General features: G+C 39.1%; 7 protein-coding genes across 10 annotated transcripts; 3 read left to right on the forward strand and 4 right to left on the reverse strand.

The window, feature by feature from the left end:
- Positions 1-32725: 32725 nt before the first annotated feature.
- On the reverse strand, positions 32726-33100 carry LOC138881001 (uncharacterized). Its single transcript, XM_070161188.1, has one exon. The coding sequence runs from the start codon at positions 33098-33100 to the stop codon at positions 32726-32728; it is 375 nt and encodes a 124-aa protein (XP_070017289.1).
- Positions 33101-44848: 11748 nt separating this feature from the next.
- LOC104234932 (alpha-aminoadipic semialdehyde synthase) lies at positions 44849-78797 on the forward strand. 4 transcript variants are annotated; one of them, XR_011403601.1, is made up of 25 exons: positions 44849-45006; positions 45806-46099; positions 46189-46275; positions 46361-46490; positions 46674-46847; positions 47012-47094; positions 47380-47496; positions 47848-47923; positions 48720-48891; positions 49644-49740; positions 49838-50004; positions 50479-50536; positions 51291-51431; positions 51523-51858; positions 52408-52488; positions 52723-52788; positions 53319-53436; positions 75234-75363; positions 75874-75953; positions 76300-76458; positions 77066-77303; positions 77489-77580; positions 77659-77817; positions 77906-77975; positions 78496-78797. XR_011403601.1 is itself a non-coding variant. In XM_009788580.2 (25 exons), exons 2-25 carry the CDS (start codon positions 45851-45853, stop codon positions 78546-78548), a joined length of 3150 nt encoding a protein of 1049 aa, XP_009786882.1. In that variant the 5' UTR covers positions 44849-45006; positions 45806-45850; the 3' UTR covers positions 78549-78797. The 4 variants fall into 4 exon arrangements, 3 of the variants coding, with proteins under 3 accessions (XP_009786882.1, XP_009786883.1, XP_070018555.1); XM_009788580.2 differs by having other exon boundaries at positions 77472-77580; XM_009788581.2 differs by having other exon boundaries at positions 44857-45006; positions 45833-46099; positions 77472-77580.
- A 1108-nt stretch (positions 78798-79905) lies between these two features.
- Positions 79906-84911, reverse strand: LOC104234931 (uncharacterized). The gene is made up of 6 exons (XM_009788579.2): positions 84325-84911; positions 83706-83803; positions 81986-82010; positions 80818-80938; positions 80588-80722; positions 79906-80277 (listed from the first exon to the last, which is right to left on the reverse strand). The coding sequence occupies exons 1-6, from the start codon at positions 84764-84766 to the stop codon at positions 80055-80057; spliced, it is 1044 nt and encodes a 347-aa protein (XP_009786881.1). The 5' UTR covers positions 84767-84911; the 3' UTR covers positions 79906-80054.
- Positions 84912-87827: 2916 nt separating this feature from the next.
- LOC138881002 (uncharacterized) lies at positions 87828-88448 on the forward strand. Its single transcript, XM_070161189.1, has one exon. The coding sequence runs from the start codon at positions 87828-87830 to the stop codon at positions 88446-88448; it is 621 nt and encodes a 206-aa protein (XP_070017290.1).
- Positions 88449-88493: 45 nt separating this feature from the next.
- LOC138881003 (uncharacterized) lies at positions 88494-90008 on the forward strand. Its single transcript, XM_070161190.1, has 3 exons — positions 88494-88822; positions 88983-89049; positions 89322-90008. Exons 1-3 carry the CDS (start codon positions 88494-88496, stop codon positions 90006-90008), a joined length of 1083 nt encoding a protein of 360 aa, XP_070017291.1.
- Positions 90009-117359: 27351 nt separating this feature from the next.
- Positions 117360-120251, reverse strand: LOC104234930 (glucan endo-1,3-beta-glucosidase 5-like). Its single transcript, XM_009788578.2, has 2 exons — positions 119844-120251; positions 117360-118596 (listed from the first exon to the last, which is right to left on the reverse strand). Exons 1-2 carry the CDS (start codon positions 120191-120193, stop codon positions 117435-117437), a joined length of 1512 nt encoding a protein of 503 aa, XP_009786880.1. The 5' UTR covers positions 120194-120251; the 3' UTR covers positions 117360-117434.
- A 14400-nt stretch (positions 120252-134651) lies between these two features.
- Positions 134652-135269, reverse strand: LOC138881004 (uncharacterized). The gene has a single exon (XM_070161191.1). It carries the CDS (start codon positions 135267-135269, stop codon positions 134652-134654), a length of 618 nt encoding a protein of 205 aa, XP_070017292.1.
- Positions 135270-144179: the final 8910 nt, after the last annotated feature.

Below are 144179 nucleotides of genomic sequence, written 5' to 3' on the forward strand. Positions count from 1 at the left end.
GGCTTTAAATAACCGCTCATTATGACCACGTCAAGGCTTTGTTATTTCTAAACCTACCTTTAAACCTGTTGTATTGATTTCTCACATACGTTAGGAGTGACGTTGTTCAACAATCACCTAAATATGTATCCTTTCTCAAGCAACACATAATAAATAGGCACAGTAAATCGATGACCATTCAATCAACAATAATAAACAAGTAGTTGAACAAGTAGAGAAATCCAACAGCTCAATTATATAAAAACATAACAAGAATTTATCCTACAAAAGATTCTATCAAAACCCTAGATAACAATTTAGCTATTCATAATAGTATGTAAAATTACAATACTAAAAATCATAACCAACAATAAAAAATAGGAAGAGGAAGGAAAAACTCGTTGAAGAATTCCCCGCCTTGCTCCTATTGTGTTATTGACTCCTTAGGTCGAATTCTTGGTCTCCTTAGCCTCCTTAGGTCTAATTTTTATGTCAAAAGTGTGTCCCACCTCTTAAAAATACCGTTTTTCCATGTATATATACCAAGTAGGGTCGGGCCCAAACAATTATACCTTCTCCTACGCAAAAAAGGGACAATATTTAACGTTTGGACTGTCGCGGCCGTGGTCAAACGCGGTATATGGCAGGTATACTGCCTCAGCCCGCCTCAGCTCCGCGGTCGTAGTTTCGACCGCGCTTTTCACCCTATTCCGTTTAGAATTTGGAAACACGTAAAACATGAAAGTTGTATCCCTTTGAGTTAGCTTTCCAACCATATAATGTGGAGCCCAAATGGAGTTCTGAGAAAAACGTTATGTGTATTTTACTAGACAGTACGCAATATGCCTACTCGAGTCTTCGTTTTGTTGCTTTATCATCCGTTGATCCCCGAATACGATCCCGACTTAATTCCTTGGGCTTTTATTCAGATTTCAAAGCTCCAAATCACTTGAATTCATTCCATAACATCTATATAGCTCGGAATCACTCCTACATGGCATAAAACACACCGTTAGTGCAAAACACTAGCGATTAAAGCGCAAACTCAACTAAAGTGCAGTAAATTAGAGTGTAATAATTGACTAAAATACGCAATTATAGTCTATCATCAAGCATCAAATCATGAAATCACTTAAGAACTTCAAATTTTCCAATTTTCTCAAATACGGTCCGATTCAAATCATTTCAAGTCCGTTTCTTACCAAATTTCACAAACTCATCTTAAATCACATATAAGACCTGTACCTGACTCCGAAACCAAAATACGGGCCCGATACCATCAAGTTTTAAACATATTTATTTTCAAAAACTCATAAATGTTCCAGAAAATAATTTTCTTTAAAAATTCATTTCTCGGGCTTGGGACCTCGGAATTCGATTCCGGGCATACTCCCAAGTTCCATGTTTTCCTATGGACCCTTCGGGACCGTCAAATTAAGGGTCCGAGTTTGTTTACCCAAAATGTTGACCGAAGTCAACTTAAATTTATTTTAAAGTCAAAATTCATCATTTTTCACAGATTTTTACATAATGGCTTTCCGGCTACGCGCCCGGACTATGCACGCAAATCGAGGTAATACTGAAAGAGGTTTTTAAGGCCTCAGAATGCAGAATTTATTTTTAAAACAATTGATGACCTTTTAAGTCATCATAGTAAGCATGTCGTTTGACACAACCTCGGGTGGCATCTCCTGGCTCTTGTTCGTGGAATTCGTCTTTTTTGTTACGACCGCTCTTGCCAGCAGCATCATGGATGACGTTGGCTTGGGTGTTAGCAGCATTAATTTCTTCGTTGTTCGCCATTCTCTTAGTTACAACCTTTGCTCTGATACCACGTTGTCACGTCCTTAGTCATTAACTAAGTATACGTGTGGTACTTGACAACTCACTTACGATCTTGCACAACTTGCTCATGTTCTTGATATGCCAAGTCGGCCTTACTAGACTCAAGATCGATAAGAGAATGGTAGAAAGGACGCAAGAGAATTGTTAAGGGAAGTTTTGTGTTAGAGAGAACTTGAATTCTTTCCTTGGTGAATTACAAATAAATAGCCCTTTTTATATACTAGTCTCCTAGGGGCTAGTGTGTAAATATTAATTGTTACACAAGTCCTTAATATTTACAAGATAAGGGCTTTCTCTAGAATTCTTTACAAACCTAGAAAATTCCAAGAACTTTCCTAGCAAATCCATAAGGATCTAGGTTCTTCCTAAGGAAATGTCCATACTTCTCAAGAATCTTCTCACAAATGCTAGCCTTCCTCTTATGTAAGCTTCCACGTGGCATTAATCTATGCCAAATGACGCCTATATGGCATGATGACGTTGCGGGTCATCACAATTAAGTGTCTAAGACAATTGTCATTTTATCGAAAAGCTCTTCACACCGAGAAAAATAGTAATTTAAATTATTTTTCTAAATTGTAGGAATAGTCATTTAATTATTTTTTTAATATTTGAAAATAATCACTTAATTATTTTCCTAAAACTTAGGTGTTATAAAAGTTTACATTTAGTAGTCCTTATTTTCCTTTTCTTGGTTTAGGAGTCCTTAGTCTTCTCTTTTCTTTTCTTTTTTTTATAGTTTTAGGAGTACTTTTCAAGGTTTATGATTACTTATTTTAAATAATAAAATAGTTTTTCAATTATTTTTCTTATTCTTAAAATTTTAATATCAACTAATTTTTTGTTCAATCATACTTGAGAGTAGGAACAAATATCTAGCATTCACAAACTTAGTAATCTCAATCAATTCCAACTTTTTAAAAATTCAAGCATCAAGCTTAACTAATAAAATATTAAATTTTAATAGTGTAAAAGAAAAATAAGTGTTGGTAAGATTCAATAACTCTAATAGGTGTACTAATATAAAAATTTAAAGGTAATATGTCATTCCGAATTTTTTATTATACTGAACATAGAATTCTTATTGGATAAAAATTATAATTATAATTAAATATTTAAAACTTGGGATTAGCTAATATTGAGATTTGAATGAACAAAAAAAATTATTCTCTTAACATTAAGAACAAATAATTAAGTCCTAATGAATCAAAAAAGTCTGTGATTTAACTAAATTGTAGAAAATTCAAGTCATTCTTTTCGAAATTCATCATATAAATTAGTCACGGGTAATTGTTAAAAATGCAAACTGTTTTTGATCGAAAGAAAATTTTATTTCAACCAGCTTTTCAATTTACATCACCTGTACTTTGGTCTCTAGTATCAGGTCTCAGACTAAAACTAATAAACAAAAAAACCTATACAACCAAGGCTGCTTACTAAGATCCCATAACACTCATGGGTCTTTTTTCTATCCTATTTGCTATGAATTACAACTAGGATAACTATTTAGTGTACTCAATATTGGTGTCCATTTACATTTCTTCTGTCCTGTTATGTGCACCTGCATGTCAATGGCTTTTGCTCTATCTTTGACCTCTCTGCTCTGGTTTTGAAATCTTCTTTCATTTCACTCCATCCAGATGTGATATAGTACTGCTGCAAACACCACTCCTAGCAAAGTTTTCCTTGGATTTCTACTGTTTACATTGGTAGTTAACCATTGCACCTCCGCTTCCCAGTTTTCAACTTTTCTCTAGTGTCTTAACCATTCTAGCATTCCTGTCCATAAGCTCTGTGACTATGGACACTCTAAATACAAGTGATCATGTGTCTCTTCTATGTCACCTCCACACAGTACACAAGATTGAATTTCCCATTTTGCTAATCTGTCAACTGTGACAAGCTTTTTTTGAATTGCCATCCATAAAATGAATTGCTGCTTAGGTAGTATTCCAGTCAACATGACTAATGCTTTCCAGTGGACTTTGGGATAAATTGGGGTGCATGAAGATAATATTTCTGAATGTTGAATCTCCCATTCTGAACAAAGGATTCAATTGTTGGTATGTCATTAGCCCACCATTCTCTTGCTGTAAATAGTTTCCTTACTAGCCAACTAGCCTGCTTTGGGACCTCCATTGTATTGATGTCATTCTGCTTTATGTAATGGCAATGTATCCATCTAATCCAAAGCTTGTATTTCTTAGCCATTATAGCCCAGAGGAGTTTAGTCAAAGAAGCTTTGTACGATCTCTCGTAGTTGATAATGTTTAGACCCCCGGCAGCTTTTGGTTTACATAATGTTTCCCATGTTATAGGAGCTCTATGAGTATTCTCATGACTACCGGTCTACAAATAGTTCCTGTATATACCATTGACAAGTTTAATAACTTTCTTTGGAATGAGGAATACTTGAGCCCAGTAGGTCTGCATTTCAAACAGGACACTCTTAATGAGTTGTAGTCTTCCAGCATAGGACAAGAACTTTGATGTCCAGCTTCTTATCCTTTCCACAATCTTCTCAACTAATGGCATGTACTGGTGAATAGTAATTTTCTTTAATGACAAAGTGACTCCCAAGTATTTGAATGGGATGCTGCCTGCTGATAGTTGAAGTTCTGCTAACATTCTGTCTTTGAATTCCATAGGCACCCTGTTATATATAATGATCTCTTTTCCAAGTTTACTTGTAGACCTGAGACCTTGGAGAAGTGATCAAAAACTCCCATCATTAACTTCATTGATACCTCATCTGCTCTACAACACATCAGTAAGTCATCTGCAAAGCAGATGTGTATGACTTGCAGTCTAGAACATTTAGGATGAAAGTTAAAGTCTGGGTTCAGGGTCAGTGTTTTCAAAGATCTGTTTAGGTACTCCATTGCTAGTACAAACAAGTATGGGGACATAGGGTCCCCTGACTTAGCCCTTTTCTTGATACAAATTTATCAGTTAGTCCACCATTCAGTAGTAGAGTATAGCTGACTGTAGATACACATTCCATGATTAGTGCTACCATTTTGTATGGTATCCTAAACTCTAGCCGTACTGCTTTCAAAAAACTCCATTCAACCAAATCATATGCTTTCCGATGTCTACTTTGATCATACATCTAGGAGAGACTGCTTTTTGAGAGTACCCTTTAATCAATTCATGAGCCATTATGATATTGTCAAGAATATTTCTCTCTTCTTTGAAGGCAGACTGAGAAGGTCCAACAAATAGATCCATAATTAGTTTAAGCATATTTGTCAGTATCTTAGCAATAATCTTGTACATTGTTGAGCAACAGGCAATAGGCCTAAATTCCTTCACATAGCTAGGATTTTTCACCTTTAGAATCAATGTAACAGTTGTACAGTTAATTTCTTTCAATAGTCTACCTGTTTGAAAGAATTGTTATACTGCTTCTATTACCTCCTTTCCAATGATTGGCCAGTATTCCTTAAAGAACTTAGAAGGATATTCATCCATACCTGGTGCCTTGTCATTAAATAGTAAGATGAAGCATTAGAGACAAAATATATTATGTGAGTTGTCATTAATTATTTTTTTTTTCTTTTTTGTATTCGTTTAAACAAATGACAACTTCCTATATTAAATTATTTATATACGAAGTTACTTATTGTAAAATATTAACTTAATGTGGGTATTTTAAAACTTAGCATTTGATAACGTGATTTACATGTTTTTCTTGTACATATATTTTATTGATTGATTCTAAGTATTGACCCTAAGAACACGTGCAACGCACGTACACTGAAACTAGTATATATAAAAATTATATAAATTTTATACATATTTTCAGCTATTATTTTTACAGTGGCTATACATCATTAATATATTATACTTTGCTTTAACTGAGTTAAAAAGGGGTTAGGGTTAATTCTCTACCCATAATACATGTTGGGAAAACATTGATGGAAAATGCATGTTGTCCATCACCCCCAATCCACGAGGTTCCGTTTGTATTGACTGTTTGATCCGTAAGCTGGATTAGTTGAGCTTATGCCCATGTGCTCCACTCTTTTTGGTCATTTGTTTCTGGGGCATTTGCATCTATACCCGCTTTTTGGGTCACGTTTTAACTTGTGCCCGCTTTGCAAATTTTTTTTGCAAGCATACCTACTTTTTTGAATAACTTCAGCATACGGGGCTGAAATAGTTAAGGCAATCACGCAAAACTTCAGCATTCTAATAGACGGGCCTGAAGTAGCAAGTGTACTGAACCAAGTGTGATGAAGTTTTTGTTTGTAATTGCTGAACTTAAGCATAGTAGCTGAAGTTTTGTTCTCTATTTGCTGAAGTTTTTGTTCATAATTGCTATAAATAAGCTGAAATATTTTTGTCCTGGATTCATTAGTTTTGTCATTAAACTTTTTCAAAAACTTCAGCAGAAGATGCTGAAGTTATTTAGTTCATTTATAAATACTTCAGCACTAAATAAGCTGAATTTTTTTTGTCCTGGATAAGTTTTTTCAAAAACTTCAGCAGAAGATGCTGAAGTTATTTAGTTCATTTGTAAAAACTTTAGCACTAAATAAGCTGAAGTATTTTTATCCTGGATTCATTAGTTTTGTCATAAAGCTTTTTCAAAAACTTCAGCAGAAGATGCTGTAGCTATTAGTTCATTTGTAAAAACTTCACCACTATATAAGTTGAAGTTTTGAAAAAGCTTTCTAACATACCAGATAAATAATCAGATTGCCAACAGTATCTAAATCATAAATTTTGGAAACAATAAACATGAAAAGAACGTGGAAATATTCACAAATTATTGTCTACTAACTTACGTAATTATTTATAATTTATTTTTAAATAATCTGATAAGCATACTTGTCGCAACCCTTCTTTCCCTTTTGGCGGGGAAGTCCGGGTTTCGACATTCATGGGGGAACAACTAGTTTTCTTTTGGGAATTGGGTATTTGAAGAGTTGCCACCTAATAGATTATGGTGCGTTAGGGCACTTAGAGCGATTAATTCATGTAACTAGTTTGCATTACCAAAGATTAGGGTAGGGGCTCGAAATAACCTTGAGAGGAAGGTGTTAGGCATCCCTCAGGGTCCACAACGGTGGGTCCCGGCCGAACTTAAACTATATGAATTAGTCAATTAACAAGTAAGCAAGTATTTGCAAATAAAGTAGTTTTCCCCACCTAAATGTATATATAATCAAGGAAGTTCAGGTAATTAAAGTAAAGAGGTTTGGACAACATGCATATGTAAAGAAAAGGGATTTAGAGAATTTAAACACATGTGGGAATTGAGAAAGGGAAGTCCTAAGTTGATTAGCATACAGGATCATACCATGCAATGCCCGGTAATCACTCCTCAATGAGGGGCTACACGTGACATTAAAGCGCAATCATCATATCATTTTACTACCCATTACCCTCCCCTTAGTGGTTATAAGCGAGTTTAATTAACGTACTCTAAGCGTGCTACTACCCATCCCTTCCTTATGGTCCTGGAGGAATTTGGAACCTCTAAATCTGGACAGTTCTAGATAACCTAAAGTTTATAAAAGGAAAACATCTAGGCGACAGGCAAATAGGACAAGCAAATAAGGACAAACAGTTAGAAGGCTCACATTTACCTCCGCATGTATATAGGCAAACAAACAGCACGTCTAAAACTGAAGTTTTGAAGAAAGTTCAAAGATTCTAAGAACATGGTATCTAGATGAATGCTACAGATTCAGGATATGCATACGGAAAGCGGTAGAATCCTAACCAGTTTGCCTACTGGTTTTATAGCCTGTTAAGCCTGGATAATTTCACGCATAAACAGAACTGGTTTCAAAGTTATTTAATTACCTAAGGCTTACCTAAGTATGTATATGCAAGCACAATTCTGGGAAGACATTTTGAAGTCCTTTATCCTATAGACATGTTTTCTAGTGATATTAATTAATACAGTGTTGAGGACTATTAAAGAAACGAGTTGGATAATTAATTAAATAGATTCAGAACCTATAGGCATGAGTTCTAATAAAACTAATTTTAGATCCTATAGGCGTGATTTCTATTAAAGCTGATTTTAGATCCTATAGGCATGATCTCTAAAGAGACAGATTTGAATATATGCCGTAATGAGAAATGAACCTTAGTTATTTTATTCCCTATAGGCATGATGTCTAATCATGTAAAGTAAAGCAGGCAGAACTTATTTGGACCAAAGCAAAACCATATAGGCATGTTATCTAACAAACACATTTCAACAAAAATGAACCTTATATGCATATTTTCTACCCAAATTTATCCATAGTATACAACTACCCTCCCTTTTCACTAGTCACCCCATAACAATTACATAAATAGAATAGACATTAAGGTATAGGGATCCTGAAGTAGGCCCAAAGTAAATCATGGTGTAACAGGGCTTCACTAGTCTCAAATGCCCAAGATTCATTGCCACATTTGTGTCCAGGTGTGTCAGAGTTTCCTAAGGACCTCGAGGATCCCAGGAAGTGCTCACATTCGGACTTTCACAAATAAAGACTGATTATGTGCAGTGTGGAAGAGACAGCCCTAATATGCCAGAATTCAGAGAGATCTCAGGGACCTCTAGGTAGTACACATACTAGAGGGGCAGGACTTAAAAACCTAAGAATAAGTGAGACTGTTGGACATGACTTGAAAGAGTTTTGGTAAACAGTATTGAGAGGATTCTTAGAAGTGAATAGATTTTCTGAAAACCAGTACTAAATTGGAGGTAAAAACACCTTGAGAAAAGTATGAAAAACACTTTTAAGTCATACACAAATCACAGAACAACCATTATTCAGAAATACTTGGCAAGCAGGTTCCACACAAGGAGATAGGGGTTGGGGACACATAGAATACACCTTAGTAGAGTACATAAACAACATGGTGCATAGAATTCTCAAGGGGTTCTACAGAACTAATAGGTTAGACATAATGTAGGTCATTGAAACATGAAGCAAAGATCACAGCAGAAAAATGTTGAGGGCATATAAACAACACAACTAGAGTTACCCTAGAGAGACTAGATAACTTAGCAGGAGTAAGGCAGAACAAGCAAGAACTTAAATGGACATGCTAGGCAAGTATTAACAAGTATATACATGCTAATCACACACTTACAAAACAAAGTTTAGGCATGCTAGATAAATAGTAGTCAGGTAAACAGGCTAATCACATATGGAATAAGACAGTGTAAGATATGTTAAACAAGATAGTAAACAGGCAAGTAAAGTGGAGACATGCTTATCATATATTGAACAATGGGTATTAGGCATGCTAGATAAGCAGTAAATAGAAGCAAGAATGAACTCAGGTCTGATGAACTAGGCAGTAAATAAACACATAGGTTTAAATTCTAAAATTTAATCAGAGGCATACCAGTTAGGGAAAGAGAAAACAAGATGTGAGACAAGTGTTGTGCAATTTCTAGCCTTGGATTACAGCCGGCTAGACTGGTGAAGATCACAAGTAGCAGGAAGAACAGAGAAATATTTTAGAGTGTAAGAGTAGTTGATGAACTAATGTTCCTGTTTAAGAAGTTAAAATAAAGAGTTTATATACTAGTTCAAGAGTGGAGCAACTAAGGTAAAGTAATCAATAATCAACAATTAAGGGATCTCAGAATCAATCACATAAAGGTTCAGCATAGTCTTCTCCTTTAATTAGCTAACAGTAATGACAGGAACTAATTAAGGCAAGAGGTTCAATTATACTGAGTAAAGAAGTAAGAATTAGAGGCCTTATTAAGAAAAGGAGTTCAAATTAAACCAAAATAAGGAACTTCAGAATAAAATAGCTAAGGGTTTAATTAAGGAAAGAATCATGTAAAGAATCAGTAAATATATAGCAGCCAAATAAGGCAAGAACAACTAGTTAAGGTCATAAACATGGAAATAACCAAGAATCATGCACACGAATTTTAACAGAGCAAATCACTCGACAATTCTGGAAAGAACATATCAATTCCCATAAACAAATAGGTTGAGTGAAACTTTTAGGAACACAGAGAAATTAGACGGAAAATAATTCGAAACCCTAATTTGAAAACACTTAAAGAAGAAAAGCTTGAAAGCATGTCATCACACAGAGATTCGAATAAACAGAAATCATAGAAATCAAAACCTAAAGTATTGTAGTGTTTAAAAAAACCGATTAGTAGTAGAAGAGTAAATGAACCCTAAAAGAATAGCCATGGAAGTTTGAAAATACTTCAGATACCTAGAGGTTCGACCAACAAACAACAAGAAAACAAACCCTAATATAACAAAATATTCAAAAATCGATTAACCAGTAAAGAAAATAAGGGAACTTTTAGGAAAAATCAGCAATGAACTCAGAATCGCTCCAGATCTGCAGAGATCTGAATCGATTCAAGTCCAAACTTTAGGTTTCTTGAAGAAAAGAGAAAGGGTAAAGAGAATCTGGCCTTTGCATCAAAGATTTAAGCCTTGAAACTTTGATGAAAAACACTCACAAACCATAGACAGGCTTTTTGAAGAGTTATGAATGAGATATGGACCAGATCTCTTTGAGGTCCTTCCACGAAATCACACAATCGAGCAACTAGGGGAAATAGGAGGCAAGTAGAGGCCTCGTACAACCATGGGAAGCCATAGATCGAACATGGATTAAAGGGATTAGGGCTGGTTTTGGGTGGTAGCGGCTAGGGTTAGGTTTGGTTTCAGAGAGAATTGGAGAGGAGAGGGTTTCAGGGGCTGCGAGTGTAGGCAAATGGCTAGGGTTTGGGGGTCATTGTAATTAAAAAAGGAAAGGGGTGATGGTGGTCGTTGATCTCTGTGATCAACATCCAGGATTGAAAGAGTTTGGGACCGGGTTGGATGTTATGGTTTGGGCTGGGTGATTTTTGGGCTTGGTTCAATTGAATTGGGGTTGAAATTGGGCTAGGTAATTAGGCTAAATACGAAAATAAGTGGGCCATTTGTTAAATACCCATTTAATTGATAAAATAATTTTTAAAAAATAACTAATAGACTATAAAAATGATTTTTATGCTTGGAAATATTTTAAAATAATTACTTAATATTTTAAAAATATAAAAAGCTATTTTCTGGTAATATAATGTGATAGTCCATGCATAGGCTATATTTGCAAAGTAATTGCAATTGCATACTAAAAATACAAATGTGACTATTTGTGCAATAATTGAAACTTAGTATAAATGTAAATGATAAAATTAAGCCACAATATTATTATAAAACTATTTATGATGCAATCAGTGATTATTTTATAAATAACATGCTGGGTAAATTAATAAAAATATTTTAAAAATACAAAAATTGTATGAAAAATACTAATTGATGCCAAGGCACAGTTTGAAAATATTATGGGAAAAATTGGGTATCAACAGCTGGCCCTCTTTACCCGGGAAGGATGAAAGAGTTTTCGAGTAAAGAAATGATGGCCAATTTTGACCGGATGGGATGTTTTGAAAGATAGAGGTCAGACTCTGGTCTTTGAGCTGCCTACATATCCCTGGTTTTACAAGTATCAGGCCATGTGTAGTTCTAGATCCATCGACGGAATATACCGATGAAGTTATTACAAGAACGGACACAAGATTTTTGGATAGGTGGTTATGATGAATGGTCAAGTTTGAGACAGTTGAAGGAACTGGAGCGAGGTTGCTTACCGGTCACTTGCAGATGAAGAAATGCTACAAACATGTATTTGTGCGAAAATTTAAACATGATGTAGATTCCCTTTGGACAATGAAAGTTGTCTTTGTACGGTTAAGGATGACGTTCTCAGACCATGATGTCCTGGGCCATGAATTGGTTAGTGAGGGATTCATAGGCCATGAAATGATGCTCTCGGGCCATGAAGATGGTGCCTCCGAACCATGATGCCTTTGAATAATGATCATGTAAATCTAAGAGATCCTCAGGCCATGGCATGTTGTCTTCCGGCTATGAGAATGATGCCTTTAGACTATGACGCCTTTGGATAGATTGGCGAGATTTCAGCCTGTAAGATGCAATAATATGATGTTGACAAGACAAGGCTTAGTCTTATGAAATGAAAGGCAGAGCTCAGCCCGATTGAAAAGCAAATAGATAGTACTGGAATAGAGCAATATTTATGCAAGAAGGGACAATGCTTAGTCTCATACAAATGTGGAGGTGAGAATTAGCCTCATGCAAATATGGAGGCAGAGATTAGCCTCATGCAGATATGGAGGCAGGGATTAGCCTCATGTAGTTATGTGGGATAGGGATTAGTCCTATGCAAATATGGAGGCAGGGATTAGCCTTATGCAGATATGCGGGACAGGGCTTAGTCCCATGCAAATATGGAGGCAGGGATTAGCCTCATGCAGATATGGAGGCAGGGATTAGCCTCATGCATATATGGAGGCAGAGATTAGCCTCATGTATATATGCGGGATAGGGCTTAGTCCCATGCAAAGAACGAGTAGCAAATAAGAGTAGCATATTTCTTAGCTGGAGATATATTCGGTGTCTAGTAGCCTGATTGATAGTGGTCTTGTTGCATGTATATATGTTTGTGAATGCTATCGCTACGTCAGATGTACCTGCGCTCAAAGAAAAATTGTAAGTTTTGTGAGGGGGAGGTTGGTTTGTGCCTTTATTTGTTGGCCTTGCTATGCTCCATTCTAGAGGCCTCGTTTGAGTTCCCCTGGGTAACACCTGACTATTACGAAAATAGAATTTTCAAAAATATGTAATTATTGATAAAAATATAGTTGTTTTAGAAACATATTGAAATATCAAGTAATTTTAGATGAACTAGTGACTGTAACATATTTCAGAGATATTGCAGCTTTCTCATGTTTAGAATTTTGAGGGTTCTCCTCAAAATTCTGCCCCAGTTTCTGATCTTAGGGGAAATGGAAATTTTATTATGATATGACCGAACCCACAGGGCTGCCTACGTATCCACTCTTAAATGAGAATCAGGTCAAGCGTAGTTCAATTACATCAGATGACGAAATGTAAGTAGTCTAAGCATAGTATCTCTTGACTGCATCTGAATTGACTGGTTTTGGCCAAATTTCTCCGTTCATTTCTGCAAGTATGAGTGCTCCTCTTGTTAGCACCCTATGAACCATGTAAGGACCTTTCCAGTTAGGAGAGAATTTCCCTTTGGCTTCATCTTGATGTGGGAAGATCTTCTTCAGCACCAGCTATCTCAGTGCAAATTGCCTTAGTTTGACCTTTTTGTTGAAAGTTCTGGATATTCTGTTCTGATAAAGCTAACCGTGACATACTACATTCATTCTTTTCCCATTTATAAGGGCCATTTGTTCATAGCGGCTCTTTATCCATTCTGCATCGCTGAGTTCGGCTTCATGTATGATCCTTAAAGAAGGGATCTCTACCTCGGCTGGGACGACAGCTTCGGTACCATAAACTAGCATGTAAGGAGTTGCCCTGGTTGATGTGTGAACTGTAGTGCAGTATCCCAACAAAGCAAAGGGTAGTTTCTCGTGCCATTGTTTGTGGTTTTCTACCATCTTCCTTAGTATCTTCTTGATATTTTTGTTGGCGGCTTCTACGGCTCCATTCATCTGAGGTCTATAGGCTGTGGAATTCTTGTGCTGGATTTTGAAAGTTTCACACATGGCTTTCATCATATCACTATTAAGATTGGCCACATTATCAGTGACAATATACTCAGGCAATCCGAATCGGCAAACAATACGATCTTTGACAAAATTTGTGATGACTTGGTTACAGCTTTGTAAGATGCAGGCTCTACCCATTTTGTGAAGTAATTAATGGCTACCAGAATAAAGTTGTACCCGTTTGAAGTAGTGGGCTCAATCGGACCGTTGACATCCATTCCCCGGGCGACGAATAGCCAAGGTAAGCTTGTTACATTGAGCTCATTCGGCGGCACTTTTATCATATCGGCATGCACTTGACATTGGTAGCATTTGCGGACATACTGGACGCAATCTGTCTCCATGGTCAGCCAAAAGTAACCGACCCTAAGTATCTTCTTGGCCAAAATAAAACCATTCATATGCGGGTTGCAGGTCCCAGCATGTATATCCTCAAGTAGTTTAGAAGCTTCTTTTGCATCGACACATCTTAGCAATCCCAAATCGGGAGTTCTTCTGTACAAATTTCCTCTGCTGTGGAAGAAGTGATTGGACAATCTTCGGAGTTTGCGTTTTTGAATATGGTTTGCATGCTCCGGATATTCTCCTTTCGACAAGTACTCCTTGATGTCATGGAACCAAGGCTTTCCATCTATTTCCTCTTCAACATGGGCACAATACGCCGGCTGATTATAAATTCTCACTGAGATAGGATCAATAAAGTTCTTATCTAGATGTTGTATCATGGATGACAAAGTGGCCAATGCATCGGCAAACTCATTATGAATTCTGGGCACATGCTGGAAATCTATCTTCGTGAACCTCTTTCTCAATTCCTATACATGGTGCAGATATGGCAATATCTTAGAATTCTTGGTGGCCCACTCTCCTTGTACCTGGTGCACAAGCAAATCTGAATCACCGATTACCAGCAACTCCTGAATATTCATGTTGATTGCCATGTTGAGTCTTAGTATGCAAGCTTCATACTCTGCCATGTTGTTGGTGCATGGAAATATGAGTTTAGCAGATACTGGATAATGTTGTCCTGTTTCTGACACCAAAACCGCTCCAATGCCTATTCCTTTGAAATTTGCAGCTCCATCAAAAAACATCCTCCAACCGTCGTATGCTTTGGTAATGTCCTCTCCTACGAACAACACTTCTTCATCAGGAAAATACGTCTTTAGGGGTTTATATTCTCATCCCACCGAATTTTCAGCAAGGTGGTCTGCCAATGCTTGTCCTTTGACTGCTTTTTGTGTTACGTAGATGATATCGAACTCGCTTAACAGTATCTGCCATTTGGCTAACTTCCCAGTTGGCATGGGTTTCTGAAATATGTACTTCAAAGGGTCCATCCTGGATATGAGGTATGTGGTATAGACACAGAAGTAATGCCTCAACTTTTGGGTCGTCCAGGTCAAAGCACAGCAAGTGCGCTCCAGCAGAGAGTACCGTGCTTCATAAGGTGTGAACTTCTTACTCAAGTAGTATATGGCTTGCTCCTTCCTCCCTGTCTCGCCATGTTGTACCAGAACATATCCAAAGGCTCCATCCAATACAAATATATAGAGTAGCAAATGTTGTCTTGGTTCTGGCAGAACCATAACTAGTGGTGTGGACAGGTACTCCTTGATTTTGTCGAAAGCTTTCTAACAATCCTCGGTCCAGCTTGTTTCGGCATCCTTACTCAGCATCTTGAAGATGGGTTCACATATGACTGTGGACTGTGCTATGAAGTGACTGATATAGTTGAGACATCTTAGTAAGCTCACCACGTCCATTTTGCTCCTAGGTGGCGGTAACTCCTAAATGGCCTTAATTTTAGACGGGTCCAACTCGATTCCTTGGTGATTGAATCCCAGTAGCTTTCCTACGGTAACCCCGAATGCATACTTTGCAGGGTTCAGCTTCAAGTTGTATCTCCTTAACCTGTCGAAGAACTTTCTCAAGTTCGCTATGTGATCTGTGGCCCTCTTAGATTTGATAATGACGTCGTCCACATACACCTCTATTTCTTTATGTATCATATCATGGAAGATGATTGTCATGGCCCTCATGTAAGCAGCCCTAGCATTCTTTAGACCAAATGTCATCATTTTGTAACAGTATACCCCTTATGGTGTAATAAAAGTTGTTTTCTCTACGTCTTCTTCATCCATCCAGATTTGGTGATAACCCGTAAAGCAATCTACAAAGGATTGGAGTTCATGCTTGGCGTAATTGTCGATCAGGATGTGTATATTTGGCAGTTGAAAGTCGTCCTTGGGACTTGCTCTACTTAAGTCTCGATAGTCAATACGTACTCTAACTTTCCCATATTTCTTCGGAACTAGCATGATATTGGCTAACCAAGTTGGATACTCAACCACCCTGAGAACTTTGGCTTTTATCTACTTTGTAACCTCTTCCTTGATTTTTAGGCTCATATGTGGCTTGAATTTTCTGAGTTTCTGCTTCACTGGCGGACACATGGGACTGGTAAACAACTTGTGAGCCACTATGGATGTGCTCAACCCAGTTATGTCATCATATGACCATGCAAAAATGTCCTCATGCTCATTTAAGAAATGAATGTACTCCTCTTTCTTAGTTGGCGATAAGTGAATGCTGATGTGAGTCTCCTTGACGGTCTCGGCATCTCCCAAATTTACTACTTTAGTTTCGTCCATGTTGGATTTAGGCTTATTCTCAAAGTTTTCAACTTCCCTGACAACTTCCTCAGGTATCTCATCTTCTTCATATCACTATCCTCATGTTGCGTTGCCTCATTACATGTCACAGTCACCGGTTCATCAGGAAAAGTGACAATAACATTGTAGAAATACAAATATGAAATATAATAATAAATAATAAAAAGCAATGCATTTGATTAAGACTTAAAACATCCAAACGAGTATGGCTCGATGAATCGAGCATTTATTTTGAAACAAGTGAATCTAAAAACAAAATTATTGAAAATCTTAGATGCCTAGAATGGCTATAGAAATAAATCTGCCAGGCTACCCAAGGACTCGGCAGGCCCGGGATGGTGTGGTGGTCCAGTTCCTGAGAACAACTCCCTTCTCCACAGTCTGAATAGTGAGGCCTTATTCCTCATCCTCCTCCTCCTCAATTATTGCACTGTAGTCCAAGTCTTCATCCTCCAAGAATAAATTCCTCGGCCCAGCTAATGCTTCTTTTTCTGCAGCTCCCCATATTGTATCAGCTTGGTAAAAAGCCTGATCCAGATGTGACACCGGTTGTTTGAGAGGGTAATACGGTCTGCGCCATGAAGGCGACCAATCATTATACTCTTTCCATGTATACTAGTATCCGAGCCCGAAGGTAGTACCATGACGCTTCAGCTATATTGGTTTAGTAATACTCTAGAGATTCTTTCCAAACCCTTTGTCGGGTTCATACCCAGACCATGCCAGTATACTTTCTATTTTGCTACTCCACCATTTGTCTTTCTCAACGGCATTGACACATTCGATATGATGATCGGTTTCCCCTCCTAGTCTTCTTCTGTTCCCGACAACCGGGATGGTTTGACTGGTGTAAATAGTGTTACTTCCGTCTCCGTGAATGATCACCTCTTGATGGTTCCATTCGAATTTCATGACTTGATGTAGTGTGGAGGACACAGCTCCAGTGGCATGTATCCATGTCATCCCAACAGAAAATTGTATGAGGCTGATATGTCAAGCACCTGAAATTCGACATCGAACCAAGTTGGCCCCTTCTACAGACAAAGACTAATCTCCCCAATCGTGGCACTTTGAGACCCATCGAAGGCCTTCACGTTCATTCTCTCTGCCCGTATTTCATAGAAACCTTTGACCAATCTTTTCAGAGTATCCAACGGACAAATGTTGAGGCTTGAACCCCCACCAATCAAGACCTTGGAAATGAATTTGTCTTCAAATTGCACTGTGATATGCAATGCTCGGTTGTGATTCAACCCCTCAGGCGGTAGCTCATCTTCATGGAAGATTATCTTATGACTTTCCAGCACCTGCCCTACCATATTGGCCATCTCTCCATAGGTGATATTGTTGGGTACATAAGCTTCACTCAACACCTTCATCAAAGCATTCTTGTGTGTCTTTGAATTTTGCAACAGTGATAGTATGGATATCTGAGCCGTGGTTTTGTTCAAATGATCAATGATGGAATATTACCTAGCTTGTACTTTCCTCGAAAGGTCATCTGGTCCCATTTCAATGACAGGATGTTTGGTAGAGGCATCCTTAATTGGTCCTCCCAAGTGTTCAGGTGTATAGATTCTCCCGGTCCTAGTCATTCCTTGTGCAACATCGGATTCCTCCATTTTTGACTTTCCTTTTTGCCTAGCTTCGGCAACGTAATCCTAGGATATTGCTTTTGAGTTGAAAGGAGGTGTGGTTGATACTGTCACCGTAAAAGGTGTGACCACTTCCACTTTAAATGGAAAGGGGTGGCCGCAGGTGGAGCTACCTCTACCTCAAATGGAACAGATGCAGCTACCTCGATTTCGAGCGGTGACTAAGTCTGCACTACAATAGGAGTAAGTGTGACTGCAGGTTTAAAGTCATCGCCTTCTTGATGAGCCCGATTGACCCTTCAGGATCCCATTCTTCATTCATCTCTATAACATGTATCCTGCCACCTCCGTGATCTGGGAGAGGGTTGTTGTGGACATTGGGTACGGTTTATTTTGCATGTATAACCTTGTTGTCAATTAGTGTCTGAATTTTATTTTTTAACGTTCGACACTCGTCAAAGGTGTGTCATTTCATACCGGAATGGTATGCACAGGTTTTGTTTGGGTTGACCCATTGGGATGGATTCTCTAATGCCATAAAGGGAATAGGGATGACATAACCAGAGGCTTTCAACCTTTCATACAACTGGTTAATGGGCTCAGCAATAGCAGTGTATTGTCTGGGTGGTTTGCGGTTAAAGTTAGGTCATGGTCTCGGATAATTTTATCGAGTTGGAGGTGACTGGAAATGAGATGGTTGGGAATCATAGGTATGATAGGCAGTGGCTGGCTGGGAGTATCTGGGAGATGAGGGTTGGTATGTGGGTGGTGGTGCTTGGTATGTGGGTGGAGGTGTTTGATATATAAGTAGAGATTTCGGGCCTTGAGCCACCATTATTGCCCTAACATCTCTCTTCTTCGATATGTCGCCTGATTGTCATGCCTTATTTGTGGCCTGTAATGCCTCAAAGTTTGTTACCATCCCACTCTTGATGCCTTCTTTGATTCTTTCCCCAAGTTTAATGATATCAGAGAATTTATGGTTTTCAATAACCATCAACCTTTCATAATATTGTGGATCCTACTCTGACGAAGAACTTGTTCATTTATTCCTCATCCAAAGATGGCCTGGCTTTGGCTGCTTCCGACCTCCAACGAGTAGCATACTCGCGAAAAGTCTTAGTGGGCTTCTTCTTAAGGTTCTGAATGTAGAAAATATCTAGTGCATTTTCTGTGTTGAACCTGAATCGGTCCATGAAATCAGACGCTATACTCACCCAGTTGGACCATTTCTTAGGATCCTGGCTGATGTACGAGGACAAAGCATCTCCCGTAAGACTCCTCATGAAAAGCTTCATCCGGATCCTTTCATCCTTTCCGACCCCAACAAGTTTGTCATAATAGGTCCTCAGATGAACCTTGGGATCACCTGTACCATCAAACATCTCGAAATTGTGAGGTTTGTAACCCTCTGGCAGTTCTACATCTGGCTGTATGCATAAGTCTTCATAGTTCAAACCTTCTATTCCTTTGCCACCTTCGACACCCTGAACTCGACTTGTCAACTTCATGAGTTCTTCAGCCATGTTTTTGATGAGCAGGTCCTTCTCAGCGAATTCTGGTGTATAAGAAGTTGGTTGGATATAGTGAGGTACGGTTTCCACGTATATGGGGTTGTTTTAGTGAGTGCCAGATGCATGGGTGTAGTGGTGGTCATTAGTTTAGTTTTGAGGATCAGGAATGGGTTGTGGTGTGTTCTGGGGAGTGTGATAAGTGGCGGTCGGTGGGTATTGGATTGGTTGATGGTGGTGTTGTGGAGGAGTTAGTACTGGTAAGGGATTAAAATTTTGAGGTGGGGTTGCATGTTGATATGGTGCAAGAGGGTTTTGTGGATGCTGGTTTGGTGTGTTTGGGGACGGGGGGTGTTGGGTTCTTTATGTTTTTTTGGTTGATGTCGGGGACATTCAAGGTGAGTGATAGGTTTGCCAAGTTGCGGACCTGCTCAAGTTTTCCCTGTAGCTCCAGTATCTTTTGTTCTAACCTTAAAACTAAATCATTCGGTGCCGGAGTACTCCGACCATCTGAAGTTTCTGCATTTTCCGCATTTTCCTTTTGAATACCACATAAGTCATCCATTTTAGCCTTCTATTTGCTCTTTGTATTGCTTGGAGGAAGGCCTCTAGATCTGGTGTGATACGCTGATGATGCCAATATGAGCGAACCAACCTTAGGGGATGTGAATAAAGAATAAAAGGAAAACAAAAAGGTAAACAAGTTAGTAAGGATTCTGAAATAATAGCAGTATTTAAACGCATATTGCGGGAATATAAATTCGCGTCCTAATTTGGGAGCCTCGTTGTGCCCAAGGTAGGCCTAGCGACAAATAGATTTGGAGAAGTTTAGATGCCACTAAATACCTCATTTCATAATATAAAAATAGTAAATGCCAAAATGACACTAAGATAATAGAGAAGTAAGTCACTATTGGCACTTGGCCTTATTAGATTTAGGAAAGCAAATAAATCTAGCCTACTTGGTTCCAGAAGGACCTTCCCCAGATTCGAGCTTCCTGACTCCATCATACAGGTTTCCCAGCTCGCGTAGACCCAGCAGTAGGTAGGCTCTAGCCAAATGTCCTCCTTCGCTTCCTTCAGCATTCAGGCAATCCTCAATCCTCTTTATGATTTTACCCTCCAGATACTCCAACCTTCTATTGGAAGTGACACCCATTTCTTTCCATTTGTCAATCAGCCTCATATTTGTCTCTTGTATTTCTCGGTGCTCATTCTCAGAGTCGTGGACCCTCTTGCACAGTCTTTTGTATTTGACTTGAGCCTCAGCTTCTTCGTCTATGATCCTATTCCCTCGACTGGCTCATGGCCCCACCATTCCCTTTAGATTGTCTTCTAACCATAATGTACTTGTCTGGCCCGATGATGTTCTTTTCCACAATGATATTGCAGTACCACGTGTGTTGATCTTGGCACTTGTAAGGGACGTTGTTGTCCTAAAAGTATGCTCTGAAGTGACTCATCTTGGCAACCCTTAGTACAACCTGCTTCCTGCCCGCTTGGCTCATAACTCGGATAGGGACATAAGGGTATATTCCCCTCAACCCAATCAGCACCAAATGTGGAGCGTCTCTGGATCTGATGATGAATTCGTCTGTTGAGAACCATTCAAACATCCACTACACTTGTTCCTCGGTTAGATTGTCGAAGAACTCTACCCACTCTTTGGCACTTTCCGGCTAAGCAAACCTTTCCGGAATGTAAGTCATCCACTTGGGGTGATGGAAGGCAATATGGTCGTTCCAAGCCCTTCGCGGAAGTTCTTGGCGATACTGGCCCTTTTGAAGATGTTCTAATAACCACAACTGCAGCAACAGGTTATACAACCCTCGAAATGCTTGATCCTCATTTGGCAGCGCTCCAGAGCCCTGTAGATGTCGGCTATGATCATAGGGACTATAGTGTATTTCTGTCTATTGATCCCTTCTATCAAAGTCTTAGCGACCATGGCCAATCTAGTATGGATTTTTTCCCTTTTCATCGGAAACACTCTCAGGACCAAGAAGCACACAATGAACATGAACACTCTGCGGTGGATATGTCCTAGAGAAGTGATAGAAAGCTCGTCATGGAAGGTACGGTAGGACTTGCTATGGCCATATCTCTCATACAGGTATTCGAAGGGTATGTAAGATTTCTTCAGGAATTCTAAGTTAGCATTTTTCTTTAGCCCCGTCATCTTTAGGAACCCTTTACCAGTACGGTTCTCTAGTACCAATAACCCAGGGCTATCCCAAGTCGGTCCCGCAAGTCCCCCAGTTTCTTCTAGGAGTGGTGTCATTTCCATATCGCCGAAACGGAACACAACCCTTTCACTGTCCCAGAATAAAGTCGCAGCCTCGATCAACATATTGTTTTGCTGAATGTCTAGTAGAGAAGGTAAATTGCCCAAGTGCTTTCTCACGTGCTTCTTGTCACTTGAGGAAAGGTCCTCCCACCAATCTAGTAACAATGGTGGGATGTTGCTGACCATGCCGAATCTGGGGACCTCATGCCTCATTTTCTGCAAAACAAAAAGGTTAGGCCCTTCTCCCCTGCTAGACTCGACTATTTGTACATTCATGATTAGCATATTGGCATTTAGTTCTCCAAATTAATACACAGAACGTGATTATGTCCGTTGGGATTATGGAAACCTCGGTGAACTTTTGGATAAGGCTCGTCTTAAAGGATTATTATGTGGACAACATATTAATCCGACTAGGTTTGACCATGATGCATACACAATTACAATAAGAGTAAGAGTAAGGTTACTATGAGGGTCTAGATCGGTACCCTCAAGCGGACAACTTGAGGGGAAAAGGCACGGAACCGTCGACTGCACCACTGATCGACTAGTTTTATCGCAAATAAGCCTTTCCGAATTAAAGGTAATAAATTGGAAGAGCGCAACCACTCATCAAGCGTTTCTATAGGATTAATTATGCACGAGTGAAATATGATATTGAGCATGATTTACGCAGCAATAAATAGCATGTTGTCAAGTATTCACACGTAAGAAAAATAATAAATGCAGTATTTAAATAATTGAAAGATAGTTACAGAAAAGAAAACAAAGAGACAAGTCAATTTTAGAAAAATAAAGAAATCATAAATGCTTGAAAATAGACAGTTGAATTCAAATAAGGGGAAAGGGTACGTGGGATAGATCATGCTTAGACTAATTCACAAAAATAAGTTCGTTATGGTAAGAGCCTAAAATCTCCCCAACAGAGTCGACATGCTGTCGCCCCCCCCCCCCCTTTTCCCTTTTGGCAGGGTAGTCCGGGTTTCGACATTCATGGAGGAACAACTCGTTTCCTTTTGGGAATTAGGTATTTGAAGAGTCGCCACCTAACGGATTATGGTGCGTTAGGGCACCTAGAGCGATTAACTCATATAAGTAGTTTGCATTACCAGAGATTAGGGTAAGGGCTCGAAATAACCTTGAGGGGAAGGTGTTAGGCACCCCCTTGCGGTCCACAATAGTGGGTCCCGGCCAAACTTAAACTATATGAATTAGTCAATTAACAAGTAATCTAGTATTTGCAAATAAAGTAGATTTCCCCATCTAAATGTATATATATTCAAGGAAGTTCAGGTAATGAAAGTAAAGAGGTTTGGACAACATGCATATGTAAAGAAAAGGGAGTTTAGAGAATTTAAACACATGTGGGAATTGGGAAAGGGAAGTCCTAAGTTGATTAGCCTACAGGATTATACTCATGCAATGCCCGGTAATCTCTCCTCAATGAGGGGTGATTACCCCTCATCATATCCTTTTACTACCCATTACCCTCCCCTTAGTGGTTATAAGCGAGTTTAATTAACGTACTCTAAGCGTGTTGTTACCCGTCCTTTCCTTATGGTCCTGGAGGAATTCGGGACCTCTAAAGCTGGACAGTTCTAGACAACCTAAAGTTTATAAAAGGGAAAAATCTAGGCGACATGCAAATAACATATAGGACAAGAAAATAATGACAAGCAGTTAGAAGGCTCACATTTACCTCCGCATGTATATAGGCAAACAAGCAGCACGTCTAAAACATAGGTTTTGAAGAAAGTTCAAAAATCATAAGAACATGGTATCTAGATGAATGTTAAAGATTCAAGATATGCATATGGTAAGTGGCAGAGTCCTAACCAGTTTACCTACTGGTTTTATAGCCTGTTAAGCCTGGATAATTTCACGTACAAACAGAACTGGTTTCAAAGTTATTTAATGCCATAAGGCTTGCCTAAGTGTGATATTAATTAATACAGTGTTGAGGACTATTAAAGAAACGAGTTGGATAATTAACTAGACTGATTCAAAACCTACATGCATGAGTTCTAATTAAACTGATTTTAGATCTTATAGGCATGATTTCTATTAAAGCTGATTTTAGGTCCTATAGGCATGATTTCTAATTAAAACTAATTTTAGATCCTATAGGCATGATCTCTAAAGAGACAGATTTGAATATATGTCTAATCATGTAAAGTAAAGCAGGCAGAACTTATTTGGATCAAAGCAAAACCCTATAGGCATGTTATCTAACAAACACATTTCAACCAAAATGAACCCTATAGGCATGTTATCTACCCAACTTTACCCACAGTATACAACTACCCTCCTTTTTCACTAGTCACCCCAATATTTGTTTTCAATTAATTATTACAGACCAATGATCGAACAAAAATTACATAAATAGAATAGACATTAAGTTATAGGGAGCCTGAAATAGGCTCAAAGTAAATCCTGGTGTACCAGGCCTTCACTAGTCTCAAATGCCCAAGATTCATTGCCATATTTGTGTCCAGGTGTATCAGAGTTCCCTAAGGATCTCGAGGATCTCGGGTAGTGCTCACATCCGGACTTTCTTAAATAAAGACTGATTATGTGTAGTGTAGAAGAGCCAGCCCCTGATATGCCAGAGTTCAGAGAGATCTCAGAGACCTCTAGGTAGTACACATACTAGAGGGGCAAGACTTAAAAACCTAAGAATAAGTGAGACTGTTGGACATGACTTGAAAGAGTTTTGGTAAACAGTATGGAGAGGATTCTTAGAAGTAAATAGATTTTCTGAAAACCAATGCTAACTTGGAGGTAAAAACAGTTTGAGAAAAGTATGTAAAACACTTTTAAGTCAAACACAAATCATAGAACAACCATTATTCAAAAACCCTTGGCAAGCAGGTTCCACACAAGGAGATAGTGGTTGGGGACACATAGAATACACCTTAGTAGAGTACATAAACAACTGGGTGTATATAATTCTCAAGGGATTCTACAAAACTAATAGGTTAGACGTAATGTAGGTCATTGAAACATGAAGCAAAGATCACAACAGAAACATGCTGAGGGAACATAAACAACACAACTAGAGTTACCCAAGAGAGACTAGATAACTTAGTAGGAGTAAGGCAGAACATGCAAGAACTTAAATGGACATGCTAGACAAGTATTAACAAGTGTAGACATGCTAATCATACACTTACAAAACAAAGTTTAGGCATGCTAGATAAACAGTAGTCAGGCAAACATGCTAATCATATATGGAATAAGACAGTGTAAGACATGTTAAACAAGATAGTAAACAAGCAAGTAAAGTGGAGACATGCTAATCATATATTGAACAAAGGGTATTAAGCATGCTAGATAAGCAGTAAACAGAAGTAGGAATGAACTCAGGTCTGATGAACTAGGTAATAAATAAACACACAGGTTAAGATTCTAAAATTTAATCAGAGGCATGCCAGTTAGGGAAAGAGAACACAAGATGTGAGACAAGTGTTGTGCAATTTCTAGCATTGGCTTACAGTCGGGTAGATTGGTGAAGATCACTAGTAGCAGGAAGAACAGAGAACTTTTTTAGAGTGTAAAAGTAGTTGATGAACTAATGTTCGTGTTTAAGAAGTTAAAATAAAGAGTTTATATAGTAGTTCAAGAGTGGAGCAACTAAGGTAAAGTAATCAATAATCAGTAATTAAGGGATCTCGGAATCAATCACACAAAGGTTCAGCATAGTCTTCTCCCTTAATTAGCTAATTGTAATGACAGGAACTAATTAAGGCAAGAGGTTCGATTATATTGAGTAAAGAAGTAAGAATTAGAGGCCTTATTAAGGAAAGGAGTTCAAATCAAACCAAACTAAGGAACTTCAGAATAAAATAGCCAAGGGTTTAATTAAGGAAAGAATCATGTAAAGAATCAGTAAATATACAACAGTCAAATAAGGCAAGAACGACTAGTTAAGGTCATAAACATGGAAATAACCAAGAATCATGCACATGAATTTTAACGGAGCAAATCACTCAACAATTCTGGAAAGAAAATATCAATTCCCATAAACAAATAGGTTGAGTGAAACTTTAAGGAACATAGAGAAATTAGACAGAAAATAATTCGAAACCCTAATTTGAAAACACTTAAAGAAGAAAAGCTTGAAAACATGTCAACACATAGAGATTGGAATAAACAGAAATCATAGAAATCAAAACCTGAAGTATCGTGGTGTTTAAAAATAGTAGTAGTTGAGTAAAAGAACCCTAAAAGAATAGCCATGGAAGTTTGAAAATACTTCAGATACCCATAGGTTCGACCAACAAACAATAAGAAAACAAACCCTAATATAACAAAATGTTCAAAAATCGATTAACCAATAAAAAAAATAAGGGAACTTTTAGGAAAAATCAGTGATGAACTCAGAATCACTCCAGATATACAAAGATTTGAACCGATTCAAGTCCAAACTTTAGGTTTCTTGAAGAAAAGAGAAAGGGTAAAGAGAATCTGGCCTTTGCATCAAAGATTTGAGCCGTGAAACTTTGATGGAAAGCACTCACAGTCCATAGACAGGCTCTTTGAAGAGTTTTGAATGAGATTTGGACCAGATCTCTTCGAGGTCCTTCCATGAAACCACACAATCGAGCAATCAGGGAAAATAGGAGGCAAGTAAAGGCCTCGTACAGCCAGGGGAAGCCATAGATCGAACATGGATTAAAGGGATTAGGGTTGGTTTTGGTGGCGGCGTCTAGTGTTAGGTTTTGTTTCAGAGAGAATTGGAGAGGAGAGGGTTTTAGGGGCGCCGGGTGTAGGCTAATGGCTAGGGTTTGGGGTTCATTGGAATTAAAAAAGGAAAGGGGTGATGGTGGCCATTGATCTCTGTGATCAACGGCCAAGATTGAAAGGGTTTGGGGCCGGGTCGGATGTTATGGTTTGGGCTGGGTGATTTTTGGGCCTGGTTCAATTGAATTGGGGTTGAAATTGGGCTAGGTAATTCGGCTAAATCCGAAAATAAGAGGGCCATTTGTTAAATACCCATTAATTAATAAAAAAAAATAAAAAAAAACTAATATGCTGTAAAAATAATTTTCATGCTTGGAAATATTTTAAAATAATTACTTAATATTTTAAAAATATAAAAAGCTATTTTCTTGTAATATAATGTAATAATGCATGCATAGGCTATATTTGCAAAGTAATTGCAATTGCATCCTAAAAATACAAATGTGGCTATTTGTGCAATAATTAAAACTTAGTATAAATGCCAATGATAAAATTAAGCCACAAAAATTATTATAAAACTATTTATGATGCAATCAGTGATTGTTTTATAAATAACATACTGGGGTAAATTAATAAAAATATTTTAAAAATGCATAAATTGTATGAAAAATACTAATTGATGCCAAGGAACAGTTTGAAAATATTATGGGGAAAATTAGGTATCAACAATACTTATGAAAATCATCCCATGAACTGAATTTTTATAGCAGCACCAACAGCAGCAGTAGAAAGAAGAAGAAGAAGAAGAAGAAGAAGAAGAAGAAGAAGAAGAAGAAGAAGAAGAAGAAGAAGGAGAAGGAGGAGGAGAAAGGGGGCTGAAGTTGTTTAAAAAGTGGGTACAAATTAAAACTTTTTAAAAAAATGGGTATAGGTTAAATGGGGGCAACCAAATGGGACGCCACGTACAATTTTTACTTTGTTTCTATCTATGGGCTAAATAATCTCTTATGATTAGTACAATATGGATTAAAAAACTAACCATAAAAAAGTCATATAACTAAAGAACATTTGTAATGGAGTATAAAACGGATATCCCCAGTCCATGCAAGCCCCCCAACCCATTTACTAATAGTCGTGTAATTTTTAGAAATAAATAAATAGGTTTATGGTGCAATAGTACTTTAATTTGAACCAACAAGGTTACTTCTGAATCTCAAATTACTTAGTTCAATTTGTTTACCTCAAAAATACGAGTAACAATTAAATTTGATTTGTGATTTTAACGATGCGTGATTTAGTTCAATACCAATTAATAATCAACAAATATGAAGTATAGATGAAGAAAATAAGTAAGATCAAACCAGTAGATAAGTCAGTCTTGACCTCGAGCCTAGTGACCTCGAGATGAGCTAGAACAATAAAGCAAGAATAGTAAAACTAAAGGACAATTTCGATGAATAATGAGCAAAAAGTAGGGTAGTATAATCTTTTCCAATGATTAGATGATCTTTACAAATGATTGGGGCCCCATTTATATAGGAGGGGAGCCCTAAATAAGGTACATTTCCATTTACAGTAAGGAATCTTATTAGGACAGTTGTATAACCGCCTGGTACGGATTTGTACTAATTCGTACAAATCTATTTCGGAATTTACGCCATGATCTTGGGGACGTGGAGAGAATCTTGTCCTTCTGTAACAAACTCATAATGGCACTATCTCGGAGTCGGTCATACTTGGCTCCGATATTCCTTGAACACTGAGGTCTTCGAGCCTCTTATTCTTCCTTCGAGTCGGGGCTTGGTCTTTATCGAACTCTTACCCTCGGTGCGACGTCTAGAGCCTACTAAATCGGGGGCACATGATTTCACTGTATATAGATAGTCCTCGCGTTTCTTAGAGTAAAATGATAAGAAATAATTTGAACCTCGATTTTTCGGATCCCTTGATGATGACATCATCATCCTGATGTAAGTGCTCGAAGTAACCGAAATATCCCGTCGGTTCACTTTCCCAAAACATTAAATGCATGCCAGTAATGGTCGGGCACTAGCGCCGCTGAACCGTCGCCTCTCATCTATAAATATGGGGTTCCTCTTTTGAACTAAAAACTTTACCTCTTCAATGTATTTACTCTGCTTACTTTTCCCCTTCATTTCTTTCTCTTCTCACTATGTCTTACTTTGATCACCGGAAAATGCCAAGCTCCCGTAAAACACTACGCTCTACTACCGCCTGTATTCCTTATTTTAAATATATGGCTAAAACTTCCAAAACATTCCCCCAAAAAGAGAAAGCATCATCCTCTTCTACTTCTCAGCCGGCCAAACGGGTGGCGCCGTCGGCTTTTCACGAAATCACCCCCGGCCCTTGGGTGATAAAGAAAAACTTCAATGTTGAAAATCCCCCCGATATCCTAGACCGATGCGAACATGTATCTTGATACACTAGCTCAATATCGAAGAAGTACCTCAAAACCTTAAAGAAGGATCGCGGCTGGGAAGACGAGGTTGTGGTACAGATCCCAAACCCCGAGGAGAACATCACTACCCACGTGGAAGGGTTCTTAAGTTTTTACACTTACCCTTTCATGCTGGATCCCCTCAATCTGGTAATGATCGATTTCTGCAAAAGGTTTGAGGTTACCCTCGACTAGATCCATCCCTCCTTTTGGCGATTCGTGATCATGTTGCACTATTTTTCTAGCAAGGCCGAGGGATTGGATCTTACCCTCAATTATCTTATTCGGTTGTATCGGCCTCAGCTGTTTCGAGGTCTCATCAAGCTTCAAAGCGGATCAAAAAAAGCCTTCTTCGCTAGTAACGACGAAGACAAAAATCAAGGCTAGATGAGCTGGTTTATCAGAGTGAGGACCTCGGATGTCATCCTTAGGGAGAAGATGCCATTCCCGAGAAATGGAACTTTAATTGTAAGTGAAGTCCTTTTCCAAATACCTATTCATATTCTACTTTCACGTTTCATACTGCCTTTACCTCTTCTATAGCTATTGCTTGGACTCTCCACGCGATCCCCGACCTTGAGGACTGGGTCTGAAAGTTAGCTGCAACCTCCTCGTACGATGAGCGCAAATGGCGCAAATTATCGAGGGGAAAATGGGAGGCCAAACATCATGGTAAGTTCTCTTCTCAGGTTTTTGATATTTTCCTTTTGTTAGTGATACCACCTCACTCATGCTTATTTGTGCAGGCATAGGGGATGTCTCTGAAATGAGGCCAGCCCCGTCCAGGGAAGAGACCGTGTCCCCGGTTCTAAAACCGGGGAAAGACAACAAAAGAAAAAGGGCTTTGAATCCCGAAGATCCCTAAGGTGAGAGGGCCCCTACTCGAAGGCCAAAGAGGAAACTTATCCATGTGGATTTGGATTCAGCCATCCAATATTAGGAAGACGAAGAGAATGAAGGCGAAGAGTTGGCGTTGGTGCACCGAACTAGGAAACCAGTCGAAACTGTCAAGTATTCCAAAACCGAGACCTTGCCTCTCGGTGAATAAACTTTGAAGAAAGACTTGGGAAAAACCCTCGAGTCCCCCGATATCGAGATTATTCCCCCTCCTTCAAAAAATACACTAGAGGGAACAAGTGCTGAGAGGGCCGAAGCTAATCAGAACACCCCGAGTGAGGAGCTCGGGTCTGTGACAATGGGTCACTCACCTTCTCTACCATGTTACTCCTAGGAGGCAATAGAGGATTCTTGGGCTCTGCCAACGCCCGTCCCGAGCAAGGTTCTCGAAAAAGACCCTTTTCGAGACTGTTTCATCGGGGTTGAGGATGTTGTTGACCTTAACGATGCATCCACCCTCTTTGAAGAGGCTTGACGTCTCTTCTCCCGGGTAAGCACTAATTTTGTTGTTGCAAAAAATTCTTTGTTTTCTTCTCCTTATGTATTAACTGACATCTCTTTGTTTTTCGAGTAGGCCGTTACCAAGATTAAGGCCGAGCTGGGCCAATGTGAGGCCGAGCTCAAGAAAGCTTCGGGTGAAGAGAAGGCCTTGAGGCTCTTCTATAGCCAAAAAGAGGAGGAGCTCAAGGATCTTCGGGCTGACTTGGCCAAAACTCAAAGAAACGAGGCTGACCTAGACAAGCACGTAACTATAATTTTAACAGAGTACGGTCTTCTTGGCCTTACTTAGGAGGCTAATACTTTGATGTATCAGCTGCAGCAAAAGTTGGAGATGATTCGGCAGCTCAGGGGCAAGGTTGAACAAGTTAAGACTAATTGCCACCGATGGAAAGAAAACATGGATCGGCTCGTTGTCGATAAGGAAGCTGTTACAGCCCAACTGACCTCGGCTAAAACTCAACTCCGAGGCACTAAAGTGAAGAGTTTGGCCTACTCCAGGAAAATTGATGAGTTAGAGGTAGAGCTTGCCAAAGCCGGGGTCGAAGCTGCACAAGCCAAGGCTGAAGTTGAGAAGACGAAGGCTACAGCTAATAAGACCATCGCCGTATACTTAAGGGATGTCGAGGCAGTTTAACCAGGGCTGAGGGAGGCCTCTGACCGAGAAAAACGAAGTAATGATTTGGCCAAGTGCCAAGCCCTGAGGGAGACTCTCGAAGAAATCCACGCCCGAGGATTTGACCTTACTAAAGAAATAGCCCAAGCAAAGGCGCTAGAAACCGATGCCAGGTTTCTTGTTTCTTCTGATAATGAAGATGCTGTGAGTGGTTTCGAGGGCGGGGAAGGTGAAGATGGAGTCCTCTAGGAAGAGGAGATCCCGAAGATAGAGCTCCTGAGGATGCAGTTCCTGAGGATGTTGCTTCCGGGGATGTAGCCCCGAAATAGATTAGGTTCTTTTTTGTTTCTTTGTTTTTGTGTAAGGGCCCCTCGTGGGAGTTGTAAATATATTTTGTAAACATCACTTATAAATATAAAGAACCTCCTTGCTTCATCTTCGATTTGTGTTGAATTATGTTTCGTCTTCATTTGTGAAAAATTTAATGTATAACTCTAATGATCAGTTTAAATATTGGCTTGGACTCAGAACATAAGAAACCCTTAGGTTTTTTATGGATCAATATAACACCTCTTAAGGTTTTTGTTAATCCTCGAGCTAAGCTTGATTTGATGCGAGCTCGGGATGTCGGGATCCTTGAGTCCGAGTTGAGTGAGAGCAAGGTCTCGAACCCTATATATTTTGGCCCTTAGGCTCTTTAGGTCGGCCCTTAGACTCTTTAAGTTGGGCAGATTCGGCCTCTAAAGCGGCTATAATTTTTCCCTCTTTTTTGGCTAAAAGACTCAGTAAAAATCTATCTATGCCTTAGCATGTGTTTTTTGTACTCGTTGGGTTTTTCGAAGGTTCAACGGATCAAAACCTTATTTGTAATTTGTTTGTGTAAACATAATCGAATGCCTCTTGAGGTTTTTTCGAAGGCTGATGTTATCGAAGCCTTTAAATTGTTTGGGGGCTGATTTTATCGAAGCCCTTTATCATTTGTTTTTGCTGGGAATAACCTGATTTAACCGGTTTTTTCAAAGTGTTTGAAGGCCTTTAATTTATGGCAGAAGTCGAACATCTCCGAGCCGCATTATTTTGGACATAGCCTTTTAATATGACCGTGGTTTTTAATATGGCTATAGCCTTCAAGTATGTCTCTTAGACTTGTTTCCCGATAACCTTTTGAAATTGTTCGAAATGTTAGTCCCCGAGTATGATGGCTATGGCCTTTATATCAAGGGATGCCTCTTTGAGATCTTATGAATTCGAGTTTTCGATGACTCAAATGCATTGACTACCAATGGAAGTCCCCGAGTATTTAGGGCATATTTGCGTTCTGGCCCTTCGGCCGTTTCTCGTGGAATTATAAGTGTAGAGTTCATATGATAATAGAATTTTTTGAGACACAAAGTGTTTTGATAAAGAAAGAATTCTTCTTTGAATGATTGGCACATGCATACATGTCTTGCCATCGGGGCTCGACTATATTATATGGACACAGTTCATCTGACCGTTTGGCCCATTACAAAGTTTTCCTATCGAGGCCCTCTTTAGCGTGAAGTATATTCTTTGAAAATATAACCTCCAAGGGTGATGCCCCCCAGTATTCGAGGTTGATTGAAAAGAAGCCTTAGATACTACTGAGTTCTCCTTAGGTAGCACATAGTTGTTGCCTCGTTAAAAACTTCGCCGGTAAAACCCATTTGGGACAAAATCCGATCTAAGGGAAGAAAAGTGCAACGCATGCTTTAAACCTTAAGGCCTTCGTGTAAAAAGGTGACTTCGATAGCTTCGATCGAACACATGCAATGGGTTAGTTTCAAATTCAAATGGACAAAAAGAGAAAGTCATACCTTAGCAATAGTATCGTTTGAGTAATGATATGTTCCAATTGTTCGGCAGTTGTTCACCTTCTATTGTGCTAAGTTTGTAAGATCCTTTACCGACAACTCCGAGGACTCGGTACGGTCCTTCCCAATTCGGGCCTAGTTTCCCTTCATTCGGGTCTCGAGTGTTGAGGGTGACTTTCCGTAGAACTAAGTCCCCGATTCCGAAGTGTCGAAGGTTGGGCCTTCTATTGTAGTATCTCTCAATTCTTAGCTTCTATGCAGCCATCCGAACAAGTGATGCCTCTTGTTTTTCATTTAACAACTCGAGGCTAGTATTCATAGCCTCGTGATTTGACTCCTCTGAGATGTGTCGAAACCTGGCGCTGGGTTCCCCAACCTCGATAGTGATAAGGTCCTCAGAGCCATATACTAAAGAAAACGGAGTATCCCCTGTGCTAGACTTCAATGTTGTTCGATATGCCCAAAGATCCTCGGGTAGAACTTCTCTCCATTTTCCCATTGCATCGTCCAACCTTTTCTTTAGGTTTTGAATGATGGTTTTGTTTGTTGACTTGGCCTGTCCATTTCCAGTTGGGTGGTATGGTGTTGATAAGATCCTCTTTATCTTGTGCGCTTCGAGGAACCTCATCACTTTGCTGCCGATGAACTGCTTTCCATTGTCACATACAATCTCGGTAGGTATCCCAAACAGGCATATGATGTGATCTCAGATGAAGTCAATAACTTCTTTTTCTATGACCTTCTCGAAGGTCTGTGCTTCCACCTATTTGGAAAAATAATCAGTCATAAACAAAATAAATTTTGCTTTACATAGGCCGTTGGTAGAGGGCCGACTATGTCCATTCCCTATTTCATGAAAGTCCATGGGGATAGGACTGAGTGGAGTTGTTCTCTGGGCTGATGGATCATCGGTGCAAACCTTTAGCACTTATCACACTTGTTGACAAAATTCCTTAGTATCTTTTTCCATGTTGTCCCATTAATACCCTGCTCTAATAATTTTGTGAATCAAAGACTCGGCGCCGGAGTTATTTCCACAAGTACCTCCGTGGACTTCTCGAATAACATAATCGGTGTCCCCTGGCCCTACATACCGCTAATGGCCCATCGAACGTTCTTCTGTATAATGTTCCATCCCCATCTAGTGTGAACCTAGCAGCCTTGGTTCGCAGAGCCTTCGATTCTTTATGATCCGACAGGAGCTTTCCATTTTTCAAATAATTGATATACTTATTTCTCAAATCCAAATCAAGCTCGTGGAATTTATTTCGGCATGACCTTCCTCGACCACAGATCTCGATAACTGAACGACAGTCCCGGGGACAATGTCGTCTTCTTCGACCAACGATCCCAGATTTGCAAGCTCATCGGCCTTACTATTTTTCTCTTGAGGCACATGATCCAGGGTCCATTCCTTGAAGCGGTGCAACGTCACCTGTAGTTTGTCTAAGTACCTCTGCATTCTATCTTCTCGAACCTCGAAACTCTTATTTACTTGGTTCACCACCAATAGAGAGTCGCATTTGGCCTCGATGACCTCTGCCCCCAAGCTCTTAGCTAGCTCGAGACCTGCAATCATTGCCTCGTACATGGCCTCATTGTTAGTCAATTTAGAAGTTTTGATAGATTGTCTAATAGTACTACATGTTGGTGGCTTCAAAACAATGCTGAGCCCGGACTCTTTCACATTCAAGGCACCGTCCGTGAAAAGGGTTCATACCCCCGATGATGTACCCGATCCCAACAGAAGTTCTTTTTCTACTTCGGGTACGAGGGTCGACGTAAAGTCGTCCACGAAGTCAGCTAGGATCTGAGACTTGATGGCCGTTCGGGGTTGATATTCGATATCGTATCCGCTAAGTTCGATGGCCCATTTGGCTAACCGGCCCGATAGTTTGAGCTTATGCAAAACATTTCGAAGGGGATAAGTGGTTAATACACATATGGGATGACATTGAAAATATGGCTTTAACTTTCTAGATGCGCTGATTAATGCAAGTGCTAATTTTTCTAAGTAAAGGTATCTAGTTTCAGCATCTCCCAGATTTCGACTTGCATAATAAACAGGGAATTGCATACCTTGATCTTCTCAAACTAGTACTCCACTTACCGCTATCTCAGATACTGCCAAATATAGGTAAAGCTTTTCATCTACCTTCAGGGTGTGAAGCAAAGGTGGGCTTGATAGGTATCGCTTCAATTCTTCTAAGGCATACTGGCATTCTGGGGTCGATGTGAAGTCCTTTTTCTTTTTGAGAAAGGAAAAGAATCTATGACTTTGATCCAATGAACTCGAAATAAATCGACCCAAGGCAATTATTCGTCCTGTTAGTCTTTGCACGGCTTTCACGCTATCCACGATGGTGATATCTTCGATGGCCTTGATTTTATCAGGCTGATCTCGATTCCTCGATTAGATACCATGTGTTGATACCCAATTTTTCCCTATAATATTTTTTCAAAATGCATATATACCTCCAAAACTATGCATTAACATCAATTAATATTTTTTCATAATTTCTGCATTTTAAGGGTTTTAATTAATTTATCCCAGTATTTTTATTTATATAAGCAATTACTAATTGCATCACAAATAGTTTTATAATAATTTTGAATTTTATCATTTCAATATATACTAAGTTTTAATTATTTCACAAATAGCCATATTTGCATTTTTGGGATTATAATTGCAATAACTTTGCAATTATAGCCCATGCATGCATTATTATATGATTTTACTAGAAAATAACTTTTTGTATTTTTTAAATACTAAGTAATTATTTTAAAACATTTATAGGCATGAAAATTATTTTTATAATCTGTTAATTATTTTTAAAATTATTTTTATCAATTAATTGAGTATTTAACAAATAGCCTTTTTTATTTTTCGGACCTAGCCTATAAAACCATCCCAATTTCAACTCCCCAATCCAAATCCAATTAGAACTAGGACCAAATTCACCTCATCCCAAATCTAAAGACTCTACTCGGCCCCAAACTCCTTTGATCTTGGCCTTTGATCACAAAGATCAACGGCCACCGTTCCCCCTTTTCTTTTTTTTGTCCAAAAGACCCCTAAACCCTAATCATTTTCTCCCGTTCAGCCGCCCTAAAATTCTCTCCTCTCCGTTCTCTCTGAGACACAACCCTAACCCTAATCGCCACCACCAAAACCTAACCATAATCCCTGAGATTCCTACATGTTCTATGAGGTTCCACGATTGTTTCAGACCTCCATTGGTCTCCAACTTCTTCTGGTTGTTCGATTTTTCTATTCCATGAAAGAAATCCCAAAGATTTCGCCCAGATCTTGTTCAATAAGAGTCAGCCTACGTTCACCTCCGTTTGTGAGTGCTACTATCTCGATGTTTATGGTGCAAATCTCTGGTTCAAAACTAGATTCCCATTACCCTTCCCTTTTTTTCCTCAAAACCCTAATCTTTGGACATGAATTTGTCCAGATCTTTGTAGATTTGGAATGATTCTGAGTTCTTCAATGACTTTTATTTAAAGATCTCTTGTTTCTTACTGTCAATCGATTTCGATACTTTGTTATTTTAGGGTTTTGGTTTCCTTGATTATTGGTTGGTCAAATCTCTGTGTTTGAAGTGGTTTCAAGTTTCCATGATCGTTTTCTTTAAGAGTCATCTGATTCCTTTACTGTTACTTGACTCTAAGTATTTTCAAAATTAGGGTTTCTACTTCGTCTGTTCTTGCAAAAGGCTTTTCCGAAATTTCTTATGTTTTTGTTTAATATTTCGGTAATGACTATGTTCTATGTTTGATTGTTTGACTGTTCATTGTTTGCTTCAACATTTTGCCCGTTATTGTTTTGAATAATTGACTGACTGACTCAATTATCTAGGGTTTCATTTTTGCTGAAATGATTTACTAAATTTCTGCTTGCTTTCCTTAATCATGAGATTTCTAATTAACGTCTCTTGCCTATTTACGGGGTTGTTTGATCCCAGAATGGTCTCTAATTGCTCAGGTTACCTTATTTGTGTGATTGATTGATTGATTTATGGGTTTTAACCTTAATTGGTTGTTAGACCCACTTCTTGCCTTATTTGAAACTTAATCCAAGTTATTTATGGGAATAATTCCCTGTTTGTCTTCCCTGTCAAGCTTAATTGACTCTTTGATTGCTTTCCTTACCTTATTTACAATATTAAGCTACCTTGCCTTATTTGAAACTCAAATCGAGTTATTTATGGGAATAATTCCCTGATTATCTTCCCTGTCAAGCTTAATTGATTATTTGATTGCTTTCCTTACCTTATTTAGAATATTAAGCGGCCTTGCCTTATTTACTTTACACTACTCGACTCTTATAAGTACAAGACTCTGTTTCAAATATATACACACACCCATACCTAAGCAAAAATACTTAAAATTCTTGCTTTCTCTTTACTGCAAACTGCTGTTACATGTCTACTGCACTATCTAGTCGGCTGGAAGACAAGACTAGATCTTGGATCCTCTTTACTTCACTCTTTTATGGCAAAGTTCCAACTGGTATGCCTCTACTACTGACATTTAATTAATATGTGTGTTTATCAGCATGTTCACTCTTGTTTAAATCCATGTGTTTATCAGCTTGTTTACTTATGTTTAAATTCATATGTTTACCAGCATGTTTACTTTTATTTAATCCATGTGTTTACTAACATGATTGTTTTTGTCTAATCTACGTGGTTACTTCTGTTCAATCCATATGTTCAATAACATGTCTAACTATGTGTTTCCTAGCATATCTATTAATGTTCAATCTATGTGTTTACTGCACTAGCATGCCTACTACTGCCCAATACATGTGTTTACTACAATAGCATGTTTACTTCTATTTTTAATTAGAATTATGTGTTTCTACTTTCAACAAATTTGCATGTTTACTCATGTCTAAATTAGATCTATGTTTTGTCTACTTCCTTACTAGCATGGCCTCTATATCTAGATGTTCACCTTTCACAACTTTGCTCCTCAATCCCTACTGCCCCTTTGTATGTGATTGTTTGATCCTCAGCATGCCTTGTCTTTGTGTTTGGTCACATAGTAATGGCTAAAAGTAATTCTATTTCAAAATGTTGTTTGTTTGCTGGAACTTTTGCCTAAGTTCCAGATATTGAATGACTCTGTTTGCTTCTTGTTTCCTGAAAGTATAAAACTGCTTTTCTCCAAACTACTCTTATAAATAACTATCCACTTCAAAATTCTTAGAACTTCTAAAGTCCTACCCCTCCAGTGTAAGGATTGATATGGAGTCCATGAGCCCCCTCTGAACTTTGACACACTGGGGTTGGCTACTCCACACTGCATGAGTTGTGGATCTTTAAAGAGGACCTTGGTGTAAGCACTGACTTGGGTCCCTGAGGCCCTTGGGAACTTTGACACACCAGGGTACCCTCTCTTGCACTATGAGATATGGTACTTGGGACTATTTGAAGGCCTAGTTTCCCAGGTTTTGTTTGGGCCTATCGAGGCTCCCTATAGTATAATGTTTTTTATTCCTATAATTCATTTACGTTGGGGTTGTAATATTAATTTCTTTGTAAATAGATATTGGGGAAATTAGTAAAACTGGGAGGAATTATTATACAGATTTTTGTTGGGAACGGGTAGATATCATGCCTGTAGGTTTTAAAATTAGTGTAGTTGATGGACGTAGCACAATTCTGCTAAAACTTGCAAGAAAGCTCTGCATCTGTCTGTTCGAGTTAGCGATAGGCCAACAACCTTTGGCTCCCCACACGGTTGTCGCCGGCTACACGGGAAGGGGCCCCTCTGCTTACAAGTTTGCTAAGGATTGGCAGCAGCAAATTGAGATTGCTAAGGCTTAAACCTTGGAAAGGGCATCTAATGTTCGAAAGGCCCAACGGAACATCCTAGAAACCATGCCTATAGGACATTGCAATGTTCATCACTTGTGTTCTTTCTAGATATCATATCTATAGGGTTCAAATCAACTTTTGCAATCAGAAATCATATCATTGTGTTGTTTGTTTGCGTGCATTTTAGATACCATGACTATAAGTTAAAAAATCAATCTTGCACTTTTAGATATCATGCCTATAAGTTTCAAATCAATCTCCTACATTTGGGAGTCATGCTAAATAGGATTTCAGCATATTTAGCATTTAGAAACCATGCTTATAGGGTAAAATCAATCTTGCATTCTGGACACTTTGCCTATAATTTAAAATCAGTCTTTGCATGCCAACAAGGTTTTAAAACTAATTGTGGCATTTAGTTTCCATTCTCTAAATCAGTCCTCACATCTAGACAGCATGCCTATAGGGTCTAATGAACCAAACTGCCTGTTCAAAATTGTTTACTGGTTTATTGTACTTCCTATTAATTAGATACCATGTTTATAGGACATCACCGATACATGCCTAGGCAAGCCTGTAGGGCAATTAAAATCCTGTAAGCTGTAAAACTGTGCTTTTGTTAACTGTCTAGATTTAGTAATCCCCTCTAAAATCAGTAGGCAACTGATTAGGTATTGGTTCACTGCTTTAATAAAACTTTGCATATGTTTTGATTTGTGCTCACCTAGATATCCTGTTATTAGGATTTTTTTAGAAGTGTCTGAAACACTGTTGTTTGAGACGTGCACTTGCATGCTCTATTTGTGGAGGTAAAATGTGAGCCTTTTAACAGTTCTATCATTGGTCTAGTCTTACGTTTTTTGTTTGTCACCTAGAGTTTTCTCCTTTTAATTATTGTAGGAGAGTCTAGGTCCACCTTAACTAGAAGTCCTAAATATCTCTGGGACTATATAAATAAAGGGACGAGTAGTGTATGCATAGGATACATATTAAGTTTACTAGAACGCTTTAGGCTATGACCAAGGGGAGGGTAATTGGGTAGTAAAGGATATGATGACATGTGCGCTAATGCCACGTGTAACTCCTCTAATTGAGGAAGGTTTACTTGGTATTGTACAGATGTGATCCTATAGGCTAACAAACTTAGGACTTACCTCATCTTATTTGCATATGTGTGCTTAGACTACTTATCTATTAAATCTCCTTTATCTTATATGTGTGCTTAGACTGTCTATCTGTTAAATAACTAATTCACAAAAAATAAGTTTGGCTGGGTGTAGACCTCGAGGGGTGACTAACACCTTCCCCTTAAGGTTATTTCAAGCCTTACCCAAGTCTCTGGTAATGCAAACCGATTTTACGAGTTATTTGCTCTAGGTTCCCAAACGCACCTTAAATCCGTTAGGTGGCGACTCTTCAAATTCAAATACCCAATTCCCAAAAGAAAATGAGTTGTTCCCAATAAATGTCAAAACCTGGACTCCTCGAGGGAAAAGGGGGCGCGACACCATGAAGCCAAAAAACTTGCCGAGCCAACTCCGAAGGCACATTTTTTCGGGTTAAGTTTCATGTTGTACTTCCTCAAGATTTTGAATATTTCATGCAAATTAGTTAAATGGTCCTCTGCGCGCAGGGACTTAACAAACATATCATTAATGTAAACTTCCATCGTTTTACCTATATGTTCCTTGAACATGTTGTTAACTAAGCGTTGATATGTGGCTCCAGCATTTTTTAGCCTGAAGGGCATTACATTGTAACAGTATGCTCCAAACTTAGTGATAAACGAGGTCTTCTCCTGGTCCTCCAGGTTCATCCGAATTTGATTATACCCGGAGTAGGCATCGAGAAAGGTTAGAATCTCGTGTCTGGTCGTGGATCCAATCATGTGATCGATGTTAGGCAATGGAAAAGAGTCTTTAGGGCATGCCTTGTTTAAATCTTTATAATCTATGCACATTCTAAGTTTGTTTCCTTTTTTAGGAACTACAACTATGTTGGCTAACCATTCAGGGTATTTTACCTCCTGAATAGACCCTATTTTAAGAAGTTTGGTTACCTCGTCCTTTATGAACGTGTGCTTTACCTCGGACTGGGGCCTCTTTTTTGCTTGACCGGTTTGAACCTCGGATCGAGGCTTAGCCGGTGTGTTGTTATTTCCGATGGAATTCCTGTCATATCTAAATGGGACCAAGCAAAGCAATCCATATTATCAATAAGAAATTGAATGAGTTTTTTCCTGAGTTCGGGGGTTAATCAGAGTAAGAAAATCCTCTTCTTCGTCTTCGATTACCTATTCCTCCGGCTTGATCGGGACTGGGATCGGTGATTGCATCGGTATCGGTGTCACTTCATCTACTGCAAACATTTCCTTTGCGGCATGTTGTTCTCCATATACCGTTTTTACACCATCCTCTGTGAGGAATTTCATCATCTTGTGAAGGGTCGAAGGTACTACCCTCATGTTGTGGATCCACGGCCTCTCGAGAAGTGTATTATACCTCATGTCGCCTTCGATGATATGGAATTTTGTATCTTGAATGTTTTCGGCCATATTCATTGGTAGGATGATCTCCACCTTCTTTATTTTGCTTGCCATGTTGAACCATTTAGGACTCGGGATGCTGGTACAATTTGGTCTTGCAGGCCGAGCTGCTCTATGACCCTCGATCTGATTATATTTGTTGAGCTACCTGGATCCACTAGAACATGTTTAACTTGAGTTTTATTTAAAAGAAAGAGATTACTAGGGCGTCATTGTGCGGCTGAGATATGCCTTCTGCTTCATCATCATAGAATGATAGAGCATCCTCGGGCATATAGCTCCGAGTCCATTTTTATCTGATGATCGACACCTTGGTGCGTTTGAATACAGGTCTTTGTGGGACATCGACATCGCCTACGATCATGTGGATTACATGATGTGGTTCTTCCTGCTCATTTTTTCTTGCATATCTCTCCCTGAAGTGGTTCCTAGCTCGATCGATGAGAAATTCTCGAAGGTGACCCTCGTTGAACAACTGAGCTACCTCCTCTCTTAGTTGCTTGCAGTCTTCGGTTCTATGGCCATGTGTGCCATGATAGTACACATCAAGTTCGGATTCCTTTGAGAGGGATCGGTTTGTATAGGCTTGGGCCACTTGGTATCTTTGATCCTTCCAATAGCTAACACAATCCCTTATGCGTCTACACTGAAATAATACTCTAACAATCAAGGTGCCTCCGTGGGGTTGGTATGTTTATCGAACCCATTCTTACTCATTAGTCCCGAGGGCTTTTACCTTGATCATTTCTCCGATCATTTCGAGGTATGTTACGACCCGAGCTGTTGTTTCTCCGATTGATATATGGCTGATACCGTTCTTTATTGGATCATGATTCCCTATCTATATCCCTTGGGGGATTAGCTGTCGACCTGTTAGGATGAACTGAGTCGTTGTTATATTACGACCCGAGCCGTTGTTTCTCCGATAGACATATGGTTGATATCGTTCTTTGTTGGATCATGATTCCTTATCTATATCCCTCGGGGACTTAGCTGCCGACCTATTAGGATGAACTGAGCCCGAGGGGGTTCCTAACTAGTTGTCCTCGACCCTAATCTTTGATTGGTAACGGTTATGTACGTCCGACCACGTCACAGCTGGGTACTCTATTAGATTCTGCTTTAATTATCGAGACGCAATCGCACTTATTTCATTCAAACCCTGCATAAAAGCTTGTACTGCCCAGTCATCAAAGATCGGTGGTAGTTCTATTCGCTCCATCTGAAACCTAGACACGAACCCCCTTAACATCTCGTCATTCCGCTGTTTTATCTTGAAAACGTTCGATTTCCTTGTTGCCATCTTTATGTCCCTAGCGTGTGCTTTCACGAAGGCATTCGCTAACATAGCAAATGAATCAATAGAGTTTGGGGGCAAGTTGTGGTACCAAATCATGGCTTCTTTCGACAATGTTCCCCCAAAATTTTTCAACAATATTGATTCGATCTCGTCGTCATTTAAGTCATCTTCTTTGATCCCGCAAGTGTATAAAGTAATATGCTCGTTAGGGTCGGTTGTCCCGTTATATTTTGGTATATCAAGCATACGGAACTTCTTGGGGATGGGCATCAGAGCCGCACTCGGAGGGAACGGCTTTTGTATGAACTTTTTGGCATCCAAACATTTCAAGACTGGTGGTGCCCCCGGTATTTGATCAACATGGGAGTTATAAGTCTCCACCTTTTTGTCATTATCCTCAATCTTCTTTTATCCGGACTCGTTTGATCTTTCCGGCACCGGTTCAGTACGTCGAGTATTCTCTGGTTCGGCTACACTTGGAGTTTTATTCTGATTTTGAAGTTGAGCAATGGCAATTTGTTGAGCTTGTAGCATCTCGAATATCACTTGGAGGCTGATTCCTCCATCTCCTACACCCGGTGTTCTCTACCACCATATCAGACTTCCTTGCGTACACTTGCTCCGAGGTCTACACCTAGATCTGCATTCAAAGAAATGTGTGAACTAACATCCACTGGTTCTACATGTGGCACTTTCCCAGGGTTTATTGGTGGTACATCGACCCCCCAGAGCAACTATGTTGTCATTTTCTCCGGGGAACCCAAGACCTTCGTTGTCATGAACATGTGCGTTTTGTGAGCTAGACATGTTCAACATGAGAATCAAAAATTCTTGACAAGAAAAAGTGTAAAAATAACGTGTGTTATGAGAATCAGTAATGAAATAATCACTATTATCTTTAGTCCCACGGTAGACGCCAAATTGTTTCCCTAAAAAATACGAGTAACAATTAAATTTAATTTGTGGTTTTAAAGATACGTGATTTAGTTCAATACCAATTAATAATCAAGAAATATGAAGTATAGATGAAGAAAATAAGTAAGATCAAACCAGTAGATAGGTCAGTCTTGACCTCGAGCCTAGTAACTTCGAGACGAGCTAGAACAATAAAGCAAGAATAGTAAAACTAAAGGACAATTCCGATGAACAATGAGCAAAAAGTAGGGTAGTATATTCTTTTCCAATGATTAGATGATCTTTAAAAATGATTGGGGTCCCCTTTATATAGGAGGGGATCCCTAAATAAGGTACATTTTCATTTACAGTAAGAAATCTTATTAGGATGGTTGTATAACTGCCTGGTGCAGATTTGTACTAATTCGTACAAATCTATTCTGGAATTTACGCCATGATCTTGGTGACGTGGCGAGAATCTTGTCCTTCTGTAACAAACTCATAATGGCACTATCTCGGAGTCGATCATACTTGGCTCCGATATTCCTTGAACACTGAAGTCTTCGAGCCTCTTATTCTGCCTTCGATCCCGGACTTGATCTTTATCGAACTCCTACCCTCGGTGCGACGTCTCGAGCCTACTAAATCGGGGCACATGATTTCACCGTATACACAATTACATAAATCCTCTATAATCTATTTCTCTCTAATTAGTTATTTCACTTGTATAAATCCTCTATTATCTATTTCGCTCTATGACAGGCAATATTCCAACACTCAATTTAAAACAAAAATATAGCAGCAAGTAAGCTTGCAGATTCGAGATTGCCAATTCTCGACTCTAAAGTTTAAAAGAGAAACAATAAATCTACGTGAGTTTTGTCTAATTTAATTTTTCTCGTCTAAATCGTCTTTGTTTAAAAGGTTATTTCAAGTGCATTCTAAATCTATTTTTTGCTTATTTAGATTATCTTGCGTCTATGATGACAATTTATCTTTATTGTTTTTGGGTAATTACTATTTACTACAACCTTGTTGAATCAATTGATAAAAATTAAATATTGATCACACACAAATTCGATAACAAAAGAAATTGTACACATGCATTGCCATTGTACTCTAATAAAACGGAAAAAATAATGTGTTGCTACTATATTTAATCAAGACAGGACAAGAGTGAAAGGAAACAAATTAAACAAAAACAAACGCGAAGGAAACAGTGGTAGCAGTTCACATGGAATGGCAAAAGGCCAAAATGTATTCTTGTACTTTACTTTCACTGTTAGAAATTTATTTGGCAGTGTTTGATATGGTAAGAAATCAAACCAAAAAAAAAAATGGTTTTGAAATTTTAAAAAATAAATACATCATAAAAATTTTGTGCCTATAATAATGTGTCGTTAAGAATAAAAAAAAATCGAAACTAAAAATATTTTTAAATTATTAAAAAGATGTCTATTTTTTTTTAAAATAAAGTGACAAAGAAATAGTGTCACGTGGAATAAAACAGATGTAATATCTCTTTCAGCTGACACAAGAGGAAGAAAAAAAAACTAATATAGGCAGAGCAGTTCACGTAGAAGGGGAAAAGGACAAAAGGAGTTGCTGTGGAAGTGAATGACACGTAAACATTGGGCAGTTACGTTAGTTAGACTCAACATCAACACCAAATACGTGGAGATTTTCCTCTTTTCTCTACGAAGAAAAAATTGCTATCAAATCCATTTCGATCAAGACGACACGTCAGTTCCCAGTCTCTATCTCTATACCGAAATTATATTGTACCAATCAAAATCACATTGAAATACTTTGCTTGTTTTGGTGACTGCTTCTCACTGGATTACCACTATCAATAAATACTTGCTCTTTCTCTGATCAAATTACAACTTTTCATGCTGTCCATTATTGGCTTCACATTTAAAGAGAAGTCGAAGAGAAAGAAGTACAATTAGTTTACAAGTCAGGTAAAAAGAAATTCATGTATATTCCATGGATTCCCTTTTTGCTTTTCTCCTTTTTCGCCCCTCACTTTTTCGGTCTATTCAGCTTTTGCATGTGACTCTCTGTGTGTCTGTGTGTGTGTTTGTTCCCCTGCAGTTAAAACTATTGCAGAGTTTTTTTTCTTTTTTTCCTCGTTGACACGAAATGATCAGGAGCGGTGAAGTGGGGGATTTCTGTAATGTTTGCAACTTTTATGTGAATTTTATGTTGTAATTTTAGCAAAAATAAGAGTGATCGTTTTGGTCATTTCACAGTTAACTCCACCTCATCCTGTCAACATTACTCCTGATCATCTGTTTCAAATTTTTAGTTAAAACACAATTTCACTTATTTCCACTAGTTGTTTTATCTAGTTAGGTTGTTGCTCTGAGGCTTAGAGTACTGGGATAGTGTACAGGAAGTTAATGTAGTACTCCCTCCGATTCAATTTAGATAGAAGTAATTTGACTCGGCACAGAGTTTAAGAGAGAAGGGTAAGATTTTTGGAACTTGTGGTCTTAAAAAATTTAAGGGGTAAAAGCTTTGTAGGTTTATTTGTGTGGTTATAAAAGCTTTTCATCAAGGGTAAAATGGATAAAATAAAAAGTTTAAAGTTGATTTATTTCCAATTATAAAATATTTCATTCTTTTTTGAACGGACTAATAAAGAAAATGTGTTATCTAAATTAAAATGGAGGGAGTAGTTATTTTCTAATTAATTGAAAAATCAGTTGATGCTAATATGCTCATTGTTTGTGTTGTTTCTTTCTTTTTTCCTCCAAGACTGATTTGCTAAAATTTGGTCGAGAGATTCTTGGTCCAGTCATAATGTTTGGAAATGGAGTAGTTGGTATCCTCTCAGAGGCGACCAACAAATGGGAGAGACGAGCTCCTCTGACTCCTTCACACTGTGCTCGATTGCTGCATGGTGGGAGGGGTAAGACTGGAGTGTCGCGCATCATCGTGCAGCCATCCACGAAGCGTGTTCATCATGATGCTCTCTATGAGGACGTTGGATGCGAGATTTCTGAGGACTTGTCCGACTGTGGTCTCATATTGGGTATCAAACAGCCCAAGGTACTAACTTTTTTTAAAAAAGTTCTCATTGAGTACTCTGAAACTGTTGTGTTTTGCTTATTGAGATATTTAATTCAACTTGAATACAGTTGGAGATGATTCTTCCTGATAGGGCCTATGCATTCTTCTCGCATACTCACAAGGCACAAAAGGAGAATATGCCCTTGTTGGATAAGGTATGTAGCTGTTATTCTAGTCTGCAATGATTGAACAGGCGTGGTGATTTTCCCCTTGAAGTTTAACATTCTCATTGATATTCAGATATTAGCTGAAAGGGCATCTCTGTTCGACTACGAGCTTATAGTTGGAGACACTGGGAAGAGGTTACTTGCATTTGGAAGTTTTGCTGGTCGAGCTGGAATGATTGATTTTCTACGCGGATTAGGACTGTGTAAGCATTTGTTTGTAACTTGAAAGTGATTTATTAAATTTCATGTATAGTTGCTTGGGATTTCGTATGAGCATAGACCCTGCTCTTTATCTTCTTTGCAGACGCCGGTAAATGTGTGTGTTTGTGTATTATTTTATTTTCTGCCTTTGTCTCTTTTCTTATACATAAGGATGAACATTTCAGGGTATCTCAACCATGGCTACTCAACGCCCTTTCTCTCACTCGGCTCATCGTACATGTACTCTTCATTGGCTGCTGCTAAAGCTGCAGTAATTTCTGTTGGCGAAGAGATAGCGACCATGGGGCTTCCGGCGGGAATATGTCCCCTTGTATTTGTTTTCACTGGTTCTGGAAACGGTAATTAATTTAGGCTCACTAGTTTCAGTATATTGACGTGTCTAGTTCATCTTCGATTCAAAATATATTCAATTTACCTCTTTCGTTGATCCACTATTTTCACCAGATCATTCTATAAACTTCTCATCATATATTTTTTGGATAAATTTTGTACATCTATGTAGTGTCTCGTGGTGCACAAGAAATCTTTAAGCTTCTTCCTCATACTTTTGTGGATCCAAGAAAACTTTCAGAACTACATGAGACAGTAAGATTGAGCATACTTTCTTAAGATAATGTACTCAGATATATTGCTTCACAGTGTAGTGAGTTTTCTATCTATCATTTTACTTCTTTGCTCCTTTCAAGCTTTCTGAAACCAGAGCGCAAGGTATGTGAAAGTCTATCCACTGTAACACCTGTTTGTTTTTTGAACCTACTTTGCATCAATAAGATACATAAATGCGAATGATCTCTAAGACTCTTCATGCCACATGTCAAATCTTTACTTTTTCTTAACTTGGTGTTAGAGAAATATATTTTACATGCGTAGGCTAGGGATCTTACTCAATCCAAACATCCATCAAAGAGAATCTTTCAAGTGTATGGTTGCGTAACGACCTGCCAAGACATGGTGGAACATTTGAATCCTTCAAAATCCTTTGATAAGGTACATACTGTTACCATTTAAAAGCATGATTATTTTTTTAATATTTTGTCTTTTATTGTTTCTTTTTAAAAAAGAACTAAATACTGATGATATATTGATACCTTAAAAAAGTCTATGTTCTTGTTAGACTTGAATAAAGATATAAAGGAATCTTTCCTTCTTTATGTAGTTTTATGGTCTTTGTATTTCTAATAAATGCGAAAGGGAACGAGATCAAAGTTTTGAGTTTGTGCGCATTAATTTTTGGTAACTTTGATTTAACTTTATTGAAAATGAAAGCATCCAAGTTCTTTGCCTGCCATGACGTTATCTTGTGCATTATGCTAACAATAGACATGTAACTCTTTTCAGATTGATTACTATGCACATCCAGAGCAATACAGACCTGCTTTCCATGAGAAAATAGCCCCTTATGTATCTGTCATAGGTCAGTGATGATCAGGCATTTGCTGTTCATATTCTAATAATCTTTTAGGAAATCTACTTCAGTGGCCAGTCTTATGTATTTCCTTCCTTGCTCTGACTGTATTTGATACATTCTGGCCAAACGTAAGCTGTCATTTTCTAGACGTGAGTATGCATTTGTTTTCCGGAGTGAATCAGATCTCTCAATGCTTGACTCTAGGACTCATCACCCTAGAGCCTATGCTAACCCGTTGGCCTCTTCTGTATTATATGGACCCACCCTTCTTCATCTTATTATGAGTTCTTAGTAGTGTTACTAAAAGAAAAAAAATTACACCAACAACAAAAAACCCAGTGTAATCCTACAAGTGGGGTCTAGGGAGAGTAGTGTATATAAAGACCTTACCCATAAGGTAGAGGCTTTTTCCGATAGATCATCGTCTCAAGAGAAGGTGAAAAAAGGAAGCAGTAGCAACAAACAGTAACAACAATAGAAAAATAAGAAAAATAAGATAACTGAAGCAATCGAAACAACAGGTAGTGATAGGGATCTAAGTACTAGTACTACTCCTAAGGAAAGGAGAAACTCTCTCAACTACTTACTAACCTTCTACCCTAATTCTTGGCCTCCACACCCTCCTATCAAGAGTCATAGTCTCAACTATCATTTGATGGTTTTGACATTCTTATATTACTGAACTTCGTTGCACAATTCTATTGTACCAAGCAAAAAAAAGAAGTCTTTGAACTAATCTTTATAAGGTTTTCAAGCAATTTTGTGAAACTGCAAGTGTAGTAATTCTCTCTGTTTCTTCCAGTAAATTGTATGTACTGGGAGAAGAGGTTTCCTAGGTTGTTGACTACTAAGCAGATTCAAGACCTCATGAGAAATGGATGCCCACTTGTTGGAATCTGCGACATAACATGTGATGTGGGAGGCTCAATCGAGTTCATCAACCAAACATCATCAATAGACTCGCCTTTTTTCAGGTACTTTTTAGCTTGTTATGAAGATTCTATTGTATTTGTCAATATGTCCTTCTTTATTCAAAAAAAAGGAAAAAAGAAAGATATGAAACACATATAGGTTGTTTAACCTAAAGCCCACATGCAGTTACACAAGAAATTATTATTTTAATCAGTTGGAGCACTAGCATTGCACATTCATCTGTATTTCCATATATTTTAAGCCTTCTAGTTTTCTCAAATTACTACCATCCATCAAAAGCCATTTTTGCAACGGCACCAGACCTATCCTTGGCGTGCAATGAGTTTTACTGGCACTCCTTAATGTTTTCTTTCTGGCATGGATTAGTTGTGTTAAGTGTTCGCATAACAACTAAGGTCCTAACAACTTGATGTTAGACTGTTCAACATGAGGGACATCTAACTCCTCTAACACAGATAACATAAAGACTAGGATTAGATGCTTAACATAACGACTCATATGCTTTCACGAAAGATAGAGGAGCGACTCCGGAGAGAGACATCTAACAACTCGACTAGAGCGGATCCCGTGACTTTACCCCTTCCTTTAAACTGTTGGGCACTACATTCTATAACAAGAATCATAAGTAAAATTTGTACTAAGTTTTAAGGCATTTCTCTTTAGTCTGTCACGGAGCAGATTCCATCGTCATATTTGGAAATATTTCTTTTACTCAACATCTTGTGTTCATTTCCAATTTAATTTACAATAAATTCTTTCCTGGTTATTATAATTTATTAACGTTGGATCCTAGGTACGAACCTTCCAATGATTCATATCATTATGACATAGAAGGTAAAGGTGTGATGTGTTCAGCTGTTGATATTCTTCCCACCGAGTTTGCAAAAGAGGTAATCTCAGCATCAAGAGGCCAATTATAGTTGTCTACTTGCCTATGTATCTATGAGTTTATGATATCTGTAGCTATGCTATTCTTTCATATAATAGGCATCCCAACATTTCGGAGATATTTTGTCCCACTTTACGGGAAGCTTAGCTTCCTTTAGAAATCTTGAGGAGTTACCTGCACACTTAAAGAGAGCTTGCATAGCCCATCACGGAGCTCTTACTCAGTTGTATGAATACATCCCTCGAATGCGGAAATCTGACCTAGAGTAAGTTGTTCATGCTATCTTTATTCTTTATTATCGTACTTTTCATCTCCGCCCTTTTTAAAACCATAGTATAATCTTGAAGCTTTAGAACTCATGCTTTGATCAACTCCCATGTGTTGAATTATTGTGGGCAATAGTGATTTCTGGTCCTGATATGCTGTAATCATCAACCAGTTGTTTTATTGTCAATAGGTAAATTCTCAACTAGAGTGCAGCGACTAACAGATATCCCTTTTGTATGTATAAAATCGATAACTGTGTCTCTTATGTTAGATTCATCCATTCCCAAGTTGTGTATCCTTGCGTAACATGAAATTTTATTCGAAATTTTATATGCTTTTCAGTTAGCTTTGATCTCCATAAATTTTGTAAAGCTTGTAACATGCGCGTTGAAATTAGTTTCTGGAGCTGGTATGAAATAACTTGTACTTGCTACTATGAAGTAACGATGTTCCGTTATCTTTTGATTCGCAGAGACCCTTCGACAGTTCTTTCTAGTTCCAATGCAAACGGGAGGAAATACACTGTTTTGGTAAATTCCATGTGTTCTTTATTTTATTATTGTTGTTAACTGAACATACGATAATCATCTAAGAAGCGCTTCTGTAGTATTATCACAGCTTTTTGCTTTTGGCCAATTTTAAGTGCTTTTGAGCGTCAAATTACGAAAAAATACATGTAAAGATTCACTTTACGGTTAGTATTATTTAAATAGGTAAATGATTTGAAATACTTATTATCAGAGACTTTAATTAAAATTTTCAATTTTATTTAATTGAAATATAAAAAGTGAAATTACAAATAGAGAGGAGCACATGTTCATGAGCCTTTGGTCATACATGTGTTATCCACATTGCATCAGGTTAGATTTTGTCTGTACTGTTGTGATAGTTTGGTAAATTGAATTTTTGCTCGAGGTATTTTGTCCTGAAAAGATGGGAAAAAGCTGATGCTTCTAAAGAGAAGCTACTTTCTCCAGCTTTTTCCCAACAGCAGAAAGCAGCTTCACTGCTACTACTCAAAAAACACTTAACTTTTTTTGCAGAAGTTTGGTCAAACACCTTAATCTCCAAAATAAACACTTATAGTTTCATAGAAGTTTGGTCAAATAAGTTATAAGATAGGGTGTTTGCCATTTGAGTCTTATACGTTCTGATTCTACTTCTTTATTTAGTAACTGCAACTAGTTGTTACTAGTCACTGCTGAGTTAAGAATGAAATATATACTTTGCTTATTTTTTTGATCGTTTTATCTTCTTATGCTGTCCGTCATCTGAAATTGACAGGTATCTCTGAGTGGTCATTTGTTTGATAAATTCCTCATAAACGAAGCTTTGGATATTATTGAAGCAGCAGGTGGCTCCTTCCACTTGGTGAAGTGCCAAGTTGGTCAAATCACAAGCGCTTTGTCATACTCAGAACTGGAGGTTACTTTATCTCTAAACTATTTTGACCTAAGTGTACATGATGTGAAACTTGATGATCTTACTTCCTTTTTGCTTTCATTATTTTGGACAGGTTGGAGCTGAAGATAAAGCAGTTTTAGATAAAATAGTTGATTCTTTAACTTCCCTTGCTAATTCAAGAAATTCTTTGGGATCTCAAAACAAGGAAAACAACATGATATCGTTGAAGGTTGGGGAATTCCAACAAAGCATCATAGATGAGAAATCTGATGCAAAGAAGGTCTTAATTTTAGGTGCTGGTCGGGTTTGCAGACCAGCTGCAGAACTTTTAGCATCAATAGGTAGCATGTCATCCGGACAATGGTTATCATCTATAACTGCTGATTTTGAAGAGCAACATTGTGTTCAAGTAATTGTTGCTTCTTTGTACTTGAAGGATGCAGAAGAGGTATGCCCGTATATCAAGTTTCATTAGACGTTGATTACTCTTAATTAAAAAAAGGAACCTCATGATTTCATTTCTGTAAATTGGAAGTTTGGCAGTATTTTTTCACTACCATATCTTCATATAAGTCTATTCCTCCGATGTCCTAATATTACATTTTTAGAGATTGTGTAAGATATTCTTCTCATGTTCTCGTCTTTTTTCAACAGCATATAATTCTCTTGAGTTCACTTCTTTGATTCTCCTCTCTATTTTCTTTTTTCATCAGCTTTGCTTCTGCAATATAATGTTTCTGCCCGGCCCTGTGTCAGTTTATCAGTTCTTTTTATTGTTTGCACTGGGATTTTGTTACAGCATGAAGTGACGATCTATATTTGCTGTAGATTTAGTTATTAATTATCTATTCTATTTTTGAGTTGTTGCATATCTTAATTATACACAGTATAATTTCATTTGCAGTTGTTTGTTATGCTTGAACTCTAATTTTTTTCACTTAATAGAACTTTTATGTTCTTTTTTTCTTTCATTAGTAATCGTGTTTCAATTGTACAGGTTACTGAAGGCATTCCAAATGCAAAAGCAGTTCAACTTGATATTATGAATCATGAGTCTCTTTCTAGTTGCATCTCACAGGTATTGTCTTTTGATTGCCTATCGTGCTGAAATATTCTTCTCTTTGAAAATAAATAGCCTTTGAGACAATAAGTGGTAGTGGTAAGGATCTATTATGTTTTGAAGCTCCCAAATACTAAACATAGTGTTAGAATTACTGGATGATTGCAGAAAGCTTTTCTTTGGTCTCCTAGAATTTATGTATGTTGTAAATAAGTGGCTTTGTCTCATGCTGTCATTCTTGTCGTCAAGCAGGTTGATGTTGTCATCAGCTTACTGCCTCCTAGTTGCCATGGTATTGTAGCAAAATCATGCATTGAGGTATTTGTTTTCCTTTCTTTTCAGTTTTCCTTTCTCTTCTATGGGTGTCATCTCCTTGTAATTGAGATTCCTACCATGTATGGTAATAAAAGAGGGCCCTGATGAATACTAAAAATAAATCAACATAAGCTAATAAGAAATTGATCAAACTGCAAGTGTTGACTGCATCTTGAAGAGAGTTTGATTTCTGACATAGATTAAGTACAAATCAGTTCTTGAATTTTCATTAGAAGTCTATGGGTTCAAAAGCTCTTTGAAGATGTCCGAGGATGGTGAGAAACAACGTAAGAGACCTAACAGGATCGAACCACATAAAGAGAACCCTCCCTAGATTATGTACTGAAACAAATGAATCTAGAATAATTTTATGAGCTAATCCAATTAAATGCACCATAACCTGGCCCAGAAATCTTAAAATCTTTGCAATTTATTCCGAGGAAAAATCCCATCTTCAAAGTTAACATCTATCAAACTCTCCTGAATTCGTGGACTACTCCTACTAAAATGCAGCTTCAAATCTCCTGATGCAGCTGAAGAAACATCTTGTCACAGCTAGCTACGTTAATGATTCTATGTTAAAGCTAGACGAAGACGCAAAATGTGCTGGAATTACTATTCTTGGTGAAATGGGCTTGGACCCAGGAATAGGTAACCTTCACCCGAGAAAATTAAATGCTCTACATTTTTTTATTTTATTATATAATGCTGTTCTCAGTTAAATGTTCTCCTGCATATAAGTAACTCTAATAAGAGTGTCAATGAATTTGTTGGAAAATTCTTCATGGTATGAAATTTCCTCTGAATGTGATTGTGCATAACCTATGGTAATAGTACTGCATTTGCAAGTTACCTTCTATCACTTTGTTCAAGTTATCTTCATCAAAAAATGTGATTGGCCATGTCAATCTTCTAAGAAGTATTAGTTGAATCATTTAACTTCATGAGTTTAGTGTAGTCTGTTTCTGAGAGTGTTTCTATTACAAAGGTTGGTTGGCCAATTTACTTAGGCCCGTCTTGCTGGGTCCAGAATATTATTATTGTGTAGTAGTTTGGTTGCTTAATATTTTATTCGGGAAACCTATTTATGTTCAACAAAATCTGATCAATAAATGATACTGGTGATTCGGGTAAAATGTGGCAACAATAAGTAGTTAAGAATGTGAAATAGATAGGTCTCGTCAGAAAGTAGAATGTATAACCCGTGAAAGCATGCACATGCTTGCCTCTTTCCACCAACCATATGAAAGTTGAAATGAAGGCTGACAAGGCCTATTATCTATGATGAACAAAAGAGGACATTTTGTATTGGACTGGAGATGTGACTAAAACCTGATTCCGCTAGACACCAAATTATTGAGCTCGTGAAGGAACTAAACAGTCCAAAATAATGTCCTTTCAATTGAAGACGGATGGATGCATTATGAACCTATAATAGGTGAAATGATAAGCATAACAAATACAACAACAACAACAACAACAACTACCCAGTAAAATCCCACATAGTGGGGTCTGGGGAGGGTAATGTGTACGCAGACCTTACCCCTGCCCCGTTAGGGGCAAAGAGACTGTTTCCGATAGACCGTCGGCTCAGAAAGATGAAAATAAAATAAGAAACAAGAAAAGAGAATTCATTAGTAACTCCAGTAGAAACCGTAATAGTAACAGAAGCATAAAAACCTATAGATGAATGACATGCAAAAACAGTAACCAGAATCTAAGGCCCGGGGCTAAGATAAACAACAAGAATAGTGTGGATTCAACATAAACTGCAAGCCATCTAAGATCAACCCTAATCCAACCCTGTCTCACCCCCGGTATGAAGAAAGGAAAGCTTTACTACCCGTATACTACAACCCTAATGCTTGACCTCCAGGCCTTCTTATCAAGGGTCATGTCCTCGGAAATCTGCAGTCGCACCATGTCCTGCCTGATCACCTCTCCCCAATACTTCTTAGGTCTCCCTCTACCTCTTCTCGCACCCAGCACGGCCAACCGCTCACACCTCCTCACCGGCACATCAAGGTTTTTCCTCTGCACATGCCCGAACCATCTGAGTCTCGCTTCCCGCATCTTGTCATCCACAGGGGCGACGCCCACCTGCTTCCGAATATCTTCATTCCTAATCTTATCTATCCTAGTGTGCCCGCATATCCACCTTAGCATCCGCATCTCTGCTACTTTCATCCTACTGGATATGGGAGTTCTTAACCGGCCAACACTCTGCCTCATACAACATGGCCGGTCTAACCAGAGCTCTATAAAACTTACCTTTGAGTATCGGCGGCACTTTCTTGTCGCACAAGACTCCAGATGCAAGCCTCCATTTCATCCAGCCCGCCCCTATGCGGTGAGTGACGTCCTCGTCGATCTCTCCGTCCCCCTGAATCATCGACCCAAGATACTTGAAGCTATCTCTCTTGGGGATGACCTGTGACCCAAGCCTCACGTCCTCGCCTACTTCCCTCGACTCAGCGCTAAACTTGCACTCCAGGTACTCTGTCTTAGACCTGTTCAATTTGAAACCCTTAGACTCGAGAGTCTGTCTCCAAACCTCCAATCTCTCATTAACACCGGCCCTCGTCTCGTCAATTAGAACTATGTCATCAGTAAATAATGTCACACCTCCTTTTTGCGCGCCCCGCCCCGAGGGGTTAGATGCGCGGGTGGAGTTTTTCCAATTTAAGTGACAATATTCGAAATGGGATTATTTATTTAATTCAGAGTCGCCACTTGGGAAAAGTTTGGCTTTTGGTGTCCCAAGTCACCGGTTTATCTTGAATCCCAAATCGAGGAAAATATTCGACTTTTCCAAATGAAGTCTGCGAACCAGAAATTCTAAGTAAGGAATTCTGTTGACCCGAGGGAAGGTGTTAGGCACCCTCGAATCCCGTGGTTCTAGCACGGTCGCTTAAATTGTTATAATGGCTAAATATCTGATTTAAATACATGTTGTGACTTATGTGCTTTTATTAAGTTTAAACCGCTTTTATCATTATCACTTATTTTTGTAGAATTGCAACGTCGTGAAAATGCATCTCGAACCGCGTCACAATCAATGTGCCCGTGATCGTCAACACGTTTTGACTTCGTTGAGATTTGGATTTGGGTCACATCAATGTGCACCCGAATTTAAGAATGTGATTTAATTAAGCCGCGCCTACAGAGGCTAATGCGTTATTATCTTTGTAGAAGGCCATGAAATTTATTAAATGGCCTATCTTGAATTCTAAATAATTATCATGGTTATTTATTGAGGGCCCCGCAATTTGTATTTTTATTTGGCGAGGCTCGTCTCATTATTTTAGGAGGAACATCCTAAAGCGACTACATTTCTAATGTGTTTATCTCTTAAAAATAGAAGAGAAGATGCGTGCTATTTTAACTATGTGTTTGGCCAAATCCAGATTTTAGCTAATCTCCCGATTGGTTATTTACGGAGTGAAGAAACATTGTACCTCATGAAAAACATGCTTTGAACTGGATAAGAGAAATGTATATGAGATTGGTGAAATGCTACGGCTATTACAAGAGCTCCCTAACTTCAACTTATTTAGATAAGATTAATTAAAATTGCTTATTAGGAAATGCGACTAATGACATTTGAAACTCATCCTATAAACTGCTTCATGAAAACTGAAACTCAAGAGTTTGAAACTGTATTGTCTTTAGCTAGATCTAAACAATTATTTGTCCTTACATATTCGAAACATGCTGAAAGAGCGAGTTTGAATTAGCAATTGTATTAAATGGCTCTGCATATTTCACGGATTGTATTTACATCTTGTGTACTCCTAAACGAATAAAATGTCACAGTTTCCAATTAGCATAAACTTTAATTAAATACAACCTTACTAATCTGTCTCCATTAGGCTAACAGACCCAGAAACTGCATATCTTAACAACATTTATATAAAAATTTGTAAGCAATGCAACAGATGATTATAACATCCTTCAGATCTTTCGATTCAACTTTCATTGCAACATCAGACAGATTCGAAATGTGTACCTGAGGAAATGCTTACAATGAAGAAAGTAAGGCAGTCAGTTGAGCAATAGAAGTGATACCAAACAGCAGCAGTAACAGTAGGTACCAATAGAACAAAATCCCAGTGCAAAAGACCAGTAAAGCCAATGGAGGAAGGGCAGAATGAAACAAATTCCCAGTAGTATGGAATGAGAGATCCAGGCAATCCAATTCCAGAAGAAACAAACAATACAAATCCAAACAATAGACTCAGCCGACACTTGAAAGAAGACAGAACTGATTTGGACAGTTTGAACAAAATGAGATTCGAACAAACAGTAAGAAGAAGACAATTCCTGATTTTGTGATATCCCCTTCCCTATCGCCTTTCTTTTCAAATTCTAATGTCAGTCCTCAATTTGAAATCCATTTGGGTTATCAAAGAGAAATCTTTTCTAGTTTCTGTTTTCAGAATTTGAAACTTCTCAGATATTCCCTCTTAGTGTCTCTCTCTATTTCTGTATGCTTTTTGGATGTGTTTCAAACTCTCTCCCTCAAAACTCCTCACTGTGTGTGTATATTTTTTATCAGCTCTTGAGGTCTAGAGTGTGTATTTTCTTTCCCCTCCCTTAAGTCTGTCCCCTCTCTATCTTTTCCCTTCTCCTAATTCTGTCCCTCCCTATATCTCTGTCTGTGTCCTTTTATCAGATGTCCCTCTTTTATAAGCCCCAACCTCAAACCTTTTACAGCCTGTTAGATTAATCAGACACCCCTCCCATGTGCCTATCTTCTTTTCAGTTCTACTTTTAGCTATTTAATTATTAAACCCCATCATTCCCTTGGCAGGCTTAACTTTCCCATTTTATTAACTAAAAGCAAGATATGGGCAGCGGAATATGTTGACAGCATATGCTGTCAAACCATTTTAAAATCAAACAAAGGACCTTTATGCAGGCTACAGGCTGTGCACAAAGCACATGAGATGCACCAGTGCACATGCTGTGCACGAGTGCACATGCCTTCCAATTCAGAATCTAAACACAAACAATCCAACAGCTATAAGTGAACTAAACTGGCTCTTAATTGATTCAGGCAAATGTTCAATAGAAGCAAATCGATTTAACTTTGCTCAGACGGTTGAAACTAATTGACGACACATGTCGACTCGACTATATTAGTTATGACTCATATAGTCGTAACCAAAAATCAGACATTTAACAGTATCGACACACGGTTCTAATTATACTGACTGAGCAAAGTGGTACTCGAGGAACCAATTGCTCAGTCAACATTTGAAGCTCAACAAATACATACATACACGCTTATCAGAACAAGTAGAAGAAGATACTCAATCAAAACAACAAAGGTTCAGGCAAAGTGGACAGGGCATAGTTGATAAAATTCGGGGACAACCGTTACACAACAACAATAACAGCCTTTCAAACAAACATGGACTAAAGAACAAAGAAAAGAGAACAGAACTCACCTCAAATCCCGAAAAATCAAAACCTTAACTCGGACTCGGTCAGGCCTTTCTTAAGGCTGAACGGACTTTAATCGAAGTGTTTCTCAGATGAGAAACACTTCGATTAAAGTCTATTAGACCTTAATCCTTTGGTTTGAACAAAACACGGACCATCGACGAAAACCTTTAAAGTTCAAAAACCAGATCCGGGATTCACGCTTCCCTGGTCAGATTCGGACCAAACCAAGTATGGTTTGGTCACGAGGGGGTCTGGGGAGTGTCTGGTATGATTTCAAGGCAGATCGGTGTAGATTAGGTTCCGACTCGAATCTTCAAATGAAGATTCGAGAAGGTGGGATCGGATTCGAGGCGTGTGGTTGGTAGATTTGGGTTCAGGACGTCAAGGGGGTTCTATGGTGTTAAAGGGAAGATCACCGGCGTTCATGCCGCCGGTTTTCATGGTGGGGGATACTAGGGCGGCTCTAGGGTTTGGGGGTTGTGGTGAGGACGACGAAGGCTGGGGTTTGGCTAGGGGGGGCAGGGTAGGATCAAAGGGTTTATATATGGAATAGGTGAGTTGACCTCAGCCGTTGGATCAACTGAGATCAATGGCTTGGATCTAAGGGCTTAGGGGAAACGGTGTTGTTTCAACTAATGGGGGTTTGGGTTGGTCCGGGTGTAAACGGGTCGGGTTTGTTGATGGGTTATGGGGATTGATCTTGGCCGTTGATCACTCTGGGATCAACGGCCCAGATCAGGCGCGACTCAAACGACGTCGTTTGGACGTCCTGGGCATCAGGTGACCTGGGCCGGGCAGGCCTGGGTCTTGGGCTGTTTGTTTGGGCCAATTTTGTTAAAATTGGCCCAAGTCCGGAAGGGGTCTTTTCTTTATTTTTTTTTAATTATTTTTTATTTCTTTTTCTTATTTATTTTAAAACAAAACTAAGCCAAAAAATCAAATTAAAATTAAATACACACTCAAATACAATTATTTGCACACATACTAAAATATTTCAAAACAGGTAAGGTCAAACCAAATAAAATCACGGACGAAAATGCCTAATCACGATTTTCTATTTAACGACCGGGTTACGGTTTGAATTATGCAGGACACATATATTTTTTGAATTTTATTTTAATAAAGTAAATAAAAGTGGGCCAAAGTCCTAAATAAATCAACAAAGTGCCGCACAGAAATCCGAAATTGTACAGCGGGGCCAATTATATATTTTTTATTTCTTTTTGGAGCGATTGTCGTGTGAAGCAAAAATCACGTGCTCACAGCTGCCCCTCTTTGTTCGGAAACACGAAGGGTTTTCGTGCAAAGATCAAGTGAGCGTGTATGAGCGATTTTTGCCTATAGACCACTCCGTATGAAGCATTTTTTTTGAAAGATCTGACCGAATCTTGCTTCAAAGATTTCCTACATATCCTGGGCTAAACAGGAATCAGGTCAATGTAGTTCGAGAAGTTTTGGTAGCTGGGGCTACCATGGGACTGCAATGCTTGCCGCTACTGCTGCTGCTGTTGTCACTGCTACGTCACTGACCGCCTTATTACAACCAAGCGAAAATTGGAAACTGAACTAACTACTTTTATGCATGTCAACTGCTAGTTACAAGATTCCTATCTATGATTCTTTTACGACTTGATCTTGGGTCTTAGCTGATTCTGCTTGTAGACTCTGATCTGAATCTTGATGCTTGCGAGTTGTGGCGACTTGTTTTTTAATCTCCGGGATACCGAATAAAATGTGACCGGCAGAGGTCAGGACCTTAGTCAAATGTTGGAGTCGATTTGCTTTCCCTTTACTCTGATATCTCGGGATATCTCTTTTTGTCTTTTTCTTCTTTGATTCTGAGTTGAGACTCATCTCGTGGGTCATTTCGATCCGTGTGGCTCGAGGTCAGACCTGCGGGAAAAAAACAAACAAACGAACGAAATTTCTGCCCCAGTTTCACTAGGAAAATTTCGTTAATTATTCACCAGGAAGTTCATAAAATTGATGAAAGAGGATATGCATGCTCAGTTCAGGGTTGGGGCCCCAACACCGGCTAGCTGGGGAGAGGTTCGGTTTGGGGTTTAAAACCCTAACGCCGAACAAAGGAAGAATTCAGTTTAGGGTTTAAAACCCTAATGCTGATTGCATGGAAGAGCTCAGTTTAGAGTTTAAAACTCTAATGCTGGCTGAAGGGAAAAAGTCCAGTTTAGGGTTTAAAACCCTAATGCTGACTAAAAGGAAAATTCAGTTTAGGGTTTAAAACCCTAATGCTGATTGCATGGAAGAGCTCAGTTTAGAGTTTAAAACTCTAATGCTGGCTGAAGGGAAAAAGTCCAGTTTAGGGTTTAAAACCCTAATGCTGACTAAAAGGAAAATTCAGTTTAGGGTTTAAAACCCTAATGCTGATTGCATGGAAGAGCTCAGTTTAGAGTTTAAAACTCTAATGCTGGCTGAAGGGAAAAAGTCCAGTTTAGGGTTTAAAACCCTAATGCTGATTACGTGGAAAAGAGTTCTCGGGTTATGCTGAAAAGATTCATCGAGTCATGCTGGGAGGATTCATCGGGTTATGCCGGAAAATTCATCGGGTTATGCCGGGAAGATTTATCGGATTATGCCGAAAAGATTCATCGGGTTATGCCGAAAAGATTCATCGGGTTATGCCGGGAGGATTCATCGGATCGTGCCGGGAAGGTTTATCGGGTTATGCCGAAAAATTCATCGGGTTATGCCGGGAAGATTTATCGGGTTATGCCGGGAAGATTCATCGGGCTATGCCGGGAAGGTTTATCGGGTTATGCCGAAAAGATTCATCGGGTTATGCCGAGAAGATTCATCGGGTTATGCCGGGAAGATTCATCGGGTTATGCCGGGAAGGTTTATCGGGTTATGCCGAAAAGATTCATCGGGTTATGCCGAGAAGATTCATCGGGTTATGCCGAAAAGATTCATCGGGTTATGCCGGAAGGATTCATCGGGTTATGCCGGGGAGGTTTATCGGGTTATGCCGAAAAGATTCATCGGGTTATGCCGAAAAGATTCATCGGGTTATGCCGGGAAGATTCATCGGGTTATGCCGGAAGGATTCATCGGGTTATGCCGGGGAGATTCATCGGGTTATGCCGGGAGGATTCATCGGGTTATGCCGGGGAGATTCATCGGGTTATGCCGGGAGGATTCATCGGGTTATGCCGGGAAGGTTTATCGGGTTATGCCGGGAGGATTCATCGGGTTATGCCGGGAGGATTCATCGGGTTATGCCGGGATAGTTGAGGAACGAGGTCCTATGCTACCATGATTTGTTTTTCTTTTGAGATGTTTATTCCTTGTCTTCTTTCTTTCCTTTGGTTCTCCCCTTTCTCTATTTTTATTTATCAGAAATGCACGACAGAATTAAGGGGAAACTTACCATTGGTCGTTTTCCGCTGCTAGGCTGTTTCCATGCTTGTGTGCTCCATTTCTTTTGGGCTACACCAGCTTCATGCATGGCTGCTTTGGGTCATACCTGTCTCAATTTCCTATACAAAGAAAACATTGTCAGTTTGGAAATGACGGTTGGTTTTGGGGGCCTTGATCGTTCCAATTGTTTTGTCTTAGCCTGATTCCTGTTGACCAACTCTGCCATTGATGTGAAACCCTTTGGACTACTCAGACTTACGTTCCCAGATTTGTGATGATTTGTCTTATAAGGCTTGGGTTTTTTTTTTTTTTTCGTCCCGTTCTGCTTGGGGATTTTGGTGGGGATTTTATCAGGGAGACTCTGTGGGGATTTGTACAAGGGAAACTCCGTATGGATTTGTCCGATGCAAACCCTGTGAGTTTTTTTTTTTTTTTTTTTTTTTTTTTTAGCAAACTTGTTGGGGATGTGCTGGGGGGACTTCCTTGGGGAATTGTACAAGGGGAGATTCCATGGGGGATTTGTAATAAGGGATATCCTGTGGGGATTTGTCGGTTTTGGAAACAAATCAACTACCATGGCCAGTCGGGATGGGACTGACGCGCCACTGAGGTCGTACATTTTATTTGACTCTTGCCAAATGGAGCCCTGTAAAACCGGTCCCGCCACCTTTCTTTGCGATTATTACGGAATTAAGAGTTAGATCAAAAGAACTCAAAGAAAACTATGTAAAGGAGAACATATGAGTTTAAAGAGAAACGCCCCTTTTGGGGAGAAAAGAAGGACTTATCTGGAGTGTATGCCAGTTTCAAACTGACATGACATGCCTTTTGGACTGGATGCCTGACCTCCGAGAACTTGCATTTCCTCATGAATCAAAACAGATCTATATTTTTCAAAACCTGAGAACCTTGCCAGGACTTTCTGAGGTGGAATCATCTTTTCGGCCGACAACGCCCTTTGCGGGTTTTCGCTAGTCGACCCCTCTCATTTCTCTTCTTACTGTCGCCTGATAGTACTCTTTGCGAGTTTTTACTAAACAAGCTCTCTCATTTCAATTTCTCTTCTCGCATCGCCTCACGGTGCCCAAAGGTTTTCACCGACAAGACTCTCTTATCTTTATTCCCCTCATTTGTTGTATCAGACCCAAATAATTCCATCTTCCTATTTTGGAATGCTTCGTTGATTGATCGGAAGGACTTGAAAAGGTTTGGGGTGAAAAGAATTTGGATTGAACTACAACTTTGGAGCCTTTTGGGTGGGATTATTGCTGAATCGTTATAACTTCTGCCCCAGTTTTACTTTCGGGGGAATCCCTGGATTTTATTGTTAGTGCGACTGAACCCCAAGGAGAGGTTGCCTACGTATCCTTTCGGAATCAAGTCAAACGTAGTTCAGGCCTACTTTTATTTTTACTTTTTGGATTTTTGTTTTTGTTTTTGTTGTTTTTTTTTTTTTTTTTTTTTTGTTTCTGTTTTTCAATTATTTTTCAGGTTCCAAAGAGGGTAATCAAAGAAGAGTAATCAGCTCAAATGGGTTTGCAAAGGGTTGATAGTGTTTGGGTAGCGAGAATGAAAGCCTTCGTCATCTCAAACTGTGCAAAGATATCGCTAGAGTGATTTAGACACATCACCGCACCTGCTTTCCAAGCGAGGCTGACGTCGTTTCTTCCGACGTCGCCCAGATACAAATGCTCCACTTGGTAATGTTTTTCAATGACGTATGGATCCCTCTCTTTCAGTACAATTGCTCGTGACAAACCGCAGTTATTAAGGTTATCATTCTGTACGGGTCTAAACCCATTTACTGCTTTCAAACTCTGCTTTAGTGACGGACATTTTCTAAACCATGAACCAATTTTCTTTAGTTGTTCCTACTTTCCAAATTCTTTATATCTCAAATTTTGACTCATTATTTGAAGTCTGATCGGAGTTCTCGTGATCCGGGCATGAAGTCCGCAAACATGTCATGTTATTTAAAGCTGCATTCATCAGAATTGAAGAGAACACAAAAGAAGAAAGTGAGTAATCAAGCATGATTTCATTTTTTGGCATTTTGGGGAAGATAAGGAAAAAGGTTGACATTCAGAAAATTAAAAAAAAAAACATGAAACTGAAGAAAAACATCTGAGTCACCCTCTGGGGTTACTCGTGATGCAGAGAAAGTGGCAAGACAAGTTCATTAGGACTTCCGTTTGATCAAGAATGGCATAGCCTTCTAGTTTTGAAACTAGGTGCTTAGTCCCATGTACGATACTTCAACAATGCTAGTGCCCTCTCCTGGCTGGACCATGTGTATTTCGCATAGCTCTTCCCTTGTCGCCTCACATATTTCCTCGCTCTCGCCAAGCGGGGACACCTTATCATCTCCTTCTTTGTTGCATTTTGGTTCCTGTGGTATGCGTCCGACAAACACTGGCTCGTCCGGCCGAGGTTGTTTGATCGTCCCCCATACCATGGAGGCCTGCTTGAATACATCACTTATTCCTTTTTCTGGCTCCGGAGTTAACCTGGGTCCTTTTTCTGCATCAGCAATGGTGATTATGGCTTTTAGTGCTGGATCAACTTCCTCGTCTTCACCAATCATCCCAACTATCGGCCCGTTGTCGTGGGCGGGCAACGGATTATTGGTCACATTTGGGATATCCTCATCTCTCAACACAATCTTCCCTTGGTCTAACAGATTCTCCACAGCTTGTTTCAATGTCCAACAGTCGTTGGTGTCGTGCCCTTCTACCCCTGAATGGTATGCACATCTGACACCCCGCCGATATGATGGTGATCCCGGGTTCTGCCCGTTCGGTGGTATGGGCTGCAACAAATTCATTTGGACAAGCTTAGGGAATAGGGTAGAATAGGGTTCACCGATTGGTGTGTAGTTGGGTCTCCTGGGTGGTTCCCGAGGACGGAAATTATTTTGAGGAGGTCGAGGATTGTAGTGGTTTCGGTGAGGAGGCTGATTCCTAGGATGTGGGGCCTGCCCCCGATTGACTGGTTGTGTCCGCTGGATATAAGGCTGGGTGCTCATGACCATGTAGGGCTGAGGAGCGTAGGTCGCATTTTGTTGGGGGAAATAATGTGGCGAGGTTCGTTCCGAAGGACAAAGCCCGAGATTATGATATTCTCCCACCTCTGACACTGCCATGGATGTTTCCTCTTTTTTCTTCCCTCTTGCCATTCCTCCAGACCCGCTTTGGACGGCTTGGGAGGTTGCCCTTATGGCTGCCTGACTCAAAATTCTTCCCGTTTTCAGACCGTTCTCCACCATCTCTCCAATCTTAATCGCTTCTGCGAAAGGCTTTCCCATTGCTGACATCATGTTTTGGAAGTAGTCGGACTCTTGAGCCTGGAGAAAAGTAGTGACCATCTCTATCTCGTCCATGGAAGGTTTTACCCTTGACGCTTGCTCACGCCATTTGATGGCGTATTCTCTGAAACTTTCCGAGGGTTTCTTCTTTAAGTTTGACAAAGCATTTCTGTCTGGTGCGATGTCAATATTATATTGAAACTGCCCTACGAAGTCTCTGGCAAGATCATCCCATATATGCCAGCGAGATATGTCCTGGTCCATATACCATTCTGAAGCGACTCCAACCAAACTTTCTCCAAAATATGCCATTAGCAGTTCTTCTTTTCCGCCAGCTCCCCGCAATTGATTGCAGTATTTTTTAAGGTGTGCAATGGGGTCACCGTGCCCATCGTATTTCTCGAACTTTGGGGTCTTGAAACCTGCTGGCAGGTGCACGTGAGGGAACATGCATAGGTCGGCGTAAGAGACGCTCTTCTGTCCGCTCAATCCTTGCATATTTTTCAAACTTTGTTCGAGGCTTCTCATTCTCTTGGCAATCTCATTTTGTTCTGCAATTCTGGGGCTCTGATCCTGCCTGGGTGCAAGCTCGCACTGAGGCGGTAGAGGATTAGTGCTGGTAGCGAATCTAGTTGGTTCCATTGAGAATGATGGTGCTTGGAATGTAAAAGAGGATGAGTCAAAGCTTGGCTTGTACGTGGCAGGCTGTGCCGTAGCTGGGCAAGGCGATGCAGTAAAGATGTTCATGCTTGCATCAGTGGCCGACATTCGGGGATGAGGCTCAGAAGGTGATCCTGCGGAGAAGGCGGAGTTGGCTGGGTACCCGAATGGGGTAGCAGGGTAATTTATGGGGACATTAGAAGTCCCACCTGACCTGGAGAATAATTCAGGGAATCCGGGGACGACACTTGGCGGCTCTTTCCCATTGTTCCAGTCGTCCAGCATTTCCAACATGCGGAGCCGTAGGATTCTATTTTCTTCCGCAGTTGCGGATTCAGGTGTGAGGACGGCTGAGATTGAGCTCTCCTCAGAGACGGGGATTGTTTGCAATGGAATTTCCGAAGACATTTCCACACTTCCTTTTGACCTGGTGAAGTAAGTGTGAGTACTGCTTCTGGTCCTAGCAACAGGTAGTTGAACACCTCTCCTTGACCTCGTGAAGTATGAGTGCGAGGCCAGACTTTCACCAAACCAACCGTCTTTCCGAAAACCCTGAGGATACTCATCGACAAGCGCACGGTTAATTCGCAGCAAACAACAGATAGTTAATCTCACGTTGGGCATGACGCACCTATACAGTTAAATGGACTACTATATGTTTGCTACGAGAGCATGCGTCATTCCGGCATTTTTCCTCTTATTAGTTCTTCCCCCCTTTTTATTATTATTATTATTTTTTTTTTATTTTGCAGTAAAAGAAATGCGACCGCGACCGGATCCGATGAGGATTGTCTACGTATCACGATGCCTACGTGAATCAGATCATTACGTAGTTCGAAACTAACAAAAATAAAGAAGCAAATGCTCATTTAGCCTAGGGCTAAAAAGGTTTGATTATTCTTTGTTTATTTACTTATCCAAAATTCTTTTTTTTTTTTTCTTGGAAATTTTGAAAGAAATACTTTAAAAGAATAAAGAAAATTTTGTTTATTTTGATTTTTTTTTTTTTAAAAGAAAGACTTCTACAATTTATTTGCTTTTGGCTTGAATTCTGGAAATTAAGAAAAGAAAATATGTTTGGTTTTTTTTTTTCTTTTTTTTTTGTTACCTCTTCCACGGAAGAAAGAATGTATTTGGTGTTGCCCCTTAAATTTTGAAAAAGGGATTTTTGTGAAATTCTGAGTTTTATTTATTTACAAAATCACTTCTAAAGAAAAATCCTAATATTTCGAAATTCAAATTTTCAAATATATTTTTTTTTATTTTTTTAAAAAAAACTTTAAAAAAAAAAAAACATTTTACAAAAGAGAGACTAAAAGCAAAGAGTATTTTTTTTGGATTTTTTGTTGCTGGTTTTTAATTCTTATTATTTCACATGAAAGACTTTAGAAAGAAAGAGACTATTTTTATTTGGAGTTTAAGAAAAACTTCTATATTGTTTTTTTGGATTTTTGAAAATTGGGGTCGGAACCGATGAGGTTTGCCTACGTATCTCACATCCGGTGAGAATCAGACCCGCGTAGTTCGGTCGAATTAACCGAATTATTTTGGAACAAAATTCTTTCCTTTTCAACAAACAATTCTCAAAAAAAATACAAGACTTTTCATCTTTTGTGTTTTTTTTTTCTTTTTCTTAGTAAAGCAAATTATTGAAGAAAAACATTTTCCCTTTTTTTTTTATTATCGCAAAATTTCGGCAGAGTTTTGACAGTAATTGGGCATTGCTATTTTTCAAAGTAGAAAATTAGTCCTATACACTGTTATTTTTATTATTTTTTTTTTATTTTTCGAATACTCCAAAGTCAGGCAGCATGCATGTCCGAGACGAATAAATGCGCGGAAACAAATAGGATGCAACAAGATGGTCTTTTCATTTCAGGTTGCTAGTCCTAGACGGACCCAACCCCTGTGTTGAGTCCCCTAAGTCAAATGCAACATGATGCAAATAAGCGTTCCTACTAGGGATCCGGCATGAAGTCAAGTTATTCTAGGTTCGTAACCTGGGTATTTGTTCTAGACTATGTACCCGAGCGGACAACTCGAGTCGAGGAGGGAGCTACGTACCGGGGACCCGCGAGATCGTCCGGCTTTGTAACTTGTCCGTCCTCTTTCTTATTTTAGGTATTGACATTAACAGAATAAGGAGTCCCGACCAGCGAGCTTCTCCCCGGAAGTAAGAAGAGAAAGGGTTTCGGCACAGTTTATATACAGTTCAGATAATATCAAAGCGGTAAAAGACAACATTTAGCACGTTATGCAAAAACACGTAATAAAGATCAGATAATAAAGCCAAATATAACAATTATTCTAAGCTCGAATTCTTGAACCCTGAACCAGTGGTTCTGGGCAATTCCCCAGCGGAGTCGCCAGAGCTGTCACACCTCCTTTTTGCGCGCCCCGCCCCGAGGGGTTAGATGCGCGGGTGGAGTTTTTCCAATTTAAGTGACAATATTCGAAATGGGATTATTTATTTAATTCAGAGTCGCCACTTGGGAAAAGTTTGGCTTTTGGTGTCCCAAGTCACCGGTTTATCTTGAATCCCAAATCGAGGAAAATATTCGACTTTTCCAAATGAAGTCTGCGAACCAGAAATTCTAAGTAAGGAATTCTGTTGACCCGAGGGAAGGTGTTAGGCACCCTCGAATCCCGTGGTTCTAGCACGGTCGCTTAAATTGTTATAATGGCTAAATATCTGATTTAAATACATGTTGTGACTTATGTGCTTTTATTAAGTTTAAACCGCTTTTATCATTATCACTTATTTTTGTAGAATTGCAACGTCGTGAAAATGCATCTCGAACCGCGTCACAATCAATGTGCCCGTGATCGTCAACACGTTTTGACTTCGTTGAGATTTGGATTTGGGTCACATCAATGTGCACCCGAATTTAAGAATGTGATTTAATTAAGCCGCGCCTACAGAGGCTAATGCGTTATTATCTTTGTAGAAGGCCATGAAATTTATTAAATGGCCTATCTTGAATTCTAAATAATTATCATGGTTATTTATTGAGGGCCCCGCAATTTGTATTTTTATTTGGCGAGGCTCGTCTCATTATTTTAGGAGGAACATCCTAAAGCGACTACATTTCTAATGTGTTTATCTCTTAAAAATAGAAGAGAAGATGCGTGCTATTTTAACTATGTGTTTGGCCAAATCCAGATTTTAGCTAATCTCCCGATTGGTTATTTACGGAGTGAAGAAACATTGTACCTCATGAAAAACATGCTTTGAACTGGATAAGAGAAATGTATATGAGATTGGTGAAATGCTACGGCTATTACAAGAGCTCCCTAACTTCAACTTATTTAGATAAGATTAATTAAAATTGCTTATTAGGAAATGCGACTAATGACATTTGAAACTCATCCTATAAACTGCTTCATGAAAACTGAAACTCAAGAGTTTGAAACTGTATTGTCTTTAGCTAGATCTAAACAATTATTTGTCCTTACATATTCGAAACATGCTGAAAGAGCGAGTTTGAATTAGCAATTGTATTAAATGGCTCTGCATATTTCACGGATTGTATTTACATCTTGTGTACTCCTAAACGAATAAAATGTCACAGTTTCCAATTAGCATAAACTTTAATTAAATACAACCTTACTAATCTGTCTCCATTAGGCTAACAGACCCAGAAACTGCATATCTTAACAACATTTATATAAAAATTTGTAAGCAATGCAACAGATGATTATAACATCCTTCAGATCTTTCGATTCAACTTTCATTGCAACATCAGACAGATTCGAAATGTGTACCTGAGGAAATGCTTACAATGAAGAAAGTAAGGCAGTCAGTTGAGCAATAGAAGTGATACCAAACAGCAGCAGTAACAGTAGGTACCAATAGAACAAAATCCCAGTGCAAAAGACCAGTAAAGCCAATGGAGGAAGGGCAGAATGAAACAAATTCCCAGTAGTATGGAATGAGAGATCCAGGCAATCCAATTCCAGAAGAAACAAACAATACAAATCCAAACAATAGACTCAGCCGACACTTGAAAGAAGACAGAACTGATTTGGACAGTTTGAACAAAATGAGATTCGAACAAACAGTAAGAAGAAGACAATTCCTGATTTTGTGATATCCCCTTCCCTATCGCCTTTCTTTTCAAATTCTAATGTCAGTCCTCAATTTGAAATCCATTTGGGTTATCAAAGAGAAATCTTTTCTAGTTTCTGTTTTCAGAATTTGAAACTTCTCAGATATTCCCTCTTAGTGTCTCTCTCTATTTCTGTATGCTTTTTGGATGTGTTTCAAACTCTCTCCCTCAAAACTCCTCACTGTGTGTGTATATTTTTTATCAGCTCTTGAGGTCTAGAGTGTGTATTTTCTTTCCCCTCCCTTAAGTCTGTCCCCTCTCTATCTTTTCCCTTCTCCTAATTCTGTCCCTCCCTATATCTCTGTCTGTGTCCTTTTATCAGATGTCCCTCTTTTATAAGCCCCAACCTCAAACCTTTTACAGCCTGTTAGATTAATCAGACACCCCTCCCATGTGCCTATCTTCTTTTCAGTTCTACTTTTAGCTATTTAATTATTAAACCCCATCATTCCCTTGGCAGGCTTAACTTTCCCATTTTATTAACTAAAAGCAAGATATGGGCAGCGGAATATGTTGACAGCATATGCTGTCAAACCATTTTAAAATCAAACAAAGGACCTTTATGCAGGCTACAGGCTGTGCACAAAGCACATGAGATGCACCAGTGCACATGCTGTGCACGAGTGCACATGCCTTCCAATTCAGAATCTAAACACAAACAATCCAACAGCTATAAGTGAACTAAACTGGCTCTTAATTGATTCAGGCAAATGTTCAATAGAAGCAAATCGATTTAACTTTGCTCAGACGGTTGAAACTAATTGACGACACATGTCGACTCGACTATATTAGTTATGACTCATATAGTCGTAACCAAAAATCAGACATTTAACAGTATCGACACACGGTTCTAATTATACTGACTGAGCAAAGTGGTACTCGAGGAACCAATTGCTCAGTCAACATTTGAAGCTCAACAAATACATACATACACGCTTATCAGAACAAGTAGAAGAAGATACTCAATCAAAACAACAAAGGTTCAGGCAAAGTGGACAGGGCATAGTTGATAAAATTCGGGGACAACCGTTACACAACAACAATAACAGCCTTTCAAACAAACATGGACTAAAGAACAAAGAAAAGAGAACAGAACTCACCTCAAATCCCGAAAAATCAAAACCTTAACTCGGACTCGGTCAGGCCTTTCTTAAGGCTGAACGGACTTTAATCGAAGTGTTTCTCAGATGAGAAACACTTCGATTAAAGTCTATTAGACCTTAATCCTTTGGTTTGAACAAAACACGGACCATCGACGAAAACCTTTAAAGTTCAAAAACCAGATCCGGGATTCACGCTTCCCTGGTCAGATTCGGACCAAACCAAGTATGGTTTGGTCACGAGGGGGTCTGGGGAGTGTCTGGTATGATTTCAAGGCAGATCGGTGTAGATTAGGTTCCGACTCGAATCTTCAAATGAAGATTCGAGAAGGTGGGATCGGATTCGAGGCGTGTGGTTGGTAGATTTGGGTTCAGGACGTCAAGGGGGTTCTATGGTGTTAAAGGGAAGATCACCGGCGTTCATGCAGCCGGTTTTCATGGTGGGGGATACTAGGGCGGCTCTAGGGTTTGGGGGTTGTGGTGAGGACGACGAAGGCTGGGGTTTGGCTAGGGGGGGCAGGGTAGGATCAAAGGGTTTATATATGGAATAGGTGAGTTGACCTCAGCCGTTGGATCAACTGAGATCAATGGCTTGGATCTAAGGGCTTAGGGGAAACGGTGTCGTTTCAACTAATGGGGGTTTGGGTTGGTCCGGGTGTAAACGGGTCGGGTTTGTTGATGGGTTATGGGGATTGATCTTGGCCGTTGATCACTCTGGGATCAACGGCCCAGATCAGGCGCGACTCAAACGACGTCGTTTGGACGTCCTGGGCATCAGGTGACCTGGGCCGGGCAGGCCTGGGTCTTGGGCTGTTTGTTTGGGCCAATTTTGTTAAAATTGGCCCAAGTCCGGAAGGGGTCTTTTCTTTATTTTTTTTTTATTTTTTATTTCTTTTTCTTATTTATTTTAAAACAAAACTAAGCCAAAAAATCAAATTAAAATTAAATACACACTCAAATACAATTATTTGCACACATACTAAAATATTTCAAAACAGGTAAGGTCAAACCAAATAAAATCACGGACGAAAATGCCTAATCACGATTTTCTATTTAACGACCGGGTTACGGTTTGAATTATGCAGGACACATATATTTTTTGAATTTTATTTTAATAAAGTAAATAAAAGTGGGCCAAAGTCCTAAATAAATCAACAAAGTGCCGCACAGAAATCCGAAATTGTACAGCAGGGCCAATTATATTTGTTTTTTATTTCTTTTTGGAGCGATTGTCGTGTGAAGCAAAAATCACGTGCTCACAAATAACATACATCATGGCACCTCCCCTTGAATATGGTGTGTCAAAGCATCCATCAACAAGGCAAATAAGCGCAGAGCCTTGGTGTAATCCCATAACAACCGGGAAATTCTCCGAGTCGCCTCCCACAGTCCTAACCTTAGTCATAGCTCCAGCATACATGTCCTTGATCGCTTGTATGTAGGCTACCGGCACGCCCTTCGCCTCAAGACATCTCCAGAGCACCTCCCTAGGAACCTTATCATACGCTTGGAACCTTATCATACGCTTTCTCCAAGTCAATAAACATCATGTGCAGATCCTTCTTATTATCCCTGTACTGTTCAACCAACCTCGTAATAAGGTGGATAGCTTCCGTAGTGGAGCGGCCCAGCATAAACCCAAACTGATTGTCGGATATAGACGCCGTCTTCCTCACCTTCACCTCCACCACCCTCTCCCAGACTTTCATGGTATGGCTAAGTAACTTGATACCCCTATAATTGTTACAACACTGGATATCACCTTTGTTCTTGTACAACGGTACCCGGCATCCTCTTCGTCCTAAAAATTACATTGAACAACCCAGTCAGCCATTCCAATCATGCTCTACCCACACACTTCCAAAACTCAATCGGAATTTCATCTGGCCCGGTCGCTCTATCCCTACTCATCTTACGCAAAGCCCCCACGACCTCTTCCACCTTAATGTGCCTGCAATACCTAAAATCTCGGAGACTCTCCGAATGCCCCAAGTCCCCTAGCACTATATCCCCGTTCCCCTCCTCATTTAGAAGACCATAAAAGTACGTCTGCCATCTGTGCTTAATCTGGGACTCTCCCATCAATACTCTATCATCCTCGTCTTTGATGCACCTTACTTGGTCCAGGTCCCGGGTCTTCCTCCCCCTCGCTTTAGCCAGCCGAAACAACTTCCTTTCCCCGCCTTTCTCCCCTAATTCCTCGTATAGACGGCTAAACGCTGCATTCTTAGCCTCCGTGACCGCCAGCTTTGCCTCCTTGTTAGCCACTTTGTACCTCTCTCTATTCTCACTCCTCTCCTCCTCGCTTGTGCTCCCTGCTAACTTCGCGTACGCTACCTTCTTCGCCTCCACTTTACCTTGGACTATGTCATTCCACCACCAGTCTCCCTGGTGCCTGCCAGAAAAACCCTTTGACACACCTAGCACCTCTCTCGCCGCCTCCCTCACATAGTTCGCCGTCGTCAACCACATAGTGCTCGCGTCTCCACTACTCCTCCAAGCTCCCATAGCGGATAGCCTCCCCTCCAACTCCTGGGCTTTATCCTTGGTTAAAGCTCCCCATCTAAGTCGGCCACGAGCATACCTTTCTTCCTCTTCATCATAATGCCGATGTCCATCACTAAGAGCCTATGCTGAGTCGCGAGGGTCTCTCTCGGGATAACCTTGCAATCCTTGCACAACCCTCTATCACACCTTCTGAGGAGAAGGTAATCGATCTGAGTCTTCACCGCCGAACTTCGGAAAGTAACCAGATGTTCCTCCCTCTTCGGAAAAGTCGAGTTCGCAATCACCAGCTCGAAAGCCTTAGCGAAGTCTAACCGCGAAGTACCTCCTCCGTTTCTATCCCCAAGGCCAAAGCCACCATGCACCTCGCCATAACTACCGGCAGCCGCCCCAATATGGCCATTAATATCCCCTCCAATAAATAACCTTTCAGTAGGTGGAATACTACGCACAATCTCGTCCAAGCCCTCCCAAAAGCACCTCTTAACCTCCTCATCCAAGCCCGCTTGCGGCGCGTAAGAGCTAACGACATTGAGGGTGCACTCACCAATCACCAACTTAATAAACATTAGCCTATCATTCACTCGCCTAACCTCAACCACGGACTCTCTAAGATCTCTATCCACCAAGATACCCACTCCATTCTTACCCCTCACGACTCCAGAGATAAGCATAACAAATGATTAACACTTTTCAAAAATGTAAGAACACAGGCATGTAAACCATGGTTAGATGTTGTTGTACTTACTTTTCCAACAAATATAAAATCACTAAAGGGTGAGCTAAGGGTAAGTCCTGGTACATGAAGTAAAGACCGAGTGCCAAATAGCTCAGCAAGTTCATATTTTTAAATGCTTTGTAGATTTTCAAAATAGAAGAATATTCTGAATAATGGAGAATGTAAAGGTTAAAAAGAAGAATGCAAATGAAATTATTAAGTTGACAATCACAACAAGGTCCTTAGCAATATACATCTTCATCCATCTAAATCCTTATAGAAAAACTGTAACAGAATTTCACACGACAGAATGAAAGGACGCTAAAACAATGCATGATATAGTCCTGACCTTGATGGGTATTAAGACAAAAGACTGGGTAGAGGAGTTTTCTAATAAAATCTGTAAACTGATTGTCCAATTAAGACTTTTCAAATATAACATCTTTTGTCCTGATTATACTCACTTCCTCAATTGTTCGTCTTCTCTTCTGAAAACTTCAAGTTCTATTTCTATCCCCTGCAGCGGTATCTATGCTATGATCTTACCATTTGGCTTCCTTTACCTTTAGGAAATGAGTGAGTGAGTGAGTGAGTGAGTGAGTGAGTGAGTGAGTGAGTGAGTGAGTGAGTGAGTGAGTGCAATAAAGACATATGGTTACTGCAATTGCCTCTGGGAATTTTAACTAAGGATGCTAGAGGCACACCCTAAGAGCAGCTGGAAATCTGAAATCACTTTCTGAGATTCTGATTATGCCTCTTTTCTTTTTGTGGATGCATTATTCCTAAACGGATATCATCGGACTCTATTTGCTGCTATACCAGGTGCATTTCTTATTGCTTGAATATAATAAAAGATGATCCTCCAATTTTATTACAAATAATAACAAAGAATGGTCCTCCAAATGCCGTGAGTGTTATTAAGTATACCATTTATCAAAGTTGAAGATACCCTGAGGCAGACTACTGTTTTTTGATTAGTAACTGTTTCCTGATAACTGAAAGAAAAAAGGGAAATCTCGTTAAGAAGGTGTATACCAAAAAAATGAAATTCTTACACAAAAATATCCAATCATCTTATATCATATAAAATTGTTGAGATAAGTGCCTGATGAAGAATAAATTTGCTGCTGTAAATTTGTATTTTTTGTCTAAATCTTTCTTAAGAAAACAAGTATATTTTGACCAATATTTGGTTAACTAGTGGTACCTATTTTATGTTGTAGATCACATGATGGCAATGAAAATGATCAACCAAGCCCATGCAGCAAAGGGAAAGATCAGGTCTTTCATTTCTTATTGCGGTGGTCTTCCCTCTCCAGCTGCTGCCAACAACCCACTAGCTTATAAGTTCAGGTATGGCTTCAAGTTCAGTTGAGTGTTGATTCGATCAGGTTATCTTGTCATTATTGAGAAGCTTGATTGAGAAGAATTTTTTATATGACATATTTGCAAAAAGCTATGGGGTATCTTTTCTCCTTTCTTCATTGGCTCTTCTTGCTAACCAAAAGCACATAAAGTGGCCTCTCCAAACTGCTTCAGCATTTCCATTTTTCCTTAGTGATTAAACTGTCTCAACTAACTTTTGAATTAGAGAGTAGCTTCTCTTCCCAACATAAGACCATGTACACAGAAACCCGATTACTATTTATATTCACTTAACCTTCTGAACGTAATACATTCACACGGATGTTTACCGCATTCCATTTTGAGGTAATTAGTGGCGTCTTATTTTTCTGGTTATTAGTGAAGTAGATATTATCTCCCTGTTATCTTTTACTTGTTAGTATTCTTCTTACTCTGTTGATTTTACATCTCAATCATCCTACTCGTCGATTAATTTTGTTATGTTGAAACAATATCTAGTTGGAATCCAGCCGGAGCCATACGAGCTGGGTGGAATCCAGCAGCCTATAGATCTCAAGGGGAAATTATTCATGTTGAAGGTGAGTAATTTAGCATAGGAACTGCTTTTGATATCCATCCCATGAAGAAGTATATTGTACTAAAATTCTAAAAAAAACTTCTAAAACTACTTCTACTTGCCTCTGTAATATGCAGATGAGAGGTTCCTATGTATCATTGACAATCTTAAAGAGTTTATGTCCTCATCTGATTTTTTTGGTCTCTTGCAGCCAATATTAATAGCTATTAATCTCCCATAATGACAATACTAGCTTTTCAAAGTTCCAACTGTTATCTCCCTAAGTTATCCCCACCCTTTATGGGGCATGGATGGGAGGTAGTTGCCATTTATGTGCTTTTGCTTCGCTAACAATATTCTAAATGCAGGTCAGAGGCTTTATGATTCAGCTGCAAAGCTTCGTCTTCCTGATTTTCCAGCTTTTGCATTGGAGTGTCTCCCAAATCGCAACTCTTTAGTGTATGGAGACTTATATGGTGTAGGAGAGGAAGCATCAACAATCTTTCGAGGAACACTACGCTATGAAGGCATGTCACATTACTGGGCTTCATACAACGCTTTCAGTTAAAGAGACTTGAGTCTGACCTAGGGCTTGAAGGAAAGCTTTAGACAGATAACTTTTAGATTTTATTTTCATCCATATAATGCATTAAAAGGAAAAATTATTGCTCAGAAGAAGTTGAAACACCGGCCTTCTCAAATTGTTATCTGCTTTATGGTTTTGGCGAGTCAGACTTAAAATGTGTGACCACCACATCTAAAAGCTTGTATTTTTTTATTTAGGTCTTGAACATCCCACTCACATAGGAGCACCTAATTCTTTTTCTTTAAATCAAGAATGTGGAAATGAAAATAACAATCCTCTCTAAAAGTTTAAATTATTGGAGATGGAATGCTTATATTTATTTATGTTGACTCTTCAAAACTTTTAACAGTGAATGCAAATTTTTCGAAATAGTACGTAGTTTGAACTTGATAACATCTTCAGCTTTTAACGTCGTTCATGTAGCTTCTAAATAATGTTTTGAAATGACAAAGTGGATAATTCTTTGGGATGGTGGGACTAATAGACTTGATTGTTTTCTTGTCATCAAATTTTTGGGTTGACATCTTATGGATTGATATTTTTCACAGGTTTTAGTCAAATAATGGGGACACTTGCCAAGCTCGGATTCTTCAGTACAGTATCAACTCTTATTCTTAAAGATGGGATTAAACCCACACACAGAGCATTTTTGCTGGGACTTCTTGGAATAGACGGACAGATTTTCCCCAAACCAGTAATTGATGAAAAATACATCACTGATAGGATCTTGGAACTTGGGGTTTGCAAAGACAAGGAGACTGCGGTTAAGACAGCAAAAACTATAATGTAAGTTGAGACAATTATCTGAGGTCAATCAGTTATCTACTTGAAGTATTTAAAGTGTATGTTCTTTAAACGAATATATTGGTATACAATGTGAAATGCTGTTTTTATTCAATTAATAAAAGAAAAGGTTGTGGTTGAATGTTAAGGGTTTACTTAATATTCAAATAGATTTTTGGAATTTCAAGAGCCTACAGAAATACCATCATCCTGCAAATCTCCATTTGAAGTTACGTGCTTGCGCATGGAAGAGAGATTAGCATACTCCAATACAGAGCAGGTAGTTCTCAGAATTACTTTTTAACCAACTAACATGCAACAAGTGACCTGGATTTACCACTGATGTTACTTGTGTTAGGACATGGTGCTTTTACACCATGAAGTGGTAGTAGATTACCCAGACGGTCATGCTGAAACCCATAGATCCACACTTTTGGAAATGGGGAGGACAGCGAATGGGAAAACCAACATGGCCATGTCTCTTACAGTAGGGATTCCCGCAGCCACAGGAGCTCTGGTATTCTTCTATTGAACTTGTGCCTAATGATCATAGTAGCTCTGTATTATGGACGAAACCGTAGTTTACTCTTTTCTTCCCATTGCAGCTATTACTTGCAAACAAGATCAAAGCAAATGGTGTACTAAGGCCTATTGATCCAGAAGTTTTCGAGCCAGGTAGTTCAGCTTCACTAATTTCTAATTTGTCTTGGGCTTGTGGGTTGGGGGGAGGGGGGGGGGGTGGGAAGCACTCGTTTCATTCTTGGTTTTTGTTTAGAACACATATTTTACCGTTTTCTTCTCTTTTTGTTTTTGCCAATATATGAGAGTAAAATTTAAAAAGCTCCTACACGATAGAGTAATATTTACTTTCTAAAGTTCATGTATTCTCCTTGTGGGTTGGAAAAGAAAGTACAACTATTTGCCCCCCAAACACCCCCACACCACGAAAAAAAAAAAACAATCCTCCCTTTCCTTTCAGCAAAAATATTAGGACAGTCACTTGCGTTGTAAATAAGCAAAACAATGAACTTTAGATATGCTTTAGTTGGAATCAGTCTACTTCTATTATAATATCAGCAGTTACCATAGCATACAACTGATAAATTGTCTGTCTGTGTTTACCATTTATCAGCTCTGGTTGTGTTATAAAAGAAACGGTTAGTGACATAGCAGCTCATTTTCTGAAAATTTGCAGCACTGGATATCTTGGAAGCATATGGTTTCAAGTTGCTGGAGAAGATCGAATAATGTTTACAGACAATTGGTCTGTACAACGTGGTTGCAGTATGACCAACTTGACATCAAAATAAATTCTTTTTTCTGAAGGGTGTCAAATTGTCTCCTAGTAAATCAGCAGGCGAAATCAATATCATTAATGTACATAACTCTAATTCTGTCCTGTATATTATATAAGAATTTTTATTATTATGTCCGAGCAGTTGCTCATTCTGGAACAATACACTTCCTTCATAGTTTAATACTATCTCTGTTTCATTCTGTGGTATTATTTCTTTATTAATCATTTCAAAAAGAAAGTGATCTTTCTATCTTTGCAAACAATTTAGCTTAAATTTCTTAATTTACAATACTTTGGAGCTATTTCGTGGTATCAACTCCAATCAAGATCTTATCGTATGGCAAAGGAATAGGCAGGGGAAGTTTTCTGTTAGATCTGCTTACAAGGAATTCAACTTGTCAAACAATCGGGTTGGTTGTTGGCCATGGAAGATGATATGGAAAGTAAAAATTTCATACAAGGTTGCTTGCTTTACATGGTTATTGGCAAAAGAAGCAATACTAACACAAGACAACTTAATCAAAAGAGATTTCACCTGTGCTCTAGATGTTACTTATGTGGAGAGAAGTCAAAGACAATTAGCCATCTTTTTTTGCATTGTAAATTCACTGTACAGATATGGAGAATCTTCATCAGCTTACGAGGAATTTCATGGATAATGCCGGGAAGAATTAATGATGTTCTAAATTGTTGGAATAAAGAGGGCAACATTACTAGTTATAAAGAGAGATGGAGAATTGTTCCGGCATGCATATGGCGGACAATTTGGGAAGGGAAAAACCAAAGATGTTTTGAAGACAAGTCCAGTAACATCTAGAAGATAAAGATGAAATGTTTGGGCTTTTCTATTTTTGGTGTAAAGGAAAGTTGTTGGAGGATCATGAATCCATTTTTGATGTTCTAGATTCCTTGTGAGATGACCAAGGATATTTAATGTTTATTTTTCTTTCTGGGCACTTTCCTTGTAAATATGGGTGACTTCACCTTTTTAGTGAAGTCTTTTTATTGATATATAAATATGTTACCTTCTCAAAAAAAAAAATCTTAATTATCTCTATAACGTGCTTTTCTAGCCACAGAAACCTGTGGCATGTTTACGACCGATATGCATTTTTTCGAGGTTCTAACAATTCAATCACCAAAAACAGAAGCACATACGTCAACTGGGAAATGAATTTGTGCAATATTGTGTACCTTTATGGGTTGCAAGTACAATGAGACTGTCAGCTTTAGCCTATATAAAGAAGTCTTACTACTAACACTCTGAAGTCGGAAGATTTTATCTGTGCAGAGTAGAAAGGCAAAATGGAACAAAAAATAAAAGATGATACGATTATTCTACTGATTACCAACTTCTAATAGCTGAGGCTTCACGTTTTGATCGCCTTCAAGCAGGTTTACGATTGGTTTAATATATGAAGTCAAATAGAATACAAATCATACATATTTTTTTTAGTCTAATTTGGAGAGGAATTCCTGGGTACTATCCATGAAACTAACTGATGCTCCACTTCTCTCCAGTTGTGCACTTTCTTAACCATAGGATGCCCATTAAGTGACTCACTCTTGGACCATGGGTATGAATTTTCATAATCAAAGAGAAGAACCTTGATTCCAGCTTCCGCGCACTCGATAGCATACCTTGGATTGTCATCAATCAAAACATTTGCTCCCAAGGACCTAGCAGACGCAGTTATATAAAGTTAGTCAAACAGCGAATATAAAGTGTTTCACAGGTCCAAGAATACACAATATAATGAAACAGACAAAAATTCCGGAATATAAACAAACTAACTTTGTACAACCAGCTTACATACAAAAGATTCCATATTCTATGCGAATAGACAATGGTCAGCTAGCTAGATACCAAAATGGGGGGGGGTGACAATCTGCTTCTTTATGACATTATCTGAAAATGGCGAGGCATTGCAGAAAAATAGAACAAAGAGAAAGATAAAAGCAGAATGCTTAAGGAGACTGATGATATTACCTGCAAATATCTGATTTAGCTATAGACTGCCCATTCAGTGCAAAGTGATTGCCAAAGTGCATATCCTGAAACAATCCAGGATAATGCCTCTCAATCCACTCAATTGTGTGAGCTTTAATGGCGTTTTGCCGGGACCTATCAGAATATTGGTCAAATTAGTTCTAAAAAAAATACTCAATGTGGAAGTTAACAATTAATTGAAGCAACCAAAGGGTCCTCAAACTACGTACGTTACAATTGACAGGTTACAGAATCTAGACATCTTTTGAAGAGCCTGTCGAGCACCGGGAATTGGATGAATTCCCGTCTTGAAATAAGAGGTCTTGAAGAATTCATGGACACGGATATCAGCTGTCAAAATAATTATGTAAGGTTAAAAACAGAAATGTTTAGTCACAGATGTCGTGCAGGTCAAACCACTGCATACAAAAGCAACAAGCGGAAAGGCAATGAGGTCTCAAGGGCTTTTATGGAAGGAGCGGACCAATTTACTGAAAAGAAAGCACCAATAGAAGAAATGCATAACCTTGTATAAGATACACAAATATCTCATCCATAAACTAAAAGAATGCATCAAGCATCTAGATCAAATTAATGTGATGCCATATGTTTAAATCAATTGCAGCAATCAACACCTATTAATTTTTACCTCACTAAAAAACAAATAGCAAGCAGTTGGTTTATTCCAATTTTATCAATTTCAATTGCCAATTAAAGTCGTTTCCATAGTCAAAGTATGATAAATGCCAATTAAAATGAAGTGCAGCAGCAGTAACAGAGCAGGAAACAATAGTACAGCAAAACAATACATTAGCAAAGCACCAGACAAGAGATACTTGTCCAGAGGAACAAAGGCAAGAAGAGCAGAAGTAGAAGCATCCGAGAAGACAAAAAGATGCAGGGTTGATCCAAAATAGGGGAGGAAAAAGTGGAGCAGGAGAAGAAGCAGTAGTAAAGAAGCAGAAGACAAAGAAGAAGAGAAAAGAGAGAGGAGAAGGCAAAGGCAAAAACTGCAGAAGAGGAGATGGGCCAACTAGCCCAAAAGATGAAGAAAGAAAGAAGAGTAACTGTACTCGAAAATTGAACTGCAGTCACAGCAGTTAGAAGGAACGTAGTCCTAATAGCATATTAGGGGGAAAAAAGGAACTTCGTCACAATGATATGACCAATATAGAATTAATCTTACTTAAGCTAAACTTGACCCCCAATATCAGCTTTACTTTTTTCTTCGAGAAATTATGTCAGCTATACTTCATCAGGAAGATCAGAAAAGAAGAGTATGCCTAATGCCTCCACTCTAGAAATGAATGAATAAAAAGAGAACAAAAGCTGGAAAAAAACCTTGGAATATTTGCCTCTACCTAAATAACTCAACTGAAAGGAAAGACCCAATAATACCTTCATCTCTTGAGCATTTCCATATCTGCAATGATTAGAGAAATGGTAGCTTAGAAAAGCACAAAAGTTACAGGAGAAGGGATATACTAAGGTAACCAAACAAGTGATACCTCCACAGTTGGGGCATCTTTTTGTACATTGCACTACCATTTCTATGTTTACTTATTCATTTTTTGATAGGTAAAAGTGAATTAATTGTTAATACTAATTAGCACTCAAGCGGAGGACCATTTACAAGTAGAGGCAATAGACTTGCATACAAGCATACTTACAAAACAACAAGAACACAGAACCCAAAATCACCCAACTACCAAAGAACACTATCTTGCAGCACAATCTACTTTTCTTGATCCAAAAATAAAACATTTTTCCCTTGCTTTCCGACTAGCATAAGTCAAACCACATTTTAGTAGTTCTAACCTATGCTGCTAGGCCTCTCCGAAAATGTCGTTAGGTGCGTGTCGGATCCTCCAAAAATAGTACAATTTTGAAGGATCAGGCACGGGTGAGGCAGCATTTTTGAGAGACCGTGCAACATAGGTGTTAACTCATGTTGTTGTCTTGTACTTGATCTCTTTTTGTTGTTCTCTTTATCAGTCTATACCCATCGTACATAAATTTGTCATGACTCCTTGCCATCTTTTCACTTTCACCCCAAGAGACTCCCAAAAGTTGTCATATGTATGCCAAATTCTGCTGTTCAAAATCACCCATTTTAGTACTATCGACCACATTCGCATCCAGTTATAGGTAGTGTATTCTCATCCACTACCATTAAGGATATTATCAAATCGTGTAATCCAGCTACATACATAACGCACTAACTAAATATCCTTGCTGCTCCATCATAACAAGTACCACAATCCCAACACTGTTTTTGTCATCTTTAGTGTATCTGCCCAGCATCTTGAAAGAACGCCCTTCCTGTGCTCATGTTGAATTGTTATTCACCTATCACTCCCTTCTCCTTCTACTGACATCAGACCCTTTAATCTTAGTACCTTTTTTGGCCGCCTTTTCTTCCTGTATCTATCAATTTTGTATTCAGATAGAGAGAGAGAGAGCGGGGGGGGGGGGGGGGAAGCAAGTCCACCATGAGAATGGGATAGAACTCTCACTTTAACACTCGGTTTGATATGGTATCTTCTCATCCATCTGTCCTATAAAAAGAATAGTTCTACTTCCCTTTCACAAATTTCTCAAAATTGTGTCCAGTATCATAATTATTCTTTCTAGTACCACTTTTTCTTTATTCTTTGATCAGGGACAAGGAGATTTTGTACTCCCACTTTTCTTTATTTTTATCTTTAAAAATACAAAAGCAAATATATTAGCCATTTCCCATAACCAATAGTAAACAAATCACGTTACAACTCTTCTTCTAAAAACTGTGCCCTGTCAAACTGAATTGGATATCAAACTACTGGAAGATATTTGTATATGCATTCCAATTAAAGCACTGAATCTTTAATCACATAAATCTCCATCCAGTCAGTCCGTTTTTTATCAGCTGTGGTAAACCCTCATTTTCTGTCTCCCATGCTATTAGTTGTTTAACAGTGCACGTTAGGCAACTATCATAAATTGGATCATTCATAGCTCAGTGAAACTAGTCTTATATTCAGAGTGGTCAAAGGTAAAAAGCAAAGAAAAGCAGCAAAAGTCAAAGCCATCTTGTGGTATCCAAAAGAATATGCAAGACAAAGTTGAAGCATGGTACCTTGAAAAATTCATAAACATGATATTCAGACACCGAATGGTATGATGAGTAACGATCTGCAATAAATTCGTTGAGAGCTGAAACAAAGTTCCCAAGGACTGCAAACCAGCAAATAAAAAAATAAGGATGACAAAAAAGCACATACCATCAGTTTATGTTAGAGACAGTAACACAAAAAAGAAGAAGAGATAATTACAAGTAAAAGACGGTGAAAGAAAGATCAGAACAGCCAACCCTCTTGCAAATGACAGAGGATCGCCAAAATCTTATGTTTTAGATAAGCATGATTACAGAACTATGCAAAAATGTTCATAATGTACTTTTAGGAGATTTATTATAGTGACTGCAATGATCTCAGATATCTGTTAACACACAATGCCTGTTAACACAAATAAGGCAAGGGAATGAAAGAATTGAAGACGGACCACAATCATTACAATCTTTCTTTTTCTTCCCTTTTTTAGGTAACTAGAAAATCCCTGAGGGCGCCCGGTTCGATACTCATGGATAAGCGATGTGCATCTAACCCACACATCACAAGCTGATGCCTAACCCACACATCGCACTCCTTGCAATCTAGAAATACAAGAAAGAAGCTTTTTTTTTCATTTTCAAATACCTTCATCAACATCAACAGCCACAACAATTTTGTCATGTAAATCCTGGTTAAAGAATCCAGCACAGCTTCCTCTGTTAGATGTAATGCTGTTAGTATCAGAAGGCTTAGTAGCATTACTAGTACTAGCTCCCTCTGCATCATCATGTAGCAAGAGAGGGAGAGATGGAGCAAAAGCATGTGCCCTCTGAAACCCATTCACATACTTATTGTTACAACTTGTATTTGAATCATTAGAAGAAGAAGAAGAACAGCAGCCCCAAAGCCTGAGAGCCGTAGCATTGTTAAAAGGGTATTTTCCTACACCACCACCACCATGTGAATCAATGGTAGTAGATAAAAACTTTACACATGACAAAAGCTGAAAATCATTAGGGACAACAGAAAAGGTAGATGCTATTGCCATTAAAGGACGAATCCAATTATTACTTCTCCTTCTTATCATAACGATACTGGAAAAAATGCCCTCCCACACATCTAGCAAGACCCCACGAAGGTTAAAAAAAAAAAATCAGAGAATGGTTATTGTGTTTTTTTTCTAATGCCCCATAGCTTAAAATGCAAAAGGGTCCTGTCCTTTTAATGGATTGGGAACATCTGCTATTTTATAATATGATTGGACAAAGAAAGAGCAAAGGCAAAAGTGAAAGCCGGATCGAAATATTCCAACGAATTTTTTAAAACTCCAAGAAAAAGCGTGGAAAGGAATTCTATAGATCCCCTAAGAAAACCATTTTTGGAATATTCAATCAGGTGTCTAAGAACAAGGCAAGGGAGTTGCAAAAATTACAGGTAGAGAAGGTGGCGCTTCACCATCCAGCCCTAATATCCAGTGTAATGCACCGGCTCTTTAAAACTATGGTGTACCTAATGGCCCCTAAAGAATTAAAATGCACCTAAGTCCCCCGTAGATTTTTAGCTACGATTCACTTTAGAATTTTTAAGGGGTCGTTTGGTATAAATTATTTTATCAATCAAATACAGTATAAATTTAATCTCACATCATAGTTTAACTTTACATATTATAATAGTAAAGTCACAATAAAGCACATGTTCTCTCTCGGCGCACGTTAGGTGACTGACTAACCTGCGCCTTCATCGGAAATGAGAGGAAGAGGACGGCCGAGGAGGAATACCACCAAAGTACCAATACTAGATTAGAAGATTATGATGACTAGATCGATTAAACAAGGGAAAGGTAAGGCCAAAGCTAAGGATCAAATCCAGGAGAAGGAAAGAGAACAGGAAAATAATAGTGACGATAACTGGCCAGATCTAGACAACTATCGGAATCAAGCTACAACACTAGTGAATTCGAGCAGGAAGTTGGCACTGACGGAGAACATGAGCAAAGGAAATAGCGAAATTAGGGTTGCAAGTGAGCAACCCAGCTCGAGTGAGGCAAAATCCAATGGAATAGTACATGCAAGCTCAAGCAAGGAACAGAGGGATATTTCTGTGGATAATCAAAAGGAAGCTCAAGTGAAGAACTCAATTCCAACAGTTGATAAGGGTCGATCATGGTCGGGGTTACTCCAGGAGAACAAGTTAGCTGCAAAAGGTATGAATCTCAACTATATACCCCCGACAATGAAGGATGGTGAAGTAGTTGTGCAACTGATGGAGGAAGACATTGTAGAGGAAAATGTAAAATGGAATAGAGTAGTAATATTGTATGTGGTGGGGAATACACCTTCAATCGGTGTCATTGAAAGGTTCATCACTAATCAATGGGCAAGTGTGCAGAAACCTAAGATGTTGCTTCATAATGATGGATATTTCATAGCCCTGCTTAGTACTAATGAAGAGAAAGAGATGGTGCTAATGAATTGTCCTTATACAATTAATAATAGGCTAGTTATCATGAGGCAATGGTCGGAGAATTTTGATTTTAATGAAGAAATTCAGAGGACTATCCCTCTGTGGATCAAGCTTCCAAATCTACCACTTAACCTTTGGAGTAATCAAGCGTTAAGTAAGATAGAAAGTGGTTTGGGAAAGACAATATATGTTGATGCTTGTACAACTATTGCTGAGAGAATTTCATATGCAAGGATTTTAATAGAGATGGATGTTACTAGGTCATTACCAGAGAAGATAAAGCTCTGTGATCCAAAAGGAAAGGTGTTGGAACAACTAGTACACCACGACTGGAAACCAATATATTGCTAGAAATGCTGTCAACTTAGCCATACATGTAAGGATCAAAGGAAGTTGAGACAGGATGAAGTGAGGAAAAATGTGGAAGGGGAGCAAAAGTAGGAATGGAGAAAAGTTAGAGCACTTGATCCTAAGGTTGATAAAATTGATACACAAGGGAGATTTAATGAACAACTGGAGGAAGAAGCAGTTATACAAAATAGTAACTCAGAGGTTGAAGCACAATGGCAAATAGCTAGAGGGAGATCTGCAACTAAGAAGCACACAGATGTGATAAGGGAGAAAGAAGTGGATATTGGCAATGCATTCAAAGCTCTGGTTGATACTGCTCAAAATATTGTTCAAATGTCTGAAGCTCAAGGTGCAAAAGGAATGCATAACAAGGAAGACAGGGGTGGACCTCCAATTTTACCTATTATATCATGATGAAATTTATTACATCGAATGTAAGGGGTCTGAATAAGGTGTACAAACAAAAAGAACTAAAAAAAATTGCAGAATTAATAATGTAGTATTGATAGCAATAATTGAGCATAGAGTGAAGCAAAGTAATGCTGACTTTTTGTTAAGGAAAGCTCTGAAAAACTGGAAATGGGTAGATAACTATGATGAGGCTCCCAGGGGTAGAATATGGGTTACATGGGATTCTACATTGGTGGACTATGCAATGACTAGACATCATAAACAATTTAGTAAAAATATTACAGCAGAATGTTCAATTTCACCTATGTGTTGTCTATGGTAAACATACAGTGCAAGACAGGAATAATCTATGGGAGGAGATGCTAATATCAGTGGTCAATATGAGGAGTCCTTGCCTTATAATGGGGGACTTCAATATAATTCTAACAAGTGAAGATAGATTCAATGGTAGTCCTGTACAGGAGATGAAGACAAGGGAATTTAAACAATTTTTAGTGGATGCTAAGGTAGATGAATTGAAGACAGTGGGAAGACAATACACATGGACTAATAACCATGTGCACAATAGGATTGATAGAATTCTGGTAAATGCTGAATGGATACAAATATGACCTAATATGGAGGGGGTGTCTATGAACCCTGGATTCTCTGATCACTGCCCTCTAAGTGTGAAGTTTGATACAAGTAGCCAAGTTGGAGGGAAACCTTTCAAGTTCTTGAACTGCCTGGTAAACTTGAAGACTTTTGAAGGTAGAGTGTAGATAGGTTGGGAGATTGGGAAAAACAAACAAACAATGTTGACAGTTTGGAACAAACTTAAGAAGTTAAAAGTGTTACTGAAGCAGATGAATAAAGAGGAGTTCAATGGCATTGATAGTAAGATACATGATGCTAGAGAAAGACTAGAAAGTATATAGAACCAAATGAGTTGTCCTGATCAAGGAGAAATGCAGATTGAATTGGAAAGAACTACTAAATTGGAGTTGGAGAAATGGCTAATGGTGGAGGACAGTATTATGATACAGAAGTCCAGAGTACAGTGGTTTAATTTGGGAGATTCTAATACAGCTTTTTATCATGTTTGTGTGAAAAATAGACAAGCAAGGAACAACATTGGCAGGTTAACTGACAGTAATGGGGATATAGTGCAAAATCCTGAAGAGGTGAAGGCAGAAATTCTAAATTTTTATAGGGGGTTACTTGGTAGTTCAGCTACACAGCTACCAATGATCAACTATGACATAATGAAGAATGACAATATGTTGAGTAGGAGTCAACAACTACAGTTAATTAGACCAGTCGGCAGGGAAGAAGTGAAGCAAGCTTTATTGGGCACTTATGACAACAAGGCACCAGGGTGTGATGGGTATAAATCCTACTTCTTTAAGAAGACATGGCACATTGTGGGAGAAGAAATAACTGCAGCAGTTCAAGATTTCTTTGAGAGTGCTGATATGTGTAAAGCCATTAATTGCACAACAATCACACTGATTCCAAAAATCCAGAATCCAACAAACATAAGAGACTTTAGACCTATTTCATGATGTATAGTTCTATATAAGCTCATCTCTAAAGTTATAACCACAAGAATGCAATGGGTGATGGATAGACTGGTGGATAATTGTCAAGCTGCTTTTGTACCTGGAAGGATGATCACAGATAACATTTTGATGAGTCATGAGCTAGTGAAAGGTTATGGAAGGAAGAGTATCTCCTTTATATGTATTCTTAAGATTGACATGCAAAAAGCATATGACTCTGTGGAGTGGATGTACATAGAACAAGTGTTAAGGTTACCGAATTTTCCAGAAATCTTTGTGAGATGGATAATGGCTTGCATCAGAACAATGACTTATTCAGTTCTAATAAATGGTAGACCAACAGATCTTTTGAGACAAAAAAAGTGGGCTCAAGCAAGGTGATCCACTTTCACCCTTCTTATTTGTCTTGGCTATGGAATACCTGAGCAGGTCATTGAAGACTCTAAAGGAAGACAAGAAGTTTAAATATCATCCCAGGTGTACCAGGTTTAACTTAGTACAACTGGGGTTTGCAGATGATTTATTATTATTTTGTAGAGGTGATGTGCAACCTGTGCAGATATTGCATCAACATTTTCAGAAATTCTCTGCAGCATCAGGATTGGTTGCTAATCCAAATAAGAGTTGCATCTATTTGGAGGGGTGAATCAGTCGACTCAGCAACAAATTATGGAGATTCTTGGTTATAAAAAAGAATAATTGCCTTTCAGATATCTAGGGGTTCTATTGAGTACCAAGAGACTATCTACTATACAATGTGAGCCACTAATTGAGAAAATATTGTACAGAATTCAGAACTGGACAACAAAGTATTTGTCATATGCAGGTAGAGCAGTCCTAGTAAAGAGTGTACTGTTTGTCATTCAAACATTCTAGGCACAGATATTTATACTGCCTAAGAAGGTTATACAGTTCATAGAGACCATCTGTAGAGGGTTTCTATGGACTGGAGATGCTGAACCAACAAAGAAGGCCTTGATAGCTTGGGAAAGACTTTGCTCACCTAAGGTTGCAGGGGGATTGAACTTTATAGATGTGGCACTACGGAATGAAGCTGCTATTTGCAATTTGCTATGGAATATATGTACTAGAAAGGAGAAGCTATGGGTGCATTGGATACACACTTACTATGTCAAAGGGCAAGCAGTGTGGAGTGTAGAACCAATGAATGTTTCTTGGGCAATTCAGAAGATATTTCAGGCTAAGGAGTATTTTACAAAGGCTAGAATGAATGAAGATGATGTCCAACAAATGGAGAAATACTCAATCAGGGGACTCTACAGATCATTACAAGGTGTATTTCAAAAAGTAACATGGAGGAAACTAGTGTGCAATAACCAAGGACAACCAAAATGGATATTCATATTGAGACTAGCAATACAACAACGGCTAGCTACCAAAGATAGGCTGGAAATATGGGGGATAGATATAGATCAAACATGCTCTCTGTGTAATAAGGAAAATGAGACAGTGCAACATATATTTTTCAAGTGTGAGATTACAGGGAAGATATGGAATGGTCTGCTGAGATGGCAAGGGATTCAAAGATCACACAACAACTAGCAGGATGAGATTACATGGATGGTGAAGACGACTAAAGGCAAGAGTGCAAGAGCAGCTATATGCAGAATGACACTAGCAGCAACAATGTATCATTGTTGGCAAGAGAGGAATTTTGTGATTTTTCATAAGAAGAGAAGGACAACCACTTCTTTAATCAAGCATATTATCCAAGAAGTGCACATAAGGGCAGCAAGGTTCCCTTATCTAGATAAGGTGATAACTACTTTGAACTAGTATCTGGAAATTAGTTAGAATAGAATAGTAGTGGAAGTTGATGGAGTTTTAGGAGAAGGGAATGCTAGATATCACCTTACTGGGGCTTCATGTCCAGTTGGTGATATGCTAGACAAATTTTGTAATAGTTTAGATGAGTTGTAAATATTGCTACTTGGTAATAAAATTCTTATTTACCAAAAAAGTAATAATCTTACACCTTATTTTACCTGATCCTGTGTATCAAACGACTCCTAAATACTTTGCTAACCTCCATTTCTTCGGTTCTACTCTAAGGAATGCAGTAAGATGAATGTGAACCCTATATTTTTAATCAAAAGTTTTGAGTTGAGTTCCACCAATGAAAAAATTCCATATAGGAGTGCAGGTGTGGTTCCCCCATGTTAGTGTTATATGTATTTTAATATTAAAATTATAATATTAAAGTGTATTATTTCTTGTAATGTTAGTAGCTATAAATTGACAAGAAAGTGATCATTATCTTTGGTGTAACTCATGTCCATGATCTACCACTAATTATCCACTAAAAGTTAAATTTTATAACAACCAACCATGTTCTACAATTTTATTATCTCACTTCGTTGTTACTTATTCTATGAAAGAAATTTTATACCTATAAATGGTAGTATTTCTTCCTTGTATTGTGTTATGAAAAATAACTCAATAACATCAAACAAGGCTATAGAAATCGATTCCAAACAATAAAGCTTCAATCTTTATTCAACTACACAACGTCAACCCGGATCGCTTTTTGGAACCAAACAAAACTAACAAATACCGACTTCGCATTTGAATACAAATCCAAATATATAAGTTTCATCCAAATCTGATTCCAAATCAGGGTTCAAATCTCAATTATTCACTTTTTAAAATCCAACACAACCCCCCCCCCCCACATATTTCTCTATCTGATAGGGCTATCTTGCTATATTGAGTTGTTTGCCTTAATTGTAGTCATATTCTCAGTCATGATGCTATAGACGTATATTATATCTCTGTCTCTAGGCGCACATTATTGTTATCTACATATTGTTGATGCCCTTATATGTGTGACACAGTTTGAGCTGAGTGTTGTGAGATGTGAATACTTGAGACTTGAGCGGTTGATGGCTGATCTTGGTCCATAGAGCCGATATGATACTGATAGTCAGGTGATGCATACGTCATGCCCTTCATTGTGCTAAGTGGCATTGATAGTAAGGTGAAGCATACGCTAGGTCCCATATTGCGCTAAGTGATATTAATCGTTGACTTAGATCTGATCAGCGCTTACGCAAGGACTCGTTCCTCTAGAGTCAAGTAATAATTTGTGGGTGCAGGCATATGGGTCATATATGTTCTTGGTGAGGGACTTGTGTTAGGCACCCATACAGTGCTGAGCGTTGTTGTGTATGTGGAATGAAGGGATATTTTGACAGGCACTATATATATGCTAAGATTTGATATACTTGTTGATTTAATTGCGATATTATTGATACTGGCATGCATACTTGTCATGCAGGTATCGGGACGTGTCTCTTCCCTCATGCTTATTGGTACTTGATATCTCTATTTGATGTGTTAAACTTGAAATCACCGTTAAATTAATAAAACCATATTTAAGTGATTTCTGTAGAAAAAAATATGTCTTAACTGTTATTCTTGAAAAGCATGCTTATTTCTTATCTTATTGTGAAGAGGCCGAACATGCTTTCCTTTTTTCCGTTATTATACCGTTATTATTGTTATTCATGATTGAATTTGAATATTGGACCTTGCCGAGCTCGTCATTGATTTCAACTCGAGATTAGGCTTGTTACTTATTGAGTACATGGAATCGATTTTACTCATACTATACTCTGTACTTTATGTCAAGATTCAGGTGCTTCTGAGAGGGGTGATTGCTAAGGTGTGGCACCAGTATCATTTTTTTTGGAGATTTTGAGGTAGTTATTGTTCCAATCACAGACCTTGAAATCCCTTTTCTCTATGTTATTACTATTCTATCTTTCAGACAATCTTATATTTGGGATCAAAATCTATATTTGAACTCTGTAGCGCTCATGTACTCATTGAAACCGGATTATGGGATGGTTTCACTTGTGTTATTGCCATTGACTTCAGTTATTTATGATTATTCTACTATTGAGGCTATTTATTCCTATTATTTAAGTTTATTCCTGCTTATTGGATGTTGGCTTGCCTAGCATGTAATGTTAGGCATTCTTTAGTGGCATTTGGGGTCGTGACAGACGTCTATGCTCATTTTCTTGACACGTGTTTACTTTGTGCTTTATGCTTAATATCCGTGGCTCTGTAGAAACTTGCTTGATTGGAGAGTTAGAAGGGTACCATCCTTAGTGAGAATGTGTGAAGTGAGCCTTTTATACAGTTCATGCTTTGCATTCGAGTCTAGAACTTGTCTGGCGTGCGAGTTAAAGTAAAATCCTAGGTATTGATTTAGTCCTTCTTTGACGCAGTTGAGATTTATTGCTTACTATTGATAAAATTATCTCTACTCATCCCTTTTGAGCTTGAAAACCTTTTCTTTGGCACATGCATTATAAGCATGTTTGCAACAAATTTTTCGTGATACAAAAAACAAACTGCAATCACAAAATAAGAGAAAAATATATTTACTAATCAATTGTGAGTATAATTCTGTTTCTCCGTTGATTCTTCTATCTTGATTATCTCTGTGATTCGAGGGCTGAAGCATCGTATTTCTTGAACGTAGGATGACGCAAACCTCATGGGATGTATTTGATCTCCAGCTTGATTATCAAGAAGTATCCGGCCATATTTTGATCTCTTTGTGAATATCCCAAGAGTTTATGGAATTTTCGAGACGCTTCTTCAAGAAAATATGTATCCTTTTATATATGTATGAGTTAGGATTTATGGTAGATTAGCCTCCAAGCACCCCTAATAGACTCCTAGGATTTCATCTTGAATTTTAGATTTAGCTTGATCGGTCCAAATTTTGATATCTACAAAGCCTATATCCTTTTATTTATAATTGATTGTGTTAAACCTTTTACCTTTGAAAGTACTTGAATCACAAGAATAAGTACTAAAAAGGAGGGAACTTGGGTAGCTTGAGTGGAACCACAGAAAGAAATAAAGGTGCACTTGTATTTGAAAGAAAAGAACCATTAACAGATAGTGCAAAATATACAAAAGTAATGAAAAAAAGAAAAAGAAAAAGAAAAATTGTGCGGGTAACAAAATAAAGAAGAAGAAGAAGAAAAGAAATTGATAATTCTTATCCTTTGCTAGTGAGTTGTGAACAAAGTAGTGCTTAAAGAAAGGTAGAATTTTGGAGAGTATTTTTGCTTGATTGTATTTGAAGTTGGATTGTGGAAAAATTTGCGCTTGAAGTTAAATAAGCGACATATTAAAGTACTTAGGAGGGTAGTCACTATTTTCTGAATATATCCTACATGCCCCTTAGCATGCATTACAACCATAATAAAGTCCTAATTGATTTGAGACTAAGTAGGCATATATTAGTAGAGATTTACATAATGAGAAAGCCTATGATACTTTATGCATGCCTGTAAATTCTTTGCACGAGTGAGCATATTTGTTCATATGTGTGAGTACTTAAATTACATTTGAATGTTTAATTTTAATGTATAGACCGCTTACTCTTTGTTTTGTTATGAAGACATATGGTTCTACGAGGGATATATGATGTTATTAGACTCCTCGGTTAGAGTGAGTGTTCAAGCTTATGAATATTTATGGAATTGAGTCAAATCTTGACGTTGCTTATTATGAGCTTGTTGCTTCTGTGGTTATGAAATTTTAACTGTGTTGGCATAATGAAGTTGGAAAATTGTATAGAAAATGTATGTGTTAAAATTTAATTGTTATTATAAACTAAGGTCATAGGTGTAGTGGCTTTGAATGTGTAACTTCGTGAGGTGCTTGCAAGTTATAGTGAGAGTTGGTTGACTCGAGGGCCGAGCAACGCTAAGTGTGGGGTGTTGATGTCTAGCTAGAATTAAATATTTTAGGCATTAGTTGCCTTATATTTTAGTATAATATCGATGGTTATGGTAATGTTTTGAGCTTAGATGTGTTGTTTATGTATGTAGGAGTACCTAAAGTAGAATTGAGAAAATTGCACAATTTTTGTACTAATATAAAGAAGTAGAGCGCAGGAGGAAGCCAGGCGTGGGTGTTGTGGAAGACAACTTATCTAGCGTGATAACAAGTGCGAGGCGCCAGATAACATTGCCAAACCAACCGCAACGGAGAGAGCACCTGCGGGATATGTCCGACGGGAATCTTTTCCAATTTTGGTTGGACTTTGTTATTTTCGTCCAGGATTTACTCTACCCATATAAATTGTTCCTAAACTTGTTTTTTGATAGAGATGGATTTTGGGAGGCGAAAGGCTGCTGGAACTATTTGGAGCACATGATTACAAATTTTTCTTTCTTTCTTCCATAGTTTGTATTTTTTAATGCTTTTAATTATTTATATGATTTTAGCATGACTATGAGTAGCTAATTTCATTATCTAGAGTTTTGATTGAATCTTTTGTTGAATGAACTCCTGTCAAGTTTAATATAATAGAGAATTTTTATTTCTCTACTTGTTCATCTGTGTTCTTAATTCAGTTGATTAAAGGGCTTTCAATTTTGTCACAACCAAAAATTTCAATAAATGGGGTCATGATGACGCCTAACAACGCTTGCTAACAATAGATAAATATGAACGGATAGAAGCAAATGACTAATCCGCAAGATAATAAGAATAAGTAAAACCAACTCAAAAGTGAACAAGATAAGCTTAAAATCTATACTGACATTCAATTCTCCCAAGATGTAGAGTCACAAGTACATGAGATTCTAGAGTATACAAAATACAATGTTTAGAAAGAAGTGCAACACTATCCGAGAAATGAAAACAATATAATAGCAATAGGAAGATGACTCTAAGGCCTGCGAACGAATACAAATCTACCTTGAATCACCCATATGGTATCCACTAAGTACCTTTTGAGACTCCGCTAGTACCAATATACGGATCTGCACAAGAAGGACAGAAGTATATTATGAGTACAATCGACCAAATGTACTCAGTAAGTGTCGAGCCTAACCCCGACGAGGTAGTGACGAGGCTAAGACAAGACACATACGATAAACATGTGCAGTTATATATCAAAAGTAATGAAATAACAGGTAAAGAATTAAATATAATAACGGGATAGGGACAAGTGAAAGGTATAACATTACCACAAGTAAAGGGACAATAAACGGAAACATAAAGTAAAGTATCACTGAGTAAACCTCTTTCAAGTACACATTCCAAATACTCAAGTAAAGAGCAATTAAATTAATAAAATTGCATGGTATCACCCTCGTGCTTTTACTCTTATCCTCACATATAATAAAAAAATAATTACACGGCATCACCCTTCGTGCATTTACTCTTATCCTCACATATAATGTAAATACAATTGCATGATATCACCCTTCGTAATTTTACTCTCATTCTCTCATGATAATGTAAAAATAAGTACAGAAATACCATCCGTGCATATCCTCACGTCCTCTCAAGCAATACTATCAATATATAAATAAGGCATGGAAACCCCTTCGTGCACAATCACTCTTCCTCACAAGAACGACAACACCCTTCGTGCATTTCAATCTTCCTTACCAAGCACCACAAACAACATAATACCAAGCAAGGTGGGCAGCAAAATTAACATTAACAATAGTATTTGAACATAACTCGTTATATGAGAATCCTCCAACAAATAGCACCAACAACAAATCAACAAATCAACGATCTCAACACCAATATCCCAATAATCTCAACATAGAAAATAACATGAATGCGAGAAATTAAAGAATCAAACAATCTATCTAAAGCATGAAAGACATAAATGCACAACTAACATGGCACAAATAAGGCTAATTCTACTCGCATGCTTATTTCATGTCTAATGCAATGCACCCGTCACCTTGCATATACTCACCCCCAACACATCGATCACATAGCAAATAGACTCGATTCTACCTTATTTCCCTCATATCAAGGTTAACTAGGACACTAACCTCTTTCCAGTTTACAATCAATAATCTAACATAACTTTTCCTTTAGAACAAGCCTCCAAACTAATTGAATCTAGTCAAATATTGTTTAAACAATTCAAAACAGGCTTTAGAAACAACCCTCAAATGAAAAAAGTTCAATCATTATAATAATTGAAAAGGTCAACAAAAAGTTAACCCAGGCCCATGTGGTCAAAATTAAGATCAAATCCCAATTACTCATTCACCCCGAGCTCGGATATGTGATTTGTTTTTAAATCTAACCTCAATTCGAGGTCTAAATCTCAATTTTACAAAATCTCTAAGTTCTACGCAAAACCCCTATTTTCTACTTTAAAATTCTTAAATTTGATGGTAGAATTCATGAAAAAGTAATGCAAATTGAAAAAAAGTAAAGATTGCTAACCTATGAATTTGAGAAGAAATGACTCTCCAAAAATTGCCTCTATGGAGTCTAGGGTTAAAAAATGGCGTGAAATGAGGTAAGCCCCAAAATTCCCACATTTTACCCAGTTGAAGATATTGCAATTGCAAACTCTTGTGTTCGCAATTGCGGCGTTCGCAAAGGCGAACAACTGGTTGCAATTGTAAACCAATCTCTAAGCCCCCAACATCGCAAAAATGATAAATTAATCGCAAATGTTGTAACGATCCAGCCGGTCATTTTGAGTATTTTAGCCTCGTTCTCCTATTTATTGCCTCCCATATATTATATTTTGATTACGTGACTTGCCGGGTGTTTGGTTTTGGTTTCGGGTGAGTTTTGGGGTGAAATGGGGTACTTAGTCCTAAAGTTGGAGGCTTAAGTTGGAAGGGTTGACCAGAGTTTGACTTTTATGTAGACGACTCCGGAATATAGCTTTGATGGTTCTAATAGCTTCGTATGGTGATTTTGGACTTAGAAGCGTATTCGGATATCTTTTTGGAGCTCTGTAGGTCATTTTGGCTTGAATCGGCGAAAGTTAGAAAGTTGAAGGTCTAGAAGGTTGAGAAGTTTGACTGAAAGTTGAATTTATTGATATCGGGGTCAGATTCCAATTTTGATTCCGGAAGTTAGAATACGTCCGTTGTGTCATTTATGACTTGCGTGCAAAATGTGAGGTCAATTGGAGTTGGTTTGGTATAAATCAACATTAGTTTTGGAAGTTGGATGTTCATGGTTTCAATAGGTTTGATTTGGGTCGCAATTCGTAGAAACGATGTTTTATGTGATTTTAGGCCTCGAGTAGGTTCGTTTTATGTTTTGGAACTTGTTGGTATATTCAGAAGGGCCCCAAGTGTGAATCGGATTGAAATCAGATCATTTGGACTTAGTTGATTGCTGAAACTGCGTAGGTTCTGGTGCAATCGCACATGGGCACTTTGGGCCGCAGGTGCGACACTGCAGAGGCAGCTTGTGATTTGTAGAAGCGAAGGTTAGGCTGGCAAGCTGGGACCCCAGGTGCGGTCATTTCTCCACAGAAGCGGACACGCAGAAGCGGCTGGCCTCCGTAGAAGCACAAGCGTAGATGCGCTTTGGTGCCCACAGATGCAATTTTCCCTGGGCTTAAGTGGAAGTCGCACCTACGATGGGATTTCCGCAGGTGCAGAGCTTCAAATGCAGCTGAGGGTCCGCAAAAGCGAGATCGCTAGACAGAAAAGGGGCAAAACGAGGGTTTTATTTCATTCTTCATCTTTTGGCTTAGAGAGCTCGGTTTTGGGAGATTTTGAGAGAGATTTTCAATGAGTTTATCGGGGTAAGTGATTCTGACTTGGATTTGGCTATCATACATGAATCCATCGTTATTTTTATCATTTAATTATTATTTTGAGTTGGAAAACTTGTGAAAACTTCATAAACTATATTTTGAGGATTTGAAGGTCGATTTAAGATCAGAATTGAATAATTTTAGTATGGTTGGACTCGTTATTGAATGGGTGTTCGAATTTTGTAAGTTTGGTTGGGTTTTGAGACGCGGTCCTAGGGTTGACTTTTTGAGTTGCCTTTTTGATTTTATGTAAAGATTGCAACTTTATTATCCGGAATAGTTTTCTATGGTTTGTATTTATGGTATAAAGCTATTTTGGCAAGATTTGAGCCGTTCGGAGTTGGATATTAGCTGAAAAGGCTTACTAGTGGACTGAGTTAGCATCTTTTGAGGTAATTTTCTTGCCTAACTTTGTGTGGGAAAATTACCCCTTAGGATCGGTGTCGTTTTGTGTTAATTGTGGTACATGAAAGCTGTGTACGTAAGGTGACGAGTGGGTACACGGGCTAAATATGACAATTGACCAGTTAAAGCTATGTAGATTATTTTCATAATTTTAATTGAGTTGTCATAACATGTTATATTCATCATCGTTAGTCTATCCTTACATGTTGACATTGTTAATACTTGTCTCATCTCTTACTTGTTATTTGGCCTTACATGCTTAGTTGAAGTTATTGTTCTCTCATTGCCTTGTTAAATATTTAACTGTTGAGTTACCTTACTTGAAGTTGTTATTTGTTGGAATATCTTATTATTGAGTTTTGGTGTTGAAGTAGTAAAAGTCGTGATCACATTGAGGCAATAAATTGTTGAAATACTATTCTTGTTGAGATATTCACTTTTGGCTGCTATTGTTGAGACTCGTGTACACATTGTGGTTGAGCCATGAGCTCTTTATTGTAGAAACATTGTTATTGTTAACTTCTTTGGCAAGTTGTGGTATTGGGCACTTGAGGTGTGATTTGTGATATGTAGTGATATTGATACACATACGGCAGTATAAGGATATGGGTCGATACACATGCGTTAAGATAAGGTGGGCTTGATAGGGGAACTACTTGAAGCCACGCGGTGTGGTAAGGTGAGCTAAAATGCAGGTAGCTATTTCGGGAAATGATTTTCAAAACTAAATGTAAGGCTCCCACGGTGATATAAGGAAAGATTGTGATTGTGATTGTGAAATGAGATACGAGGTAGTACCTCGGACATGATTCTTGTTGTTATCTTTCATTTATATCGCTTGTGTTTTGTTTGCATCGTTTCCTTGGTGTTCTTATGATGTGTTTCCTCTCTTGATGCCTTTATTGCCTTATCTTTCGGTGTAGCCTATCCTTTTGAATTCTTCATTGTTTCATTCCTTGTTTCCATTATTATATTCCACTATACATGTTCAACTTCTTTATTTATTTCAGTAGGTGTCTTGACTTGACCTTGTCATTACTCAACAAGGTTAGGCTTAATACTTACTGGGTACTGTTGTGGTGTACTCATACTACGTTTCTGCACATCTTTTTGTGCAGATCCAGGTACTTCATACCAGGCTAGGCATCCGTGAGTTGAGCTTGGATTGGAGACTTCAAGGTAAACCTGCCGGCATTCGCAAGCCTCGGAGTCACCCTCTATCTTAGTTTCTATTGTATACTCCTATTATAGATATTGCTGTATTAGGGATGTTTCAGTACACTCGTGTAGAGCTTATGACTCGGTCTCACCAGATTTTGGTTGTTATTTTCAGTTGTATTATGGAGTCCTTTTTATGATATTTGTTGGTTTAATTGGAAGTTTTCTTATTATTTCTGTTAATTCTTCATTGTTGTTAGGCTTACCTAGTCTTAGAGATTAGGTGCCATCAAGACATCCTACGGAGGGAGATTGGGGTCGTGAGAAGTTGGTATCATAGATTTAGGTTCATAGGTGTTACGAGTCATAAAAAGGTTTAATAGCGTCTTGCGGATCGGTACAGAGACGTCTGCACTTATCTTCGAGAGGCAATGGAATTGTTAGGAAACTTCACTTCTTTGATTCCTTATCATGTGAATTTGTTGACTTCGAAGCTCTGAATCTTTATCTTCTATTCTCTCACAGATGGTGACGACACGTACCGCTGGATCTGACGATCAGACACCAACACTCCTACTAGATCCGCGAGAGGTCGGGGATGGGGTAGAGGCCGAGGAGGGGCACGTGGTGCAGCTAGAGCACCTGCCCGAGCTCCGATAGAGGAGCCACCAGTAGCTCCAATTGGGGAGCTCAGCCATATCTCAGACTCTGGCGGCCTGTACCCCAAAGCAGTGGGTCTATGTTGACCAGGTCCTAGAAGTTATATTAGTGCAGCCTAAGGTTAGGACAGCCGCATCTAAGAAGGAGCAGCTTAGACTTGAGAGGTACAAGAAGTGCCACCCTCCAACTTTCAGCGGTCTACCTACCTACAGAGGATGCACGTGGTTTTCTGGAGAAGTGCCACTGTATTCTCTGCACCATGAGTATTGTGAAGATGAGCGGGGTTACTTTTACTACATTCCAGATGTCGAGACCAACGTATCAGTGGCGGCAGGCTTATGAGGAGGGTAGCCCAGCCGATGCAGCTTTACTCACATGGGCTCAGTTTTCAGAGATGTTCCTAAGAGAGTTTGTTCCCCAGGGCCTTCGGGATGCATGTCACATGTAGTTTGAGCAGCTATGCCAGGGTACCACTAGAGTGTCAGAGTATGCTTTCAGATTCAGTGAGTTGTCTAGACATGCACTTACCTTGGTTTCCACAGTTAGAGAGCGAGTCCGTTGATTTATCGAGGAGCTCAACTATGGTATTAGATTCAGCATGGCTCGAGAGTTGGAGACAGATACCCCATATCAACAGGTGGTAGAGATCGCACAGAGATTGGAAGGTATGCGGGGCCCAGAGAGAGAGGACAAGGAGGCCAAGAGGCCTCGAGATTCTGGCGGATATAGTGGTGCCCATGCCCTAATTACATCCCGTCATGGTAGAGTCTATGTGAGCCATCCAGTTCATTCAGCATTTCCAGCTTCCAGTGGTATGCCAACTACCCCTAGGTCTCAGGTTGCCCATTATGCATTGCCACTTTCTAGTGCACCTCCTGCACGGGGTGCTTTCAGCGGTCAGTCCAGCGGACTAGGCCCGAGCCAGTTTCAGCAGACACGTCCTCCGAGAGCTTGTTTTGAGTGTGATGATACTCGTCATATGGTGAGGGAATGCCCCAGACTTAAGAGGGTTGCACCTCCATCGACTACTCAGGCTCCACGTATTCCATAGGGTCCCTAGACTTCTTAGGCCGTGGTTACTGCTCCAGTTGCCGCTCCACCTGCACAACCAGATAGGGGTGGAGGTCAGGCGATAGGGGTCTCCCTAGAGGGGGAGGCCAGCCCAGATGTTATATTTTTCTGGCTAGCACCGAGGCAGTTGCATCAGACGCAATTATCATAGGTATTGTTCCAATTTGTCATAGAGATGCATCAGTCTTATTTGATCTCGGCTCCACTTACTCATATGTATCATCTTACTTTGCTCCGTATTTGGGTATATCTCATGATTCTTTGAGTTCTCCTATTTATATGTCCATGCTTGTGGAGTCACAGATGCGGCTGAGAGTCCGCAAAAGCGAGATCGCTAGGGAGAAAAAGGGCAAATCGGGGTTTTTATTTCATTCTTCATCTTTTGACTTAGAGAGCTCATTTTTGGGTGATTTTGAGAGAAATTTTCAAGGAGTTGATCGGAGTAAGTGGTTCTAACTCGGATTTGGCTATCATACATGAATCCATCATTGTTTTTATCATTTAGTTAGTGTTTTGAGTTGGAAAAACTAGGGGAAATTATGAAAACTTCATAGACTATATTTTGAGGATTTAAAGGTCGATTTGACATCAGAATTGAATAATTTTAGTATGGTTGAAAATATTGAATGCGTGTTCGAATTTTGTAATTTGGTCGGGTTCCGAGACACGGGCCTAGGGTTGATTTTTTAAGTAGACTTTTATATTTTCTTTAAAGATTGCAACTTTAGTGTTAGGAATAGTTTCCTATGGTTTGTATTTATGGTATAAAATTATTTTGGCTTGATTCGAGTCGTTTGGAGTTGGATATTCATGGAAAATGCTTACTAGTGGATTGAGTTAGCGTGTTTTAAGATAAGTATCTTGCTTGCCTTTATTTGGGGGATTACCCCTTACGTTTGGTCTTGTTTTGCGCTAATTGTGGTACGCGATAGCGTGTATGCAAGGCGACGAATGGGTATATGGGCTAAATGTGGTAATTTACCGGTTAAAGCTATGTAGATTCTTTTCATGCCTTTAATTGAGTTGACATAACATGTTATATTCATCATCGTTAGTCTATCCTTACATGCTTCCATTGACATTGTTAATACCTGTCTCATCTCTTACTTGTTGTTTGCCCTTATATGCTTAGTTGAAATTATTGTTCTCTCATTGCCTTGTTAAATATTTAACTGTTGAGTTACCTTACTTGAAGTTGTTATTTGTTGGAATATCTTATTATTGAGTTTTGTTGTTGAAGTTGTAAAAGCCGTAATCACAATTGAGGCAAAGATGTAAATTATTGAAATACCATTCTTGTTGAGATATTTACTTTCAGTTGCTATTGTTGAGGCTCTTGTATATGTTGTGGTTGAGCCACAGGCTATTTATTGTGGAAACATTGTTAGTGTTGACTTCTTTGGCAAGTTGTGGTATTAGGTACTTGAGGTGCGATTTGTGATATGTTGTTATATTGATACACATGTGATGGTATAAGGATAAGGGTTGATACGCATGCGGTGAGATAAGGTGGTCTTGATATGCGTGTTGCTGGTAGAAAAACTACATGAAGCCACATGGTGTGATAAGGTGGGCTATAACACAGGTAGTTATTTCAGAAAAATAATTTTCAAAACTAAATGTAAGGCTCCCGTGGTGATATAAAGAAAGATTGTGACTGTGATAGTGAAATGAGATACGAGGTTGTACCTCGGACATGATTTGTCACGACCCAAACCGAAGGGGATGCGACGGGCACCCGGTGCCTTACTCAACTGAGTACCAATGTAACATATCTTTCTTATCATACTATCATGGGTAAATGAGCCAAAAAACCCGTCATGAGATAACAAGAATAAAACATAAGGGAATACTCAACATATGACGACCCAACATGATATACAAACTTATACATATGACATACGAGCCTATAAGGCCGACATGGCCATTGGTAAACTCAAAACATAGGCCGACAATGCCATACCAGTATCCATACACCTGGCATCTGTCTACAAGCCTCTAAGAGTACATAAAATCATAAAGGTCAGGACAGGGCCCCGCCATACCAATCAATACATATCCAAAGTATACTGACCAAATAGGAAACTACATAGAAAGTGGAGTGCACCAACACCTTCCGCTGAGTTGATAGCCTACTTGGAGGACTGTCAACCTATCAATCGGGACCTGCGGGCATGAAATGCAGCGTCCCCAGGCAAAAGGGACGTCAGTACGAATAAAATACTGAGTATGTAAGGCAGTAAAATATAAACAAGAACAGTAATGTAAAGAGAGATAGAAGAGATACAACCTGTAACATCTGAGTGCCTCTGGGGGCTACTGACATAAAATGCATAATACATATATATACATAAACTTTTAAAAACATACGCTTCTGTGGGCATCATTATCATCATCATATCATACCCGGCCTCAAAGAGGACTCGATAAAAATGTACCCGACCCTCATAAGGCTCGGTAGAATCGTACCTGGCCATGTGGAGCTTGGTAAACTCAACTGATCAGTAGTTTCACAATAGGTGTCGTACCCAGCCGACTATAGCTCGGCTCGGTAAAGTAAAATAAATAGTATATATAATGCATGCTGGACTCATGGAATCACGTTCTAAACCTTTTGGAATGATGTAAGGTCGTTGCACCTTCGATTAACATTATGTACATCCATACCATTAATATGAACTTCAGTAGGATTTAAGGATCATACATACTTGCTTAGATTAACTTTATAAGAAAAGAACAACATGGGCAACCTTAGTTGCTAGGAGTAGATCCGTTATAAAATAGCGCATCGTTTATGTTTATTTCATTTTAGATTATGCCAAAAGAATGAAGGAAGTGCCTTAACTTACCTTTGAAATCTTCTATCCAATCTTCAAGCAAGCTCAATATAATCTTCTTACATCTACACTGAGTAAACCAACTTCGTCATCATCATATAAGCGTTGTAACTCTTATATTTGGAAACCAATATTCTACAAGAAAATGGATAGCACCTCCCCTATTTTTACTACATCCCATATGTTACCAAAAGTCACCAAACAGCCCAAACAACAACAATATAATTCACAATATGCTCTCCGATTTGTTCAACAACTATTTTGAGCGGCAAGCTCGATTTACGATTAACAAAATATGGTTTGAATCCAATTCCTTTTACATGAATATGCCTAAAACATATATAACATCATACTTATGCTTACCATATCATTTTCAACCCAAAATATCATAAGCATAATCTTCAAATATAGTCCACACACCTAGCACCTTAACCTTTATCGTCAACATCTTATTTTTCATATTATCTTCTTCAATCCACTAAATTAGCCCACGGATAAGCTTAACAACAACATCCATAACATAATAAAACTATTTATATCAATTTCCAGCCACAACAAACCATATATATAGCATCAATATAGCCCACAAAAAAGATAATGATTCCTTATGCCATGTCAATTACTATCTTGTAGATTTTCACTCAAACAACTCAAACAACACATGATTGACCTTAAGCACAACCAAGAACATGATTTACTTACCTTAAGTAGTATATACAACTTGAAATGTCCAGCTGGTGTAGCTCACAACAACCCTCAATCACACCACAACACTATAGAGTTGTATTTTCTTCTTGATCAACTTTTGTGTTCATGTTGGTGTGTAAACACTTATATTTTGCCTTGAAACTCTAATATACATGAAGGAGGTACTGATTCTTAGCTTAATCATAAAGAACAAAATGAAATTTGAGGTTACTTACCTTTGAAGAACCCTCCAAAATAGCCACAAGATGAAGAACTACGATCTAGCAAGCACCACGAGGTTTCTAGCGTTGGATTCATGTTTTTATCTAAGGTTTTCACCCTAGGATCATGGATACATGGAGGAAACCTTGGAGAGTATTTAGGAAGGTTTAGGAACTGTTGTGGATGAGAAAAATGTGTTAAAACGACATATAAATGACTTAAGTACAAGCTGAAGTTTAAACCGACTTTGTAGGTCCCATGGGAGTTGCTTGCGCAGTCTCGTGAAAATGCGAATATTTCTCTAGTACAATGTCGTATCAACAAAAAATTTAATGCGTTAGAAACTAGACTCGTAGATATTCAATTTGATGTGTAGATCATCCCTTGATTCCTAGTATATTGGGAGAAAAGTGCAGCTACATTTGACCTAAATTTTAGCACATTATGAATGCAACTTGTGATGACCTTTGCTAACTTTTGTTCCACAACTCGCTTGACTTAAAAACATAACACACGACTATTATACAACTAAAATAACTCATAAATTTACCTCCTCATCATGTTAATCATCCTAGTCTTGCCCCAAAAGTATATGTTATAACATTCCAAACTTGTCGACTTTCGACAAAACTTATTTTCTTCAATTCGTTTAGCGTCTAAGTTTTCCAACCCTTTTGGTACTTGCTATTCATGATATTAAAGATTTTTAACCCCAAAGATAACATGATGAAATTACGTTATGTACTTTTAAAAATGATCTCATTTATGAGCTTACATCCATTGGCTTACGACGTACTCTCACGTACGAAAACATGGGATGTAACATCATTCCCCCCTTTGGAACATTCATCCTCGAATGTTGACTGATGTATTTATCGGCCTCATAACCTGTAGCTCTTACGAATACTTTAATATTGTCCTTGACATCTAGAAAATTGTTCTGTAAATAAATCTAAAGGCCCGGGTATTCCCCCCTTTAGGCCTCTTTCTCATACCACGACCTGTGGTCGAAATTCCTCCAATCTCGTAACTGTTGTTACCTTCTGTCATGCATCATGTACAACCATGTACTTGTATGTGTGCCTATACGACTCTTCTCTCCTTTTTCCTCTAGCTTTTAGCCAATATCTAGGCCTCACTTTGTGAACATATACAGAACTATGACAAGATGTCCCTCTAGGCATCTATAGGTGTACTAAAGTTCTTCGCTTGGTACTTTGTTGAACTTACGACTATTGCTATACCTTGCTTCATAAACTTAGTTATCTATGCATATGGTTTTACTACATCTAGGTAGGTCATACTGTCATGCCCCGAACTTCGGGGAACGCGACTGGCGCGAGACCGAGCAAACCCGATCGAGCAAGCCTATCTAGCCTTTCTTACCCGACTCATGCTATATTTGAAGAAGTAATGCATTACCATTTAGTAAACATGGGAGAGAGAGTTGTTATATGAGTGCATAAACATTGCTAGCTAGATTCTTACTTAAGTGCAACATGTCATAGTTAAGTTTCTAAAATACATACAGTTGACAGTCTAGTGGAGAAAAGTTTCAAAATACAATGTGATCCTATGACCACCCCGACACCCATCCATGACCCACATAAACGTCTACGGAGCCTCTAAAGATACAGAAGACCAAAATGATAATGCCGACAACAAGGCCCTGGATATACCTCAAAATATGGAATTTTTTCACAAAAGAAGAACTACAAAACCCCTGGGAGAAATGTGGGCTCACCAAGACAGATGTGAAGAGAGAAGGAGAGCACCACTATCTGCGATCGGCACTGTCAGCAACGGAACCATCTACATCCATTCAAAGATGTAGCGCCCCTAGTAAAATGGACGTTAGTACTGTCGAATAGTAATAGTATGTAAGGCAAACATAGTTCTTAATAGGATGAACAATGAACAAATAGAAGGCAGTTATAACATCAACAAGTACTTCACAGGATTACAAGGAAAACACCCGGTAAGGTTCACATAGTTCCAGTTAAGTCTTTCCATTCCTTTAGGTTAGTATACTTTAGTGTCAAGTGCCATAACGCATAATTCCACCATGATTTTTACACGAAGTCCAGTCTCGGCACGACCGACTAAGCCATCCCAAGTGAGGCATATCCAATCCATAATGATAATCAGAAATCCATTATAAATGCCACCATATGTATAACATGGCGTCCGATCTCGGCATGATCGGCTAAGCCATCTCACTTGGGACATAGCCTCTTTCAATTATTCCTTAGGGTACATTTCTTTCTTTCTTTTCCATTCCATGGCACCACACACACCTATTTTATAAGTTTTATCTCTTGGCATATGGATACATTGTTACAATTCAAGTCTTTTCCCTTATTTATTCGTTCATATAGTTTCATCATCTATGTCAATAAAGGATTATCAGATAAGGCATGCACACATAAGGAAAGATAAGAACACTTGGAAAACATAATCACATTTTCAACTATCATGATTTCAGAGTAAACATATAGAACAATTTTGGAATAAAAGTCTGTCGACCAAGCACGTTAATGCAATCCATCTAGCATGATCAATCCGGAACTCATGCCAACTATTCGGGCACCAAGAATTCAACTCTAAGAAGAAGAGGGTTAGCCTTACATACCTCAATGGAGCGTTCCTTAAATCCTTACAATAATATCCGGAATTTCCTAGCAACTTCGATCTATTTTATGAGAATTACAAATTGAACCAAGAATTAGAGACATGGGTGAGATTCTAGCTCATTTGAGTATATTATCAAGCACTAGGTGTGTATTGTGGTTTTAGGACCCTTTTGTGAGAAATTTCCATCACCTTACACCCCAATTGCCATCTTTTTAACTCATACTCTTCCCCTACCCCATTATCACTTATGCATGCAAGATAATCAATTTTTATACCCATGAACCCACTTGTTAATCACTTATTTTAATGGGAATTTTGAAATTATAGTTGAGGGTACAAGTTCTTACCTCTTATGGTGAAGACCTAGTAATTTCACTTGACAATCTTCAAGGATTTGGGCAAGGATTGAGTGGGGACTTGATGAAGATCACTCCCTCTCTCTCTAGAACTCCCTCTCTCACTTTATATGCAGTGAAATAACAGAAAAATGGTCTAATAGGGTGTTTTTAATGGGATGGGGTCGGGTTTTAAAAGTTAGAAAATAGGAGCCCCGACACAATTTGCGATCGCATATGCGATCGCATAATGGATATGCGGCCCGCAAAATGTACCGCAAAAATGGTCCCAAAATCTGGAGAAACTATCTGGGTATGCGACAGAAATGCGGTCCGCATACCTGTTCTGCGGTCGCATAATGTACCGCAGAACTGCCCTTCACAAAAATTTCAAGGGGATTATGCGATGACTATGCGGCCTGCATATCGATTATGCGATCGCATAATTGGCCGCATAGTTGACCTCAAATTAACCAACATAGTGTCTAGCTCTGCGGCGACTATGCGGTCCGCATACCTATTATGCGATTGCATAATGGACCGCAGAAACGCACATTTTTGGCAAACATAATTTCTTAACTTTTTAATGCACCGATCAATCCAAAGGGGCTCGCCGTGAAGAGTTTTATGAATTTCTAACACATGATCCTATCTTAGCACCACGAGATTCGGGTTTTTGAGTAGAAATTTTCACGGGGCCTTACACATACTATATCCTAACTCTTACTTCGGTTTATTATTACCGAGGTCTGCCACCCAGCTCTGGGTTATTATTGCATTGTTTGTCCTATATGTATAAATCTATGTCCTTTAATGCTTCCTCATTACTATTCGTCTTAATAATGACAGTCTAATCTCATCTCATACTTTGCAAATTTTATCCATTCATTGGTGATTCAACTTAATGTTGATCCATAATCTACCATAGATAACTTGAAACCTCTTACCTAATACATTGTCACTAGGGCTCACGTCTCATCGGGGAACATCTGAAGTGATTTATCCGATCTACCTAGGGACAATACTATACTTCAATAATTGTGTTTCATAGCATCCTAACATGATTCATCTTGGGGGGGGGGGTATTCCAATCCCACGTAATTCATAAAATCCATTTTCTTTAAATTATTCCTCAATTAAAGGCCTAAATGTCATCCTCTTATCTATCACAATTACACCCTTATTCTACTACCGAGGCAACATTTCGTCTCTTCTAATTGCTCCCAGTCTTAGACTCCTCTCTGTTCATTCAGGTTGTACCGAGCTTTTTATTACATATGGAAATCATTAGCTCCCTTATTTTGATGGGTTTAATCCCGAGGACTTACATATTCTCGTCACCTTCTCACTCACCTTTTCATATCCTTACTCCTATCTACCTAAAACCTTGTTTCTCTATGATATTTTACCTTACGACCTACACCTATCTATTTATACTACTCGCAACCTTCCTTTAACTTGATAGCACCATAAATGTCCTTTCGTGCCTTCTCAGTTGTCCTTAAATGTAAGCAATTACTTTTCCTGGTCATTCTATCACTTGTTGCATGAATACTTGGCTTGTCTTATTGCCCACGAATATTGTAATTTCCTGTACCTCATATGATCTCAAACATCACCTTTGATTTTTTTCCCCATTCATTCGCCACGATAGGTGCTACTTTCTTATGGAGGGGATACAATATTGTAGTGAGACTGTTGTTACAAGATCATTTACTCTTTAGCTCACTATGCTTAGGTGAAAACCTTCTTCCTTATTTCCTCAGCTAGTCTTTCGTTGTAGTATTTAGGGAGACCTTCTGGCTCTTGTAAAGTTGCGAGCTTGTTATATCGTACACCCCAAGGAAATTTTTGTTGTTCTTACTCGCCTATAATAATCCTTAGTTACATAATTTCGTGCCCTTATGCTCGTAGGGTTACTTCTAAGCTCAAATTTTGATTGTCTCCTTAGTGGCACTCTCTTTTATTTTCATAAAACTTAAACGATACCTTTAACTGCCTCAAATCCTATCTGAAATTTTTTAGATGATTGCAATCTTGTATTGCGAGACTGAATTCCCTATGCTACGGTTCACTACATGTATCTTGCATGATCTATTGATTTATCTGTGACCTCTTGTCTAGCCATAATCGGGCTCTTCCTGAATCAACTACTAATTACTCGTTGGTCCATTCTCATATATATATATATATATATATATATATATATATATATATATATATATATATATATATATATATATATATATATATATATATATATATTCTGCATAATCTCTCTTGGAATATATCCTTTGTCTTAACTTACCTCTCGTCACTAGCTCCTGATGTATCAAGTGTCCATTCACACTTATTTATCAACAACATCTTGGCCGAAAACTTTACTGCCTCTCCCCGATGTCGTGCTTGTATAATGTTCTAGAGTCGCAACATATATATAGGAACTGAATAAATGCAACATCATCCCTTTCTCCTTTTTACCACATTCTTCCTTTGCGATTCCATAGTTACCTGAACCACTTAACTCCGACTTAATACCATATCACACCATATTCCCCCCCTTTAGGGGAGTACTAAGATTTAGTACTACGACGATCTAACTATAGATGTTTTACCTCTTCATCTTTGGCGTCTTTTCACATTATCAATGAACCTTAATCGCCTTATGGTAACCTTCTGTACTAGGGATAACCAAATTTCTTATGCACGAAGGTGACACCTAGTGTAACTGGCACACTTAGTCCCTTAAGATTAACTCTTCTCAGAGTGCTTGCTTTAGGTAAGCGACTTCCTAAGTGACCTTTAAATGTTATTCGTCTGTTGTCTATTATATTATTGTTGGAACATGATCTCTGAAATTCTTACAATGTCGATCATTATCAAATCCTCCGGTCCCTAATTCATGTTCGGTTTTATCTTGTTTACTAGACCATACTAATTTCTGTTACTACAGGGGATCTAACTTAGCCTTCTAGTAATCGCGTTGGACTCACCAACTCATTTCTCGAAATAAGGGTATGACCTTTGGCCTATACTCTATTATTGTCTCAAGGCTTGTTACCTCTTGTCTTTTCCTTCACTTGACTATAGACTCTATCATCGTGTCATATTTTGATTTACCGTTATCACCTATTTATCACATCTTACTCATAATACTTTATTTACTCCCTTCTTATTCTCCTGCTAATATTTCTGTTTATCACCTTATTCTGAAAACTTCAACAAAATATTCTTTCGCTTTTAGCTCCCCTTGCTCCATCCACTGGCTCTTCGGGTCGCCTAACATTCTCTCTTTACTAGGTACGAGAGCCATACAAGGTAAATATTTATCTCTTCTAGGATTGTGCCGATCATCTAAATTTTCTGGACATTCTAGTATTTCATATCTAAATGTACTATTCTAGAGTGCACCATAGAGCTGTCTCACAAGGAGAACTATTACCACATTTGCAATATCCTTCGGAAATGTCAGCTAATGCTAACAATCCATCCACCATTTTGGGTTACTCTAACTCCAACCGGATCCTGATATCCCATATTTCTCTTAAATAATATCTGTTAGCTCCCATAGGGCATAACTGAGATAGGTGTGGCTAATTGTATAGATCTCTGTTATTGTTAAAAATAACTCATAATACTTATGTTTCTCTGCCTAAATTGTAAAAACTGATAATCTTCACTAACTAGATACCTCGTACCCTTCTTCACTTTGGTTCTTTTACTTGTTAAAACTTATATCCACCTTCTGATTCTCTTATTGCTTTTTACTATATGGGTGGATAGATATTCATGCTTTAGTGACCCTTATCAAGAAGCTTACACGTCTTAGTACACACATAATCTACTGAAAACCTTACATTTACTCATCATAAGCGTGATGCAAAATCGAGTTCCTCTAACTCAGCTTATCCAGAGCCACATTCAATCTCTTATCAACTGTCTCTGTGGATGTAGGCATCGTTGTGTTATGACTAAAGTCGAATTTAGGAGTTTGAATTCTTACAACTGAGCTCTACCACACGATCTAGAATATGAAGAAAGAGTGACAGTCCTGAATGCTCTGTATCCCCCTGCTTATAAGTATGGTGCACAACACACCCATAAACAAGACTCTACGAGACACGACTTGTAGACTCCCTAGGACAGAACTGCTGTGATACCACTTTTGTCACGACCCAAACCGAAGGGGCCGCGACGGGCACCCAGTGCCTTACTCAACCGAGTACCAACATAACATATCTTTCTTATCATACTATCATGGGTAAATGATCCAAAAAACCCATCATGAGATAACAAGAATAAAACATAAGGGAATACTCAATATATGACGACACAACATGATATACAGACTTATACATGTGACATACGTTCCTATAAGGCCGACATGATCATTTGTAAACTCAAAACATAGGCCGAAAAGGCCATACCACTATCCATACACCTGACATCTGTCTACAAGCCTCTAAGAGTACATAATATCATAAAGGTCGGGACATGCCCCGCCATACAAATCAATACATATCCAAAGCATACTGACCAAATAGGCAACTCCGGAGCAAGTGGAGTGCACCAACACCTTCTGCTAAGCTGATAACATACTTGAAGGACTGGCAACCTATCAATCGGTACCTACGGGCATGCAACGCAGCATCCCCAAGCAAAAGGGACGTCAGTACAAATAAAGTACCGAGTATGTAAGGCAAGAAAATATAAACAAGAATAGTAATGTAAAGAGAGATAGATGAGATACAACCTGTAACATTTGAGTGCCTCTAGGGACTACTGACATGAAATGCATAATACATATATATATACATAAACTTTTAAAAACATACGCCTCTATGGGCATCATCATCATCATATCGTACTCGGCCTCAAAGAGGACTCGGTAAAAACGTACTCGGCCCTCATAAGGCTCGGTAGAATCATACCCGACCACGTGGAGCTAGGTAAACCCAACTGATCAGTGGTTTCACAATAGGTGTCGTACCCGACCGACTATAGCACTTCTCGGTAGAGTAAAATAGATACTATATATAATGCATGCTGGACTCATGGAATCACGTTCTAAACCTTTTGGAGTGACGTAAGGTCGTTGCACCTTCAATTAACATTATGTACATCCATACCATCAATATAAACCTCAGTAGGATTTAAGGATCATACATACTTGCTTAGAATAACTTCATAAGGAAAGTACAATATGGGCAACCTTAGTTGCTAGGAGTATATCCGTTATGAAATAGCGTATCATTTATGTTCATTTCATTTTAGATCATGCCAAAAGAATGAAGGAAGTACCTTAACATACCTTTGAAATCTTCTATCCAATCTTCAAGCAAGCTCAATATAATATTCTTACGTCCAATGAGTAAACAGTCTCGTTGTCATCATATAAGCGTTGTAACTCTCATATTTGGAAACCAATATTCTACAAGAAAACGGACAACACCTCACCTATTTATAATACATCCCATATGTTACCAAAAGCCACCAAACAGCCCAAACAACAACAATATGATTCACAATATTTTCTCCGATTTGTTCAACAACCATTTTGAGCGGCAAACTCGATTTATGATTAACAAAATATGGTTTGAATCCAATTCCTTTTCCATGAATCTGCATATAACATATATAACATCATACTTATTCTTACCATATCATTTTCAACCCAAAATATCATAAGCATAATCTTCAAATATAGTCCACACACCTAGCACATTAACCTTTATCGTCAACATCTTATTTTTCATGTTATCTTCTTCAACCCACTAAATTAGCACACAGATAAGCTTAACAACATTAGCTACAACATAATAAAACTATTTATATCAATTTCCAGCCACAACAAATCATATATATAGCATCAATACACCCCATAAAAAAGATAACGATTCCTTATGCCATGTCAATTACTATCCTTGTAGATTTTCACTCAAACAACTCAACCAACACATGATTGACCTTAAGCACAACTAAGAACATGATTTACTTACCTTAAGTAGTAGATACAACTTGAAATCCCCAGCTGGTGTAGCTCACAACATCCCTCAATCATACCACAACACTATAGAGTTGTATTCTCTTCTTGATCAACTTTTGTGTTCATATTGGTGTGTAAACACTTGTATTTCGCCTTGAAACTCTAATATACATGAAGAAGGTAATAATTCTTAGCTTAATCATAAAGGACAACATTAAATCTGAGGTTACTTACCTTTGAAGAACCCTCCAAAATAGCCACAAGATGAAGAACTACGATCTAGCAAGCACCACGAGGTTTCTAGCGTTGGATTCATGTGTTTATCTTAGATTTTCACCCTAGAATCATGGAGACATGGAAGAAACCTTAGAGAGTATTTAGGAGGGTTTAGGAACTGTTGTGGATGAGAAAAATGTGTTAAAATGACATATAAATGACTTAAGTACAAGCTGAAGTTTAAACCGACTTTGTGGGTCCCATGAGAGCTGCGCAGTCTCGTGAAAACGCGAATATTTCTCTAGTACAATGTCGTATCGACAAATGGTTTAATGAGTTAGAAACTAGAATCATAGATATTCAATTTGATGTTTAGATCATCCCTTGATTCTAAGCATATTGGGAGAAAAGTGCAGCTACATTTGACCTAAATTTCAGCACATTATGAATGCAACTTGTGATGACCTTTGCCAACATTTGTTCCACAACTCGCTTGACTTAAAAACATAATAAACGACTATTATACGACTAAAATAACTCATAAATTTACCTCCTCATCATGTTAATCACCCTAGTCTCGCCCCAAAAGTATATGTTATAACATTCCAAACTTGTCGACTTTCGACGAAACTTATTTTCTTCAATTCGTTTAGCGTCTAAGCTTTCCAACCCTTTTAGTACTTGTTATTCATGATATTAAAGGTTTGTAACCTGTAAGATAACATGATGAACTTATGTTATGTACTTTCAAAAACGATCTCATTTCCGAGCTTACATCAATTGGCTTACGACGTACTCTCACGTACGAAAATATGGGATGTAACATAATTCTTGTTGTTATCTTTCATTTATATCGCTTTTGTTTTGTTTGCATCATTTCCTTAGTGTTCTTAATATGTGTTTCCTCTCTTTATGCCTTTATCGTCTTATCTTTAAATGTGGCTTATCTTGTTGTATTCTTTATTATTTTATTCCTTGATTCCATTATTATATTGCACCATACATGTTCAGCTTCTTTACTTATTCCAGTAGGTGTCTTGACCTGACCTTGTCACTTCTCTACCGAGGTTAGGCTTGATACTTACTGGGTATCGTTGTGGTGTGCTTATACTATGCTTCAGCATATCTTCTGTGCAGATCCATGTACTTCATACCAGGTTAGGCATCCGTGAGTTGAGCTTGGATCGGAGATTTCAAGGTATACCTGCTAGAATTTGCAAGCCTCGGAGTCATCCTCTATCTTAGTTTCTACTGTATACTTCTATTATAGATATTCTTGTATTAGAGATGTTTTAGTACACTCGTGTAGAGCTCATGATTCGGTCTTACAAGATTTTCGGTGTTATTTCAGTTGTATTGTGGAGTCCTTTTTATGACACATGTTGGTTTAATTGGTAGTTTTATTATTATTTCCGTTAATTCTTCGTGTATATTAGGCTTACCTAGTTTTAGAGATTAGGTTCCATCGACATCCTACTAAGGGAGATTGAGATCATGACAAATGCGAACCCTGGGCAGTCCACAAATGCGAAGCTTCCCCTAATTCCGTCACAATCGCAAGTACAACAGAATCTTTGCAAAAGCGAAGATCTCCACCTTCGCAAATGCGATCCAGTATCGCAAATGCAAGTTTGGCGTGGTGCTCGCATTTGCGAATAGGTCCTCGCAAATGCGAGACCTGCAGACATTCCACATAATCTATTGCCTTCAGATGCCAAAACCAACCGAAATACATCCGAAACTCATCTGAACCCCTCGGGCTTCAATCCGGACATTCACACAAGTGTAATAACATGATAAAAATTCGCTCACTAGCTCAAAACATCAAAATTCAAGAATTGATCTTAAAACATAAGATTTTCAAGTTCAAAACTCATTTTTTGAACTTTTTACATAATGCGCCGAAACGGCCTCGGGTCACTTGGGACCCCAACCGAACATGCGTACAAGTCCAAAACATCATACAAACCTATCAAACTTGTCAAAATATCGATCCGAGGTTGTTTATCAAAAAACGATTAACTTTGTCAACTCTAGCCACATTTAAAGTTAAAAATCATATTTTCTTCAAAATTTCACATTTAAACTTTTCGGAAATAGACACGGACTACGCACGCAAGTCATAAATCATCAAATTAAGCTATGAAAAGTCTTGAAACACAGAAAAAGGAGCTAGTACTCAAAGCGACCTATCAGATCATTACTGTTTTATTATGCCTATTTATTATGTGTTGCTCGAGAGAGAATACATATTCAGGTAGTTGTTGGGCAATATCACTCCCTAGGCATATGAGAGATCAATATTGTAGGTTTAAAAGTGGGACAATAGATAACAAAGCTTCGATGTGGTCAGAGTGAGCAGTGAGAAATTATTAGTTAGGGTAGTTCGAGAGAATACATCTACTAAATTACTGTGATTGCTCGAGAGAAAATTATGGTAAGTAAATTTCTCATGATTAGTAGAGTACAAATTGACGGAATTATAGGTAACGTAGCGAGAATGATTCTGATAATTGGTAAGATAATAATTCTAGGCCTCTTTAACCTTATCTACCACCCTTTGCACACTTAGTTGCTAATTTTATTGCATTTTCTTTATTTGCATTTAGTAGTTTAGAAACAATCAAAAAAAAAAAATATTATTTGAATATTTTGAGAAGTTGATTTGCTTGTATTCTAATGATAGATAAAGTTGTGATAGATATGTTAATTTTCTGTGGTATTCAACATCGATCCGAACTTTAAAATCGAATTATATTTGTATGACTGCTAGTTTTTTTATTAGGCATCGTTAGATGTGTATCACATTTAATACCTATTGGCTGTTAGAGTGAACATTTAAATAGACACAATCTTTCAAAAGCCAACGGCTGTACTCTTTAATTTAGAAAGGCAACGGTTGAAACCAGTACGAAGAAACACGATTCTTAAAATGAGTTTCCTTCTTTTCCTTTTAATTATTTAAATATTATTATTAAATAATACTTATATTTTTATACAACGGCAGGAATCCGTAAACCTTAATATAACCAAGTAATTAAATATATAAAGCATGATGACAGCGGAAACACACAAAATAGAGGGAACAAGGGATATTGCAATTAGTTTGGCGAAAAGAATAAAATTTATAAGAAATTTATAGTAAGGAGCGGTACGTATGTACATGAACTCTCAAATGAGCTAAGGCAGAGACATGTAGTAGTCCACTACGAATGCTAGCACAAAGAAAAGAAGAGAAAAATGTTTGATCTTTGTAGCAGAAGAAGTTCCTGGATTTGCCCTTGACTGGTGCCTACCCACATCAATCATTATCTCAAATCGACAAGAAGAAGAGCTGCCCCTGCTTGAAGAACTAGGAGATGGATCAATTGTTGTAATGACCGACAAATTATGAAACCTTTCACACGACCCTTTCTGTTGATTCATAGTTTGATAGTACATATTAAAGGCATATGAAGCGTTGGTCTTAACGTCAAGTCCACCACATGACGAACCATATCCAAGACTAGTGCAATCTGCGTAGCTACATGCATAATTTATACTTTCTGGCAAGCTCGGGTCCATAACATTTGCCTCAGGTGCCATTATACACCATTTCCTAGCCAAATATCGTACGCCTTTAGCTGGTGTCAGACTTCGATTGTTACCTAAATCAAGTTGGTATTTAATGGCTCCATCAAAGGCAAAAACTCCCCAATGGCGCTCGAAATTCCCCGGTTCAATGCTCTTGGCATCTTCATCCACGAGCCCGAAAATGTAAATGTCGGGTGGTGTAGGCCGTTTAGGGGTACCTATACCACGACTAATTCGGTCTAGTAGACCTTGATTGAACTTTCTAGCATATTCAATGTTTGCGTTGGCATCACCATCAGTAGGCCAACCGATTTCTCCTACGATTATAGGCATCGAACCAAAACCATTTTTCTCGAGAGCCCAAACGAGGGTATCATAATTAGCTTCGAAAACATTGTTATACGTGATGGAGCCGTCCACGACTGGAGAGGAAGAGCCCGAGAAGAAGGCAAAGTCAATTGGGAAATGAGGGTCAGCGTACAGGCTAAGGAAAGGGTAGATGTTAATAGTGAGAGGACCCCCATTGTCACTTAGGAACTTGACAATTTTCATCATGAGATCATGAATGTCTGATCTGAAATTTCCACCTGAAGGGACTCCACTGTCTGTTTGGTACACATCTGCATTAATTGGAACAGTAATCTTGACTTGTCGTCCTAAGCCTGCTTTAATAAGAGCTGCTTGCACATTTTCTAAGGCTGGTAATGTTGTTTTAATGAATGTGTCTTTGTAGGCTTTCAGAAAAGGCTCATTTCCGACTGCCACATACCTGAGAGACAATCAAAATGTAATTTTGTATCAAATAAGAAGAAAGTAAACAATTTTCATAACTGGTTAATAAGTTTTGGTTTGGATCGACGATATTTTTCTTAATTCAATGTTAATGCATGGAGAAGAAATACGACATAATTATGGTGATGTGAAAAAAATTATTCCGTATTGGACTACTTTTGTTCGCTAAGAGAGTTAAAAAGTAGTAGTAATATACAAGTACCTAAAATTGATTTCTCAATTAACATAAGGAAGACACAAAGTTAAGATATCAAAACGTACAATTTAATTGACTACTAATATAAGTCATAATGGTCAGCGCGGGCTAGAACACAACCAAGAAAAAACAGGGAAACAATAGAATAATAAAGAATGCAAGAAGTACGGTGCAATTCGACTAATTGCGTACTATTCTTTTCTTCCTATTCCGTCAAAAATGGAAAATTTTATTTTGTGTCTCACTAACCCTAGTTGTATGAGTTAACTTTTTTGTTTCACAGTTTTGTGGACCCAGATTTCCGTGGATCCAAAAGTGTAAGATTGGGATCCACAAATTTGTGAGACAAAAAGGAGCCTCATACAACTAATGTAAATTGTACGAGACACAAAATAAAACTTCTCGTTATAAGCAAATAAAGATATTTACACCTTATGGAAAAGAGTTGAACGACTATTATGAGCAAATGAAACAGAGTAACATATGCCAATTGAGTTTAAGTTTTGTGTTTTGAGATATAAAAAATATTTATACAATCAAATTAGTTAAAAAGTACTACTCCATCAGACAACTCTATCTAATACACTTGATAAATAATACTGTAAATAATATATTAATTATAACAGGTTAAATTATATCAATAAAAAGTTCAATAGTTGTCAGTACTAGTATAACTTAAATTTTATGTTAGTAATTACACACATAAATTTATAAATTACAAACATTCAGCTGGGTATAATAAGCGGGAAAATAGAAAGAAAAGCAAAACGATAGACATCTAGATTTTACATATATCCATACTGTTTTGCATGTAGAGTTTGATGACATCTTATTTATCCACATGGCACAAAGAAAGCCATGCATCATCACCTAACGAGACATCATCTTGAACAGATATTCCATACCTTAGTTTACAAGTAAGCTTTGCTGAAAATTGCTCGTTTACGTATGACATTAATATTGAAGATAGGAATATAGGACAACATATTGAAGCTTACAATTTCAAAAAATTGTTAAAGGAAGGAAACCTGATATCGACGCCATTCTTGGAAATAAAGGAAGAAACATTCTGTTGCACCCATTCCTCAGCAGCACGAACAGTGCTAGCCAATGATGCTAACATGTCATTAGGTATTCCAACCATAACCTGAATACCTGATCTCCCCAGCGCCTTCAACGCTCCTGCATCCGCTTCGAACAGTTTCACTTTGTTGAATCCGTTCTCTTTTAACAGCTTCACTACGATGTCTGGTGGTAGCGGATGAGATGCCCGCGTTCCCCAGTTCACGCCCATGCCCTCTGCAATTGAGCCTTTTTCGACGACTGTTACGATCAAAATCCACAAGAAGATGTGACGATGAACGTGAAAATGTTCCATGATAGAAAAGCTAATAGAATTAAGATTATTGGTGGAGGGCTTTATATATATATTTTGAGTTGAAAGGGATTGTACGTAGTTAAAAGTAAGGGATCAGAACTTGGGGCATTTAAGAATCCTTAATAGAAAGATAGCTGAGAAAGGAAGAGAGAGAAAGGATGTTCAAAGAAAGGAATGGAGTACGAATGCTGAAAACTCTCTTGCTAGGTTTCCTCTACTTAATTTTTATGCTGAAGAAATGCACCTACCTTAGTTTCAGCGCTCAAGTTGTGATGACCCAAAAGGTCATCACTTGTTTTGAAAATAAATTTGTGTTCCGAGGCCTTAAAACCTCCTTTTGTCACACCTCGATTTGCGTGCACAGTCCGGGCGTGTATCCGAAAAGCTATTATGTGAAAATCTGGGAAAAATGATAAATTTTGCTTTTAAAATGAATTTAAGTTGACTTCGGTCAATATTTTGGATAAACGGACCCGGACCCGTGATTTGACGGTCCCGGAGGGTCCGTAGGAAAATATGGGACTTAGGCGTATGCCCGGAATCTAATTCCGAGGTCCCAAGCCCGATAAATGAATTTTTGAAGAAAATGATTTAACTAAAATTTTAAGAGTTTTTGGAAATTTGAATGTATTGGAAGTTGATGGTATCGGGCCCGTATTTTGGTTCCGGAGCCCTGTACAGGTCTTATATAGTATTTAAGTTGAGCCCGTAAAATTTGGTAAGAAACGGACTTGATATGACGTGAATTGGACCTTCGGTTGTTAATATTTGAACTTAAGAATTCTTGAGATTTTTCTTTGATTTTGATGCTAAATTCATAGTTATTGATGTTATTTTGATGATTTGTTCGCACGAGCAAGTCCGTATGATATTTTTGGACTTGCGTGCATGTTTGGTTTGGAGCCCCAAGGGCTCGGGGTGAGTTTTGAATAGGCCACAGAGTGAAATTGGACTTAGGAGCAAGTGTTGGTATCTGGTATTTTTGCCCAGGCCTCTGATCTCGCAATTGCGAGATCAGGCTTCGCAATTGCGAAGAGGACAAGCTTGGTAATTGAGACCCCAGTGTCGCAAATGCTACACTTCCATCGCAAATGCGACAGGTCCCTCGCAAATGCGAAGGTGACCGAATTTCTTCAAGGTCTCAAATGCGACATATTCTTCGTATTTGCGAAGATAGCAGGCCCTGAAGGGGTTCGCAATTGCAAACCCTGGTCGCAATTGCGACATCTACAACCTGTTAAATCATAACTTAGCCGAAAATTTCTCATTTTTCAAACTCTCTCAAACCTAAAACATCTTTGGGCGATTTTTCAAAGGCAACTACTCTTCCAAATCGATTGTAAGTCATTTCTAACTCGTTTTCTTTAATCTATAACATCTTTTCACATGATTTCAACTCAAAATCAAGGGTTTTCATGGGAGAAATTGGGTGTTTTTTGTAGAACTTAGGATTTTCGAATTTTGGGGATTTGGACCTCGACTTGAAGTCTGATTTCAAACAAATCATATATTTGAGTTCGTGGGTGAATGGGTAATCGGGTTTCGGTTTCGAACCTCGGGTTTTGACCATATGGGCCCGGGGTCGATTTTTTTTGACTTTTTGGGAAAATTATTGGAAAACTTATTTTCATGCATTAGAATTAATTCATTTAGCATTTATTGATATTGTTAAGTAACTTGTGGCTAGGTACAATCGAATTGGTGGTGGAAACAAGAGGTAAAGCGATAGTTGAGGCTTGAATTGTGTTCGTGGCATTGATGTAAGTGTTTGGTCTAACCTTAGCTTGAGGGATTAGGAGTTGTGTCTTATTTGTTATGTGTTAATTGTGGAGTACGACGTATAGGCATGGTGACGAGTATCTATACGTCGGTGTCAAGCATGCCCGTGAGTCTCGTATTGTAATTGTTGTGACTTCGTGGTGATTTACTCATGCTTAATATGATGATTATCATTGTTGGTTCCCTTGCCGGAATTTTATTATTTATGATATTGTCTCCATTGCCGGGATGTTGTTGTTATACTCTTGCTCCCTTGTCGGGATTCTTTTGTGATTGATGTTGCATTATATATGGGATCGGGTTGCATGCCGCAATGGTATTATATGAAATAGGATCGAGTTACGCCGCAATGGTAATATATAAAATGGGATCGGGTTGCATGCCGCAACAGTATTATATGAAATGGGATCGGGTTGCACGCTGCAACGATATTACATGATTTTGGATCAGGTTGCACGCCGCAACAAGAAAGAAATGAAAGTGAATATTGTGTTTGGTTTTCCTTATTCTTGTTGGCAATTGAATTATGGTTTTTCTTTACATTCCTCTATTGGTATTCCGTTGTTATCTGATACTCCCCGCAACATGCTTTCCCCCTCCCATCTTTAACTGTAAATATCTGCTTTTATTTTTCCGCTGTATATGATTTAACTGTACAGATTTATTTGGTAGTCTGGTCCTAGCCTCGTCACTACTTCGTCGAGGTTAGGCTAGGCACTTACCAGCACATGGGGTCAGTTGTGCTGATACTACACTCTGCACTATGTGCAGCTCCCGGTGCTGCAGCTTTTGGAGCGCTGTGAGGTGGCTGCCTTCAGTCCATCAAGCGACCCGAGTTAGTCCTGCAGGCGTCCGCAGGCCCTAGCATCTCCTTCTATCTTTCCATTCTGTTTCTTTTATGTATTTCAGAGACAACGTTGTATTTATCTTCAAGACCCTTATTTGTAGTATTCCTAAACAGTCTGTGATATTGTGACACCAGTTCTGCGTAGCTTATGTGTGGATTGGCATTGGTATCATTATTAAATTGTTACGTCTTAGTCTTCCGCTTTATATTTCTGCTGTTTATATGATGTTTGTTCACCATTGTTAAAGGATTATAAAAAAGAAAAAAAGTTAAGTAATTGGAAAAAGTGGCTTGCCTAGCTTTCACTAGTAGGCGCTATCACGACTCTCGAGGGTAGGAAATCCGGGTTGTGACAAGTTGGTATCAGAGCTCTAGGTTACTTAGGTCTCACAATTCATGGACAAGCTTAGTAGAGTCTGATAGATCGGTACGGAGATGTCTATATTTACCCCCAGAGGTTACAGAGTTAGGAAAAACTTCACATCTATTCTTTCTTGTCGCGCAACTTGATTTCTCAATGCTAATTGAACTTCTACTCTGTTCTCTCGCAGATGGTGAGAACATGTATCGCTTCATCAGCTGACCAGCATCCCGAGCCCCCAGTAGCATCTCATGTGAGGGGTAGAGGCAGAGGCCGTGCTAGGGCCCGAGGTAGAGGCAGAGCTCAGTCTAGAGCTCGAGCAGCAGCACCAGCGGCAGAGCCTCTGGTTGAGTTTGACGAGGAGGTTCCAGTCCATCTAGTTCCAGCGGGCCAGCTCAGGTCCCAGAGGGGATCATCACCACCCCAGTACTTCAGGATGCTCTAGTCTGTCTAGTGGGCCTTATGGAGAGTGTCGCCCAGGAAGGCTTGCTTCCTATAGCACCAACCGTCTCTCAGGATGGAGGAGGAGCCCAGACTCCTGCTACTCGCACTCTAGAGCAAATGGCTCCCCAGTTTCGGACTCCAGCAGCTCAACCAGTTGGGGTAGTTCAGCTTGGTATTGTGGCACAGACCGGAGAGGGTCCAGCTATGTTTGCTGATGCCTTGTGTAAATTGGACAGGTTTACCAAGCTCTTCACTGCCATGTGGAGATTGTGGCACAGACCGTAGAGGGGCCAGCTATGTTTGCTAATGCCTTATAGAGATTGGACAGGTTTGCTGCTTTTTGCTCGTCTGGATCCGCCAAGACTTGTTGGAGAGATTATTATTTGGCTAGACCAGCTGGGTCTCCAGCTCTGACATGGGATTAGTTTTCTCAGCTATTTCTGGAGAAGTTTCTTCCTATCACTCAGAGGCAGAACTATCGGAGACAGTTTGAGTGTCTTCAGTAGGGTTCTATGACCGTTACTCAGTACAAGACCAGATTTATTGACTTGGCCTGCCATGCTCTTCTTATACTTCCCACTGAGAGAGAGAGAGAGAGAGAGAGAGAGTGAGGAGGTTCATTGAGGGACTCGTTCAGCCAATTCGATTGCATATGGATAAGGAGACGGGAAACGAGATTTCTTTTCAGGATGCGGCCAATGTGGCGAGGAGAGTTGAGATGGTTCTATCACAGGGGGTGGTCAGGGGTCTGAAAAGAGACCTCGTCATTCTGGTAGGTTCACTGGTGTCTCATCTGGAGGCAAGGATTCTTTTAGTAGGGGCCATCCTCCCGGTCCGTTTCATTCAGCGCTTCAGGCTTCTCACGGTGCCCTAGATGGTTGTAGTTCTCACATGCAGTATTCTGATCAGCAGTCCTATAGTGCATCGCTAACTCCTATCAGTGCACCTCCACTCCAGAGTTTTCAGTGTCATTAGTCCCAGTAGCTGAGGGCTTGTTTTACTTGTGGTAACATGAGGCATATTGCTAGATTTTTCCCTCAAGCACCGAGCAGTTCTTAGCACCAGGGTTTCCATGCCATGGTTCAGCCACTGAGTGTTCCACCGCTCACTCAGCCAGCTAGAGGTGGAGGTAGGGGTGCTAGAGGTGGAGGCTAGCAGCAGGAGGCCGTCCCAGAGATGTAGTTCAGAATGGTGAGGCCCAGCCCCGATGTTATGCTCTTCTAGCCAGGCCTGATGCTGAGGCTTCCGATGCAGTTATTACAAGTACTGTTCTAGTTTATAGTAAGGATGCTTCAGTACTATTTGATCCAGGGTCTACATACTCTTATGTGTCCCCTTATTTTGCACTGTATATGATCATGCCTAGTGATTCTTTGATTGCTCCTGTATATATATCTACACCGGTGGGTGATTCTATCGTGGTAGATCGTGTCCATCGTTCTTGTATATTGGTGATTGGGGGTATTAAGACTCGAGTAGACTTATTCCTTTTGGACATGGTTGATTTTGATGTCATATTAGGGATTGACTGGTTATCACCTTACCACACTATCTTGGACTATCATGCCAAGACTGTGACCTTAGCCTTGCTGGGGTTGCCTCGTTTAGAGTGGAGAGGGGCTCCTGGTCATTCTACTCGTAGTGTTATCTTATATGAAAGCTTGGCGAATGGTCGAGAAGGGGTGTTTGGCCTATTTGGCATATGTTTGTGATTCTAGTGCTGAGGTTCCTTCAATGGATTCTGTGTCTGTCGTTCATGAATTTTCTAAGGTGTTTCCTTCAGACCTGCCGAGCATGCCACCCAACAGGGATATTGACTTCTGCATTGATTTGGCTCCGGGCACCCAGCCCATTTCTATCCCGCCATATCGTATGGCCCCACCTGAGTTGAAAAAGTTGAAAGAGCAGTTGCAAGACTTACTTGATAAAGGCTTCATTAGACCTAGTGTCTCGCCTTGGGGTGCGCCGGTGTTGTTTGTTAAGAAGAAGGACGGATCGATGAGGATGTGTATATATTACCGGTAGTTGAACAAGGTTACAATCAAGAATAAGTATCCATTGCCGAGGATTGATGATTTGTTTGATCAGCTTCAGGGTGCCAAGGTATTTTCGAAGATTGACTTGAGATCTGGATACCATCAATTGAGGATTAGGGTATCAAATGTCCCTAAGACAGCTTTCCGCACTCGGTACGTGCATTATGACTTCTTGGTGATGTCATTTGGGTTGACAAATGCCCCAACAGTTTTTATGGATTTGATGAACCAAATGTTCAAGCCTTACTTGGATTCGTTCGTGATAGTCTTCATTGATGATATTTTGATCTATTCCCGCAGCCAGGAGGAGCATGAGCAGCATTTGAGAGTAGTTCTTCAAACTTTGAGAGATAGTCAGTTATATGCTAAGTTTTTGAAGTGTGAGTTCTGGTTGAGTTCAGTTGCATTCTTGGGTCATGTTGTTTCAGTAGAGGGTATTCAGGTAGATCCGAAGAAGATAGAGACAGTCAAGAACTAGCCTAGACCCGCATCAGCTACAGAGATCCGGAGTTTCTTAGGTTTGACAGGATATCACCGTCAGTTTGTGGATGGGTTTTCATCTATTGCAGCCCCGATGACCAGGTTGACCCAGAAGGGTGCCCAGTTTAGGTGGTCAAATGAGTGTGAGGCGAGCTTTTACAAGCTCAAGACAGCTTTGACTACGGCGCCGGTGTTGGTTTTGCCCACAGGTTCAGGGCCATATATAGTCTATTGTGATGCATCTCATATTTAACTTGGTTTGGTGTTGATGTAGGGTGGCAAGGTTATTGCTTATGCTTCGCGACAGTTGAAGATTCATGAGAAGAACTATCTGGTTCATGATTTAGAGTTAGCAGCCATTGTTCACACGTTAAAGATTTGGAGGCACTATCTGTATGGGGTATCATGTGAGGTGTTCACGGATCACAAAAGTTTGCAATACTTGTTCAAGCAGAAAGAGCTAAATTTGAGGCAGAGAAGGTGGTTGGAGCTATTAAAGGACTATGATATCACCATCTTATATCATCCGGGAAAGGCCAATGTGGTGGCTGATGCTTTGAGGAGGAAGTCAGCCAGTATGGGCAGTCTTGTGTATATTCCAGTCGGTAAGAGACCGCTTGCTTTGGATGTTCAGGCTTTGGCCAATCAGTTCGTGAGGTTGGATGTTTCTGAGCCCAGCCGTGTGTTAGCTTGCACAGTCGCTCGTTCTTCTTTATTGGAGCGTATCCGAGATCGGCAGTATGATGATCCTCATTTGTGTGTCCTTAGGGACACGGTGCAGCACAGTGGTACCAATCAGGTTACATTAGGAGATGATGGAGTTTTGAGGCTACAGGGTCGAGTTTGTTTGCCTAATGTGGATGGGCTTCGAGAGTTGATTCTAGAGGAAGCCCACAGTTCCCGGTACTCTATTCATCCCGGCGCCGCTAAGATGTATCAGGATTTGCGGCAGCATTATTGGTGGAGGAGGATAAAGAAGGATGTTGTTGCGTATGTGGCTCGGTGTTTGAATTGTCAGCAGGTAAAGTACGAGCATCAAAGACCTGGTGGTTTATTTCGGAGGATTGAGCTTCCCGAGTGGAAGTGGGAGCGTATCACTATGGACTTCGTTGTTGGATTCCCACGGACTCAGAGAAAGTTCGATGCAGTGTGGGTTATTGTTGATTGGCTGACCAAGTCAGCACATTTCATTCCTGTGGCAATCTCCTATTCTTCTGAGAGGTTAGCTGAGATCTATATCCGAGAGATTGTTCGTCTTCATGGTGTGCCCATGTCTATCATTTCGGATTGAGGCATGCAGTTTACCTCGCATTTTTGGAGAGCAGTTCAGCGTGAGTTGGGCATACGGGTCGAGTTGAGCACAACGTTTCATCCTCAGACGGATGGGCAGTCCGAGCGTACTATTCAGATTTTGGAGGATATGCTCTGAGCTTGTGTTATTGACTTTGTAGGCTCGTAGGATTAGTTTTTACCTTTAGTGGAGTTTGCCTACAATAACAGTTACCAGTTGAGCATCCAGATGGCTCATTATGAGGCTTTATATGGTAGGCGGTGTCGGTCGCCGGTTGGATGGTTTGAGCCGGGAGAGGCTCGATTGTTGGGTACGGATCTAGTACAGGAGGCCTTGGACAAGCTCAGGATCATTCAGGATAGGCTTCGTACAGCTCAGTCCAGGAAAAAGAGTTATGCCAACCGTAAGGTTCGTGATGTGGCATTCATGGTCGGCGAGCGGGTGTTGCTTCGGGTGTCGCCTATGAAGGGCATGATGAGATGTGGGAAAAAGGGCAAGCTTAGCCCTAGATTCATTGACCCGTTGAGATTCTTTATCTACTAGGAGAGGTGGCTTACAGACTTGCATTGCCACCGAGCTTATCAGTCGTGCATCCAGTGTTTTATGTGTCCAAGCTTCGGAAGTATCACGCCGATCCATCCCACGTGTTAGACTTCAGCAGTGTCCAGTTGGACAAGGACTTGTCTTATGAGGAGGAGTCGGTAGCTATTCTAGACCAACAAGTTCGTCAGTTGAGATCGAAGAGTTTCCCTTTTGTTCATTTTTAGTGTAGAGGTCAGCCTGTTGAGGCAGCGACCTGGGAGTCCAAGTCCGATATGCGGAGCCGATATCCCCATCTTTTCTCCGACTCAGGTACTTCCTTATTATGTCCATTCGAGGACGAACGGTTATTTTTCAGCCCTCAAATTGTGATGACCCAAAAGGTCATCACTTGTTTTGAAAATAAATTCTATGTTCCGAGGCCTTAAAATCTACTTTTATCACACCTCAATTTGCGTGCGTAGTCCGGGCGTGTATCCAAAAAGCTATTATGTGAAAATATGGGGAAAATGATAAATTTAGCTTTTAAAATGAATTTAAGTTGACTTCGGTCAATATTTTGGGTAAACGAACCCGGACCCGTGATTTGACAGTCACGGAGGGTCCATAGGAAAATATGGGACTTGGGCGTATGCTCGGAATCGAATTATGAGGTCCCAAAATTGAGAAATGAATTTTTGAAGAAAATTGTTTAATAGAAATTTTAAGAGTTTTTGGAAATTTGAATGTATTGAAAGTTGATGGTATCGAGCCCGTATATTAGTTTCGGAGCCCAGTACAGGTCTTATATGGTATTTAAGTTGAGCCCGTAAAATTTGGTAAGAAACGGACTTGATATGACATGGATCGGACCTTTGGTTGTTAAAATTTGAACTTAAGAATTCTTGAGATTTTTCTTTGATTTTGATGCTAAATTCATAGTTATTGATGTTATTTTGATGATTTGATCACACGATCAAGTTCGTATGATATTTTTGGACTTGCGTGCATGTTTGGTTTGGAGCCCCGAGAGCTCGGGTGAGTTTTGGATAGGCCACAGAGTGAAATTGTACTTAGGAGCAAGTGCTGGTATCTGATATTTTTGCCCAGCCCTCTGATCTCGCAATTGCGAGAACAGGCTTCGCAATTGCGAAGAGGACAGGCTTGGTAATTGCGACCCCAGTGTCGCAAATGTGAACCAAGCCTGGGCAGGCCTTGGTCGCAAATGCGACACTTCCATTGCAAATGGGGCATCGCAAATGCGACAAGTCCCTCGCAAATGCGAAGGTGACGGGATTCCTTCATGGTCGCAAATGCGACATATTCTTCGTATTTGCGAAGATAGCAGGCCCTGAAGGGGTTCGCAATTGCAAACCCTAGTCGCAATTGCGACATCTGCAACCTGCTAAATCATAACTTAGCCGAAAATTTCTCATTTTTCAAACTCTCTCAAACCTAAAACATCTTTGGGCGATTTTTCAAAGGCAACTACTCTTCCAAATCGATTGTAAGTCATTTGTAACTCGTTTTCTTTAATCTATAACATCTTTTCACATGATTTCAACTCAAAATCAAGGGTTTTCATGGGGGAAATTGGGTGTTTTGGGTAGAACTTAGGATTTTCGAATTTTGGGGATTTGGACTTCCATTTGAGGTCTGATTTCAAACAAATCATATATTTGAGTTCGTGGGTGAATGGGTAATCGGGTTTTGGTTCGAACCTCGGGTTTTGACCATGTGGGCCCGAGGTCGATTTTTGACTTTTTGGGGAAATCATTGGAAAACTTATTTTCATGCATTAGAATTAATTCATTCTGCATTTATTGATATCGTTAAGTAACTTGAGGCTAGATACAAGCGAATTGGTGGTAGAAACAAGAGGTAAAGCGATAGTTGAGGCTTGAATTGTGTTCGTGGCATTGAGGTAAGTGTTTGGTCTAACCTTATCTTGAGGGATTATGGTTTTTCCTTACATTCCTCTATTGGTATTTTGTAGTTATCTGATACTCCCCGCAGCATGCTTTGCCCCTCCCATCTTTAACTGTAAATATCTGCTTTTATTTTTCTGATGTATATGATTTAACTGCACAGGTTTATTTGGTAGTCTGGTCCTAGCCTCGTCACTACTTCGCCGAGGCTAGGCTAGGCACTTACCAGCACATGGGGTCGGTTGTGCTGATACTACACTCTGCACTGTATGCAGATCCCGGTGCTGCAGCTTTTGGACCGCTATGAGGTGGCTGCCTTCAGTCCATCAGGCGACCCGAGTTAGTCCTGCAGGCGTCCATAGGCCCTGGCGTCTCCTTCTATCTTTCCATTCTGTTTCTTTTATGTATTTGAGAGACAACGTTGTATTTATCTTTCATACCTTTATTTGTAGTATTCGTAGACAGTCTGTGATATTGTGACACCAGTTCTGGGTAGCTTATGTATGGATTGGCATTGGTATCATTATTAAATTGTTACGTCTCAGTCTTCCGCTTTATATTTCCGCTGTTTATATGATGTTTGTTCACCATTGTTAAAGGATTATAAAAAATGAAAAAAAGTTAAGTAATTGGAACAATTGGCTTGCCTAGCTTTTACTAGTAGGCACCATCACGACTCCCGATGGTGGAAAATCCGGGTCGTGACACAAATATTATTGCTTAATTAATTATGGATTAATTTAACTTATATACATGTCATTATAAGAAGTTTTTATTACTATCAAGTTATATTTACCTGTTATATCAACTAATTTGTCCTATTTTCAAGATATTTCAACTTCCATGTTTTAAGAAAGTTTACCTGTGGATAGCGGCGGATCTATCCTTAAGGTAGGGGTCACCGCCCCCGGTAATTTCGTGTATATATATATATATATTTCAATTTCCGCTGTTTAAGATGTGTATATAACTTAAATTCTTTCTTAATTATGCATGAGTTTGACTTATATATACCGAGTGCAAAATATCACTTTTACCTATTTTAGCAAGAAAACTATCTAATTTTTAAGTATACAAATTAATCCCTCTTTTCATGAAGGGTTATAATGTTTTGGATGATCAGATATATAAATTCTGGCAGAATAGTTGGAGACTCCCCTAAACTTTGACATGTTTTGTTAGGTTGTAACGACCCAACTGGTCATCTTGAGTATTTGCATTCCGTTCAGCTGTTTGAAACCTTGAGTAGTTTCATATGATGTATTATGACTTATGTGAATTGTCGGTTTTAGTTTTTCAGGTGTTTCGGGATTGATTTGGAAGAATAATTTTCAACTAGGAAGCTTTAAGTTGGAAGAATTGACCCAGTTTGAATTTTTAGTATTTGACCTCGGATAAGAGTTTTGATGGTTCAGTTAGGTCCGGATAGTGAATTGGACTTGGGCGTATGCCCGGATTTGCATTTGGATATTTTCAGAAGGTTTCGGCACCATTTAGCGAAAGTTGAAAATTTGAAGGTTTGGAATGTTCATAAGTTTAATCGGGAGTTGACTTTGATGATATCGGGTTCAGATTGTGGTTCCAGGAATTGAAATAAATTCGTTATGCCATTTGGGACTTGTGTGGAAATTTGGTTTCATTCCAGATTTATTTGATATGTTTCGGCACGAGTTTTGGAAGTTAAAAGTTCATTAAGTTTGATTTGAGGTACGATTTGTTGTTTCGATGTTGTTATGTGTAATTTGAGGCCTCTAGTAGGTCTGTGTTATATTTTGGGACTCGTTAGTATGTTCGGACGGGGTCCTGAGGGGCTCGGGTGAGTTGCAGATGTGTTTCGGATCATTTTTCATTCATATATGGTTGCTGGTAGATGTCGGTACCGATGTTGTACACCTGCGGTTGATTTTTTTAAGGCCCCATAAAATTTTACCTAAAACCCAGGATTTCGGGGTGCCGAGATAGACTTATGTGTTAAATATTTTAGAGATGTACGGACTTTTTAGGTTGAACAGTGCGCTGAGGAGTTAAGGGAAATTATTGGCAGAAAAAGACATTTCTGTAGCCTACTATACAACCGCAGAATCATTTTGCGGGCCATATAATGGCCGCAAAGTGAAGTAGAAACTTGAGCAAAATTGTAGGACCAATTTGCGGTCCATTATGTGACCGCATAACGATTTCACGAGCTGCATACCGATGGCAGATTCAGCATGGAAATTTTTCGAAGGGAGGTTCTGCGACCCATTATGTGGCCGCAGAACCGATCTTCAGACCGCATAATGGCCGCAGAGTGTGGCAGACCTGCCCAGTTCCGGAGTACCATTTCACATCCTATTTCACGGACGGTAAAAGCAGTATGCGATCGTAACGGGACTCCTATTTTTCTAAATTTTGAACCCGACCACATTCTAATAAAACACCCTTGGGGATTATTTTATAAGGATAAAACATATATTTCTAGAGAGAGGGAGTGACATAGCGTGAGAAAGGGAGTTCCTAAGCTTCATCCACCAATTCTTACTCAAATCTTGGAAGATTAACAAGGAAAGTACACTAGGTCTTCATCCTAGAGGTAAGATTCTACACCCTAACTCTTAATTTCGAAATCTAACTAAAAATGGGTAATTAGTAAGACAATTCTTGGGCATGGGAGTTGTTTATTTTGCATGCATGTGTCATTAAAGGGTGTAGGAAGGTTGTGAGCTAAAAATGGTAAAGAATGAGTTGTGGGATGATGGAATCCTCCATAAAAAGGGCCTTGAAACCTTAATGCACACCTAGTATTTGATAAAATGCTCAAATGAGCTAGAACCGTGATCATCTTCCTAATTTTAGTTCAATTTGTAACATTTCTAAAATGGATTGAAGTTGTTAAGAATTCTGGAACATTTTAGAGTTTAAGGAAGCTCAATTAAGGTGTGTTGGCTAAACTCCTTTCTTAGAATTGAATCCCACGGTGTTCATGGAAGTTATGTAAGACCCGAATTGGTTATTATGAAATTGAATATTCAGAGTAAACTTGTGTTGAAAAATATATGTTCAGTATGTGTGCCAAATGCTTTAGTCATGTTATGTTATCATTCGAGAATATGTTCAAAGTATGGATTGTGTGTTGTAAATGTTAGGACTTCAAGTCAAGTTTGAATAAAGATTATCATGCCAGATGATGTGAAAAATCTCTATATGTCTAAGACTCTTAATTGCTCACGTGTGTACCAAAAGTCGTGAATTGAAAAGTCTTGTTGTTGATAATAATGATGATGTGTGAAAGTTAAAAGGGGAGCATGAAATATGAAATACAACCAAATGCCAAGAATGATGTTATAATTGTGGCCACTAGTGCCAATGAATTGAAAAAATGTGAAAGAATTATGAAGTGATATGATTGATAGAAGAGGATGATGTCTTGGGTGAGACGGCCTAGCCGATCGGGTCATGATCAGACGCCATGCCACACACATGGTGGTGATTGTGCTAGAAACTATAATTGAAATTGTGATTGTGGTTGATGTCTCAAATGAGACGACCTAGTCGATTGGATCGTGATCGAGCTCCGTGTAAAAGTACGGTAGTATTATGAATGATGGTATATCGGTACTAAAGATCTCCCAACCTAAAAATATAGAAATTTACATGAAAATGTATTTGGTTCTTAACTTGATGTGTTGGTAATTTGAGGTTTCCATTGATTTTATGATTGTTCCTCCTTGTAGTATTATTCATTCTATTGAGAGGGTGATTAGTTATATACATACTAGTGCTATTAGGCGGTACTAACGTCCCTTTTGCCAGGAGCGCTGCTTTTTTAATGGATGCAGGTGGTTCCATAATAGTAGGCATTTCTCGGTGATAGCAGCACACCCTCCTCCCAGCAGATTTGGTGAGTCCCACTTCATTCCGGGGTCATGTATCTTTTGTTCATTACATTATCATGTTTTGAGGTATAGCCAGAGCCTTGTTGCCGGCACTATTATTGTACTCTTTTGTATCTATTAGAGGCTCCGTAGATATAGTGTGGGTTGTATGTCGATGTTGAGGAAAGTCAAACAATTCATGCTATGTGTGGATTACTCGTTCCACTTCAAATCACGAAAATGCGTGTATTTTGAGACTTGTTAAACAGAGTAACTAATGGTAAAGAATTGGTATTGTCTATATGACCTCTCTATTATTTAATAAACGAAGAATGTACTCTCTTTGAATCATGGGTGAGTTGGGTAGAAAGTATCTAACAGGCTTGCTTGACCGGGTTTACTCGATTGAGTGCTGGTAACGCTCCCCGTGTTTCGTTATGTTACCACATTGTCACATTCTTAGTTGTTAATTAAGTACACGTGCGACACTTGACAACTCGCTCATGATATTGTACAACTTTCTCACGTTCTTGATATGCCAAGTCAGCCTTACTACACTCAAGATCGCTAAGAGAATGGAAGAAAGAACACCAGAGAATTGTTAAAGTAAGCTTTATATTAGAGAGAACTTGAATTGTTTGCTTGGTGAATTACAAATGATTGGCCCCCTTTATATACTAGTCTCCTAAGGGCTAGTGTGTAAATAATAATTATTACACAAGTTCTTGATATTTACAAGATAAGGGCTTTCTCTAGAATTCTCTACAAGCTTAGAAGATTCCAAGGACTTTCCTAGCAAATCCATAAGGATCTAGGTTCTTCCTAAGGAAATGTCCATACTTCTCTAGAATCTTCTCACAAATTCTAGCCTTCTTCTTATGTAAGCTTCTACATGGCATTAATATATGCCAAATGGTGCCTATGTGGCATAATGACTTGGTGGATCATCACACTCTCCCCCACCCAATATTGCAATGACCGTGGCGCAATGCTGTTGTATAAACTCTCGGATCTTATCTTTGAATTGCCACAAGTCTTCATATCGTTCCCATGTGGCCTCCTCCGTTGATTGCCCTTTCCAATGGACGAGGAACATAGTGGTAGCTTTTTGCCTTTGTTTTTGCCTGGCCTGGTAATCTATGATAGCCTCAATCTCCCGATCATGCGAGGTAGTGATAGTCATTGGCGCTCGACTTGATTGGACCCTACTCAGAACATCCTTATCTTCATGGTATGGCTTAAGCATACTTGCATGGAAGACAGGGTAGATCTTAGGATATGATGGCATGTCAAGCTTGTATGAGATCCTGCCTACCTTGGCGACGATCTTAAACGGCCTCGCATACTTACGAATCAGATTCTGATGTATGCCCCATAGTGCCTTGAATTGTCTTGGGTTAAACTTCACCATGACCATGTCCTCAATTCTATAGTCCGTGGGATGGCGCTTACGGTCTACAAGCTTCTTCATCTTCTTAGCTGCCTTATCCAAGTAGGACTTAGCAGTGTCAAGCTGCTCCTCCCATCCTTTGGCCATATGATAATTCTCCAAACTCTTTCCCTCGAACGCAGCTGGTACTGATTGTGGAGTTTATGGCTGTTGGCCTGTGGCTAACTCAAATGGTGTCCGCCCCATGGACTCACTCCGCTGCAAGTTATAAGAGAATTGGGCGATGTCTAGGAGCCTTGCCCAATCTTTTTGATGCGTGCTTACATAATGCCTCAAGTGGCATTCTAGGAAGGCATTGACCCATTCCATTTGTCCATCCGTCTGTGGGTGGAAACTAGTAGAAAAGTGCAGTTACGTGCCAAGTATATCAAACAACTCTCTCCAAAAGTTCCCAGTGAAGCGGGGGTCTCGATCACTGATGATATGCCTTGGTAAGCCCCAATACTTTACCACGTTCTTAAAGAATAGCTTGACATCTTCCTTAGCTGTGCAACCCGGTGAGGCGGGCATGAAGGTGGCATATTTGGAAAATCTATCCAAGACCACCATAATAGTACCATAACCGTCAAACTTCGGTAGGCAAGTGTTAAAGTCCATAGTCACTTTCTCCCATGGACGCTCTGCACTTGGTAGTGGATCCAAAAGTTCTCCAGGTTGTTGTTGTTCAACCTTGTCCTATTAACAGACAATTAAAGTCTGCACATAGCACTCTATGTCATCTCGCATGCGTGGCCAATAGTAGACTGACTCAACCAAGGCCCTAGTGCGACGTTGACCTGGATGACCAGCCCACATTGTGTTATGACTCTCACTTATGATCCGTTCTCCAAACTTAGGCACATAGACCTGCTGACCTGTGGTAAGTATTAAGCCGTCTTCTATCCAAAACCGTCTCGTCTTGCCTTTGTTGGATAACTCGATAAGCTATTTGGCTGTTGGATCATGCTGCATGCCTTCTTTTATAGCCTCCCGAATGTCCCATCTCGTTGAGGTGATTGCAGCAAGCTCGACTTTCCGGCTCAAGGCATCGGCTACAACATTACCTTTGCCTGGCTTATACTCCAGCGCATAATCAAACTCAGCCAAGAAATCCTGCCACCTAGCCTGCTTTGGTGTGAGCTTCTTCTGTATCTAAAAGTATCTAGTAGCCACATTATCAGTCTTGACCACGAACCTCGACCCGAGCAGATAATGTCTCCATGTACGAAGACAATGCACAATGGCAATCATTTCCTTCTCTTGCACCGTGTAACGTCGCTCCGTCTCATTTAACTTGCGGTTGTCAAATGTCATGGGCTGCTTATCCTGCATCAGGACACCCCAATGGAGAAGTCTGAGGCATCTGTGTGCACCTCAAATGTCTTGGCAAAGTCAGGTAATGCCAAGACTAGCTCCTCTGTTACAGCTGCCTTAAGGCATTCAAACACCTTTTGAAAATGCTTCGTCCAAACCCATGGCTTGTTCTTCTTTAGCAACTCAGTTAATGGTATGGCCTTTGCTGAGTATCCACTGATGAACCGACGATAGTAGTTAACAAGGCCATGGAAGGATCTCAACTCTGTTACCTTTATAGGTGCCTCCCACTCCTAGATAGCACGTACCTTAGCCTCATCCATGCATAGCTCGCCATTGCTAATGACATGGCCCAAGAAGTTCACCTTTGATTGTGCAAACTTGCACTTCTCCCTCTTGATGTATAGCTCGTTATCCTGCAAGACTTGGAAAACCTTCCTTAAGTGCTCCATGTGTTCCTCCAAGGTGTTGCTGTAGATGACTATGTCATCTCGGTAGACTACCACGAACTGATCAAGGTAGGGATGAAAAATCTTGTTCATAAGGGTGCAAAATGTGGTCGGTGCATTGGTTAAGATGAAGGGAATCACCAACCACTCAAAGGCTCCATATCTCGTCACATATGTAGTCTTTGGCTCATCCCCTTCCGCAATGCGAACCTAGTAGTAGCCCTTCCGAAGATCCACCTTGGTAAAGTACTTAGCTTGCCCAAGTCTATCGAACAAGTCAGCAATGAGCGAGATAGGGTACTTATTCTTCACTGTAACCTAATTAAGTGCTCAGTAGTCTATGAACAAGCGCAACGATCCATCTTTCTTCTTTTGGAACAATACTGGTACACCGAAAGGTGCCTTTAATGGGCGAATGTGACCAGCATCCAGCAACTCTTTCAATTGTTTCTTGAGCTCCTCTAGCTCGGGCGATGCCATATGATATGGGGCAAATGCGGGTGGCTTAGCCATTGGCTCCAACTCAATCTTGTGATCCACATCTCACCTAGGCAGCAAGTACTCAGGCAACTCCTCGGGTATGACATCTTTGTTTTCTTCAAGCAACTTCTCTATGCAAGGTGGCACTATCTCTAGAAAATTCTTGTCTTCCTCTAAACTTGCAATGGTTGTCACGAACGTCGGCTCCCCCTTGTTGATCCCCTTGACAACCTGCATGGGAGTTGTGCTTGGATCTGTTAGTGTGGCATAGTCATTGTAGGTATCATGCAAGCTCTTTCTCTCTCCATAACCAAGAGACATTGGAGGTAGGGGTCGATCAAAGTATGACAATGTCTAAAGAACTCTTGCCCCAGTATGATGTCAAAGATATCCATAGCGGTTACGGTAAAGTTTGTCATACCTTTCCATGTTCCCAATTTGATACCAACTCCGTTAGCTACCCCACGAGCATTTTGTACCTCGGCATTCATGGTCTTGATGCAAGAGTTGGTTGGAGAAAGCTTCAATTCTAGTCTCTTTACGGTAGCCTCAGTCACGAAATTATGAGTTACTCCAGTATCCACCATTGCACAAGCAGGCTTGTTGTTGATGGTGAGATAAACATATTGATTGCCATTCTCGATAGGTTGGATAGCTTGCTTTGTGATAGCACCATATAATCTGATCATACCCAACTGTGCGGTTCCCGAACTCTCTCCTTGCGGATGCTCCTTTCGTTCACAGACTATGGCGCTGAGGATCTTTAGGTCGGGACAATTCCTGAAGCCATGCGGCCCTCTGCATATGTAGCATCCCTTCTTCTCAGCCTGTGCCTTTTTCTCGGCGTAGCCCTGTCGACCACTCGACCTTTTAGGTTCTTCAGTCTTGGAGTATTATCGTTGTATCTCCTTGCCTTTGCTACGGTCTCCCCCACCTTTGACATTGTTAACCTTGGACTCCTTGCCATTGCCTTTGTCGTGCTTGTCATGCCTGAAATCCATCAATGATTCGGCCTCCACTATGGCTTGGTCTATATCAGTGACTTGTCGGCATTGTAACTCTAGCTTAGCCCAATTTTACAACCCGTCCATGAAGTGGAACAACAAGTCATCATTGGTCAGGTTGGGGATTTGAAGCATAAGGGTAGTGAAATCCTTGACATAGTTACATATGCTCCCTATTTGCTTCAATTCCTTAAACATGCGCCTTGCCTCGTACAAAACATTGTTTGGAAAGAACTGTCGCTTGAATTCCGCTTTGAATTGATCCCATGTGCTAATAGTACATAGACCTTTATCCACGTCGACCATCTTCCTTCTCCACCATAGCATGGCAGTCTCTGAGAGGTACAATATCGCAGTGTTGATCTTGGCCTCATCATCCCTCACTTTGCCGTGCCTGAAGTAGTTCTCCAATTACCAAAGGAAGTTTTCCACTTCTTCTGCATCACGAACACCTTTGAACACAAGGGATTTGGGAGCCTCGATCTTGGTGTCCCTCATCACCACAACATTGTCGGTTGCCTCGGTCACGCCAGCATTGACATGCTCCTCGAGTGACTCTATCTTTGCCTTCATAGCATCGATAGTACTCAAAGCCTCCATGAGTCTGCACTCTAAGGTAGTGATGGTTTGCCTTAGTTCCATCTCAGTCTGTGTACGTCCCTCCAAGTTATTTCGGATACTCTCAATCTCTTCAAGAGTGTGCCCTTCAAGAACGCTAAGGGTGCTTTCCACCTTCCCCAAGCATTGGCCAAAGATCTACACTGTGTCCATCCCTACATTCATCTTTATCACCCACTCTTTACCGAGTGAGACGTCCTCTGGAAGGACCTCCACTTCATTCTCGCTCGCCTCAGTGGCAGATGGCTCTTGATATGTAAGCCCTTCGTTTGACACAACCTCAGGTGGCACCTCCTGGCTCTTGTTGGTGGCGTTCCTCTTTTTGCTATGGCCGCTCTTGCCAGCAGCATCATAGATGATGTTGGCTTGGATGTTGAGAGCGTTAATTTCTCCGTTGTTTACCATTCCCTTAGTTGAAACCTTCGCTCTGATACCACGTTGTCACGTCCTTAGTTGTTAACTAAGTACACGTGCGACACTTGACAACTCGCTCACGATCTTGCACAACTTGCTCATGTTCTTGCTATGCCAAGTCAGCCTTACTACACTCAAGATCTCTAAGAGAATGGAAGAAAGAACACAAGAGAATTGTTAAAGGAAGCTTTGTATTAGAGAGAATTTGAATTGTTTGCTTGGTGAATTACAAACGAATGGCCCATTTATATACTAGTCTCCTAGGGGCTAGTGTGTAAATAATAATTATTATACAAGTCCTTGATATTTACAAGATTAGGCTTTATCTATAATTCTCTACAAGCCTAAAAGATTCCAAGGACTTTCCTAGCAAATCCATAAGGATCTAGGTTCTTCCTAAAGAAATGTCCATACTTCTCTAGAATCTTCTCACAAATGCTAGCCTTCTTCTTATGTAAGCTTCTACATGGCATTAATATATTCCAAATGGCGCCTATGTGGCATGATGACATGGCGGGTCATCACACCCTAACTTTTAATTTCGAAATCTAACTAAAAATAGGTAATTAGTAAGACAATTCTTGGGCATGGGAGTTATTTATTTTGCATGCATGTGTCATCAAAGGGTGTAGGAATATTGTGAGCTAAAAATAATAAAGAATGAGTTGTGGGATGATGGAATCCTCCATTAAAAGGGCCTTGAAACCTTAATGCACACAAACTCCTTTATTAGAATTGAATCTCATGGTGTTCATGGAAGTTATGTAAGACCCGAATTGGTCATTATGAACTTAACTATTCAAAGTAAACTTGTGTTGAAAGATACATGTTTAGTATGTGTGCCAAATGCTTTTGTCATGTTATGTTATCATTTGAGAATATGTTCAAAGTATGGCTTGTGTATTATAAATGTTATGACTTCAAGTTAAGTTTGAATGAAGATTATCATGCCAGATGATGTGAAAAATCTCTATATGTCTAAGACTCTTAATTGCTCACGTGTGTACCTAAAGTTGTGAATTGAAAAGTCTTGTTGTTGATAATGATGATGATGTATGAAAGTGAAAAGGGGAGCATGAAATATGAAATAAAGCCAAGTGCCAAGAATGATGTTATAATTGTGGCCACTAGTGCCAAGGAAATGAAAAGATGTGAAAGAAGTATGAAGTGATATGATTGATAGAAAAGGATGATGCCTCGGGTGAGACGGCCTAGCCGATCGGGTCGTGATCAGACTCCATGCCGCACACATGGTGGTGATTATGCTGGAAATTGTAATTGAAATTGTGATTGTGGTTGATGTCTCAAATGAGACGACCTAGCTGATTGGGTCGTGATTGAACTCCGTGTAAAAGTATGGTGGTATTGTGAATTATAGTATATCAGTACTAAAGATCTCCCAACTTAAAAATATAGAAATTTACTTGAAAACTTATTTGGTTCTTAACTTGATGTGTTGGGATTGTTTGAGGCTTCCATTGATTTTATGATTGTTCATCCTTGTAGTATTATTCATTCTATTTAGAGGGTGATTAGTTATACATACTAGTGCTATTCGGTGGTACTAACGTCCCTTTTGCCGGGAGCACTGCATCTTTAATGGATGCAGGTGGTTCCATAACAGGTGGCATTGCTCAGTGATAGCAGCACACCCTCCTCCCAGCAGATTTGGTGAGCCTCACTTCATTCCGGGGTCATGTATCTTTTGTTCATTACATTATCACGTTTTAAGGTACAGCCGGAGCCTTGTTGCCGGCACTATCATTGTACTTTTTTGTATCTATTAGAGGATCCGTAGATATAGTGTGGGTTGTATGTTGATGTTGAGGAAAATCAAATAATTCATACTATGTTTGGATTACTTGTTCCACTTCAAATCATGAAAATGCATGTATTTTGAGACTTGTTAAACAGAGTAACTAATGGTAAAGAATTGGTATTGTCTATATGACCTCCCTATTGTTTAATAAACGAAGAATGTACTCTCTTTGAATCATGGGTGTGTTGGGTAGAAAGTATCTAATAGGCTTGCTTGGCCGGATTTACTCGATTGATCGTCGGTAGCGCTCTCCGAGTTTGGGGCGTGACACTTTTGCGCAGGTGCGGTAGTCACAGAAGCGGAAATGTGTTTGCACTTGTGAAAAGGTACTGAGTTTGGAGTCATCGAAAATGTAGAGCTTGGGGCGCATCTGCGGCCTCGTAGAAGCGATGGCTTTTGGCGCAGAAGCGGGACTTGGTGCAGGATCAAAACAAGACTTGCACCTGCAATGTCGCAGAAGCGGAAAATGTTTTCGTAGGTGCGAGGGGTCGGTGCTTAGTGTATGTCTGCAAAAGCGGGTGTTTTGTCACAAAAGCGACGTCGCAGTAGCGGCCGATATTGCGCAGATGTGAAAATGCTGGGCAGACTATATATAATTCAATAGTTTATTCATTTTAACATATTTTGAGTTGGGGAGCTCGGATTTGGGAAATTTTGGAGGCGATTTTCACCACATGAATTGAGATAAGTGTTCTATACTCGGTTTTGATTATATTTCGTGAATCTATCTTTGATTTTGTCATGTGGATTTTGAATTTTAAAGAGAAATTGAGGGTTTTTGTCCAAAATTTTATAAAGTGAATTTTTGAGTTTTGAGTATAGAATCGGAGTTGGATTTGAGTTAAACTAGTATGGTTGGACTCGTAATTATATGGGTTACCAGATTTTATAAGTTTTATTAGGTTTTGAGGCGCGGACCCGGGTTTGACACCTTTATCGATTGAGTTTGTTTCCTTTGGCATTATTTGATGTTCTTGAGTTGTTTTTGGCTAGTTTTGAACCATTCAGGGGTCGATACGCGCGGGATGGTGCTTCAGTAGTATCGATCGGCTTGCTCGGTATTGGATTCGACTTGTTCGAGGTAAGTAACACTTCTAAACTTGGTGCTGAGGGTATGAATCCCTGAATATACATGTTAGTATTTGGTATTGAGGTGATGCACATGCTAGGTGACATGCGTGTGGGCGTGTACTGTGTGAATTATGACTCGGTTGATTTTGTGATATTGTGTAGTTATCTATCTTTTTTCTATCCATGAAATTCCTATGTGTTAGAGTAATTGAGCTGTGATCCATGTTAGAAATCATATTTAGGCCATATGCTTATCCTGTTTGGACCCACTGAGGACATTTCTACCATTGAGTTCTTTTCTTAAATTGTAATTATATACTTAGTCATATTCATTCATTTGCATATCATATCTCAGTCTCTGTTATTATTTGTTGTCATATAATGTTATCCTGTTTGGGCATATTGGCATGAGATTTGTGAGCCCGAGAGATGGGAGAGACTGATGACTGAGTTGGAGCCTGAGGGTCGGATTATGAGTGATATTAATGGGATCGGGATGCAAGCCACAACAAGTTTTATTGATTCATGATGGGATCGAATTGCATGTCGCCGCTTTATATATTATTATTATTATTATTATATAAATCGGGATGCACGCCGCAGCATGCCTTATAGGCTTTATTATTATTGATGGGATCGGGTTGCACGCGGAAGCATGCCAGATTGGCTTTATATTAGTGCTTGGGCAGGATTCGCCCTTCCGGAGTTTGACATACCAGTAGTGAGCGCAGGTACTGTACAGTACAATGATTGAGCGCGACGAGTGGGAGTGCAAGACAGTGAGATTGGGTACTTTGAGAGTATGAGTATATGAGTTAATCATTGTGTTGCATTGCATTTGACATGCATACTTGATATACAGGCATATAGATTCATTTTCTCATGCTACACAATTTTGTGACATTTATGATTTCAGATGCACATTGACATATAGGCATAGAGATGTACTTTTCTCATGCCATCTGAGATTGAAATATCTTATCTGTTATTGAAAGTTTTTGGGAAAAAAGACACAGTTTCTGATTTACTCATATTTTGGTGATTTCAGTGAAAGATTTGGATTTTACTGTTATACTTGAAAAGCGTGCTATTTTTCCATAACGGTGAACGAGCTGAGCATCATATCTTTGAGTTATTACTTGTATTGCTTTTATTATATTATTATGAGTTGTTCTTGGCTATTGGTGTTGGCCTCTGACCGTTGTCCAAGCTCGTCACTGCTTTCAACTTAAGGTTAGATTTGTTGCTTATTGAGTACAAGGGGTCAGTTGTACTCATACTACACTTCTGCACCTTGCGTGCATATTTTGGAGCCGATATTGCTGCTTATGGCGGGAGCTGGTTATGAAGATGTACCTGCATTCCAGTTGTAGCTGCCTCTTCTTCATGGTAGCTTTATATTTATAAAGAATCTATTTATGTACATTTCAAACAGATGTTGTAATTATTTCATACCAGTTTTGTAAACTCTAAATCTTAAAAGCTCATAATTTGTACTATCAGTCCTTGGGATTTTTTGTATAAAAATTCAGTTGTATTATCATTACTTCTCTTAGTAAATCGCATTCGGAATGGATGGTAGATAATTGGCTTACCTAGTGGTTGGGGGTTAGGTGCCATCACAACTAGTGAATTTTGGGTTGTGACATAGGTGTACAATCTAATTGTTTGAGGTCTTAAATACAAAGCCATGACCCTCCTAACTTGTTGCACCTTACTATTGTGCTCTCACACGCGGTCCGTATGGCATTTTTATCTGATGTGACTATACACATTGGCAATACAAATCTTTTTTATTCAGTTGAAAAAAATATTAAAACTTGAAAACTTGAAATCAAAAAATTATTTT

This window comes from Nicotiana sylvestris, chromosome 11 (assembly GCF_000393655.2).
Source record: "Nicotiana sylvestris chromosome 11, ASM39365v2, whole genome shotgun sequence".
NCBI classification, from domain to species: domain Eukaryota; kingdom Viridiplantae; phylum Streptophyta; class Magnoliopsida; order Solanales; family Solanaceae; genus Nicotiana; species Nicotiana sylvestris.

Bases quoted from the DNA above. Each gene is read 5' to 3' on its own strand.
- LOC138881001 (XM_070161188.1), bottom strand. From the start codon at position 33,100: ATGAGGTTCCTCGAAGCGCACAAGATAAAGAGGATCTTATCAACACCA.
- LOC104234932 (XM_009788580.2), top strand. From the start codon at position 45,851: ATGTTTGGAAATGGAGTAGTTGGTATCCTCTCAGAGGCGACCAACAAA. The intron at 48,892-49,643 runs GTACTTTTTAGC...GTTGGATCCTAG, and splicing joins ATAGACTCGCCTTTTTTCAG to GTACGAACCTTCCAATGATT. The intron at 52,789-53,318 runs GTATTTGTTTTC...CTCCTGATGCAG, and splicing joins TAGCAAAATCATGCATTGAG to CTGAAGAAACATCTTGTCAC.
- LOC104234930 (XM_009788578.2), bottom strand. From the start codon at position 120,193: ATGGAACATTTTCACGTTCATCGTCACATCTTCTTGTGGATTTTGATC. The intron at 118,597-119,843 runs GTTTCCTTCCTT...ATTGTCTCTCAG, and splicing joins AAGAATGGCGTCGATATCAG to GTATGTGGCAGTCGGAAATG.
- LOC104234931 (XM_009788579.2), bottom strand. From the start codon at position 84,766: ATGATAAGAAGGAGAAGTAATAATTGGATTCGTCCTTTAATGGCAATA. The intron at 83,804-84,324 runs GTATTTGAAAAT...GCTGGTTTGCAG, and splicing joins GGCTGTTGATGTTGATGAAG to TCCTTGGGAACTTTGTTTCA. The intron at 80,939-81,985 runs GTATTATTGGGT...TTATTTTGACAG, and splicing joins GAAATGCTCAAGAGATGAAG to CTGATATCCGTGTCCATGAA.
- LOC138881004 (XM_070161191.1), bottom strand. From the start codon at position 135,269: ATGGCCAAAGGATGGGAGGAGCAGCTTGACACTGCTAAGTCCTACTTG.
- LOC138881003 (XM_070161190.1), top strand. From the start codon at position 88,494: ATGCAATGGGTGATGGATAGACTGGTGGATAATTGTCAAGCTGCTTTT. The intron at 88,823-88,982 runs GTGATCCACTTT...ATTATTTTGTAG, and splicing joins AAAAAGTGGGCTCAAGCAAG to AGGTGATGTGCAACCTGTGC. The intron at 89,050-89,321 runs GTTGCTAATCCA...CAAACATTCTAG, and splicing joins TCTCTGCAGCATCAGGATTG to GCACAGATATTTATACTGCC.
- LOC138881002 (XM_070161189.1), top strand. From the start codon at position 87,828: ATGAGTTGTCCTGATCAAGGAGAAATGCAGATTGAATTGGAAAGAACT.